Source organism: Gopherus evgoodei, chromosome 11 (assembly GCF_007399415.2).
Source record: "Gopherus evgoodei ecotype Sinaloan lineage chromosome 11, rGopEvg1_v1.p, whole genome shotgun sequence".
NCBI classification, from domain to species: domain Eukaryota; kingdom Metazoa; phylum Chordata; order Testudines; family Testudinidae; genus Gopherus; species Gopherus evgoodei.
This window is the reverse complement of record NC_044332.1, coordinates 17,223,255-17,367,433: the sequence shown is the minus strand read 5'-3', so window position 1 is coordinate 17,367,433 and position 144,179 is coordinate 17,223,255. Positions and strand designations below refer to the sequence as shown.

At 43.1% G+C, this 144,179-nt stretch overlaps 3 protein-coding genes across 6 annotated transcripts; 1 reads left to right on the top strand and 2 right to left on the bottom strand.

Moving 5' to 3' along the window:
* Nucleotides 1–54,882: 54,882 nt before the first annotated feature.
* Nucleotides 54,883–59,735, bottom strand: LOC115659439. Of its 2 annotated transcripts, XM_030579570.1 has the most exons (3): nt 59,722–59,735; nt 58,696–59,635; nt 54,883–56,781 (listed from the first exon to the last, which is right to left on the bottom strand). In XM_030579570.1, the coding sequence occupies exon 3, from the start codon at nt 56,751–56,753 to the stop codon at nt 55,665–55,667; it is 1,089 nt and encodes a 362-aa protein (XP_030435430.1). In that variant the 5' UTR covers nt 56,754–56,781; nt 58,696–59,635; nt 59,722–59,735; the 3' UTR covers nt 54,883–55,664. The 2 variants fall into 2 exon arrangements, with proteins under 2 accessions (XP_030435430.1, XP_030435429.1); XM_030579569.1 differs by lacking the exon at nt 59,722–59,735 and having other exon boundaries at nt 58,696–59,711.
* A 1,646-nt stretch (nt 59,736–61,381) lies between these two features.
* On the top strand, nt 61,382–115,726 carry CREB1 (cAMP responsive element binding protein 1). Its single transcript, XM_030579571.1, has 8 exons — nt 61,382–61,599; nt 88,251–88,372; nt 94,072–94,218; nt 95,959–96,059; nt 99,953–100,095; nt 101,220–101,402; nt 103,701–103,851; nt 109,078–115,726. Exons 2-8 carry the CDS (start codon nt 88,259–88,261, stop codon nt 109,220–109,222), a joined length of 984 nt encoding a protein of 327 aa, XP_030435431.1. The 5' UTR covers nt 61,382–61,599; nt 88,251–88,258; the 3' UTR covers nt 109,223–115,726.
* An 11,441-nt stretch (nt 115,727–127,167) lies between these two features.
* METTL21A (methyltransferase like 21A) lies at nt 127,168–137,083 on the bottom strand. Of its 3 annotated transcripts, none has more exons than XM_030580799.1 (5): nt 136,995–137,083; nt 135,104–135,280; nt 133,507–133,618; nt 129,125–129,559; nt 127,168–127,562 (listed from the first exon to the last, which is right to left on the bottom strand). In XM_030580799.1, the coding sequence occupies exons 2-4, from the start codon at nt 135,260–135,262 to the stop codon at nt 129,162–129,164; spliced, it is 669 nt and encodes a 222-aa protein (XP_030436659.1). In that variant the 5' UTR covers nt 135,263–135,280; nt 136,995–137,083; the 3' UTR covers nt 127,168–127,562; nt 129,125–129,161. The 3 variants fall into 3 exon arrangements, with proteins under 3 accessions (XP_030436659.1, XP_030436661.1, XP_030436660.1); XM_030580801.1 differs by having other exon boundaries at nt 129,243–129,559; XM_030580800.1 differs by lacking the exon at nt 136,995–137,083 and adding an exon at nt 135,698–135,781.
* Nucleotides 137,084–144,179: the final 7,096 nt, after the last annotated feature.

Below are 144,179 nucleotides of genomic sequence, written 5' to 3'. Positions count from 1 at the left end.
ATCACAGTGTCCACACACAGCGCTCTACTTTGCTAACGCTTTTATACGACACTTGACATTTGAATGCTGGCTGAACATTAACTAATGAATCTTCATTATAGGCAACTAACAAATCTATTTATGTACGAAAATCAATGATTTACCCTTACCCTTGCTACTAAAAACCCTAATGCATACAAGAAAGAAAGTATACCAGACATAATACACTGGACCAATGCCTTTTCTCAAGGGCAAAATCTGAGAAATTTGCTTTTGCACGTGAACAAATTTGGCAGCCGTTTGCTGATCCATACATAGTTTAGATACAGGGAATCCTGTATTAAATATCACTCTAGAGACTGGCAAAAACTGTCTCTTAAAAGAATCCAGAATTGTGCTCATCTAATTTCAGGGAATCCCATAAGGAGATGCCATGCTGATTTAATGCAGAAATATTTTATTGTTTGTGCAGCACTTAAAATACAGCACATAATGAAAACGGCGTTAAACCTCCACCATGCCACATGCTGTCTGCTCACATGAAATTAAATGGACAAAGGTGCAAACCTCGAGACAGACATTCAACAGATGCTGTGTCGCACCTTCACTTGCAGAAGTAACTGTTAGGCACGTGCATGAGACCCTGCAGATATGAGCATTGCCTTTCTGCAGAATGGGTGCTCCAGATTATACTGCCACGCACAGACACCGCAAAAACAACTGACACTTACATGCACAGCAACTTTGAAAGGCATTGTATTGCCACAGGGACCATTTTAGGCACTTGCTGGTCAGCGCAGTAAAGCGATTTCCTACTAATCGTTAGCTTGCATTGAAAAGTGCTTGAGGATACTGTGGGATGGGCACTTAGGCAGGATGATGGCCAATATAGGTTACACCGAGTACCGCTGTGTCACAGGGGCTGGCCTCAGTAGAATGAAGTAGGTCCAGTGTCCATTTGGCCAGTTGGGTGTGGGAGGCACCTGGGAGCTACAAAGGACTAGGGGGAGTCTCAGGGAATCAGAACAGACTGGTTCAGTTGGGAGCACATGAGAGCTGCTGGGAGCAGGGGATTGGAGGAGTCCTGGAAGGAAGCAGAAGGTGGTTCCTGGAAGAAGGCAGGAGAGCAGCAAGAGGGATTTGCTGGCTGGAATCCCCAAGCCAGAAAGCCAGGGCTGGAGAGGGCTGAAGACACAAGGAGCAGCAGAGGGGAGGTGCCCTCTGGCTCTAAGTTGGAGCCAGAGGGCTGAAGGCAGGGGAGCAGCAGAGGAGCTTACCCACTGACATCTCTTGGGCTCGAGAAATGGTCCCACAGGAACCATGGGAGGGCCAAGGGGAGTGAGGGATGCTCTCAGCAGAGAGGCTGTGAGAGTTCCCTGCTGGGGTCAGCGAGGCAGCACTCCATTGAGAAGGCCTGGGGTGAATGCCCTGGTACAAGGATGGGAGAGGACTGACAGAAAATCTGGGCATGGCCGAAGGTGCCAGTGGCAGGTGGGGCAGTGAGGGATGAGATGTCTTAAGTTGAACGGCTGCTTGCACTGAGATAAGAAATGGACTACATGTTTGGACCTTTTGTTGTGGACTGTTTGGACTGTGTTATAATCAACCCACCCCAAGGAGGAACAGTACTGAGATAAGAAAGCCTGAAGTGAAGTTATTGGGTCACCTGAGAGGAGAAACTGAGGCAGGCTTGCCTGTTGTGATAGGATCTCCAAAGGAAGCACTCCAAGTGGAGCTGCCTATTGACAAGCTCTGACCCAAATTCTGAAGTCAATGAAACCTATAAACCCTAACCCTAGTTATACAATAGTATGAACTATAATCAACAAAAGAAGAATATCACAAAACCCTCAAACTAAGAAGACAAGTGCCAAATTTGTACAGTGCCTAGCATAGTTGAGTTCTGGTCCATGACTGTGGCTCCTAGATGCTACAATAATACAAATAACTTACAATAAGCATAATCCTTCAGTCCTTTTCCTCTCTCTCGCACCCAGGCCCGTCCCCTCTCCATATATCTTTTGCTTTGATTTTGTCTATAGAGGTCTGGGTTGTAAAATACTCTGAGCAGCCTGGAGCCAGCAAAGCAGGTTGAGTTGTCTCATTGAAGTCAATGGGGCTTTTCCCAGGTGCAAAGATCAGTCAGCATGATGCTCATTGCAGGATTAGGGCAGTAAGTGTGTGCATGCATGTGATATTTGGTTGAATTTTTGTTTGTTTTTTTTATCTGCTATCTCTCTGGTTGTAGCGCTGCTGGTCCAGTTTCAGCGCGCAAAGTCAGCCTGCCCTTTTAGTTGGAGTAATCATTAAAATGACAGTTCCTCTGAAGCCCAGTTCACATAATGGAGGTTTGGAGCCGTTTATCAGGCATTTTTAGATACTGCTTTGTAATTGCCTTGTTTAACTTGCATGTTATGGTTAAGTGACTCTTTCTGTCATCACAGGCATGACTAAAAAAAAAATCACTCCAGTTTTCCTTTGGTAATGTGAGCCCCAGGCTTTCAACTAGTTTTGTTTCAGATGTGTGCTTTCATTTCCATCTTCGAAGGGCTGTGTCACTGATGACTGCACTTGAAATATCTAGGTGGATGAATGCCAAGCCTCCACCTCTGGCTTAGATGGATGCATGTTGGAATTGGCAGACTATGTAATTGACCTCAGGTACACATTTGTGTTCTTTCAAGGCCCTGACTTGTCATCAGTTGTCTGATCTGTTCCACTGACAGATCCTTGTCAGACGCTGTATTAATCTCAGTGCCAGTCTGTCATTCTGGATATTCCTGAGCAGAGCAGCATATTTCAGTCTTAACTCTGGAGACAAGACCATGACTCCACAATACAATACCGCTCGAGTCACATTCTCGTCTTCCCCTGTGACTGGGGCTGTGGGGGCTACCCAGCCCTCAGTGTAATTTAGAACCACCTCAGGGCTGCTGTAATTTATACTTTGCTTCCCACATCCCCCTTTGGGTCTGGGGAAGAAAGAGAACAGCCGGAGTGCTGTGAACACCCTTGCCCCACCCCCAATCTATCCCCTATGTTGGGGACTGGGAATAGGGCTGATGTAGCACCCTCAAGCCAGCTATATGCTAGTTGGGGAAACCCATGCACAGAAAGCCCTCAGAATGTTGTTTAAGGCCCCTTTAGGTTTGCCAGAGTGGTTGAAAAGGGTGTTAGTGCAAGTGAGAATCAGTCCCTATATTGAGATTTAGGGATAACTGACAGAGAACCGACTCCCACTACAATCATAGACAGTTTGAAGTGAGGAAGGGTGAAATTCTGTGTTGATTTACAGCTTGGGGCGCCCAGTGGCATCAGTGGTACTACATGGAGTTTAAAGTCCGTTGCAGGTTTTAGCTGTAGGTTCCTAAATCCCCTGCACCAGCTCACTCAGCCAGTTTCATTCTTCTGTTTCCATGTTGTGAGGTGGAAATGCTACATCCAATTCGCGAATAATCAGGGTAATGAATGGGAGCTGCAGCTTTTCTTGGCAATAAATCCAACTGGGTTGTCTGTCTAATCACCTCCAGCTGACTTTTCCAGCCTCATGACGTAAACAAAGTGGGCTGATTTCCTCCAAATTGGTAATAGTGTGATTAACAGCCATTTCCTTGTTTTATAGCAATTTTATATGAAAAAATGTAATAAGCAAAAGATGAAACAAATTGAAGGGTTACATTTGGATAATAAATACGCACTCTGAAATCCTCTGCAGTTGTTAAGAAGTAGCCCGATGTACTGGATTTAGTGTAATATTAACGTCAGAATAATTGGCTTGATTTAGCCAGGGCTTCTGTTGCAGTCGGTGGTTCAGGCTGGGGACGGTTATGTTCATCAGGCACAGAATATAGCCTCCAGCCAGCCTCCTCTGCAGTCCTGCTTGACACAGAGAACTGCCCTCCCCTGGTGACAACCCTGAGGGATGGCAGCAGTGTAAACACCACCTGGAATGAATGCCCTTTGGGACGCAGCCGCCCTTGCTGGTGCAGCAAGATACAAATTACAGCTGTGAATCCAGCCTATGGATTAACATCGAGGGCCTGATTCAAAGCCCGCTGAACTCCATGGAAGTCTTTCTGTTAACTTTTGTAGACTTCGGATCAGCAGCTTTCATCCAGAAGGCTACCTGAGTTTTTGTCTAACGTGCATGTAAATAGCACAGGTGTGATGATAATACTCAGGTGACAAGTTGTGGAGTTGTGATAAATTGCATTTATCGTGCACCCTTGAACACTTAACCTGCTCTCTGCCTGCTAATCTGTCTCCTCAGGACTTATTCTGACATGATGTCACAGGTGACCCCAGAGCTTGGGGCCCAGGCCAGAGGCCTATTGGACCTGGAGGGACATAAAGGCAAGAGGTAGGGACAGAAGAGAGTATCAGTGGGGTGGAGGAAGGGGAGTACCCAGTGAGACTTATGGGGATTGGGATGGAAAGAAGCATGAAACACAGGTGGCCTTGGTTTCCCCCAGGGGGAGAGAATGTGGGGAGATGTCCCTGTCCTCTGGGCACAGAGAGTGGGGAGATTTGTGACGGTGTCCCACTTCCTGGAGGGAGGTGCCCCTGAAAACAATGGAGAATGGGAGAAAGGGCTCTGTCATCCTTCCCTGCAGATGCCAATGAGGTTAGATCTGGCCACTGGGCCTCCACTCCTGGCTTGCAGGTAGGAGAAGTTTGATGAAGTAGGGAGGAAGGACTGGGTGGAGGCCAGAGGAAAGCAGGATCTCCTGAGGTACCTTCATAGCTTCAGAGAAGCACCCAACAGTCTGGTCATTTCTGTGAATCTCTTTGAGGTCTTGATATAACTAAGCAGGTTGGTAACATTGACCAGGATCTGTGTAGCAAATCTCAACAACAGTTTGACACCATCACTGAAATGCAGCCACTTCTGGGGAGAACCACACATTTAACTTGGTGCTGCATAGCAATGCTGTGCAATTGTTCAGAACTTAGGTAGGCAAAATGCGGTGAAGCGGTCATGACAGGGTTAACTAGGTTACCCCGAGTATTATGGGATGGAGCCCTGCCTATTTAAGCAGTGGGACTTAAACTCTATCAGGCTGCAGTTAAACAAAGCCGCAAGTTCCAAGCCTGCAGTCCTGTGTGTCACACTGAGTGGGTCCTTCTACAAAACAGAATGTTCCCCTAACTGGAGTGTGACCAGAACACCTGGAGAGGAAGTAGTCCGGGCCATGATATTATGTAGCATTCAAAAATCAGGAAGTGACATTTCTTTTCAAACCAATTTCTGATGACAATGTGGCATGTGTGTAACAATTACAGCAGGATTGACCCCTAGCACAGACAAAGGCATAAGGCAGTGGTCCCCAACCTTTTCGTCTGGCGCCCGCCAGATGAAGGACCATGGCAGTGGTGGAGCACCTGCTGAAATGCCGCCGAATTTCTCCCTCTCGATGACGCTGCTTGCCGCCAACAAGTGATGTCATCGAGAGGCGTCGCCGCCGAAATACCGCAGAAATTCGGCGGCATTTCTGCAGATGCTCCACCAGGGGCCAGGATGCGGGCGCATTTAGATGCCCCTGCGGGCGCCATGGCACCCACGGGCACCGTGTTGGGGACCCCTGGCATAAGGGCTGGCTTCTGGTTTCATACTCTAGACTAGATATGTGACTGTTATGCTGTCTTATGCTGTGAAGTTATTCCATGGAATACTGTGTTGGAGGAAATTCTGAAAGAGCCCTCCAGAAAAGTTGCAAGCTTGAAAAGCTGCAATGTTGACTCTCTGGGAGAGCAATGGAAGCTAAGCATTTCTGTTATTCAGAAGCATGTGTTTGGGTCTAGCTGTTTGGGTTTCAAATACCTTTTCCACATCCACTGGAAAATCCTGAGGTCAGCAAGATTGTGGCCTGCGAAGGTGGAGTGTTTCACTGCCGTTAAATCAGATTCATTCCATTTAAGAAAGACAGTTAAATAAATCTGTGTGGGAGGGATCCCTTTGGAAATTGTACAGCCTAACTCTTTCTTTTCCCTGCTACATGTCAGGTTATAATCGCACAGGGATCAGAGAATCGGTTTCCTTTGCCGTTCTATTGAGCCCATGCAATCTCTGACAGCAGCTGGATATGTACTGGAGGCAGAATCATGGGAACTGTTCCTCTGTCCCTGTTGTTTTCAAGTTAGTGAAAGATACTGTTGGCTCCTCTGGAAAGGCATGTAATGCAGAGTTGCAGCTCACAGCTGAGTTGCAGCTAAGGTGACCAGATATCCCGATATTTGAGGCTTTGTCTTATATAGGAGCCTATTACCCCCCACTCCCTGTCCCGATTTTTCACACTTGCTGTCTGGTCACCCTAGTTGCAGCTCATCTGTCTCTTCAATAAAATATTACCTTTGCTGAAGCACTTTAGGAAAAACTTGCCCACGCCTTCCCTGCTCATTTCAGATTTAGTCTGCAAGGGACCACAAGTTGGCCTAATCCAAAATTATACCTTGTTATTAAGATCAATTACCTTAACTTGCTGAATCACTGACATTGCAAGACAATACTCCAAATTGGGCAACCTTTGCAGCACATTAATCGTTGTTTTGGAAACACAGGCAGCTTAAAAGTTTTTGATCTTAACCCTTTCATAGCTGGGCCCCTCTTTACTCCTATAATCCCATTTCTTTGTGGCCATTCTAAGAACACGGCCTTTTGCTGATTTGACTTGCTGATTGGAAATTAATATTCAGGATATTCCAGGGATATAGGACAGCAGGGGTTCAACAAGATCCATGTGTCCCATTTCAAACCAGTGTTACAGCATAGATTTGATTTGTCAAGTGTCATCTGTTTCATAACTGGTAACATTTAAAAAAATGTTGCCAAAGACAGTCTTCCAAATAAACTGGTCCTGGATTCTTTGCTGGTGATTGTCTGTGTGACCTGGGCAAGTTTCATTGTCTTTGTTTACCCTTCTGTTAAATGGGGATAATAAACAGCTACTGATCTTAGGAGAGAAATATTAAGCTATATTGACCTGGTAGGTGAATATTGACCAAGACAAATTTCCTGGAAATCCAATGAGTTTTGTAATTCACTAAGGTCTTTGCACTGAAACCCACTAAAGCCAATGGAAAAACTCCCTTCACAGGGCTTTGGATGAGACCCTAAAAAATTAGCCTGGGATTTTTGAAAGCATTCAGCATTGGCCTAACTGTGCCCTATTTAACTGCAGAGGGAGTTCAGTTAGGCCAACGTTTGTTTGCTTTGAAATTCCCACCCTATGATTATGTATATTGCTGCTATGTATGTTTGGACATGCATTAGATGTGACTAGAAATTTCTCCCCATTACCGTATGACCTTGAATTACAAAAATATGAGAGCTTTTCCTTTGAAATACCCTTTGTAAAAGGGAACCAGGCACTTAGAAGTCCAGAAATGTCCATTACTTAAACCTGCAAGAGGGGAACAGTAATTTTCATGGAATTCACCACAACCACCAGGACGCTCTCTCGTGTGCTTGCAATATGTTTACCATTATTATTGACCTCCGAGGAGGTAAACAGTAGAAGTTTGATGACTCCTCACATGACTGTTCTCAGTTAGCCCTGAACCCGGATTCTTCTCATGTATTTAGCAGTTCTATTGACATAAGTTAGAGGTTTGTTATGGGAATTAATTAATGTTTGTCAAGCGTTTTAGATCCTCAGATGAAAAGGGCTATGGAAGTACAAAGAATTATTATTGTTAGGACAAAGAGGGGCAAAACTATAAAATACAGTAAACATTGAAAAACAAGAGGCCAGATTCTCAGTTGGGTAAATCCAGTGTAGCTCTATTGACTTCAAAGCTCTGCTGACTTACACCAGTTGAGGACCTGGCTCAATGGAAAAATAAAAGACAAAGGGCCAAATTCAGCTCTGATGTAAATGATTGCAACTATTTGGACTTTCGGAGAGTTACACTCAGGGCTCTCAGACTTGTCTTGCACTCCAGCAATGATTCCATATATATCAATATTTACCTTTTCAGACCAGTTGCTGTGGAAGCCCGAATTCGTCATGTCCTGACTTTCATGCAATTAGAATCTCATATTTAGCATTGCACAAAAATAGGATTTTAGGGTATATAAGGTACATGCATGCTGTTTAGATGGAATGAGATAGTGATGGATTGGATTTTCAAAAGCACTCGGCAATTGGCCTAACCCTGATGTCAATGAGTGTTTTAATACTGACTTCAATGGGGCAGTTGGTATGCATACTTCCATCTTTTCATGTTCTCTGTATGTATAAATATCTCCTGTCTGTGTGTTCGATTCTGTGCATCTGAAGAAGTGAGCTGTAGCTCACGAAAGCTCATGCTGAAATAAATTTGTTAGTCTCTAAGGTGCCACAAGTACTCTTGTTCTTTAGGCCAAGTTTAGGTCTTTTGAAAAATCCCATCCATAATGCTCAAATACTTATGATATCAGGGTCATAGGACAACTCTGAGATCTTATTGTGAATCGTGGGAAAGGTATCTTTCCTATGACAAAAGGAAAACTGAGTCTAGGAGTTATCTATCATTCAGTCAGAAATAGGAAATTGGGCTCTGATCCTGCAAACACTTACACGTGCTTAATTTTAAGCCTGTGAGTAGTTCCATTTACTTCAAAGGAGCTACACGCATGCTGAAAGTTAAGCCTGTGCGTGTTTTCAGGATCGTTGCCCTGTGTTGTAAAAGTCTCACTTTAATAGCTGCATCTTATTCACATCAGAAATGATGACTCACCAAACTAAGGATTTTTTATGTTGGAGTCTTAAGTGGTTTTGTGCTACATGTTCATGGAAATAGTAACAATGGGACTGCTCCACATTCTGTTAATAAATTCAATGCAACAGTTGCCAAAAGTATGGGAGACATGGTTGCTTCCATATCACTGGGTATTGGCAAACTTGACCTTGAAAGTAGCACATAGGTTACTGGATTTTTCTGAATTGGCTAAACCATGCTAATCTCTGTAAAAAGATAAGACCATGGGCTAAAGTACTGAATGAAAAAACATCTATTCCAAAGATCTTCTGAAATGATTCTCTGACTGTTCTTTTCATTTTCTTCATAGGAAATATTTGCCTTGCACTGCAGTAAAAACACAAGCACCTCATGCACATAAGTAATTAGATGCTTTGCCTGATTTGAATTCCTTCCAGCAGGCTCCTGTTCTGACACGACTCTTATAATTAATTGTCTTCTCGCTGAGCTACTGGAAACTGAAGTCTGACCAAAGTACATCTTCTCATCCCACACAGATGTCCTAGTTACTTCACAAAAGGTTAATTAATCACAAGAGGTGCTTGAGAGCACAAGGGGCTAGAAGAAACACAGAATGGGCTCCTGGCAATATGTAGTAGCTGCTACCATCTTTATTGCTGGTGATCACAGATAGAGGCAGAGGAACAGAAGCAAATTTTAGATGAAGAGTTTAACTACACAGAACAACAGAGATAGATAGATGTTATCCTCCCTTACTCCCTCGTTTTTGTCTGGCTTCCAGAATTATTCATTATTATGATCTAATCTGAAAGGAAATGGTAGCTTTTGTTTGGCTTTTCCTTTGACTCACTATGTCTCTGGAAAGTACTTAGACTTGGGTTTCATTAGATCAATTTTTTTTGTTGTAACGTAGAGAGTGAGAGAGAGAGAGAGAGAGAGAGAGAGAGAGCTTGGTCCTATAAACTCTCCACTGGCATGGAAACCCCACTGATGTGAATGGGAGTTCTCTACATGGAGAGCTTGCAAGAGTCCAGCTCTGAGAGGTGCCCTCTTGGATGACACACCTGGGGTCGAACCAGGGACCTCCAGAGCTAAAAAGAATGAGCTGCTGCAGCTTGAGTTAAAGCTCTGTAGCCCATAGTCTCTGTGGGTTGGCATGGGGGGACTTGTAACACATACTCACCACTGGGTTACACATGGCCTTTTTCATTTCAGTGAAGCACCAAGGGATTCCACCAGGTATCTTGTATTTCTTTTTCAGCAATTGCCATTGACTAACATCATCAGTAGGATTGAGCCCTATGTAACTCAGACGTATGCTGTAATTCGGTGGTGGGTGACTGTGATGTATGTACTTTATGTTAACAGTGATGGTGGTTTTTCAAGTTCTATTTTCTTGGAATTTGGGTTAAACAACTGGGTGAAATGATCCAGTAGTTATTTTCTCTCTAGCTAAGCACATATGTTGCCCTCATCACCCCAGTATCTAAGCTCCTCCCAGTCACTGATGGATTTTTATCCTCTCAGACAACCTTGTGAGGGGGCGAAAGATGGGGAACTAAAGCACAGAGTACATGAAGTGACTTGCTCAAGGTTACACAGTCAGCCTGTGACTTAGGATTTCACTCTTTGTGGGAATCTCCAGCGCCAACACACACAATGGTCCTTCTGCCTCAACAAAACGCCTGTTGTAACATTTTCAAAGTTAGGAGCCTAAATCCAGATTTAGGCACTGCCTGATTTTCAGAGGGGCTGAGCAGACCTAGCTTCCACTGATGTCGCTGTGAACTGTGGGCACACAGCATCTTTGAAAATTAGGCCACTAATGGGGGTGCCTAAACTGAGTAAGCTTGAAAATGTTGGCCTGTAGCTCCTAGGGGGAGAAAACGTTACCTTAATTAACAAAACTGCAGAATTGGAAAGTACGGCCTGATCTAGTAGTTTCAGCCAAACGGTCACTTGCATCAATCTCTGACAAAGAGGCTGCTTGAATGAGCTTTGTTGTAGCCAAACCTGGAAGCGCTGACGGATGCTTCCTCATAGTCTCATCTTTTTCTTTGAAAAGGAACGCAAATGGCATATTTATTTAACGTTGCGATTACAAAAGGGCCTGGTTGCCTTGTACCTGTATCTCTTTATCTGTCTTTTACAGTCCAACTTCATTGCAGGACAGAAGGAAATTAGAAAAGGCATTTTTATTACTACTGGCAATATGCACTTTGCCTACCTTTGGGCATTTTGCCCACTCTTCTTGTCAAACATATTACCTAGATGTGTCATATTTGCCAGCCAGGGGTAGCAATGTACTTTCCCAAAGTGCCTACAGTGTTTGCACAAAATTAGGCAATGGAAGGAAAACAGTTCAGCAATTCTATGAAGGGCTGATGGCAAGCCAAAAGCAAAATGTATGCAAAAGGTGTGCTCCTTTGCCAACTAATTAGGTTTAAATTACCGAGTCAGGGAGTTTTCAAATAAGTTAAAATTGTATTGCAAACTGAGTTTCAATTAGCAGATTAAATAGAAGAGCAGCCTAGCTGTTGAGTAGCGGCGAGGCAGAGTGCAGCAGAGGACCTTTTGTCTAAGTTAAACGTTACTGGCTTTAGGGTATTTTTAAACAGTTTGCTTTTCCCCTCGAAATGTTTGTTTTTTGGCAGTTCTCCTCAAGGGCTAGGTTTGCTCAAGCTCACGCAGCTGCCATCTGGCATTCCCTACTCAGCTCTCCACTTCCGTGTGCGCATGCGTACACATCAGTCATGAGCAGAATGATACACTTGACCAAAGTCCCAAGTCAGTGACACACTTAAGCAGGTGTTTAACTTGGGTGTCAAGGACAAGTGAAAAGTGCAAGGTTATGCACTTAGGAATTAAGAATAAGAATAAGAATAAGAATTTTGGATATACGTTGGGGGCGCATCAGTTAGAAGCGACGGAGGAGGAGGAGAAGGACCTTGGGGTACTGGTTGATAGCAGGATGACTATGAGTCGCCAATGTGATACGGCTGTTAAAAAAGCAAATGCGATTTTGGGATGCATCAGGCGGGGTATTTCCTGCAAGGATAAGGAGGTGTTAGTACCGTTATACAAGGCGTTGGTGAGACCCCATCTGGAATACTGTGTGCAGTTCTGGTGTCCCATGTTCAAGAAGGATGAATTCAAACTGGAACAGGTTCAGAGACGGGCTACAAGGATGATCCGAGGAATGGAAAAACTGCCTTATGAAAGGAGACTCAAAGAGCTTGGCTTGTTTAGCCTGGCCAAAAGAAGGCTGCGGGGGGATATGCTTGCTCTTTATAAATATATCAGGGGGGTTAATGTTAGGGAGGGAGAGGAATTATTTAAGTTTAGTACTAATGTAGGCACGAGGACGAATGGGTATAAACTGGATATTAGGAAGTTTAGACTTGAAATTAGATGAAGGTTTCTAACCATTAGGGGAGTGAAGTTCTGGAACAGCCTTCCGAGGGAAGTAGTGGGGGCAAAAGACTTTTCTGGCTTTAAGACAAAGCTTGGTAAGTATATGGAGGGGATGTTATGATAGGATCGTTAATTTGGGCAATTGATCTTGGATTACCACCAGATAGGTCTGCTCAATGGTCTGTGGGGAGATGTTGGATGGAATGGGAACTGAATTACTGCAGAGAATTCCTTCTTGGGTGCTGGCTGGTGACTCTTGCCCACATGCTCAGGGTTTAGCTGATCGCCATATTTGGGGTCAGGAAAGAATTTTCCTCCAGGGCGGATTGGCTGGGACCCTGGAGGTTTTTCGCCTTCCCCTGCAGCGTGGGGCACGGGTCGCTTGCTGGTGGTTTCTCTCCAGCTTGAGGTCTTCAAACCAATTTTGAGGATTTCAATAACTCGGTCCTGGGATAGGGGTTGTTATAAAATTGGATGGGTGGGGTTCTGTGGCCTGCCTTGTGCAGGAGGTCAGACTAGATGATCAGATTGGTCCCTTCTGACCTATGAGTCTATGAGTCTATGAGTCTATAAGTCCAGCAGATGCTTTGCTTACTGGGGGCCTCTGAGCCCAATCATTCCCTTACTGAAGTTGGTGGTCAAATGCCTGCTGATGTCAGTGGAGACCCAAGTTATTGTATCTCTGGCAAGATTTTGAATCCAAGTGGATTCCTCATACAGCCTTTATTTGATTCCGTAGGCAGGTTCTCCACTCCCTGCACACATGGCATGGCAAGGCTGTGGAAAAGAAAGCACAGGTGGGACTGAAGAACCATCTCTTGCTTTTCATGGATAAAGGGCAAATACTTGGACTTCTCCACAGCATCCAGTATAGTTGCTTGCAAGATACTACTCTTTGGGCTGGGAGTTTTAGTAGTGATGTGGGCAGTTATACCGCAGCCACTAGAACCTGGCACCAGAGCGACACGGGGTTCTATTCTCCCCTCAGTCTGATTTGATATTTATATGCTGCCACTAAAAGAAACGGGGAGCCTTCGTGGGCTCTGATGCCAGCTATATGCAGCTGACACACAGTTCTTTCTCTCCTCGGCTTTATGGGGCCAAGAGCAGCACAAGGGCAAGGAAAAGCTGGCTGAAGTTAAGCTCTAGCAAAATGGAGATTAGGCAGGAGCAAACAAATGAAAATGCCTTCTGTCAGAAAGCGCCAACCAACGATGCATGTCTGCGAATTGCAATAGAGAGGCGCTTCTCGGCTTCTCACTGCTACCAGATCCTCAGGAAGTTGTGGCACCGAGAAGTGCATTCTGTCACTTGCAGCTGGCTAGCCCCATCGTTGCTGCTGATGATCTGTTCTCAATCATGCATCCTTCATTACCTTCCACCTGGGTTATTGCAATACCATTTATTTAGGCTTGCCAGCATCGGCCCTGAAGACACTGCAAACAGATGCAGAAAGCAGCAGCGCGCCTCAGCAACACGGATTACTGAGAGCACATCGTTCCCAGGCTTGGCTTTCTCTCCTTTATCCCTTAGAGAACAGTGCATCGAGTTTCAAATCCTGGGCCGGGATTTTCCAAGCCAACCAGGGGATTTAAGGAGAGAGCTTCAAAGGTGCACCTGGGAATTAGGAGCCCAACTCTCATTGACTTGCAATAGGAATTGGGCAGCTAAATGCCCTTTGTGCCTTTGAAAATCCCTTTTAGTCACGCTACTCCCATCACATTTAATGGGAGGTGTGCGGCAAAATCCCCTAATTGGATTTGAAAATCTCAATTTAGTCCTTAATCTTGAGGCACAGAGGGGACATCTACATGCAAAAACCACCCCATGGCAGTGAGTTTCAGAGCCCAGCTCCATGCGCTCTGGCTCATGGGGCTTGTGCTCTGATGCTAAAAATAGCTCTGAAAACTGGCAAGCGGGGGGGAGGGGTCCTAAGAGCCCGAGTTCCAGCCCAAGAGATGTAAGAGAAATGTGGGACAGAGAACAGCTTTGCCTTTGTAACACTCTCAGGCCCCAATTCAGGACTATAGCATCAGAGAAACAGTGTGGTCTAGTGGCTAGAACACCGCACTGGGATTTAGCTGGCTCTTATCTTGCTTCAGCAACTACCTTTCTGCATGCCCTTCGGTGAGTCATTTCAGCTGTCTGTTCCTCAGTTTCTCCTCTGTTTGTCTTATTTAGATTGTAAGTTCTTTGGGGAAGGACTGTCTCTCACTATGCGCCTAGCACAATGGCATCCTGATCTCAATTAGAGGCTCTAGGTACTGCTGTAATAACATTCAGAAACACATGTAAGCATATGTCTTGTACTTTCCTAGGCACTAAATCTGAGACTCTGAGAGGATCTCATTTCTTGTCCAAGCTCTTTCTGATTTTCATAGCTATGTGCAACATACATTTCCTTCATGTTTTCTGCAGTCAATATCTGACTCCTGGCATGTGTTCATTATTCCATTTTCTGGTAGCGAATGAGTGAATAGCAATCAGCATTCCCGTTAAAAAGTTTTAGGAGATAATTACAATGACAGGAAGTGTACTACAGTCATTATATCAGTCATGCTGTGTTTGTTGTGATACCACTAATCACACTGAATTTTCTGGTATTCATATAAATTACACATACAATCTGACAGACATTTGATATTAATATATCATTATGTTAGTAGACACTTAAAATGTCACTCAAAGGAAAAAAAATCCAGTGATCCATGGAAAAGTATCTGAAGCCAAGAGTAACCAAATCAAAAAGATTTGTAGACCAGATTTTTTTTTCAAGCACTTTTTTTCATGTTCGGGAGAATTAAATTCCCTCGCACTCTCTCTGCCCCTTTCGCTGCCCATCTATGTTACAGATGAACAATGCCAAAATATGTGGAGTTGGGCAGGGAATACACCCCCTAAACATTTAACTGAGGACAAGAATTCCCCCAAAATTTCAGCTTTATTTTAAGAAACAGTGTGTTTCTAGCCCTTTTTGCTACAGAGAGAGCCTTCCAAACCTAACCTGAATGCTGGGGTTGAACCTTTTTCATGGTGCTATTCCTAAAAAATAACAGGCAATTCAGATTTTCAGCACATTTGGCCGGGGACAAGCTCTATGGTTCACAAAAACCCATAGGCACCAGAATCCAAAATTGTTTGGGCAGAGAAACCATCTAATCTCAAGTGCTGCCTCAGTAGCCATCATTGTCTTCTCTTCCTGGACCCTCGGCCTCTAATAAGCAATGTCAGGCCCTTTCCTCAGTAGGTGTTGCTGAACCTATTAGACATGAACCGGGTTAAAAAAACTGATATTTACAACACTGTCTGAGTCAGCAAGAGACCTTTATTGCACCTTATTTGACAGCAATAATGTGGCTACGGACTCTCCCTCCTGAGCACAGGCTGGTTTTCTGCAGCTGATCCAACGTCTCCAGTTAGCACTTAGTTCAGCCTCTGCACCACTAGTAGGGGCCTCCAATGGAGGATCTAGTTAGGCCGCTGACATACCAGTGTACAATTCAAGCTAATGAGTAGCTATGGCACCCCTGCCCTGTAACCTAGAGTGTCCTTCACACGGCTTTGCTGCTGTAGCCTCCAACCTGGACTCCTCACAAACAGCCTCTAGCATGTAAGTCACATAGCCCATCTATGTCTGTGTGTTCTGCAGCCAGCTGGCTTTTACCAGCCTTGATTATGCTGCTGGGTGTCCCCAACACACCCTCAGTCCCAGATCTTCCCCTCGAAATGTATGTTCTATACTGCTCGGCCCTCTCTGGGACAGTACAAATATATTAAATCTGTTGTTCCTTAAAGGGAATAATATGCCCACTTATTATTTTAAATAGAGTACCCAAACACTCCAGATTAAACACACTGGATTAGATAAAACAGTAAAACAAGTGTATTAACTACAAAGAGAGAGATTTTAAGTGAGTACAAGTAAAAAGGTATAAAAGCCAGAAATGGTTGCGAGAAAAATAAAGATAAAATGCTTCCTAGCATTTACCTAAGGAACTACCTTAGTTGCAAAGCCAACTTTATCAACACATACTCCACTAGATTACTGACCAAACTCTCATGTCAGGATCCACCCCTGCCAGAGTCTAACGGCGGTTTTCTTTCGTCCTCTTAAATGCAATGCCAGAGACATTCAGGGAGAGAGAGGGATGTCTTGGGGTGTCTTCCCCTTCTTTTTATAGTCCCGTCCTGCATTTGAGAAGCATTTCCAGCTGGCAGCAAGGCAATAGGCAGTCTGGGGAAGAAAGGAAACTCCATGCTGTTTCTTTGCTAAGCCCTGGTTTACACTGCAGACTTACACCTGTATAACTACATCATTCAGGGGTTTGGATAATCCACACCCCTGAGCAACGTAGTTCTACTGACCTGTGTAGACAGTGCTATTTATCACCTCTCAGGAAGGTGGATTAAATACAACAGGAGAGCTCTCCCCGTCAGCATGGAGCGTCTTCATTAAAGCACTACACCAGTGCAGCTGCACCAATGCAGTGTTTTAAGTGTAGACCTGCCCAACAATGTTGATTTTCGTCTGTGGCTGCATCTTTGCCAAAGAATGGCCACTTAGCAGGTAATGGCCTATCAGCCTTGTTGACACCTGGCTGAGACGTCAGCTTGCCCTTTGTGTCTGAGGAGACACCCCAATTTGTCTGGGAAATACACTTTCAGCCATGATTTCAGCTTATGATCATAACTTCATATATGATATATGTCAGGGGTCAGCAACCTTTCAGAAGTAGCATGCCGAGTGTTCATTTATTCACTCAGATTTAAGATTTCGCATGCCAGTAATACATTTTAATGTTTTTAGAAGGTCTCTTTCTATAAGTCTATAATATATAACTAAACTGTTGTTGTATGTAAAGTAAATAAGGTTTTTAAATGTTTAAGAAGCTTCATTTAAAATTAAATTAAAATACAGAGCCCCTCCAGATCAGTGGCTAGGACCCGGGCAATATGAGTGCCACTGAAAATCAGCTCATGTGCTGCCTTCGGCACGTGTGCCATAAGTTGCCTACCCCGATGTATGTAATGCTATGTGCATTTTGCATGATATTATCAGCTAGTTATGAGTTGTTAAATGATACCTCACAAGGCATATATTGTACAAACATTATTACAATAGTGTAGGGTGTGAACACAGGGGTGTATTCTGTCACAGACACAGGCAGCCAGCATAAGGGGGCTTGGGACACAGGTTGGCAGCTCCAGCAGCTGGAGGGAGCTCTCTGCAGAAGTGACTTCATGAAAGTCAAAGGCAGGTCAAATCTGTATCATGACTGATAGTCTCCATACACTCAAGGTTTTTTTTTTTGGGGGGGGGGTTGGAGGTCTCAGCATGCACTTCCCCAAGAGTGCATCTCTGTGGCAGTCATTCCAAAAGAAGAAAACACTGTTTCCAGTTGTTATATTTTTAAAGACATACCCCTTCTGATCTCAGGTATGCTTTGGAGTTGACATCTCATTGAGATGAATGGGGTGGGAGAAGATTGAATACCCACTTCGCTACTGTTGCTACTTGGCTAGAGACAGTTTCCTCCACAGCCCTTGTCTATGCAAACAAAATTACCCATGTGTGAAAGTGGGTGTCAGCAATGGGTGCAAGAGAACTCATTTGCCTGGAAAGTGCACCAAAAGACAAACCATGTTCATCACCATTCCAGAAACCCTGGCTAAAACTTGCTGGCTATAATTTGCCCTTAGCTACATGTAATGAGTTTAGGACCAGTTCAGCGGCACCTGCTGTTGTTATTCTCCTAGAATAGTCAGGATTCTGGACGGGGCTAACAGTGCAGCAGCAGGTCAGCTTACTGCTTATGGTTAAGTCTTTGCAATGGAAAAAGAGAGAAACTACATTTTTCCATTGAATCTTAGTAGTTGCAAAATATTGCAGAATGCAGGAAAAAAACAGCCATTCTCAAAATCACGAGAGCTGTTGTTTGTGTATAGATTTTTTGTGTTATTTTTGTTCCCTAGTTGATGTTTACTGTAAAGAGAGAGAGAATCCTCTCCCATGTAAACTCTCCCAGGAGTATACCCTGAGAGGACAGCATCCCCTATTCATGTCAAAATGATCAGGAAAAATGCACTAGAATTCCTTGCCTTACTGGATGCTAGGTAGGGAATAGGGCTTCATTAATGTCTGCTAAAATCTTACCAGATGCCCAATGAGCATGTTCAGAAGTGATTTTTCAATTTCTGTTCAATTTACTCTTCTTTCCTCCTCCACCCCTAAAATCTCATATATACAGCAAGTATAATAAAATACACCAGAGAGAGAAGGCGACCCAGTTTTTCAGAAGGTCCGTGTACTATAAGAGTGCTCTTGGGTTAGTTCAAATACTGATTTCCTGCCCAAATTAATCTTAAAATTGGACCAGTTGGGCACAGGAAACAATGCCTTGTTGCTTAGGCTCCTGAGATGCTGTCAGTCAGTCAAACTCTAAGGATAAAGTGTGCAGGTGAGACATGATGGAGACACACAGCTTTCATGGAGTCATAGCAATCAGAGAGAGAGAAACACAATTAAACCAGAAGTAGTAATACCTTTATTAGTTGTGCTCAGCTGGGCAGGAGGGGGAGAAAAAGAAGATTTTATGTGTGTGTGTGTTAAATAGAACTGTGAAAAAATAAGCCACAGCTAGAGAGATAAGGGAGGGAGGAAGAGGAAGGGGACCCTGTTATTAGGAAGAGCCAGGTAATAGCTATGAGAGGGATTCAATTATTAGAAATATTCACAGTTGGGTTTGTGATGACCGGGAGAACCGCGAGGTGAATTGCCTGCCGGCTGTGAAGGTTAAGGATGTCTTGAGACATCTAGACAGACTTATGTGCAGTGCTGGGGAGGAGCCGGTGGTCATTGTATATGTTGGTCCCAAAGCCATAGGGAAGGGTAGGAGAGAGGACCTGAAGCCCAAATTTAGGCTGCTAGGTAGGAGATTGAAGTCCAGGACCTCCATGGTAGCATTCTCTGAAATGCTTCCAGTTCCACACACAGGGTCAGTTAGACAGGCAGAACTGCAAGGTCTCAAAGTGTGGATGAGATGATGGTGTAGGGAGAAGGAATTTAGATATATTAGGAACTAGGAAAGGAGGAGCCTATACAGGAAGGATGGGCTCCACCTAATTTAAAATGGAACCAGATTGCTGGCATGTAGAATTTAAAAGGTTGTAGAGGAGGTTTTAAGCTAAGGGCTGGGGGAAAGCCAACAGCCGCAGAGGAGCACATGGTTCAGACAGACACATCCCTTGGTGGAACGATGATAATGAATGGGACACAGTAATACCAGGGTACATAGGAATGACAGAATAGGTCACACTGGTGGGGGAGTGGCACTGTATGTGAAAGAAAGCATGGTATTAAATATAGTAAAACATTTAAATGAATCAAACAATGGCATAGAATCTCTATGGACAGAAATTCCATGTTTGATTAATAAGTAGGAATGTACCACTGACCAGGATGGTGAAATGTTCAGGGAGATTAGAGAGGCTACAAACACAGAAACCCAGCAATAATGGAGGATTTCAGCTATCTCCATGTTTGACTGAGACATGTCACCACAAGACGCGAGAATGGCATTGTCCCTGCATGGAACAGGTACATCACCGATAGCACCAGGAGCCCACCATGCTGTGAGAGTGCCACGTCTCTGGCCGTGGAGAGACCCTGGGTGCTGTTGTACAAGGCAGTGGGGATTGAAGTGTGGGCAGGAGGAAGAGAGGGGGATGGCTGGCGAGTAGATCTTCTGGCCTTTACCTTGCCCCCAAGGAGGAGATTAGAGTAACAGTAACTGTTGGAGCAGTGGCTGTGGAAACTCAGTTGCCATGTCACATCCTTTGCTCTTTGGCCTATGGAGTTCCTCAGCTAGCAGCCAAGTTGCTTTGGCATAGACACTGAGGCAATGACTTTGACACTGTCATAACCTTAGTCCCAGATTTGGACCTTAGCGTCCAAAATATGGGGGTTAGCATGAAAACCTCCAAGCTTAGTTACCAGCTTGGACCTGGTACTTGCTGCCACCACCCAAAAAATTAGAGTGTTTTGGGGCACTCTGGTCCCCCTGAAAAACCTTCCCTGGGGACCCCAAGACCCAAATCCCTTGAGTCTCACAACAAAGGGAAATAATCCTTTTTCCCTTCCCCCCTCCAGGTGCTCCTGGAGAGATACACAGACACAAGCTCTGTGAATCCAAACCGAGGGACTTGCCCTCTCCGTTTCCAATCCTGGAACAAAAGCACTTTCCTCTTCACCCAGAGGAAATGCAAAATCAGGCTAGCAATCCAACACACAGATCTCCCCTTGATTTTTTCCTCCCACCAATTCCCTGGTGAGTACAGACTTAATTTCCCTGAAGTAAAGAAAACTCCAACAGGTCTTAAAAGAAAGCTTTATATAAAAAAGAAAGAAAAATACATACAAATGTTCTCTCTGTATTAAGATGATACAACACAGGGTCAATTGCTTAAAAGAATAGTGAATAAACAGCCTTATTCAAAAAGAATACAAATCAAAGCACTCCAGCACTTATATTCATGCAAATACCCAAGAAAAGAAACCATATAACTTACTATCTGATCTCTTTGTCCTTACACTTAGAAACAGAAGATTAGAAAACAGAACTACTTCTCCAAAGCTCAGAGACAGCAGGCAGACAGACAAAAGACTTAGAGACCCAATTCCCTCCACCCAAAGTTGAAAAAATCCGGTTTCCTGATTGGTCTAAAAATCCGGTTTCCTGATTGGTCCTCTGGTCAGGTGCTTCAGGTGAAAGAGACATTAACCCTTAACTATCTGTTTATGACAGACACACGTCTAGTTCCTCTGTACAATTTGTCTAAATGTGATGGTTGTAGCGGTGTATTCACGTTTGGCTAAAAGCCAAAGGAGGGAGGCAGCTTCATCTGCACTTTAAAGTCTGCCTGTTCTACGTAATTATAACGGCTAACTCATCACATCCATAAATGACCAGAACTCTGTGCAACTCAAATCAGTGGTGAATCTCTTTCGGTGGCTGCAGTTTCAGGAATTCTCTGTTAATATAGAGGGATGTGTGTATGTATGTCCTCGTTTGGACCCAACCCAAATTATTTCCCAATACTCTTGAATGGATAAGATTTAGGAAAAACTGATTCCCATCCCATATCTTAGGGTGTGTCTGTGGTGCACGGGGTGTGATTACAGCTTGTGTAGCCAAGCTAGCTTTAATCTAGCTAGCTCGGGTAACAGAGCAGTGAAGCAGGGTCTCCAGGGAGCCAGCATAGGCTTGTACAGCCCCTGTTCCCACAGCTTCACTGCTCTGGTGTCTGAGGTAGATTAAAGCTAGCATGGGTATGTCTTCATGAGCTGCAATCACACCTGATGATTGCAATGTAGACATACCCTTAGTCAGACTTTGAATCCTCAGCTGTAAAAGATTGATATGATTTCATTAAACTCACTTCTGAACATCCCCTGAAACTCTTCTGCCGTGAAGGATGTCTGGTTTTTGCAATATTCATGATGTTTTGCTAAGCTTTTAATACTGGAAACCTTGAGAGGAGGGGTAGGGGGAAGAACTAATTATCACTGAATATTATCATCAGTCTGCCATTATAGTCCATTTTCTTATTAACCTGGTCTGTCTCTCTCTGCTTCCCTTGTCTATCCCCAGCTTCTCCTCTGTCCCTTCACGTCATCTTGCCACGTTTGGTACTAGAGCCTTCTCCTCTGAATTTTCTGCCATCCAGAACTACTTTTGGCCTTGTATACTTGGGGTTAGCCCTGATTCCACCATCAGTGGCCAGCGATCAGTGTGGCTGCACCAGTGCTGCCTCCCAAGGCAGATGAGGAATATTATGCTTTGCATTAGCTGAATTTACCCTGGTTTCAAGCAGGATTTAGCTCAACAGATGCAAATAGAGGCTTTGCCCCGCTGCACTTGAGATTTGCACCGGTACTGCGATACCACTTACTTGTCACTGATGGTTGCACTCCAGGCATAGGGAAGGCCTACATCTCTCCACCTCCTCTGCTCTCCATCTCTTCGGATCTCAGCTGCAGGCATATTTTTCCCCCAGGTTGTCTATGCCTCATAATTTCTCTTGCCCCATGCAATTATTTGTTGTTTAACTGAGATGTAGCTAATAAGAAAAATACTGTACCAAAATACAGTTGGGCTATGTCATTGCCTGTTCCTAGACTCACCTTCTGCATAGTTATCAAGGCCCAAAAAACTCTGGCAGGGGACCCTTGATTTGATGGTCTGTCTCTAACAAACTTGTCTGCCTCAGTGTCCTGCTTTTAGGGGTCAGGTTCCCATTGGTCAGACTTGGGATGGAGTGTCCCCTCCTACAATGTTTCCACAAACAATCCACTTCTGGCTACCGTTTTTATTACTTTACAACACAGTTTTTCCTCAAATTTTATGGCATTTCATTAAAGCCGCCAGAAGGTGATACTGCCCCCTTTCCCGAAGTGAAATAAATTCAAGTTTTATCGCTTCTGGAAATGCTAGAGCAGCTGTCAGGACATTTGATGGATTTCCTCAATTACAGGACTTGTGGAGCGTTTTATACTTACAGCCGCACTGAAGTCAATATACTGGAGCAGATATTTGGTCCCTCTCTTTCTTTCCCTTATTTCTTTGCAGCTCTTCATTTATAGTGATCGACTTGTTGTTTTTTCCCTTAATTCCTCTTTAACTGTAACCATTTTTCTCTTTCCTGATAGTGATCTAGAGTTTTATTATGTTTTCCCCCTATAATTTTGGGATTCGGTATTTGGGAAAAAAAGGAATACACAAAATTAAATACAAAAATGGAAACAACCTAACTATTCCTATTGGGATTGAATTCTAACATGTTACATAGTTTGCACTGGCAATATTTATTAATGCAGACCTAGATTTACAAGAGGTTACTGATTCTGAGTGGCTCAGTTTTTGAGAACCCAGTTTTACCCACTGTACAGAATTTTGGAAAGAGACAGCTACCCATGCTCTGAATATCTGGCCCCTTAAAGGTGTTTGTGGTTAGGAACCCCAAATCACTAGTTACTTTTGAAAATCTTGAGCACAGTATATAGCATATGCTAAGGTGATAAAGAGTTCAAACTGTGTTACCCTTCACACTGATAGTGCTATTTCTATGATTTATTGTTATTTATATTTACATAGCACTTGCAGGCCCCAAATGAGATCAGGGCCCCATTGTGCAAGGAGCTGCACAAACACATAGGTCGAGCTGCTTAGAAGTTTGTAGTTTTTATCCTGTGAAAAATGTTGGCTTTTTCTTTAAAAACCAAAAACATCGGCATTTTTGGCCAAAAACTGGAAACTTTTCAGTTGTTAGCATCTTGACAAAATATCAGAAATGTTCAAGCTTTCAGTGCATATTTTCATTTAGCTGAAAACCCAATTTTTGCTGATATTTTTTGCACCAGCACTACATAGTTAATGACAGTCCTTGCCCTAAAGAACTTACAGTTTAAAGAGACATAAGAAGTGCTATCAACCCCAATTTAAAGAGAGGGAAAACTGAGGCACAGAGTGATTAAGAGACCTGTCCAAGGTCACATGGGTAGTCTGTGGCAGAAGTGGGAACTGACCCCAGATTTTTTTTACTCTGGGGCTGCTGCCTTTAACCACAAGAATATCCTTGCCCTCCTATTAGAAGCCTTTAGTTTATAGGACATCATGAGATTTACTAAAATAGCAAGATTAACGGAAAGCATTGCATCTCTGGTGTAAACAAACATTGAGAATATTGATTGCTCCAAATGGCCTCAGCATTGTCCAGACAAGAAAAGCTTATTAAGAGCTAGCAAATATCTAGCTGAGTTCATTGAAGTGTAAGCATTGCCACTGAGCACCAAATAAACTAATAATATGTGGATGAAGCAGGGGCAGTAAGTAAATAGAGCTGGCACAAATGGATTGATCCCGTCTGAAGGCCTGGGTGTGTCCTGTCTTTGAGCGGTTGTGTGGAAGAGGTAGGAAGGGCTTGGAGCCTCTTTCATTACACATGGACAAGACACAGCTGCAGTCCCTGTGCTCACCCCATGTGTGAGGCTTGCCGCTGCACACCACCGCAGCATGGCCAGTGTAGTAATGATGCCATCCAGTGTAGGGTGCTGTAACGGTATGTGGGAGGGCTTGCACTGCCACTGGCTGAGCAAAAGGGGGAAATGATGAATACATGGCGAGGGAGGAGAGGAAAGACAGCTGGAACAGGCTGTCACTCTGAGGGCTGGAGGTTGACACCAGCTGAGGATCTGGCCCTTGCTTTTCTCCCAGTTTGCTCACTGGATAGCTGAGTGCCTGCTATGTCAGGATCACGTTACAACAGGGTAGTGCCCCAGCCATGTTATAACGCAGCGTGGTCTTCTTCCCTGTGGAGATGGGTCCAGAGTGTCTATAGCCTGGGAGCCACAATGTGTTACAACCACAGAGAGCCCAGTGCAAAGTGGAGAAGAACTAGGCTGCAAGCAGCAGTCATTTGAGTCAAATTTGTTGGCAGAAATCTGCAGCACTTGGAGAGGCTCATGTCTGGTTCTGCTTTGACATGTCTCCTTTTCTTCTCCCTCCCCCAGACCTGGGGAGACCCAACCACATGTTGTCATTGCCTGGGGCTTCCATGAGCTAAGTGGATGTGCACCTCACTACCCTGGGTCTGAGCCCTCTCACCTACATGCACTGGCCTCATTTGCTGTTGTGCAGCAGAAGTGAGCTTTTGGGTCCATGGACATAGAAATTTTGAAATCTCACATCTGAATGCAGGGCAACCTGCTCCAGTCGCCACATTTAAACCTTCAGTTAAAATCCAGGTGTTTCTCCCTCCCCATAATCTTTTCCATGGGCTAGATCCTTAGCTGTAGTCGTGATGTGCTCCGTGCAGCTGGAAGTGCAGGGGAATGGGGGGTCTAAGCTACCTTGGCCTTCCTTGATCCTAGAGTCCAACCATAAGTTGGGCTGCTCTAAGTTATGTGCACTGTGCTGCCCCGAGGGCACATTCCAGCAACCCAAGATCACTGTAGCATGGAGACGCCCCAACCATGCTCCTGGTTTCCCAGGAATAGCCCCTGTGCTGGGGCCAGGAGGGAGACGGTGCAGAACCAGCATTAGAATCCCCTTGGCAGAGTGCTGAATCCACTGGCAAGCTGTCTGCTTTACACCTCCAGAGCGGTACAAAGCTACAACAAAGGCCCTGAGAGCTGGGCTCTAAATCTTCATGGTAGATTTTACTACAAAATAGTTTGGTTCCCTGTCACTGTAGAGTCTTTCTGTATACATTTATGTCCCCCCGCACTGCCCCGTAAACTCAGTACTGGTCATTGTACGAAATGGTTCTATTTCTTTGTTGTTTTCAGGTTTCCAACTAGCAATCCAATATTTAGTCACATCGATGTTTTCTGGTGGGACGGTGGAAGGCATTCGCATCTTTTTCCTATTATGTTGGCTGTATAACTGCAGAGACTAACATTTTGGCCATCCATGGGCCTCCTGAACTGCGTTATTTCTTTTGAAATAAATCCCATGATCTCTATTTCCTGCCCCATTCTAATTTACCCAGTTATTGATTTCATGACTCTCTTATGTGGACAGAAAGGAAACATTTTCAAAGGCAGGAATTCTCCATACACACTGTCACTCCATCATTGCAAGATAGCAAAGGAGACAGTCTACAGTAGTTTGAAACCTTTTTTAAAAAGATCCCAGTGATAGATGAACATTCATTTCAGAGAGCTCCCGTGGGAGCCGTTCTAGTCCAAGTTGCTCCAGGGATCATTTTCAAAGAGGTCTATATGAAACCATTTCTCAGACTCTTCCTCGTGCTGTCATGTCCCCGACAGGCTGCAGCAACTCACATGAAGTAATGAAAATGTTCTTGTATTTAGAGAAGCATTTCTGTGTAGGGCAGCCTTAGGCAGGAATACCCCACAAATGCCTAGGAATTGAAGGACATATTTTAACACATCTAAATTGTCTTGGCATCCCAATAAAAAATATTCCCTTTCCTTCTTTCTCTTGGCTTTAATCTGAAATGGAGAGGCAGTATGTTTTATGACTCCCCAAGCCTGCACTATTGACCAGCACAAGAACTGGAAAGAGTAGTTCTTGGATGACGCATTGCCACATTATTCCTGCAAGCTCTGACTCGGAAGGTTTTGTGCATTCAAGGAAGATCGCTTTGGAAGATTACCGGCACATGGAAGCATGGGCTTTTTGAAGAGAGTTTCTGTTGCTTTGCCAGATTTAAAACTGGACCGGTTTTCCTTTTGTCAGAGTTAGCTCCGTGTACAGAATATGAGGAAGAACCAAGTACCAGACGTCAGAAAAGCTGCCATTTTTAGACAATGTCACATCATACTTGGGGTTGGCACAAAATCCTGGCAGATCTGCTGGTATTGTGGCCAGCCGGTATCCTGACTACAGGATGGGTGGCACCCCTAGCAGTTGTCGGAAGAAATTCCCCTGCATGTGATTTTATGTCTCCAGCGTAGTCTCTTTCCAATGCACAATTTCATCCTCCATCAGAACATTTGAAGAGGGTCAGTTTACTCTACAGGTCCGAGTAACAGCTACATCTAAGGCCCACTGGAACTGGCCTGATTTATTTAACCTTTGTATTCATGGTACAATATCTTGAATTGCTTGGCTGGCAAAACCTATCCTTCGTTTTAGCAGCCTATGAGGACTTTGAACAGTTTGGATCTGGATCCAAGTCTGCACTGGAAGAATTCAGATTACTTCATGGAAACTCACCAGTGGAAACGTCTTCAAAAACACAGCAATAGCACAGTGGCGGTTACTGCTGTGTAAGAGTGGAACCTGGCCAGAGTTTAAAACACATCATAGTGGGCCCTCTATGCCATTCATCTACAGAGCAATACTGAATGTGGCAATAGAGGGGGAAATAATCTTCCCCAAGCAAAAGAACAGTAATAATTGCTCACATTTGTATAGCCCAGTTAATTTCAAAGTGCTTTACAAACCAATATACAAATTATGCAGGGGTCATTTCCTTCACTACTGAAATGCAGTCACCGGTAGGGTGAAATGTGGCTGCAGTTTACTGAACACGGCAACACTGTACAATAGTTGAGTGAAAAGGATATGATCTGCAAATGAAACGAGCAATTGCATTCAGCCTAGCTAAAGTTGGATTGTGTCCAAGATGCCACGGTTAACCCTTTCAACTCTTATGAAAAGTGACATGGGATCTTAAAAGACACAAATGGTCAAGACCTTGATTTTACATCCCATCTGAAAGGTAACACTTCTGGCAACCAGTACTCTTAATACCATGCTGGGGTGTTTGATTTATTACAGATTCAGTCTAGCGTAGCTGATACCTCACTGGCCTGGAACTCCAGAGACCTAGATTCTATTCCTGGCTCTGCCACTGGCCTGCTGGGCAACTCAAGTTCCCTCTTTGTGCCTCAGTTTCCCCATCTCTCAAATGGGGATAACAATTCTGACATCCTTCACAATGTGCTTTGAGATCTGTGGGTGATGAGGCAGCTGGGGTCTTCAGGTTTTGAGGTCTAAAACCACAGTCCCCATTGTGAGCATGCAACTGTAATTATTAATAATAATAATAATATCCTCACATATTGAATTATTAGCAATACTTGGTGGAGCACCAAGGCAGTCCTTGGAACTCTCCTTGCCAAGTTCCTTTTAACCCCAGTGTCCTGGCCATATTCCAACTTGGCAAAGTAGCCAGCGCAGGGACAAAGATCTGACCCACTCATTATAAATCCCCATTTTCGTCGGTGCAAAAGCTCGATGTTGAAACAGAAAGGGAGTCCTGGTATTGTCACATACTGCTTTAAATGTTTGCTGATGGATTGTGGATTAACATACAGCTCAAAAGCAATTCCATTCAGGTGCTGTGTCTTTGCAGTGGTAGCATACAAACCTGGAGAGCTCTGCGTTGAGCGGTGATCTGGTTAGCCCTGGGGTGTCCTCCTTTCCAGGCTAAAAAGGCTCGATGTGAACAGTTTGTCCAAGAACTGGTAGTACTGGAGAAGGTCTGGAATGGACTTGGGGGTGCGTGTGGGTGAAGCAGAGACGTTTCCTTCCCATCCGATTTTTATGTTCTCACCTTTTTGAGAATCCTATATAATATGAGGGGCTGCGGAGGAAAGGAGTAAAATTCTGCCTTGAGTTACACTCAAGCTCTGGGCTAAGTAGCAGCAGAATCTGCCCCATTGTACGCAGAATATTAAGCATCATTGTAGGGGATAATCCTATTTAGGGACCGATCCTACTCCCACTGAAGTCAATAGGAGTTTTGCCATTGACAGCAGTGGAAACAGCCTCCATGGCAGGAGAATTATTAAGGCACAGAACAAAGAAAATAGTAATCTATTATTCATTCCTTTCCCATAGATATTACAAGCCTTTCAATTCAAAGCACAGTTGAAATTCAGTTGCCAGAATGGTGGGAGATGTTGAGGCTTTCATTTAATGTGACCTCCTATCATGAAAGGCATCAGGGCTGCTCCTTGAACAACAAGGGCTCTTCTCTGCCACAATTGCAACACTGATTAAAAAGTGTCCTTAAATAGTTATATTAAGGAAAGAGAAATTCAGATTTCAAGGAAGAGCATAGGAATAAATAAATGTGTAGGGCCTCATTCTGAGGTCTTTGTTAAGGCAACGGTCCCATTGGGCCCGATTCTTGGTATCCATCCACCCCAGGTAGTCACGTACGCCTGTGCAGTGGGTGTGAAATGCAGGCAGTCTGGAAAGGTAGCCTGTTACAACCACTTTGCACAGGTATAAACAACTACCCAAGGTGCCGGGCAGTGCGGATCAGGCCCAGCGAAAGTTATTCCACAGTCCTTCCTCCAGCAAACCTCCCCCTGATGAGTGTTGGTGGACGAACTACAGGATTGTCCTATAAGAACCAGTCATTTGAGATGTGGAGTGTATCCTGGCCTTGATTCAGCAAACCCATTTAAACATGGGTTTAACCCCGTCCCTATCCAGCAAAGAGCGAAGTGACTTAACATGTGCCTAAACTAAGCATGCGCTCAAGTGCTTTGCTGAATAGGGATCGGCTGCTGAATCAGGCCCCTTGGCTGCACCAAACATCTCCAGCACAGATTAGACTGGGGAATGTCAATGCTCAATGTGTAAATCTTTTTAGTAAATTTCAAAACCAAGGTGTGATCCCAGATTTATTCAAATTAAGGCAATTAAAGAGAAGGGGGAGACAATTCCAAGGGGGAAGGGAAAAAAGGAACCACCACAAAGCAGAATAATTGCCAGTAAAGGCTATCATATTTACATAAAAAAAGATTAAAAAGCTGATTTACATTTTTTTTTTTAAAAAATCAGGCCTCATTTAAAGTAGATAACACATCCCACTGAGGAAAAATCACTTTGTGCATAAAAGGAAGCAAAGGTGATTATATTTAACAAAACAAATCTTCTCTATTGCTTTAATCAAATTAGGCTGTTTCACCTGTTTATTTGGAAACTATTACACTGAGGAGAGGAAAAAATTCTTGTAAGAACTGCCTCATTTCCAGGTACCAGCTGAAAGTGACTTGGGTTTCTAACCATCCATCCCCAGAGCCTTTAATGATGGTGATTGCTCTGGAATATAAATGTTTGCTTAAGACTATTCTGTACTTAATACATATATTCATGAGTCAGGCTTCAGATACTATAAACACACAACTTGATGGGAAGATTTTTTTATAAGTATAGATGGTCAGCAACTTAATACCTCGGAGAGGGCCTTGTGTCTGATTCTGCTCTCTTACACCGTGTAAATCAGGAATGAATTCCTTTGAAGCCAATAGGATTATGCTTGTTTAAGTGAGGGCTGAATCAAGCCCACATCTCATGGTGCAAGCACTAGAGTGGTTAATAGTTATCTCCTGCTCTGCTTTATGAGCGGGAGAATCGGTAAGAAGAATGGAAACAAGCCTGCAAAAGAAGAGGCAAAACCCAGAGTTTTCAATTTATGAGGCAGCGAAGTGAGAATGGCAAGGCCAAAAACTTTTGATATATGCCAACAACAGCCTGGCCGGAGATAGCTGGGTCACTGCAAATTCTAGTGCTGGGACATCTGAGTGAGTTGGGTGGCTTGATTTAAAACGTTTTACTGATGATGCAGGACAAAGTTTCATTAAAGCTGCCATGCATTTTTCCTGCCCATAAATCTTGGATAACATCATTAACACGGAACTTACCTGGGGACTGTTCCACAAAGAGTCGTCCACATGAACACATATGGAATCAATATTGGTAATAATAATAATTAATTGTGCTTTGATATGTTATACAGTATCTTTCATCCTGAAGGTCCACAAAGCTCTTTACATACAGAAATCACTGCAATCACCACTCTTTTGGGGCAGGGAAGGGGGAATGCATTTTAATAGCACTCAGCAACACTATCCAACAGTTTAGGACAGGAAGTGAAGAATACTGTATCTGACTGAAATTGAGAGACAGAGTACATTTTCCCGAATTGGAACTCGTTCAAGAAAGGGTCTAAAATCGAGAATTGGGTGAATATAATGCAAAAAGTGTGTGTGTGTGTGTGTGTGTACACCAACACCCCCATCCCTACATATATATAAATTTTATAAAGTTCATATATGTCCATGAATATTCACACGTTAACCACTCCACTCTACAAAGTGGGCAAATAATGAAAACAATTCTTACCCCAGTAATACTATACAATCTCAATAAATTACTCAACCATTATGTGATCAGCTTGACTAACCTCCCTATCCAGATGAAAAGAGCCTTGGGTGTTTTGATGACCACAGATGCTAGGAGGCCAATTACTTTACATCTCCTTGAGTATCCTAGCAGACCTGGCAGGAGGATGGAAAGATGCAATAATTGGGGCATGCGTGAAAAAGTAAATGATGTAAAAACAAATCACTTCTGCGCATTGATGCTCTGCTCTGGGGTCATGATTCCTTTTGAATCAGAGGATCAGCTCCTCAGTTTTAGGATCCTCACCTATTAAACTGAGATGCTTTGTTCCCCATTGCTACTCAGAGATAGAGTACTTTGAAATACTGTGAGAACTTTAAGAAAATATGTCCATGAAAACAAATATGTTGGCACCATGCATTATATTCTTGGCTATCTTAATACTGAATATATGTGAGTGTCAAATGGTCACAGTCACAAATTTGGCAGAATATCAAGGATCCTTTTCTTGCATTGCAATCTACAGCACACACAACGGTGCTAATTCTATCTCCTGCGCAGCAGTTTGAGCACAATTAGATCCATGATATTAAACCCTGATGCTTTCTTAGTCCGACCGTTGGTTTTTTAAAACAATACACTATGGGCCTGCTCCAAAGCCCTTTGAATTCAATGAGAGTCTGTCCATTGTCTTGACTGACTTTCGTTTGGGATCAGACTCTAGGAGAGCAAATTTAGCTATTCGTGCAAAAATGGGTTTTCAACTAAGGGGTTATGTTGGCAATCGGACAGATCAGCAATATTAGTAGAGTCCATATCAGGACTGCAAATGCCTTCGCCATCCCATGTCAGCCCTAAATGCATACTTCATCTTTCATATAACTGCTATTTCACCATCCTCTCAGAATTCCTGATTGGTTTGATTGATGCATACTATCTTGGGCTGGCAGCAAGGGAAGGAACACCTGTTACAGTTATTGATATACAAATCAGTTTGGGCAAGAAATACATTCATTCCTCTTTCTAAGACTAATTAGTTCCAGATCCCAGAGAATCCAGAAGAGGCGCAGAAATAAGCTTGTGGGGGGACAGGGAGAAGGAGGGAAGAAAGTGTCCTCCTCCTCCTCATCGTAAATCATTGAAATTGAGTTAGATCCTCTCAAATTGAGACACAAAAAGCCAGTTATAGATCTATTTTGCAACGCTGCCTGACATGGCTTCCATTTGCGACTCAGTGAGTGACATTACTTACTCAGAGTGCTTCTCTGACAATATAAGCCCTTAATGTGAAGACATGTAAAATTACAGCGAAATGAATGAAACCCAGGAATGTTTTTGTAGGCATCCTCTCAATTTCTCTCTCCTAAATTAGGAATGGGGTGATGTGTCCACTTCCTTTCCCTAGTGAGGGTTCTTTTCTCCTCTTCTGCATGTAAGCAACTCCCATTAACACTAGTGTGCACTGTGGGGTGAATAGACCCCCCTACATTTCTGAGACAAATACTCAGGCACTTAAACACCTATTCTGAAGCATCTCAGTCTTCCAAGTGCAACACACTTATGGAAATCGCATTTGTTCTCATGCAATTTGCCTGAAAGCAAACATTACCGATGACATTTGAACCTGATTTTTCAAACAGATGAGGTCTGCAAGGGGTTTAAGGACCCATCTATAAATTACAACATAGAGTAAAGTTCCTTCTGCCTTCCTTACTCTCCCTTATTGGTGTGAGTGTCAAACGGTCACACTCACATATCTGGCAGCACATCAAGGATCCTTTTCTTGCATTGCAATGTACAGCACAGAGGACAGTGCTTATTCTATCTCTTGCACAGCAATCTAACCAACAAGACCAATAGTGTTAAAAGCGGCATTTTACTGGTCTACTTCTAAAATGTAGACAATGCACCGTGAATGCCTCAAGCTGGTCACAGGCTGTGGGGAGCAATCATAATAAGCCTGGCCAGATTTCACTGCCAACTGGAAGGGCCAGATGTGGGGAACAGATGTGTTGTGAAGGTGATGCCCTCAGCCATCAGCAGGGGGAGGATGGATGCTGCTCTCACAGCTCTTCCAAATCAGCATCCCTACTGGTAACTCTAGAGCTCAGCATTAGTGCCAGCTGCTAACATTTCTGCCATCATCAGTGCTCCTGGCCACCAGGAAAAGAAGTAATCACTAAAGAGGATGGTGTAGGGAGTGGGAATTTGAGCCTTGGTATATTTACAATACATTGCTTTGAAGCTGCTGTGAATGCACTGAGTCAGCACTGTTTGGTTATCTTAGCTACAACCATGGGGGAGCTATCTACAGGCACCTGCCTGCCATGGAAAGCCATTGGCTGTCGGGTCCCTGACTCCCATCTCTGCCTGTGAAAAGCTCCCTGTGCCTTTACATTACTAAAATTCACGCCTGTTGCCCTGAGCAGGCTCAGCACAGCTAAACACCCATGCACTAAACCCATGTCAGCTTTGAGCTACTGAACACTATGCAATCGATACGCCTCTGTTAGCGGCATGCTGGGGAGATCCAGAGCTTAGACACATCATCAGAAATCCTATCTGTCTACCATCTCCTTAATCAATAGCTTTGTTATTGTTTGCATTATCTGCCTATACATTTAGTCAATCTGTCTAGCTAATGGGCAACATGAGACAGGATAGCATTTCAGTTTCCCCAAGGTGTGCAGCAGCAGTAGAACAGTCTGTATCCTTGTGTATAGTCACAAAGCACTATACACCTAGTGCAATGCACTGTGTGCCTGATATCAAATTGCGTCATGATATGTCACATAATATTGAGTATAACACTAGGGAAGACACTGGGTGTCGGATGGAGCAGGTAACAAAACACCAGCTTTTATTGGGAGTTCTCCACTGTACCCCATAAAGCTCTCTACACTCCCTGTGTTAATAGCAGGTCGGTCAGTGTACCTAGTTGGCTGCAGCTGGCCTGTTTATTACAATTAGCCCTACAGTAATGAAATCCAAAGGGGCGACAATATTCTGATCCACTTGTTGCACTTTAAAATATGTACTGTTTTTTAAAATTCAGATTTGGCAACAACCTTGCATACAGCAGGCACACCTCAGGGAATAACGGAATTACTCATTTGTGAGTGATCATTATGAGATCATTCTCATTCTCCTTGAAGTCTTCATCATCCTGCCTTCAGTCATTAAGTATTCTTTCATCTCTCTACATCGGTTGATATGGCTAATCAATCTGATAAACGCACACACACAGCCCTCACAAAGATACGACTCAGGTTATTGCTACACTAGCTAAATCTTGGCTTTAATGCATGCATATACATTATAACTGTTCGTTGCTTTATATAGCGTATCTCACAAACACCAATGAAATTTCCAAAATTAAAAACCAAACCTAAAACAAGGCTCATTTTCACTTCATCGACATTGGGATGTTGCCATCTCTGGGGTGGGACAGCTGCTGTTATGCATTTGTTTGTAGTGTACATTCAATTAAGACAGGTCACTGTACCCTTTGTAGTTTTCCCAAAAAATTCTCTCTCCTATTAAATTCAAATCCCACATAAATATTTCTGATGGTGTTAAATGTTCTTTTGTGTGAAACAGAGTTAAATGTGAGGGAAGGAAGTTTGCCTTTCCTTACAATGACCTCAGGAATGATTTAATTAATCCCCTATTCCAATCCCAATTTATATTCTGAAATAGTGTCCTCATGACAGCTGCTCCTATGCGCTGTGTTTTCCAACAAGCAGAAATGCAATAAGTTAAATTAAAATGCCGTTCTAGTTTCTGCTGCCACCAAGAGATCATCTCTGACAATGCATTTGTCTCTGAATCATTACTAGTGGTGGTGGGGGATCTTTGAAGGGTCTGACAAGCCACCTGAAAGCTGACACCTTCCTTCTTTTTCCTCAGGATCTAATCTTATTAGATGACTTCCACATTTCTTTCGTTTCCTTGGAATCCCCCACTGTGCCAAAAGTCTGATCCAAACCCACTGCAGTCAATGGAAAGTCTTCCATTGACCTCAATGGGCTGTCGCTCAGACACCAATTAAGAACATAGAGCTATGCAGGGTGATGCCAAATATCCCGTAGGCCAGTCCATAACTCACTGAAGAAAGAAGCAGTTTTGGAAATTCAGGAATGGAGTAAAACTAAACATGTGGCTCAAAAATATGCAAGGCCTCAAAATAGCTGTCCCAGGAAATGAGGTGTCATGCTGTTTGGAAGGGCTCACGACTGTGAGTGCCAGCCCCAGGGCATACTGTCAAGAAGCAGGGCAAAACACCTCACATGGCTGTAAGTTCTATAATTAGATTTCATCTACCAGGTAGCAAGTGTGAACTTCTCAAGCCTTGACATGGAGTCACTGACAGTCCCCTGGGGCATTCCAGTCTATCTTGCCACTCAGGCAAGCTTGACTTGGCTTAACTGCCCATGAGGGTCCCATGTTCCTGCTGGGAGGCCGTTCGTTCCTAGTCAAATTCCAGTTGATGCAAGTGTTTAAGAAGGGGCTGTTGTTCTTGGGCTTGCACCAGGATAGTATAACTCCCTCTTATTCTGTGCAGGGACCACAACAGTGGCTACCCAGTCGTGTCTGGGAACATCAGAGATCCAAGCTATAGGGTGCGGGTGATCCAGGGTCTATAATGCTTATATGCAGCTGCTTGAGAGGAGGCCAATGCAGGTAGTGGGCTGTAAGCACCAGGGTTTTAACCATGTTTGCTTCCTTCCCATGTCTATCATATAGAATGTATCAGAGCACACCTATGGCTGGGATATGGATTTGTGAACACAGCATTGTGCACTGGTTTCACAAGAGAGTGTGTAATTCAGCAAAGGGCTTTCAGCTGGGCCTTGGGCTGGAGGCAAATTTTGTCTTGGCAAAACAGGTAGGACATGCGCTGGGAACAGCTTATGCCTCCTTTGCATGGGATCTGGTGCCCTGTGAGAACACATCAGACGTCACTGTTATCTGCCTGGGGAGAACAACCTGGGAATGTATTCTGGACTCCAACTGATTCGGAAGGCTGAGCAGGATATAGGGCTGCTGGTGGACATGTTTCCTGGCATGGGGATAGTATAGTTGGAGATACTAACCTGCAGGGTTTGGCGGACTGCAGTCCACCCACAAAAAGTGGATAGGGCCCGGAGGATGACCAGATAGAAAGTATGGACATGGCTCAGTTATCAGCCCACAGGGCAGCTGAGCTTTATCAAGAGGATGGAGTGCACCGCTCTGATATAGGTGCCCGTTTGTTCCTGGATGATCTCAGTATTGGGTTGGCCAAGCTTTTAGGTAGCCCATGCAGAGTGGGGTGGAGGCCACCAAGCTGATGCTGGCATCTCCTTGTGGCAGATGCCCAGTGCAGGAACTTGCTTATTTAGGCTCCAGATCCAAAAAGGTAACACAGAGGGCACCCTGAGGGCATGTTCTTAGGGAATAGGGGCATTGTGTCTAACTCTCTGGGGGCAAATGTGAACCAGGGGCCTGGGCATTACTCAGAGTCACCACCCTGCCAATGCACTTGAACTCAGTGCTGGCTGGGGGTCAAGGTCCCCTCTCACTTTAACTGCTGAAGGGGGCTGAATGCTAGTGGGTGAGTGGAGGTGCCCAGAAATCCTCCTAATGTGACAATTAGCTTCCCCTGTGGTGGGAGGCCCCAAGAATTGGCAAAGGATTGATGGGGTAGGAGTCACTGCACTGGGCTGTCCCCTGATGGGAACCTTGGATGTATTTGACTAGTAAAGGTGTGGCCTAGTTAATACCCATCCCACATGTCCTGGTCGTCTTCCCCACAGCGAGCACGCCAGTAGCCACAAGTAGCCAGGAGGTGCTTAAAAAAGAAGTGGAAAAAATAATGCAAAGGCAGGGACTGACGAAAGTGAAATCCTTGGATCCTTGGGATTCGAGCCCCATGGTCAGATGCAACAGTATGTCAGAGGTAGATTGGGGGATGGGCAAGAGTCCATTTGGGGCAGAGGTGGGAGTCTCTGTCCTGGGGAGGGTGGCCTGATAAGAGATTGTTTCTTGGAGAAGGGAGGAAGGAAGAGTCAGTTCTGTGGCCCCCAGAGGTGGCTGATCTGGGTCCTTACAGACCTAATGCAGGACACAGATCAATGGATCTGCTTGCTCGTCCCATAAGCCACTACGCATAACTAGAGATGGCGCTGAGATGCGAAGTTTCAATCAACTTTCTCAACATTCAGGGATTTTTTATTTTAATTTTATTTTGTTTGGTTCAGACCCAGGTCTTCTCACGACTTCGCTGCAGCAGAGCAGCAGTTAGAGTTACATGGATGAGTTAAATAGACTCGCTGAGGAATAGTGCAGAGAACAAAAAATTCCTCACTGTTTTCTTTAATAAAGTATAATAGGCGCCCAGCTGGACTGTGCAGAGGAAGAAGTGGTGGCTTTTGGTAAGTCTACTGTGCTTCAGAACTGAGCAGTACCTGGCATCGGAGCTTCCTGTTGCTTGTGTGTGCGCAGCCTGCCCTCTAGTGGGCATCAGCTGGAACTGCATGGGCCAATGTTTGAGATCTAGGGTCTGTCTCCTCTGTTGTTTACAGTGAACCAGTTTTACATTGCTTTAAATGCCACTGGACTTCAATGGAGATATCTACTCCTGATTTACCCTGGTGTAAGAGAGAGGATAATCAGACCCATTCTTTTCTCACTGCCGGGTTCCATTTATCAAAATCACAGCAGTTCGAGATGGAAACAACCCACCACCATGATACTGAGTCCATCTCCTTGCAAGTCTCAGAAATGGAACAGATGTAAACATTTTATTAAAATGAATGTTTAACATGAAATATACACAGGTTGAGAGGGAAGGTACTGTACATCTGGGGTCAGGCTTGGGTTATGGGGGGTTACAGATATCGTTTGCAAGGAGGAAAAGAAACATACATGTCGTATAACCAGCATAGACCCAGATTGGGGTGCAAGAGTTTTTAAAGTGTCAGTGGATGAGTGGGCTCGGGTATGCCACCCATGGACTGTATAAAGAGTCCAAGTCAGTACCGGTGGAGCTACTACACTTGATATTAGCCAAAATCAATGAAGTCTATATGAAATACGTACCAAAGTCCCCAGTTTATTTCAAGCATGAACATTCACAATGCCAATATAAATTGGCCCAAATCCTGCACTCCTTACTTGGGCAAAACCACCATCAAATTGTAATTATTTGTATCGCTAGGACAACAAGAGGTCCCAACTGAGATTGAGGCCCCATTGTGCTCGGTGTTGTCCAGGCACATAGTAAGACCCAATCCGTGCTCCAAAGAACTTAAAAACTAGATAGACAAGACGCACAAAGGGTGGGAGAGGAAACAGAGTGACATGAGGTCCATGAGAGAGCAGGGAATAGTCCCCAAGGCCCCAGTCCAGTGCCCTAGCCACTTGCCAACTCATTAAAATCAGTGAGTAAGATCTGAGTAAGGACTGCAGGAATTTATCCCTTATGGTTACCTTTAGTGTTATATCTAGGGCCTCATTTTCTCTGCTGTGGTTCCCATAGGGCAGCAAACACCGAACTGGACAAAAAACATGGCATATAACTGGAAGTTTATTTTCCTTACATTGGCAGAGGAATAGCCAATGGACTTGATTGTTAAAGAAGCCTTTTTCCTTTCCTTTCCTTTTTTTAGTGAATGGGATAAATGTAGAACTACTGCACCCTTCCAAGGAAATCCTCTAAGGTTGATATAGAAAAACAACAAGTGAGGATGCTTAAAATATTTACATTTGTTTCATTGCAGATAACAGACAACTGCTGCCGTCTCAAGTGCAAGTCTTGCTGTGCTGAAGAAACTTTCAGTTGAAACATTACAGTCGCTCATTATCTGCCGTTAAACAAATGTAATAACGATATCTCTCTTCTGTGCTTGTTTCAGCCTCAAGGTTTTTTTTGCTTAGGATGCACAAAAGTTCATCGTTTGGTTCGCGTAAAATAAAGTTAGAGAAACTTGCCTTGGCAATCAAGAAAGTTACAATCCCTCACAATTATTTATGGATTGAGATATAGCGTGCAGCAGCAGTGCTAGCTCACGGTACCTCAAACCAGACCTGAGGGACCACACATAGAGGTAAGAATGTAGCTCTTGGCCTCTATACTTCTACTGCCAACAAAGGCTGCCAATTCATGTCCATTTCAGGTGTGCTTTTGTGATGTGAATGCCTGTCTAATAGGTATTGAACTGAGACCGCCAATTCATTTTATGTAGAACAGCCATCATCACATGGCAACAACTGAGAAAGTTACTGGGTTGCAGACAAACACTAGTGAGTTCCCATTTCAGTGGGAAAGTCCCAACCAAAAAGATGAAAGGGCTGATCCAAAACTCATTGAAGTCAATGCAAAAACTCCTATTGATTTCAGTGGATTTCAGATCAGGACCTAGGAGCTACTGCTTAGCCCTGATGAGGTCTTTGAATTAAAAACAGTGAAAACAGTGAAAAAACATTAGTGCAGGAGGAAGGATGGAAAGAACCTAACAGTTCCAATGACATTGACTAATTGGTCATTTAATTATCTTATTTGTTTATGTAGCACCCATCACCATGTATATTGGGTGCTGCATATAAGTTAAAAACAACAATCATGAAAATAAAGCTGTGTCTTGTTATCCAGAGAGAAGCAACCACCCTGCTAAAAGAAAGACATACTAAGAATATCCTAAAAAGGAAGCACTGGTTTAAAAAAAAGAGGCTCAAAGGATCAAAGATGAGCTGATCTTACAGTGAAACTTGACATCTACCAGAGACCAATGTAAAAGAGGAAGGATTGTTTTATATATAAAGGGCAGAAATGGGATTAGGACGATCCAGCTTCTGATTCTGCCATGAATTTCCTGTGTGACTTTGGATCATCAGAACCTCTCTGGAACCCACCTTCCTCCAATTTGTAAAATGGAGATGATAATATTTCCCTCCCCACTAGAGTATTCTAATTCATTCATGTCTATAAAATGCTTTAGGACCTCTGGATGGAAGGGACTATACAAGTGCGAGGAATGAGAAAATATATATTATGCAAAGGGACTTGGGCAGACACACTCAGGGAGTGAGTCCCTCAACGAAGAAGACCTGGCCCAGCTCACTCCAGATGAAACTTGGGACAAAGACCAAGGACACCCCTGTCTGATTCAGCAACTTTGGAGGGACGCAGCAGGAGAGAAAGACGCTTAAGTACCTCAGATAAGCTGAACGTAAGTATGATAACTCATTAACCTTCTTTGTTTCACTTGGGAATGCTTGTATGATATGGATTGGCATGGCTGGAATTTAGGTTGATATGTCCTAGATGGTTTGAGTTGGGAATCTCACTTTCAAGATGTAAAAAAGTTTGTAACTAGAAATTAGGGCTTCTTTCATCAGTAAAATACAGGATATTCCACCATCTTAGATAACTCAGGGGAAGTTCTGGTGAGGAGAATATAGGAAATGGGTACATTACTGACCTTTTCTGTGCCTCGGCTGGGCACACTGAGCTGTCTTCTGCCTCGCTTAAGAAACACTAATCACTTTACAGTGGAGATGACATCAAGCAGAAAAGAAGATTATAGGGAATTAATGGGTCAAATGATTTTATTAGCAGGATGTTTCACCTATAGGTCACCATTCTGAATATGGTCAAGATTGGTAGTGATCAAAATTTGGTACAGTCTAATGACTGGTTAGTGCCCTACACAAAATTAGTTATTCATAGCAAGCACGTATCCATAACCAAGAAACCCACCCTCACAAGTGACACCCTTCTTGGCAGTCTCAGAAAAGAGGCAATGCTGGAGACCACAAACAGAAACATCTTGAATGGCCTCAGCTCCAAGATTGCTTCAGTGCTGTGCTGATCACAGTAGTAGTGGCACTTTCCAGGGCTAAGATCTGCAAAGTTGTTTTTCCTCTTGTGCTTTCTTTGTCATAGTTTTCGATGTGCAACGGAAAGAGTTCAATTCTTCAGCATTACTGGTATGGTTTCGTGCTGTCCAACCTGTAAGAATATGTGGCACTGAAATTCTAAAATATTGAGCTATCTTTTTGCTGAAATACATGGTTTCTCTCCTCACTTAACAAATTGGGTGACCTGCTGAGCATCTTTTTGAAGCCAACCGCCGCTTCCAGAATTTGGCAGTGTATTTTAATTTAGACTTCAAAGTTTTAAAAATAGCTGCAGATGGGTGCAGTACTTGAGTCCAACCATAAGGGATGATAATACATTGGAATGCAGCAGGGCTGGCTCCAGGCCACAGCACGCCAAGCGCGTGCTTGGGGCAGCACGCCGCAGGGAGCGCTCTGCTGGTTGCTGGGAGGGCGGCAGGCAGCTCCAGTGGAGCTGCCGCAGGCGTGGCTGCGGATGGTCCACTGGTCCCGCGGCTCTGGTGGACCTCCCACAGACACACCTGCAGCAGCTCCACCGGAGCCGCGGGACCGGCGAGCGGCAGAGCGCCCCCCGCGGCGTGCTGCCATGCTTGGGTGGCGAAATTGCTAGAGCTGGCCCTGGAATGCAGCGTTCAAGTACAAAAATATCTTATAATTCAGGGATCTCATACCGAACTTGTACCTCATGAGATTTTGTCACTGAGAATAAATACAAATTATAGAGATGAGGAAAATCAAGAAGGGCTATGGTTTTGTTCTGCAAAGTATCATCCACTGGGGTTTTGTTTTGCAAAATCGAAATCAAGCCTGGTTCAGATCCTGGTTCCATTGAAGCTGAATCTCTAAAGTTCAAGTAACATTAAGATGAATGGTTTGGGGTCTGACCCTTCTTGCCCAAAACATTATGTGAAACCATAAAGGAGTTGTTCTTTCTCAAGGAACTTAAGGTCTCTCAGCCATCTATTTCTCAACCATCTTCCTTGCTGTTATGTTCTTAAATCTCTTTCTATATATAAGAAGTTAGGAATGAAAGATGCATTTCCTTACTCTGAATAACTTGTTTTCCATTCTGACTAGGACCTTTTCAACATGTAATTGTTTGAATTGAATCTGAAATCTTTTCCTTTAGTGATGGTACCATATTATCTTCCCAAGCCTGATGTTCCTGTTTTGGCTATCATAAGGCTCAAAGTTCTAATGCAGAATGTCATTAGCCTCTTCAGAAAATGCTGGTGCACACAACACAGGAGATACAGGGATCATTGATTTAGAGATGATATTGATTGATCATGCCAGAGAAGGACAAAATGGCCTGAGGGTAGGGCCAGATCCTCAGCCCCATTTTCTAGATAACAGGATATCCTGTGTATAATTCTGTGGCTACATGTCATAGTTTTATGAAATTTTTAAAAAATTGATATTTTGTTGACAACGAGCCATCTCCTCAGCTGGACAGTTAGTGTAAAATTGTCTAGATCTATTGACTCTGGTCTGTTGTCACTTTCCATCATCTGAAGGTTTACCTGTCCATCTTTATTCTTGGTTTACAGAATTTTTTCCCTTTTTTTTAGCAAATAGCAAAGTTTTAGACTAGCTCTGTAAATTTATTTCACTAGAGGGCATTGGATCATTTGAAACAGTAATTTGATCTCTGCACGGGTTAGGTGTATTTGCCCAGCAGTCATTGCCTGTCCCAGATTTTTTTTTTTTTGAGAGCTTAGATGGAATCAGCAGAAATTCCTCCATGGAACAACATGTCACATTTACAGGTAATAAAAGACATTTCCACTGCATATATCAAGATCTTAATGGCTCATCCCCCCATCATTTAACATACCCAAAAGTCCCAGGCCTGCTATGCGCCTAGGCTGCAGTATGGAAGGCGGCAGATGGTATTCAATATTGTGAAATGGTAATGGAGGTTCTGTTTATAAACTGTTTAGAGAAGATTAAGAGTAGATTATCCCAAAGCCTGATATTTAACTGAAGAAGTGGCCTGAAGACTGGTCCCGTGTCACAGCTGTGGGAATGAATGTGAAGATTAGAATACATGCTGCTGGTCCTGCTCATGTTTCCTAGATGTCGGGCCCCAACTCTCTCAGACATTGGCTGTTTGATACACATTCTCTTGTTGCAGGATTGTGGAAGAATAATTTGCAGCAGAGATGTTCTGTCGGTGTTGGCAATTATAAACGTACGTTTGGGAATTTGCTGTATGTGATGGGGCGTCTACCCTACCCAAGCCCTAACTGCGTTAATGTGGGCCAAAGTGGACCTGGAGGGGAACCAGGGATTGATAAGGCCTAATGGCAGATGAAGCCCAGCTGGGGGAGGAGTATAAACCTGGAAGTGAGAGCAGAAAGGGCTCCAGGGAGGAGGTCTACAGTCACTCCCCAGAGGGAAAGGGAGTTGGCCAGGGACAAGGAGGAGATCCAGAGGGGGAGAGTAAACCCTGGAGTCCTGCCCTGGACTGGGGAGTTTGACACGCAACCAAGAAGGGTGAAATAGCCACGGGGAGCAGAGGAAGTTGCAGTGGTAAACCCAGAGATAGGCAAGGAGATCAAGAGATGGAGTAGGAAAGAGCCCAGAGAAACAGCAACAGAGTCTGAGACTGAACAAACCTGGATTGCTAGTCATAAGCTCTGTGCGCTGGAACATGGCATACTAGGTGGGCCCAGCTTCCAGGGACCCAGAGACTTGGAACAGAAAACTGTCAGAGGCAGCATCTATACAGCTTGTCCAGTGGGACTTTGTTACCCCAGAAGCAGGGGAAACTACAGAGTGACCTGGCTGGAGAGCCAAGTCACAGAAAGGGAGCATCCTGAGTCACAGAAAGAGAGAGGGGCCACAGCATGAATAACCACCAGAAGGGGGCACCAGACCGGGAGAGGGCTAATTCCCAGATCTAGCCACAAGGAGGCATTCCTGCAGTGAGTGAAACCCCCTTTACACCCTATCATGTAAAGTTCTAGAAACACATACACTAAGATTTGTCTTAGGTGCACATCCATATTAAATGTCATCAACTCTTGTGGTTTAAACCCAAGTCTGATGATGCTCAGTGTTTTTCATAAAAACCATGCTGCTGGAGTCAGTAGATTGTAAAAGAATCTCATCTTCCATTTTATTGGGGGGAAAAAGTAAGTTTTTAGCCCTCATAATTGTGGAGAAAAACTTGAAATATGAAGTGAGTGCGCCCTAAAGGCTCAAAAGACAGAAGGCAATTAAAAAAAACAACTAATCTCATTATTTTTAAGCCAGTCACATGATTGGAGGGGCTGATTTTTGGAACATGTAGGTTTGGCAATACTATATGAGATTCAGAACAGTGCTACTGGTATAATAGTTACAAATGGAGATGTTATAATCCACAGCTGGAAGATGCGTTCAATACACCTTGAAAAGTATTGCTCATGTGGTTTGCTGAAGAATAGTTAAAGTTGCTGTACGTATTACACCTACATTCTCAAAAGTGACTAGTCATTTAAATGACTCACTTTTGGCATGCCCACTTGAAACAGCATAAAGAGGACCGCACCTCTGAAAATCAAGCCCCTCTCAAGTATTTCCAGTTGAGCACCCAACAATTGAGTCATCCACTAGACATTTGTGGAAATTTAGGTCATCTGTGCTTTATGTGTTATGTTTATTTTTACTGGATTTCTTTAACTCAAAAGCAGAAGGCTATGATTCTTGATAGCTATGTCTTGGTCAGAGTTAAGGTTGTGACTGGAACAGGTAGAAGGGGAAGAGTAGGAGGAGAAAATGGCAGAAAATCAGAGGTGGGATTATGGAATGCTTTTAAAGAGAGGAGACACATGAACTTAATGAAGAAGAGGAGGGAAGGCCAATACAGAGAATGACGTAGGGAGAAAATATAACTAGAGTAGCAGAAAGAGACTGTCTTGCCAGGGCATTTTGGATGCACTGATGAAGAAAGGAAGCCCAGAGAGGAAGCGGTTTTAATATTCAATATGGAAAATGCCCAGAGCACAGACTAACATTTTGGCTGCAGTTTGCTTTCAGCAGTTTGTCTAATGAGGTTTTTTCAAAAGAGCTATTTTATCGTACATAAGACATAGTGCAGTGACAAAACTGCAGGAATCTGGCTGCAGGAGTCCATTTGACACCTTCATATTCTTGGAAAATCCCCACCAGCCCTGGAAGGATAATGCTTTACTGAAGTTTTTATTTGATTTTAAAACTCAGAAAAGGACTTTTTCCTTGCTTGCCAATGTAGTCAAGCATATTCCAGAACAGAGATTCTGTGCAACTGCTTGCCACACAATTATGAGAAATCTGAGCGTTTTACACAAGTTAAAGAGGGGTGTTTACATATTACACACACGGTTTCCCTAAAAGTGCATTCATTTTTAGATATACTGTGATGGGGTAAGGCCAGAGGGCTACAGTTAGCCCCAGGCTAAACAAATCCTTAGGACCATGGTAACCAAATGGCAGTTGCTCCAGGTTAATCAAGACACCTGGGGCCAATTAAGATCTTTCTAGAAGGCAGAGGAGATAGCTACATTGATTGGGACACCTGAAGCCAATCAAGGACTGGCTGGAACTAGTTAAAAGCCTTCCAGTTGGTCAGTGAGAGGTGGGTGTGAGGAGCTAGGAGCAAGAGGTGCAAGGAGCTGAGAGTGAACTGCTGGATGGTTGAGGAGCATTATTAGACACCAGGAGGAAGGTCCTGTGGTGAGGATAAAGAAGGTGTTTGGAGGAGGCCATGGGGAAGTAGCCCAGGGAGTTGTAGCTGTCATGCAGCTGTTAAAGGAGGCACTATAGACAGCTGCAATCCACAGGGTCCTGGGCTGGAACCTCGTGTAGAGGGCAGGCCCGGGTTCCCCCCAAACCTCCCCACTCCTGATCAGACACAGGAGGAGTTGACCCAGACTGTGGGTTCCACCACAGAGGAAGATCACTGAGGTGAGCAAATCCGCCAATAAGTGCAGGACCCACCATGGTAGAGGAGGAACTTTGTCACAATACATTAAAACAGTCTTTTGGGGAGTTCTATTATAGTGAAGTAGAATGAAGCTCCTGGGCTTTTTCCATTCATTGCAATGTGAAAATCACAATACTGCATTTAGAGACAAATCCACCAACCCACGTAAGTGCTGTGTAAGGCCCTGAATGCCGTGGAATCAGAGCAATTCTGCTACATGAGGAGGGACAGGCACTGGCCTCCCCAATATCATGGGGTACAGCACCGTATTACCTTTAGCAGCATCACAGGCTTGCGTGGTGTGTTGGCATGATGAACTAGGTGCAAAGCCATTTGATTGCCAACTACATGGATCTACAGGACAAACCCCTGTGCATCGGGGGTTACAGACACTATAAGCCAGGAGTTGCAGTGGTAGTCATGTAGAGAACCTCCTCTGCTCTGCACAGTGTAAGAACCTAGGATGGTGATCACATCCCCTCCCTCTACAGCTCCTGTACATGCTCCATCTGTTTTGACTTTGCTCAGTAGAGAGGATTTCCCCCATTTGCTCTATGAAAAAAGTGACTTCACTCCACGCAGGTTTCCACTGTAGCAGGATCTATATTTCAAATTGCAGAGGTTAAACAAAGTCACCAATTTCCTTGGACTAATCGAGCATGTGATTTGCCTTCTTGTAAAGCATGTATTTGGCCAAGAAGATTTACTACTTTGAGTGACAGTAAATGTCCAAATGCAGTTGAGGCAGAGCTGAGCTGCAGTTCATTAACTTTCAGTGTGAAGATGTTGGAAAAAACATTTCTATTTTTGGTTAAGTTGCCTTTGTATTTAGAGCTATTTAAGTAATAAAGAGCTGGGAAAATCCAGTGATTCTTATTCTTCACGGAGACCCTAATTCTGTGGTAGGTTTTCAGAGTAATGCTTAATTCTATGGCGGGGGTGAAAGTAACTTACAGGATTTACCGGTACTGCTGGAGTCCTGAAGGGGGCGTGGCCTCATCTGGAAGGGGCGTGGCCTCATCTGGAAGAGGCGTGGCCTCTCAAGATTTAAAGACCCTGGGGAACCAGCTGTGGCTGGAGCCACAGCCGGGATTTAAAGGGCTCTGGGCTGCCCGCGGCCGCGGGCAGCCAGAGCTCTTTCAATCCCCGCTGTGGAAGTCGATGCGGTCCAGCACGGCGTACTGGCTCTTGCCGGTATGCCGGACCGGACTGGACCAGCTTACTTTCACCTCTGAAGCAGCAAAAATACTGTCTCCTCTGTCCCCCCCACCCCTCAAAAGAGCACTGGCGCCCTCCCCACGGGATAGTAATACATACTGTATGTATGTGTAGGTGTATGAATGTGTCACAAACAATGCAGCTGCAGCCTGCCACCGACCCCAGCAACCGGCCCCTGTGGGCTGCTGCCTGCAGAGAGCCAGCAGGTGCAGCTGGGCTTGGTCTGCCAAGAAGTAAGTAACCAAGGCAAAAACCACAGCCAGCCAGGGAGGGAGCGGGGGGTGGGGGACATCAGAGGTGAATGAAGGACAACTGGAATAGCCTTCATGAAATATACAAGATATTTAGAGAAAGTTTTGTCAATTTCAGCCTCTGCACTCTGTAGGCAGGACAAAACAAAAACAGATCTGAGATTGCACCGGATGTCCTAAGGACATTCCAGGTGTTTAAATCAATATATAAAGAGGGTGGATTGGAATGAAATCTACTATTTCTTTCAAAGGAGGCACGATATTCACTTCCCTGAATATTCACTTTTCCCCTCCAATCCCTTTGTGGTTTTGTCTATGGGGGCTATTTGCTTTCCCTGTGAATCTTTAGTTGCTTTAGCAAAATTGCTTTGTCCAAAATAAACCCTAATCATCATGACACATCTTTCCACCATGTTCTCCATGTTTATTATGTTTTTTTTTAAACAATAACAATTCAAAGAGGATCTGCAAGCAGTTTGGACGTCACAACCATGATCCTCTGCTGGGGAGGGAATGGGATAGATTTGAACTTGGAAATGGTTCCTGATTTTGATTGTGTTTAGGAGATCCCCTCATCTTGGGGGCAGAAAAGGACTGCCTTTGCCATGGTCACACACACCGAGCAAAAACTGGAAGTGAAATTAACAAGGATGTCAGAAATGGCTCCTAACTCTGGGCACTGAACTGCACAGGGAACAGCTGAGTTTAAACTGTTCTTTTGCAGGCAACAGCAGCAGGCATCTCAGCCAGTCTCCCTACTGCAAGCTAGAGCCTAGAGGAAAACTCCAGCTAGGGAGGAATGCAGAGCCTTGTTTGCAGCCTGGCTGGAGGAGGGGGAGGAAGGAGACGAGAAACCAATGTGACAGTGAGTTTTCCCCTTCCACCTGCTTTTATTAGCTCTGGATTTAAGCTGTGCAGCCAAATGCTTGTATTTGTTGTGTATATTAGTACTGGAGAGATCCTCCCATCCTGGGGGCAGAAAAGGACTGCCCCTGCCATGGTCAAACACACCCTCCCCTTGACCCCCTTCCCCCAGCTACTGTGAGTGAAATTAACAAGGATGCCAGAAACCTAGCCCTGGGGGCTGAACCATCAGGGAACAGCTGAGTTAAAACTATTCTTATGCAGGGAGCAGGCTTCTCTCTCCCTCCCTCAGTCAGTCTCCTTTTCTTACCAGTCCTCCGTACTGGCCCGTATCAGCTTACTTTCTCCTATGTTCTGTGGTATTTGTTCTCATCTTGATAAGCGAGCAAGTCTCTCTGAATAAAGAAGAAAATGGGGCCACAGAATGCTCTTCTCTGTTGACATCTGAAGTTAAATCTCCACCTTCTCAGAATCAAAGACCAAAATGGAGGATGAACCTATCCGAGACATTGGCTTATGAAAATATGCCTTTGGATTGTTTCTGTTTTCTCCCCAGAAAGTCACAATCTGGAATTGTCCGCGCTACAAAATTGCCATGGGGATATCAGACATGGCAGCCCCACCACTTCCCCTTCATTGGTGTCAGAATCAGTTGTCCCACTTGTGTGGCATGGTCAACTGAATGCAACACTCACTGCAGTGAAGTGTGCTAGACCCGTCATTCTGCTAAGTGCCTATCATACTTTGCCATAACAGCTATTAAGCTCAGTTATCCCTGTCCACACTTGTGGGGAGGGCAGGAGCTGCTATGTTTCACACCCAGTGGTTCTGTAATGGAGACACATTGTTAATGGGAGGAGGCACTCTGTTGTTGAACATCTGGGGCCATTTGACTTCAATGAAGCCACACTGATACCAGGGCCAGCTCCAGGGTTTTTGCCGCCCCAAGCATTCTTCATTCTTCAGTGGCAATTCGGCGGCAGATCCTTCCCTCCGAGAGGGACTGAGGGACCTGCTACCGAAAAGCCGAACATGCCACCCCTCGTCACTGGCCACCCCAGGCATCTGCTTGCTGCACTGGTTCCTAGAGCCGGCCCTGACTGATACACATCAGCCAAGGATCTGGCCCCATTAACTGAATGCAGTATGAAAATGAATGATACAGTCAGAATATTCCTCATGTAATATATTTTGATGCTAAATTCAATTTTATGCTGCTTCTAAATTTTCAATGGACTGCAGATTTTTGCATTGACAACGTAGCCTGCATTGTAGAAATTGGCAGTGAAGGCCTTTTGGTAACCTGTGAGGCGTCAAAGGTAGTTTGGAACTGTGGGATAAACAGATAAGATAATGTTTCTGCTAAAATGATCAACAGTGATCTAGTTAACAGTGTTGACATCTGAATTATCATTGGATTTCTAAGTGAGCCAAATGAGACGAATTCAGAACTATTGCTACAGATCTTCTGCAGATTCTGGAAGGCGATGCATTGATTTACAATCATCTCACATTTGGAAGGGTTTATTTGGAGCCATACGAGATGGAACCATAAGACCTAGAAGGAGAGTTTAGATTCTGGAGCAGACTTCTTCAGCCAAGCATGGATTCTGTAGCCACAGAATCACAGCATTCACTGGGATCCTGACAACTGGGCCATAAGGGGCTAAGATTTGTTCATGATTTATGCCTGAAGGCTTTGGGGATTTTGCCTGCAGGTGCTGAGTCATGGTGCCAGATTCTGTTTTGGATGCAGATCCTCTGTCTGGGACACGGTTCCCATATTCTAACTGTGCACTGGAAGGAATCCTTCCTTTTTGGAAGACCCCACAGTGGCAGGGTCAAGAATGGCCCAAACAAGCGTTCACACTTTCCCTCTGCTTGGGAGAATAGTGAATAATTAGTGTAGCTGGAAATCCACAGGACCCATCGCATCTTCTCCTCTCTTCAATAACTCTTGTGCTCAGTGGACCACTTACACAAGCTCCCCAGGTCCTGACCCCACATTGCTCTGCTGGTGCAGCTGCATGGTCCTCCAGGATTTGGCACTAAGAGGTTTTTGTGGTGCATTCCCTGATGGGAGTACCTTTGTATTTCTTTTTCAGGAGCCCTGATTTCATTTCAGGGGTATTGACCAGAGCCCTGCAAGTGTATATGTTTGTTTTAGCAATGTTATATTGTTGTGCATGACCAGGAGTGAAAGAAGAAGAAACCAGTCCAGATTATTATTTATGTACAGAGGATCTGCCACATATTGCAGCCATCTATGAGCTTGCCTTGATCAGTTGTCTGTCACTAGCCTGAAAGTACCTTAGGCAGCAGGCAATGGACAACTAGTGCTATACACGAGGAGCCAGCTGCCCGGGGGGAAACTGACTTGAATTCTACAAAGCTAATTTATTTGCCTTTAAGACTTAATAGTGAAGAAAACTAATTAATCTTGCTGGGTTTCACACAGCATCAAGTAAAGCAACTCTGTGCATGTAGGAAGGATGAAGGAGACTGATCCCACACAGCAGCTTTGTCTTGGATGATAATTGACATTCTGACTAATCAGCACATCGTGATGGCACATTTTTACAAGGGGGAACTCCCTGCTGGGACAGCAGTGAAAATGAACATGCAGGCATTTGGGAAATGTCCATTCATTTTTAGGTAAAGATGGCTTTGCATCTTAAAGTCCCAGTTTTGCCTATCTTAAAAGTTTCACTCCAATTTGATTGGGGCTAGGGGGAGACGGAGAATACGTAGAAGGCCTAGGTGGGAAAGGGCCCAGAGTGAGATGGCAAAATAGCTGGCATGCAATTTCACGAGAACATGTACAAAACTTTCACACAGCTCTACTCCTCTTCTCACAGAGGGGAATTTCACATCCAGCTCCACTGTGGAGATCTTATATGCCTCAGCCGTGAGGTGGGAAATTAAGAGACCCTGGAACATGATTCACAGTCTCAGTCCTAGTGATGAACCAAGGGATTTTGTAAGGAAGAATGAGTCAGCTGGAGAGCCATGAGTTAAAAAAACCCATCAGCTAATGAGGTAGAAGAGATATTGAGTACTTTTTTGTGACTCTGTTGTAGTTATTAGTGGTGGTTTGCTATACAGTAGTTGCATACAACAGTGAAGAAATATTTCCATCTAGTTTAAACTGAAGTTACAAAATCAAATTATTTAAACCTTCAGATACAATGCCAGCTGGAGGTACTGTGACATAAGTATCGAAAGGGTAAGCATTTTCTTATATATACACACAATCTAACAAATTGCTGTAATATTTCAAAATTAGCCAATAAGAATAACATTGTAGAGTCTGGTTCATGCAGTTGTTTTGTGGAGATATTGCTTGGGCTGTAAATTGAGTTTCAGGCTATGGCATGTTATAAAGACAGCATTTGTTGCTCAGGTGGACACTCTCCTCCTCCTATCCATAGACAAGGGATGTAATGCATCCTGCTGGATTTCCTCATGGCATTTGATACCATTAATCAGAAAATACTTCCAAGAAGCTACAGAGGTGAATGGAAATGGCTCAGGTCCTCCTTCTCAGACTAAACTCAGAGGATAAGTATGGCAAATTGTTTCTCCTCCTCCAGAGTTCTCAACTGTGGAGTCCCATAGGCCACAGTCATCTCCCCAGTATTATTCAATATGGATACAAAGCTATTGGAAGAGCTGGTGAAATAGAATGGGCTGAAGTGTCAACAGCACGCAGTTAACACACAGCTCTACATCTCCTTTTCCCGAGAACACTGCCCCTGTCTGGAACATTTAGACTTCAATAACGGAAGACTCGTTTGTGCAGCAGCAGGGCATCGCCTGTGAAACTTATTCTCCACAAGAGATAAGAATAACTATCACTGTCACAAGTCAATGCAAAAATGTGCAATAGCAATGGACAATAGCTTTTCCTCAATAATTTTTTCACACAGAGCTACAAAATGCACTCACACCCTAAAACCAACAAAAACCTCTTGTGAACTGATCAAGTTATTTTAGAGAGAGCCAATAACTAGTTAGCTGCCACAGCATCCCAGATATAAACGGCTTAATTCTGCTTCACCAGGACTCGTGTCCATACCTGAGCCGTTGTTTACCTGGGGAAAGTGTTAGTGCTTTAAATGCCTCTTTGTATAGTAAAGAATTGTTTGCTGTGCCCACAAGTGAGGCTGCAGGGTATTTCTAGTTGTATGCGATTTCATTCTCTTGCAAGACTTTCTTAACTGAGGGGAACCTTCCAGGTTTACCAAGAAGCCTAGGAAGGAAAGCTTTTGGGGGCAGTGGTTTCCCCAGGAATTGAAATTAGGGGGGGTGTTCGAATTTACAGGAGGGGTGTCAGGACCAATGAGATAAATAAAAGAGATATGAATAAAGTAAATCTTTTGTTAGGATTATGCAAATTTAACATAAGAATAATGCAAGTTACACCAAAACACATAACAGGTCTAGATTTCTAAAAATATATACATTTAAAAAAAAAGTATTTAATTTAAATTGACTTTTGAAAAGTAAGCCATCATGGGGTAAGAGGGCAGTCCTCTCATGGATCAGTAACTGGTAAAAAGATGGGAAACAAAGGGTAAGAATAAATTATAGGTGTTCAGAATGGAGAGAGATAAATAGTGGTATCCTTGAGGGGTCAGTACTGGGACCAGTACTGTTCAACATATTCATCTGGAAAAATGGGTAAACAGTGAGGTGGCAAAATTTGCACATAATACAGAACTATTCAAGATAGGTAAGTCCCAGGCAGACTGCGAAGAGCTACAAAGGGATCTCACAAAACTGAGTGACTGGGCAACAAAATGGCAAATGAAATTCAATGTTGATAAATGCAAAGTAATGCACATTGGAAAGCAATCTCAACTATACATACAAAATGATGGCATCTGAATTAGCTGTTAACACTCATGAAAGAGATCTTGGAGTCATTGTGGATAGTTCTCTGAGAACATCCACTCAGTGTGCAGCAGCAGTCACAAAAGCAAACAATGTTGGGAATCATTAAGAAAGGGATAGATAATAAAACAGAAAATATCATATTGCCTCTATATAAATCCATGGTACGCCCACACTCTGAATAGTGTGTGCAGATCTGGTCACCCATCCTAAAAATATATATATTGTAATTGGAAAAGGTACAGAGATGGGCAACTAAAATGATCAGGGGTATGAAACAGGAGGAGAGATTAAAATGACTGGGAATTTTCAGCTTAGAAAAGAGATGACTAATGGGGATATGATAGAGGTCTACAAAATCTTGACTGGTGCGAAGAAAGTGAATAAGGAAATGTTATTTAATCCTTCACATAACACAAGAACTAGCAGTCACCCAATGAAATTAATAGGCAGCAGGTTTTAAAAAACAAAAGGAAGTACTTCTTCACACAATATAAAGTCAACCCAGGGAACTCTTTGCCAGAGGATGCTGTGAAGACCAAAACTATAACAGGATTATAAAAAGAACTAGATAAATTCCTGGAGAATAGGTCCATCTGTGGCTATTAGCCAAGATGGGGACAGATGCAACACCATGCTCTGAGTGTCCCTAGCTTGTTTGCCAGAAGCTGGGAATGGGCAACAGGGGATGGTCACTCGATGATTACCTGTTCTGTTCATTCCCTCTGGGACACCTGGCCTTGACCACTGTTGTAAGACAGGGTACTGGGCCATATGGACCAATGGTCCATATGGCCCAGTATGACCATTCTTATGTAAAAATTAATTATAATAATAAAAATGTTTAGTACAGAAACTCCTCAACATAATGACCTCCCAAGATAGCAACAATGTGAGATAACAACCTTGGCAAATAATGCATTTTAAAAATCTTGGCCTACTAGGAAACATATTTATATAAGTTTCCATTACCAGTCACAAATCTAGCATTCTGGAGCAAAGTGACTAAAATATAGTCCAACAAACAAATGTTTATTTAACTTTTCCCTCCCCTGCACCCCACTCACCGGTGTTGTCCTTGGTCAGTGGAGAGTACACTCAGAGTTCAGAGGTGCTTTCACGTGAGTACACCTTCCAGGTGGGGGACAAGAAGGCACCTTGCTCGTTCCTCCAGCTGCTCACTGTTTGCTCTGGCCACAGCTGTTCATTGTGCCACCGTTCACTCCACCGCTCTGTTGCCAATGGCCCTGCGCAGTCACCTTCTGCTGCCACCTGCCCCTGTGACCTCTGCGAGTTGGTCTCTTGAGGTTCTACCAGCTCTCAGTGATTTCATCTGAGCTCGCATTGGGGGAACCTCGCTGCTAGTGCAGTCTGGGCTGTCTCTTCCACAAAAACGCTGTCCCACAGGAACACTGTCCCCACAACAGGACTAAGCACTTAGACCTGATTGTCAGTGATTTCAGCTGCAGTGGTCACTTAACAGAACAAAAGACTATCTATGGAGCCTAATCAGCTCTGTCTTTAAACAGTGGAAAGGGACAGATCCCCACCCTCTCTCTCGATGCCTTCAAATCATCACAGGCTAAGTACAGTTCTACTGCCCTTTACTCATACAATAAGAACAACATTTCATCCCCCACCCCGCCCCCACATTCAAGTGGTTTGTAACCTAACCCCAGCCAAAATCTATCACTTGGACAACACAGCTCTGTTTGCTGGATACCTAGGTAGATTAGGTGTGAATGTAAATATAATCTGGCCCCACAGCCCCAGTTCATCACTAGCTGTCAGGGAGAGCTCATTTAGACTTTGCTTACAAATCATCATTTGATATTATTAGGTTGGCCAACATCATGAATGCACTGACATCAAAAAAAACAACAGCTGTATAAGGAAGCAAGGAAGCTAGTCTATGTTCATACTTTTCAAATCTAGTATACTTTTTCAGATACAGATATTTTATCATACACTGTATAAGCTTTTAAGTGTGTATTAATGTTTCAGTTTAAATTCAGATTTCCAAACAGTCACTAAATTGGTATGTAACTAGCTCACAAAACTAGGGGGTGTGTTGGGGAAATTCAGGGGGGGTGTACACCCGCCTGGGGGGGGTCAAGGGAAATCACTGTTTGGGGCTGATTCTCAGTTGCCCTAGACTTGACATAATCATTACACCAACACAAACTGAATGCAAAGCGGATTACTATGAGAGCTGGTCAAACATTGTCCATTAAAACTATTTTTGGTGGAAAGTTGGATTTTCAATTATATGACTGTTTTCATGAAAAGGGTCTGCTTTCCACATAAAATATCAAGCTTTTAGTGAAAAATCAGAAACCAAAAGATTTTGACTGTGGAAGAAACGAATGCCACTCTCAGGTTGGAATTAACAAAATCAGGGACAGCTTTATTCTGGTCATGCAATTGCAAGGGAAGAACACAGCTGCCAGAGAGCATCTCTGTCTCAGTTTCTCCAAAGTACAAGCATTATACCTCTTTGTGACGTGCATTAATTAAAAAATCTGCATTTTATTTAGGCTATTTGTGATCTAGTCCAGTATTTTCTCACTTTCTCTTCTCAAGCATCGTTATCTCAAGGCTAGGTCACACTAACTATTCTGCTGTTTTCCACTCGCTTCTGTTGTGAGCCCTGCTTCTACAGGTCTCACGATATTAGGCTAAGACTTGACAGAACAGTTGCTCTGTCTCTGACACTTAAATGGCTGCACTTAAACCCTCTCTTTCTTTCTCTGCTTCCACACTCCCTGCTTTTTTGCTTCCTTTAGCACAACTAACGTTCTTAAACCTCCAACTGCATCAAGCCTTGTATTTCTGTTTCTAGCTCAGGAGGATCAGAATCAACCCTATAGTCTTAACTGGATATAAAGAAAATGCATGATTAGTGTGAACATGAAAGGCATTTTTGTTAGTACATCCCTTACAACAACAATAACATACTCCTGGACTAAACAAAAGCAATACAAGCATTAATGTCCCCATTGTAATAATATGCTGGGGTTGTTTCATTGCCTTAATTACATAGCACATTACATCATAATTAGTACACAAAGTAGACACTCTATAGGCTGTATAAAAAGCATGTTTTTCAATTTGATATATATTCTGAAGCACATGGATTTGACCCTGTAAGTCAGAAATTTTCTGAATCTCCGGTAGGATTGAGCATACATTTTGAAACTGGTCAGGTATCAAAGTGGTCCAATTAAAAGAAATCTGATACCTAAGGTCTAATTGTAGGGCTTTGTCTGCTGGCCAATAAATAATGTGATTTCCTGCAGCCATGGTGAGATTAAAATGCATATCTTGCAAAGTGGTGGCCTTAACATATACACAGCTATCATTAGCTTGGAACAGCAACTGTCCTGTCAGGGTAGTTCCTCGTCCCATACCTTCCCAACAAACTTTGTCAAACACTGTGGCAACTTCCCCTTGCTTCAATTTCCTTACGCATTGAAGCTGCGGGGGTTCTAAGGGCCATAGTGTCCACTGATTTCCTATTCCAATCCAAATATAAAGTGTTATTCCAGAAGCACTAACAACAAATTGGCTAGGCATACCGGGTGATCTAATCTCCCAGATGTCATGGTGAATAATCCAGTCCCACATGCATCCTCCCCACGGACCTGATAGGATTCGGTATGTGGGAGCCCACACCCCTCCTACCGGCCCATATGCTTGGGAGGAGCACTGCGAGTATATACGACTCCAGCCTGAAAATCTCTGAGTATGTCTCCATGGCCACAAATCAAATGGCATTCCTGAGGTATCTGTAAGGGCAGTAGGCCACACCTCATGCTCGAGATCACTCCGAATGGCCATCAGCTGGTCATTCAGGAAATCCTGAATCTCTGAACATGCCAGATTCCACTGCAATTCCTTTCCTGCCTCAGTGATCTTCAAGGCCATCTATGTCTACAGCTCCTGGGTCATTGACCTAAGGACAGAAATAACATGTAATTCACCAACTCCAGCTTGCACCTGGGTCAGCTGTGCTCCAGTAATAAGACGAGTGGCCTTTTCTAGTTGAACACAAAACACAATTCCTATTGTGCCAATAAATGCATGGTATGTTGATTGCTTTTCAGCTGGCATCTGCTTTTTCTGATTTTCTGAAAGAAAAAAGAACATATGTCTACCCCTTCTGGGCAGTCAGTCATTACTTAAATATTTCCTTTTTATACAAATACCCTTGTTGATTTGAGGCAAAACAGAGGAATTACCCATATTTTCTTGTGTTTGTTTCATAGGCAGCCCAGGTTTCAGTGGCTTCTACCTTATCAGTTAGATAATTTTCATTAACACAGACGATTCTGGCTTGCTTCTGGATCCAAAGCTATCCACAACTTAAAGATTCTTACTTTAAAAGGGACACAATTAACTTTACCAGACTTTTGATTGCCTTTTACTTTTAACTTCTGCTTTCAAACACAAAGCGATCTGAAAGGGAGACAACATTTATTGTAATCCCTTATAGCCTAATAGGATTTTAATTAAGTAGCATTGTATATTTGCATTCCTTTGGAAAAGGGCCCATTTTTCTTCAAAATGCTTGCAAAGAAACCAAGAATTCTTTTTCTTTCTCGTATTTCACAAAGTTAAACTGCTTAATTCCCTCCAGCAACTACAGAGTTAACTTCTCACTTTCCTTCCTTAAATCACTTGCTTATCTCCCAAAACTACACCCAATCAACTCAGATTTTACTATTCCAATTATTGTTCCAGAGATTTAAGTTTCCTACTCCTGTAATTACTTAGTCCTTTTCCTTTACTATGCCCTCCAACTTTCCAAGCTGTTTTCCAATGTCTCTATTTGTTGCCTGCCTGCTTGGGCCTGATCCTACTTTTCTCGCTGAACCATCCCTGACATGGGCACCAGATTTGTTCCACTACCAATTTAGCAAGGAGGGTGAGCTTCTCAACTAGCCCCCACCCTTCCTGGTCTCTTCCCTTAAACATTCTTACTCACAAGGCTACCTGAGTCCTCTCCCGTGAGGCTTGCCACCTGGGCAAAAATGCATGGCCCATAGGTGTTTAACTATTCAATTTTCTCTTTGTGGCAAACACACTGCTGTTACGGCGTATGCTGAGCACAAATGGTTAAATTTTGACAAGTCCCTGAAGTACCGGTACCTGTATAGCCAGTGCTTCCTTTTTTGCCTGGAAATCCTGTCTCAAGGCTAGCAACTTGCCCTGGGTGTAGGTTGGAGTTGCTGCCTGGTTCATGATCTATGCTCTTAATTGCTCAATTCTAGTTTTCAAGTACACATCTCTTCCCTTTTCCCCCAACTCTGTTTTGTACCCAGGCATGCAACAGCTAAGGTCATGTGCACCAAGGATTATATGCGTGGAGTGAGACTCCCCGACTCCTCCCCTCCACCAACCTGGACTTCTACAACCAGGATTACACCCACCTGCACTCTGTCCCCACCAACAGGGGTGGAGAGAGGAATGCTAAACCCCTCTCCGGTTCTCAGACTTACTTCGGCTGAGTGGGCACACCTTTAATCATCCAATCCTCAACACAGAACACCAACGGTACCAAGCAACACAAACATAAAAAAACAAGGGCAAAACAAATAGATGGTGTGCATTTTGCAAGGCTCCCCGCTTTTCTCAATTTTCTACCAAACTGAGACAGATTTCTATTACCAATTTATCCCTCGTGTCAGGTGATCAGGCTGACACTGCAGGATCATTGGGGGAAGATAAAGAAAACACACCATATGACTGAATTTTAAAGCTTCTTTAATAAAATAATCAAACAACAGAGAGTGTTGGGAATGCTCCCACATCACTCAGGAGAAGAAAAACATTAATGCCCCAAGCTTTAAGCCACTTTCATACTCACACACATACATCCAGACTGGCCACGTCTGTGTATAACGTCCAGAGAAGTAGGGGGAGGTGGACGGTAGATTATCCTGTATAAAGCTTGTCCAGAGATATGCTGTGCAATCTGCAACTTGCTTCTGCTCTTGGGAGGGTTGCTCTTTCACGCCCTTGGGTCTCCTGCGGTATCCCTTTCAGACATTCCAGTCCAGGCTGGCTGCCTGTGGCTTCTTCAGCGTCCCCAAACCAGGCTGGCTCCAGGGACATGAAGCTCGGCTCCTCTTTTCGCTGTTTCCTCTGTATTTCCCATCTCTGCAGCCTCTAAACTTTGTTGTTTTTTTATGCATGGCATGGTCTGTGTCGATTCTTGTCCTTGAACGCAAAGCAGCTTTCTCCTTATCTCTAGGCCAAGCTGCCTTTTCAAATTAACCCGTTAAACACTTTTTAGCTACTTCAGTCAAGTGTTCTACAGCTTGAATACTGACATTGTGTTCAGCAAAGTAACAGGCCATTCTAATCTCTGCATTTTTAACTTGCTCTTCAAATTTTTGTGCTTTTTTTAATTTAACAAGCATGTTTATTAAACATATCCTCAATTTTCTTTGTATTAGATACTGTCTCAACCTTTTGTTGATGTTTTTTTAACATTAGCATAACTCACTAGTACCTGCCTGGATTTTTACATTACATTTGAAATAAGCTCCAAAACTATTGTTTTCTACTTTCTGCAGCCAGTCTTGAAGCCACAAGTCTTGAAAGGTTTTTGTGAAAGCAGATGGCTTCTCTTTTGGTGGAAGTTCACACCGAGTCCTCAATCCTCTGTTGGCGGTGCTCTCCCGTTGTTTTTGTTTCGACGTGGAGGGATCTTTGTCTACTCCTGCAGTCCGCTTCCTCTTTTCACCAGCCTTACTGGTCTCTTTATTCATTTTTTACATTAGATAAAAAATGGAAAGAGATCTCTGAAATAATGGAATGCAATAATTAGTATAATGTATATTTCAATTTATATTTAAATCAAAGAAGGGAACATATTATATATTATTACCTAACACAGTAGGTGAAGATATTTAGTATTTGCTTGGAGGAAGGTGCTGTTACAAATTTATGAACAGCCGAATGCTCTGGTCCACATTCTCTGTGCTCTGCAAGCATGAAATACAAAATTTTAGAGATTTAATGACAGATCAAGAAACTAATCATAATCAGTAAGTATTGCAATATATTTAATTATTGGACGAAACCTTACCTTTAATAATATATGGAGATATACCTCTCTCATAGAGCTGGAAATGACCCTGAAAGGTCATTGAGTCCAGCCCAGGGCTGCCCAGAGGATTCAGGGGGCCTGGGGGTCCCCTGCTTTGGTGGTAGGGAATCCTTCTGCTCTGGAACCTGCCGCCAAAGTGGCCTGAAGACCTGCAGCAGGGGCTGCCCTGCTGCCAAATACCCTGCACTTTGGTGGGAGGTCTTGCTTTGGTGGTAATTTGGTGACAGGGGAGTCCTTCTGCCCTGGGGTGGAAGGACCCCCTGCCACCGAAGACCCAGAGCAGAAGAAACTCTTGAGGCCTGGGTCCTGCAAGAGTTTTCCAGGGCCCCGAGAGCGAGTGAAGGATGCTGCTCCAGGGGCCCTACAGAGCCCAGGGCAAATTGCCCCACTTGCCCCCCACTCTGGGTGGCCCTCTGCCTTCACTAGCAGGACCAAGTACTGCTTTTGCCTGATCCCTACATGGCCCCCTCAAGGATTGAACTCACAACCCTGAAGTTAAGCAGGCCAATGCTCAAACCACTGAGCTATCCCTCCCCCCCCCCAAGGTAAATTTGATAACCATCTCATTACCCCCAGCCAGCTGTTGCTGAGGTTGGTTTGTTGTGAGTACATGTGTGCACTGGTCACTTCACTTGTGCCATCATGATATAGTACACTGAAGCACCACCAATAGGAGAGCAGCACAGCCCTGTTATGAAAATCACATGACAAATATTCACCAATCGAAGAACGCAATTTGAGGGAAACTTGAAAGAAGCGCAAATATTTTACTTTTTATGAAAACTTCCCAGGATTTTTGAGATGTGGAAAGTCTTTTACTTTTTATTATTTTTCCCCAGGATTATTTAGGTTTTGAATGAAAATTTCCCATTTCCCAAGCGGAAACATTTTACTCAAAAATTCCCAGATTTCGGGAAGTTTCCCAGGATCTAGAAGCACTGGATGGACCCTTGGCCTGATCCAGCGTAGCCGTTCTTATGTTCTTTATTCAGGCAGGCGTTAGACTCCGCCAGCCCCAATCGGGCATTTCCGTGCTTCTCCTCCGCACTTCGGCCATTTCCGGAGAGCTGAGCTCTCCGTTCGGGGCCACTCCCAGCGACGCTCTCCTCCTGAGCTTCGGTCATTTCCGTACACTTCGGGGGTTGCTGTTCGTTTCCGATGGCTGCCCCGCGCTTCGGCCGGGTCCGTACGTATTCGGGCGCCGGCGTGAGTTTTCGTGCCAGTCGTCCTGAGCTTCGGTTTTTTCCGTACTCATTCGGGCATTGCCGTGAACACAGTCGGCCGTTCGGCCTTTTCCGTGTTTATTCGGGAGTGGCCGTGAACAGAGGTCGGCGCTTCGGTCTTTTCCGGATAGATTCGGCTTTTTCCGTGCTCCCCGGTCGGCTGCGTTCGGGCGCCGCCGCGCGTTGTGTGGCTTCGGCCTTCTCCGTGAGAGCTCGGCGTTTTCCGCGCGGGGCCGCGGCGCTCTCGGCGCTTGCTCCCTGGCTGGCTCTCCTCAGTCGGCCGCTGCCTGCCTGTCGCCGGGCTGGGAGAGCCTTGTGTGTGAGTGACGCGGCGGAGGTGTAGTTTGACGCGGTGTGTTACGTGGGGGAGAGAATAAAACTGCGGCGAGAGCCTAGGCGCGAACGAAAGCAGTGACGGAGCAGCCCGTAACCGGTAAGAGGAGGAAGGCGCCCAGCCGAGGGGGGGATGGAGCCGGCGGGGCGCAGGGAGCAACAGGCGCAGGACGCGGCCCGGCCTGCACCGCCAGCGGGAGGGGCGCCCGCTTTAAAGATGGAGCCGAGCCGAGCCCTGCAACATCCCCGCCGCCGCCGCTCCCGCTCCGAGCGCGGCGAACAAAGAGTAATGGCGGCTGGAGCCGGCCCGCAGCCGCTGTGGCTGCAGCCAGCGCTCGGCGCGGCGGGGGCAGGGGGAGCAGCGGCGGCGGCGGCCGCGGTCCTTTCGCCTGGCCGCGGGGGGAGAAGGGCTGGCCCCGCAGGGATCGCTCCTTTCCCGCCTCCGGAGAGCCCTGCTGCGGGAGCGCCGGCCGGGACCAGGGCGCCGCAGCTCGGAGGAGCCGCTGTCAGGAAAGTGGCGCCTCGCTAGTGCTTTGTGCCCCCCACAGCCCGCGCTGGCCCCGCCGCGGACCGTCCCCCCGGGACAGCGGGTCCCCTCAGCCCGCCCCCACGGATCGTCCTCCCTCAACCAGAGCCCGGTCCCTCCCCCCCGCCGCCGCCGCGGATCAGCCCTCCAGCTGCCCCCCAAAGCCCAGCCCGGCTCCGCACTGGATCACCCGCTTCCCAAAGCCCGGGACTGACTCCCCCTCGCCCCCCACTGAGCTGCCCGGCCCCCGCCGTGGATCGGTCCCCCACACCCCTCAGAGTCCGGCTGATTTCACCGGCCCTCTCAAGCTTGACCAGCCCCATAGCGGATCGTCCCTCTTTTCCCCCCTCCCCCCACAGCCCGGCCGGCCCCGAAGCAGTTCTCTGCCCCTTTCCCCCGTCAGCATGCGAGATGTGAGAGTAGGGCGATATTTTACTCTTGAAAGGTGAGTTTTTGAAGCCTGCAAGGGCTGCGGGCAGACAGTTCAGTTCTACGGGTCAGTTACTGTGAACACACTCGATCACGTATGGCACAAAATCTCTTAGATTAAAGCTGAATTTTAAAAGCTTTTTCTCTTCATGCTTATTCCATTCAGTTTGGCTACTGAACAGTCTAGTTAGTTTCACTCGTTTATAGTCAATTTCACTTTCTGACTGGTATGCTGCACTGTGCTGTCTCGGAATATCTGCTTAAAGAAACTGTAATTAAACTATATAAAAACACGTGTAGTGGTTTTAGCTTGTTACAGAAGTAGTTTTTCTCCAATAAAAACTTTTTAAGAGTTTGTGTTGGGCCAGACTTGATTTGATGGGATCCTCTTTCAAAGTAGGGTATGCAAATATTCAGTTCTGAAAGGCCTGAAGAAGAAACTTTCCCAGTCTACCACCACCTTGTTTTTCATGAAAGTTCAGTTGAAACGCTGAAGAGGCTTATATCACAGAGCAAATAATAAAGATACAGATCTCTGTTTGTAGCATATTACTGGTGTGTAGTAGTAGAAAGATACACAATGTTGCTAATACTTTAAAATACTAAAAAAATGAATTTCACTGTAACTGTAGTTAGCTTTGGTTCAGTGCTCACTCTTCCCACTGAAGAAACTTGCAGTGGCAGTTCTGCAGATAGAATGATAGTTAAATTGGACCTCTACTATTCATCAGTATTTCTGTTAATATTTGCTATCTCTGCCATGTTACCCATAATTCTGAAAAATCTTTTTAGATATTTTATACTACTTTGTGATAATTGTGACTGCAATTTTTGTTCCTTCCTCTTCAATGTCCGTACTAGAAATTTTTAATCTGGGATTTTTCACTTGCTGTTGTACACCTACTTCAGCCTTAGGATTCTGCATCTTCTTGTACAGTAACTTTTTAAAATACTCTGCAGCTAATTTAAGGACACAGTGTTTTCAATTTTTTTTTTCTTAAAAGGACTGTTGTGATACAAGGGTGCTGGAACCTGTGGGGGGAGGGTGCAATGAGGGGGCCTGGCCCTCCCACTTTATCAGCTCCCCCCTCACAAAGCACAGCCCCTCCTGGTGCTGCTTTGTGCCTCCCCAAGGGCATGGGGGCATGGCTCCCTGGTCCCCTCACTTCTGCAAAGGTTCTGGCACCCTTGTGATTCCTAAAGTAGGTTTAAAACTTTTTTTTTTTAAATTCTTGTTTGTTTTTATAAAGTACACGTGACTTTGTCTTTTCCCTCCAAAACAACTTTTTCCTTTTTTATATATAAACTCACACCAGCAGCCCAGTGTTTCTGGAAAAACTCTAGCCATCAACTCTGTGAAAGAAATAAAACTCTTCAGTTAGGGGAAAAAAATCAATTTTCAACTTTTTCCAGAGCTTCTTAGATATAAGCTGGAAATTATGTAGGAATATTGAGTGTCTCCTTCCAGTCCTGCAAAGAGATGAGTGTAAAGGGTTAGAGTACCATGTGTTGATGGATTATTGTGATTAAAAAAATGTTCTGAAATACTCTTGAGTCTTTTCATTCCCCTTCTGTATAGGTTTTATGGGTTTTTTGGAAATGCTTTAGGCCTCAGTCCTGTAATCAGGTCTATTTGTACCAATCAAAATGCAAGATTGGGGTGTTTAAATTACAGCAACTGTAAACCTGGGATACCTCAAAATTAATTTTTTTCAAACAGTTTATCATTCACAAAAAAATGTTGGGTTCTTTCCTCTTTTCAGTGGAAGCCACATACAACTTCTGATTCCTGCATTGAATAGTATAAATTTGACAGTAGAGGAGTGTTTGAAAATCTTAGGAAACTGAAGGGCGGCTATAGCACCATTTCCATTGATTTCAGGGGGCTGGTGATTCAGTGATTAAATATAACATGCTTTTGTTTTCTGTAATTCATTCTTAGTGAAGTGGATTTTGTGTTTTGTTTTTTTTTAGTACAAAAGTATAAGTAAAATGACAGTAAATACTTACATCTTATTATTTCACATCTGTGAGACTTACCTCTCATCCCTCCCAAACCTGTTCTATTTGAGGGTAGGAAGGAAACTGCTAAATCACTGCTTTCTAATCTGCAAAATACCTGTTTAAGAATTTTACCATTCCCCTCATCAAAATATTAAAGCTTAAATTAATTTGCTGTGAACGTGTCTATATTTTTGTCAATAAACTTAATGCCCTCTTTAGATTGTGTGGGAATCTTTTCCTGGGAAGGGAGGAGACTGAACTTCTAGCAGAGGGGAGAGGCCAGCCCATTGGGTATTGGCTGCCCAGTTGGACTCTGGCTCCACTGTGGAGAGGCTTATGTGCTACCACCGCTTTGGCTTCATAGGTCAGAGTGGGAGTGGGACGAGGGTAGTGGTATCTCCCAAGTACTGATATCCTTAACATGAGTGGGTAGACCTTCAGAACCTGATTATTCCTTACTTGCTTTAATCATCAGTGACATAACTAACAATATTGACGTTAAGATTATCCTAGGGTCCATGTGCAAAACAAAACTTGCACTGGTGGTGTGATGCTGCCACAGTCATCAACTGTAGATGTGCCACACTGACACAAATTACTGCAGTAAATCACTGTTCTGCTGGAATAAGAAGTATCAGTACAAGCCCTGTCTTGCACTAGTGCAGAGCTTTACATCACTATGTAGCTGCAAATTTTGTTAATATAGGTAAGGCCCTACTTAGGCATTTGTAAAGATAAAGTAAATATCACTTATCAGTTACACGCTACCTTCCCATTTTCAGTGCTTTCCTTGCAACTAGCAGGCCTGGCTGGAGTCTTTTATTGATAGGTATGAGCACATCAAGAACAGAATGGCAATCTTTTTAAATTTTTTATTTATATATATATAATGCAGCAAACTGTCCAAATTTGAGCATTGATATTACATACTCCTACATCTTGTAAAGTTGTTTATGATACAGTTGGTGTGTTAAAACTTTATTTATTATTTGTATTGCTATCTCACTGGAGCTGAATCCTTAAAGTAAAATGTCAAGCTACCTTGTCTGTGGTCAGTGTTTATGAACATCTGTAATCTTATATCTGAGTGTTGAGAAGACTCCCTGGAGATGAGTGTTTCTCTTCCACTTCTCCCAGTTGTTTCCCTGTTCAACTGCCAATATTTGGTAAATACTTCACACTTTTACATTTAGACCATAGAAGTGCAGCATATTTTAAGAAGAAGAGCAGGAATGCACATTCCCATGCTGCTGTCTCCCTGATGTTGGCAAAAGCAGTTGTTTGAAATAGACAAGGATTTCCTCAGTTTCCTATTCCCTCTGTTTTCCCTGGTACAATACCCATCTAGGAGAATTAAACAAATTGCGGAAGTCTCCTGATAGGCGAGGGTAAGAACATTGGAGGAAGCATATTTAGCTGTTAAAATACAGCTCTAAGCATTATCTTGCTACTGTGGCTGACTCAATGACTCATGCATAACCTTACGCAAATCCTAATTATTGTGCATCCATATCCCCCTTTGTAAATGGGCATACCTACCTATCTCACCAGAGTATTCCAGGGGTGGTTGGTTGTTACGCATTTTGTGATCCTTGGCTGAGTGGTGCTAAAATAGTGCTAAATACATAGGAATTGCCATTCTGGATCATACTAGTGGCCTGGCCCTAGTAGTATCATACTCATGGTCTGACAGCTAAAAAAGCTAGCAATGTTAGGAACCTTTAGGAAAGATAAGACAATTTCATAAGGCCATTATATAAATCTACGGCATGCCCACACCTGGACTGCTGCATGCGGTTCTGGAAGTCCTGTCTCAGGAAAGATTAGGAATGGAAAAGGTACAGGGAAGGGCAACAGAAACAATTAAGAGAATGTAACAACTTCTTTATGAGGAGAGATTAACAAGACTGGGACTGTTTAGGCTGGAAAAGAGATGACTAAGTGGGGATAAGATAGAGGTGTATAAAATCATGAATGGTGTAGAAAAAGTGAATATGGAGGTGTTATTTTCCCCTTTGCATAACACAAGAACCAATGGAATTAATAGGCAGCAGATTTAAAACAAAAGGAAGTACATCTTCACACAACGCACAGTCAACCAGTGGCACTCATTGCCAGGGGATGTTGTGAAGGTCAAAAGGATAACTGGGTTTAAAAAAGAACTCTATATAAGTTCCTGGAGGGTGGGTCCATCAATGGCAATTAGCCAAGATGGTCAGGGATGCAACCCCATGCTCTGGGTGTCCCTAAGCCTCTCACTGCCATATGCTGGGACTGGATGGATTACTTGATAATTGCCCTGTTCTGTTTGTTTACTTTGAAGCATCTGGCATTGGACACTCTTGGAAGATAAGATATTGGGAAAGATGGGCCATTGGTCTGGCCTAGTTTGGCCATTCTTATGGTCTTATGTCTGTTCTGAAGTACTGCCTCCAACAGTACTCAGCATCAGCTGCTTTAGAGGAAGGTGCTAGAAACCTGATCATGGACTTTTGTTACTCTGCTCTAGAGGTGGTTGGCTGATACCCTGAAGCATAAGCATTTATGCCCTTTATGTACATTTTCATACTGTTTTATGTGACTAATCATATAAATCTCTAATCCTTATTAAGTATTATTTGAGTGATAGCATATTAGGTTGAGGATAGTTTTGTCCCTCATTCCCTTGGGTTAGGCAGGGTATTTTTTTTGAAGGGAGAAAGTGCCTAGGATTGCTCTGTAGACAGACCCTTTCTATTCCTGAGGGTCATCCTTTCAAGAACAGACAGACTAGAGGGAAAAAATCCTATTGTCCAGCAGCCTGGGACAACCAAGAACCCAATCTGAAATTTACTTACTAGCTTCCAGACAGACTTAAATATTAAAATTATGGATGCATATATAGCTAAGGATGGATGATATGGACTTATTCTTATGGCTGCAGTGCTGAGTGGTTTATGTAAATTTGAATTTTTTTATATGTGCAATATAAATTAAAATGTGACGCAGCAGCTTCAAATATTTCACAATTGCACACTTATCTTGTCACATTCATTATTTCATTGTCTTTCTGGGGCACTTTTTACCTTGTATGTTATCCTTTCTCAGCTCTGTTTCCTTCCTTAATCATGCTTAATTATTCATCTTGTTAATTTTTCAGCCTCACTGCCCATTTCTTGAGCTTTCTGTTATTGTAATTTTCTAAATGCTCTCTCTAGCTCAGAGGTAGGCAAACTACAGCCCATGGGAGGACCCTTCTGCCAGGCTCCTGGCCCGGGAGGCTAGCCTCCTCCCCTCCAGCCTCAGCTCACTGTGCCACCAGTGCAATGCTTGGGGCAGCAGGACTGTGAGGTCTCGCTGGGCAGTGCAGCTGCAGAGCTGCAGCCTGACCCGGTGCTCTGTGCTCTGAGCTCTGTGCTGCGTGGTGGCATGGCTGGATCCAGCTGGGCGGCACGGCTACCTGTCCTGCTGCTCTAGGCAGCATGTCTGTAGTACTGCAAGCCACCGGTGCTCCAGGCAGCGCGGTAAGGGGGCAGGGAATGGGGAGGTTGGATAGAGGGCAGGAGAGTTCAGGGTGGAGCTTATGGGATGGGAGTGTAGATAGGGGTCAGGGCGGTCAGAGGGTGGGGAACAGGGGCGTTGAATGAAAGCAGGGGTCGGGGGGACGGCATCAAGAAGGAGAGGGGGTTTGGATGGGGCAGCGGGGTGCCGTCAGGGGACAGGGAAATGGGTGGATTGGATGGGGCAGGAGTCTGGGGGGGGCTTCAGGGGGTGAGAAGCAGTGGGAGTTGGATGTATTTGTGTGTGCTCTCCACAAAGTGCAGTAGGAGATGTAAGCGGGGCTTAAAAAAATCCAGACCCTAGTGGGGTGTAGAGAACTTCCTCTAAAGAGACTATAAAACCAGTACCTTGAAAACAACAGGATTCTGGTCACGCTCTGTGAAGCTGATCACAGCCATGGCTGTTTCTCTCTTGCTGTTCTAAAAGCTCCTGCAGGGGAACAGGATAGGAAGGGTCTTTTTCCTTTTGCTTCATTCTCACAGAGTGACTCCAGTAGATGGAAATAACAAATGCAGATTCCAAGTATAGGCAGATGCAAGAACCAAAGACTGATTACTTTAACTGCTTCTGTCCACAGTGACCAAAGTCATCTAAACTTGTCCATACTGAAGCTGTGAAAGCTGTGACTGGCCAAAGTATGTGGGTGACCTAGGGGAGACGTTCCCCCTTTCAGAAGCGTGCACATGTATGGGGTGGGACATAGCTATCCTTTATCCAAAGTCATAGCTTGGGGGGAGAGGGGCAAGGAAGAGATCCTTGCAAGAGGCAAGGTGGGAGAACACCTTGGGTCCCCCTTTTTCCAGGTAGACAGGTGAAAGTAAGAACTCCAAAATGTCATGTTCCTTCATCCGAACCTTATAGGTGCTATGATAATAACGATATAAATAATATGAAATGTGAAACCTCCAAACAGAGTCCAGGGGCAGCATCTTGGTGGGGATCTGAGCAGTCTCTTTCAGCTGCTGGAGCAAGGCAGGAAGTATATTTTTCAGGGGACACTGCCCCTTAGAACTCACTGATGATGCTTCCTACTCTGCAGGACAGTGGTGAATTTGGCCTTTGTTCTGTCCTTATCTGAAACGATATGCAGCTTGGCCTCTCTTTCTCTTTTTTTTTTTTTGTTTTTTTAATGTAAGAATTGTACCTGAAACTGGATTAGCAAGAATGTTGCCAGTTAGGATTAAGGTGCATTGCAGAGCAGTTCACATTTCTTCTGGTTGGTGAAAGCCAGAGAAGAACAAAATTGCCCATTGCTAATAAATAATCCACACTTTTTTCAGAGAAGCTACTGTAATTGCCTAAGCAATTCCCCAAAAGCCTGCACTGAACTCAGCAAACCTTTCCAGTTACCATCCCATCTCCAAACTCCCAGGCTTAGGCAAAATCATTGATAAAATAGTGACAATCAAGCTCTATCTCATGATTCTGTCAACATACTGGATACATTGCAATCAGGTACACTAAAAGATGATCTCGTCCTGGGAATGGAGAGAGACTTAATCTTAATGCACATACTGTTTGATATGCCTGTAGTTTTGGCTCCAGCCAAGCATGGGGTGCTCCTTTTCCACTCACATTCATAACATAACTAGAGTAGACAGAGCTGAACTACAGTGGCTCAAATCATTCCTCTCCAACAGGGGACAGAGAGTAGTGATGCTTTTCATCCCAAAGGCCTTGCCCTGTGAGGTCCCTTGAGGATCCATCCTGTTTCCCCTCCTCTTCAGTATCTACATGACTACTTAATGGAGATGGTAAGACATCTGGGGCACTGGTGCCAATGGTGTGCTACTGACACCTACCTGTCTGTTTTCTTTTACACCAAGGCAACTAACAGCATCACAAGCATGTGCCAATGTGTACATGAAATAAATATCAAACTCAGTCCAACCAAGACAGAAGCGATACTGTTGGAAGCAGGGAAATACATTTAAGAACTAAGCTGGACATTGTCCTCCTTTTCCATCAAAGTCATGTTTGACTAAAAGATAAAATAGCATCAGCACAGGAAAATAAAAAAAACACTTTTCATCTGTAGCTGGTTAAGAAAGTCCAGTTCTTTCTGGATCTGGGCACACTTATCCATGCATTTGTTATCTCCACAATGGATCACTGTAACGTACTGTACCAGGGCTGACCTTGGAAGCAAAGCAGAGACTCCAGTTTTGTGCAGGACGAGGATTCCCACTACCTCAACAGGACAAGCTGCTGCAGGTACCTCACCCATGTGTTCCACTCCTTCTCCTGGCTCCCAGTCTGATTCCATTGCCAGTTCAAGATCTTAGTCCTGATTTTCAAAGTCATCAGTACCTCAGAACCACATCTCCATCCTGTACCTAGCAAGACAGCTATACTGCTCTGAAGCAATGCAGTTCTTGAAATTCAAGATGAAGTATTAGTGTTCTAGCTTGGGGAGGTTTGAGTGTGGAGGTCAAAGTAATCCAGACTGCGACCACCCATAAGGCATATTGCAAGACCCTCTTTTGAGAATGCCTTCCTACAATGGTCAGACTGATTAAAAATACATGGAAAAACTATTCACCGAGTGATTTTTATTTTTATTTTTTTTAAGGCTTAAATTTAGGAAATTTAGGTTTAGGGCTTTTTTGGGGGTGCTGCCAAAAGTGGCTTACAAGTTACATTGTTTTAGTACATTAGGACAATGAGTATAGAGTCAAGTCTCCTTGTATCGCTTAAGAAACAGTCGACAAGAGTAGTGACATTGAGTTAAATGGGGGAGTTCAATTAAAGGAAGATGACTGAGAATTTTGTTTCAAAATTAGTGGAGTCTGAAAGACAAAAGTAGTTGTAGAGAATGGGGTGTGTGTGTGTACAATATTATTTGTAAGTGTCTCAAAATTTAAGGGGTGACCTTGAGTGCACATGGCTTCTAAAGATTTATTTTGTGCATAATGGAGCAAGTAAAACTTTAAAACAATAACACTCCAGACATTGAATTCATAGATATTGACTCCTGTTCTTAATTCACTGCAAACTTTTGGCCTCTGTTATTTCTAGCCATCTTGCTTCCAGATGATCACTTCACGTAGTAATCCATTAATAAACTAGTAGAAAAAAATCAGTAGACATGTCCACTTTGTTTTTTTTTCTCCTTATGAACTCATTAAACAGATTTTAAAACAAAAGTCTTGTCAGTGTTCATCATGTGACATAACCTCTTATTCATACATTTGGGGTTGACTATTTTAACTCGTGTGTATTCCAAACATCAAACATAATGAAACATGTTTTTTGTTTTTTTTAAACAATCTGTGCCTGTAAAAGCTTCAGTTAATACAGGAAGCAATGATTTTGTACAGCCTGACTTACAATAGTGCTTACTTTAGTGCTTTAGATTCTAAAGTGGGTCAGATACATTCAAAATGAAGTTGTCACTTCTGATCAACTTGTAAAATCTGAGCATAGAGAAAGAGTAGTTGTCTGACATTCTGTTACATAGTATATAGAATTTAGTAATTCTGTTGATCACATCTAAAACTTGACATTCTTGCACTGAACGTCTTGACTCAATTGCCAGTCTTTATAATACAAAATCATTCTGACTGTAAATGTTGGTTTTACCACTTTGGAGCTTCAGCAGTAGATTTTTCAAGTTCCAGTGTTTTGCTTCATGCTCAGATGGTCTTAGCATTCAAATCCACCCCAACATAGAAAGGAAAGGCTTGGTCTGGATAATAGAAATCAAGCACTGAGACTAATTTATCATTTACTTTTTTGTGACTGAATAACAATTTTTAGCTACTCAGTGTTACCACCCAGTGTTATAGGTAGGGAGAGAAGACATGTTTTATTATCTGAATCTATATAGTTCCAGAATATTGGGGATTTTCACTAGTATTTTATTTCAAAACATAACCTTACGAACATAATAGATCAGGATGGCACTTTCATTCTGATTGTGATCTCTCTGGGCCATCAATCCAATCCTAAAATGGGATACCTTGATCTGTGTAAGGATTGCAGCCTGTGTTCACACTGTAATGTTAACCCACAGTCCATAAACAAATTAGTTTGGCTTGAAAGACTACAAATAATGGCACTGTATCTAATACAATGTGTAGTGTTTTTTCTGATACCTGCTTTTGTAGCCTTCATACATATGTATCCATTATACAGATCCTCTAAGAGTAACCATATAAATCAGATAAGGAAGCACGTATACTGAGGCAATTTCCTTGCTCTTAGTATAACTGCAAGATTGCCACTTGCGCATGGACGTGCGGCATTCAGGTTTAGTAGGTTACTGCCGGTCTAATTTAGTGTTCTGTGGCTGCAGAGAAGTTTTGAGCTACTGACTTTTTCAGAGGGAAGTAGTTTAGAGAAAGCTGCAACAGGAAACTTAGATGTCAGTTTTTTAAAGGAAATTAAAATTTCAGAGTAAGTTTGACTTTGTTAATTTAACCAGTATGTGAGGGACTGAATGATCAGTCTGTGAATCTTTGCACTGCCGAGAGAAAACAAAGTCTGTGCAATAGATTATCTTTATTAGACAGCCTGATATCTTAAGTCAGCTGCAAAGTATCCCCCAAATATGAGTACAATTCTACTTCACTTTCTTAGGAGACCACCTCTGTTAAGCAACCAGCCTTTGCTCCCCCAGCTGGTTGTTTAAATCAAGTTTCCTGGTATTACTAATATACCCTTCACTACCCACTTCTTGGCAGTAACTAGTTATTGCCTTATAGAAAATCATACACTCAACATGCAGCCTAAGTGACTGGGATATGTGCAAACTTCTCCATAAAGGAGGAACCCACCACCACCACCAGGCCACGGAGGTTCAGGACTACCGTAGCCTCTAGAATGGTGGATCAGTTATATATGCACTGACCCTCACCCAGTGAACTGGTATGTATGAAGCCAATATGGCACATGGATCAAGATCCTTAAATCCATTCATCTCACTTTTTCCTGAAGTGGTGACTGTAGGTCTAACTGGATGGGGTCTTCAGAGATTAGAATATACTTGGGGGAAAAAATAAATATTCTATTTAAATGAAAATATTAGGTCTGCCATCAATTCCAAATCCTGATAAACTCCACACAGTGAGAAACAGATACATGTTTGCCTCTTCAAGTGGCGCTTAATCTGCCTTTGCTTCTTTCCTGGGTCTCTTGGCATCTTCATTTCCTGTCTCTCTCATTTTTCTTACTGTTCACACAGACATTACCCTGCTTTCTGTTCGCTTTGCTCTCTCACTTCCTCTCAAGGGGTCTGCTTTCAGAATTAGCTCTTCTCTCTGTTATTCTGCGCTACCTCGCTCTTTCAGCCAAAGGCCCATCAGATGCTAACATTCCGAGCCTCCTGCCACTGAAGGAGATTCCCCAAAACATTTCACCTGCTATTAAATAGCAAAAGAGAAGAGAATCACTGTGTTGTACCCCGTTACATATGGAGCTGCAGTATTTGAGAGCAGCGGAATAGGGGCCTCCATTTGAGATCATAAACCAAATGCCATATGTCTTAATACTGATGTGATTGTAGCTATGTTTTTTTAACTGCCAATCAAAATGGAAACTGGTTTGTAATTTAATGCTGGACTCAAGTGACAGTGTTACAAGAATATTTCTGAGCATGACTGAGCGAACAGAATATTTCTGAGCATGACTGCTAGTTCACCAGGCCTACACTACCTGTCAAGAACTTGTTTTGTAGAAGAGGTAGGTGTCTTAGCATACAGTAGGAGCATCAGCTCCCAGATTCTGCCATCAAAAAATAACCTGACACGTACACTTTACATGGAGTTAAAAACTTTGGTGTTTAAGTCACACTGGCCGAAGTATAGTGATCAGTCAGGTTAGTGGGCTATTGTGCTGCTACAGTGAGCAAGAGTGCAACTTTCTGAATTGTAGTAGCTTCATTATTTTGATCTTTGATATCAGCACCAAGTTAAAAGGTGTGATTGACATTTCATTTTTGTCAGAGGAAAATTGTGTGTGAGCCACAAAAAACTCAGTGGGGTTAAAAATAAGGTACTTTTAATGTTTTTTAAAAAGTAAATAAATAAAAAGGAAAGATACTAAGCTGCAGTGAAATACAAGTGGAATACAGAAGTTAACAGACCACATAAGATTTGTACTTAATAATGTGTGCGGTATGCTTATTGAAGTCCATGGGAGTTGGTCACATACTTTCTAGGGCAAAATTTAGCCTTCAGAATCTTTATTGCTTGTATAGTTGCAGCACATGTAGGTGTGTGGGGAGGAGGAGGTTTTGTTTTTGTTTTTATTCTTTTTGTTTGCATACTTATCAAAAATATTTACTAGTAATATTCTGACTGTATTTCATATCCTGGAACATATCAAAATTTCAAATAAAAGCAAACAAACTAATTTTTCTTTTAGTGTCCTATCTGTGTTCATCCAGCTGGAAGCAGTAAATCATATTCACGAATTAAAGGTGACTTCTAAAATAATTTTTTAAAAGAGAGTAGAGGTTGTGCCTTTTTCTGTTTTGGTTCTGTTTCTGTTAGGTAATATTTTGGATGGTAGAAGGAATCTTTTTTGTGGTGGCTTTTTTAAACATCCACCTCAAATATTAAGTTTGGTCCTCCTTTTTTCTGCTGATAGCCTCTTTGGAGGATCTAAAGAACTGGAATAAAAGCTTTTTCAGTTCTTAGTTCAAGGGACAGGGTATAGAATCTTAAACAGTTAGAAATCGGGTATTTGAGTTAAATACAGTGATGCCCAGGGGTACTCAGGGTTGTGATGCACCTTGCTGTCACCTGCCCTTAGCATTAGAGAGCCTCCTCTGTAGCTGCCGTGGGTCAGCTCCCTGACTCCGCAGGCAACACAAGCACTTCCCTCTAGGCCCATGCAGACCTTGCTTTCTCTACAAGCTAGTGATAAGCACCCCCAGAGCCCTCCGATCATGTCTCTGGAGCATCCAGCCCCTGGTCAATTGAACATTCGCAGTGTTCACAGATTTGTTGCCTCTAAAGAAATAGTATACCCCAGCTTACCGATTTCACTTCAGATCACCACTTCACTTAACACACAGCACTTATTCTTGTTTTCACTATTGACATGTCTGCATTTATTTAAAAAAGTAGAGAGATTCATGTAATAGCAAGTAGAAATATTGGAAACAAATGGTTACATATAAAATAAAATCATAACAAACATTCTACCACTACACTTACTTATCTAGATACTTTCATATCTTACAGAGCAATGTTCACCCAAAATCCTTCTAGCCCTTTTACAGCCAGCATTATACCCCAACAATCCATTGTCTATACTCATAAACAGGATCTCCTCCTGCCGTTTATCTCCTGAGGATTTTGCAGTCTCTTGATTAACATTTGGCTCAGTGTGCAAATAGATACTGTGACAAAGTTCCTCCTTTACCTTGGTGGGTCATGCGCTTATTGGCGGATTTGCTCACCTCAGTGATCTTCCCCTCTGGTGGAACCCACAGTCTGGGTCAACTCCTCCTGTGTCTGATCAGGAGTTGCGAGGTTTGGGGGGAACCTGGGCCCGCCCTCTACTCCGGGTTCCAGCCCAGGGCCCTGTGGATTGCAGCTGTCTATAGTGCCTCCTGTAGCTGTCATGCAGCTGTTGCAACTCCCTGGGCTACTTCCCTATGGCCTCCTCCAAACACCTTCTTTATCCTCACCACAGGACCTTCCTCCTGGTGTCTGATAATGCTTGATTGTCTAATAATTCCTCAATCCTCCAGTAGCACACCCTCTCACACTCAGCTCCGTGTGCCTCTTGCTCCCAGCTCCTCACACGTGCTTCCTCTCCTCTGGCTCCTCCCCACCTGACTGGAGTGAGCTCATTTTTAAACCCAGGTGCCCTGATTAGCCTGCCTTGATTGGCTGCAGGTGTTCTAATCAATGTAGCCATCTCCACTGCCTTCTAGAAAGATCTTAATTGGCCCCAGGTGCCTTGATTAACCTGGAGCAACTGCCATTTGGTCACCATGGTCCTAGGGATTTGTTTAGCCTGGGGCTAACATACCTGTTCCTCAGTACTTTACTGTAGCCACCTGGCCTTACCCCATCACATATCACGCAATCTCAACACCATAGGGTTGGGCAACTTGAGACGCCAGGCAGTGTGCTCGTGAAAGACGATCAGTGTTGTCGTGGTGGCATCCAGCCCTGTGCCATATGCAAAACTGGAATGGTTGGAGGGATTAGAACCACCTGGTGACCCTTGCATTCTTTTCCTTATTTCTCTGCATCCACTGGAGGGGTGCATGGTCCGTCACAAGAGTAAATCGCCAGCCTAAGAGGTAATAACGCAGTGTCTCCATAGCCCATTTGACAGCAAGGCATTCTCTCTCGACTACTGCATACTTCTGTTCTCTTGGGAGCAGCTTTCTGCTTAGGTAGAGGATCGGGTGTTCTTCTCCAATCATTTGTGACAGAGCTGCCCCCAACCCCACCTTAGAAGCATCTGTCTGTAAAATAAATTCCTTGGTAAAGTCCGGGGCTATGAGTATGGGGTCATTACAGAGGGTTGTCCGAAGGTCTAAAAATGCCCCCTCTGCTGCGTCGGTCCACTTCACCATATCTGGACCTCGGGCTTTTACCAAGTCCGTTAGAGGACTTGCCCTACTGGCGAAGTGGGGAATAAAACGTCGGTAGTAGCCTGCCACGCCTAGGAATGCAGGGACCTGCTTCTTTCGGGTCGGCTGGGGCCAGTTTTGAATCGCCTCTAGCTTATTAGTTTGGGGCTTCACTATACCCCTTCCTACAATATATCCCAGGTACCAAGCCTCTGCTAGTCCAATGGCACATTTAGCAGGATTAGCGGTGAGGCCAGCCTGCCATAAGGTGCGTAGTACGGCCTCAACTTTCTCCAGGTGGGTTCCCCAGTCTGGCATATGGATGATGACATCATCTAGGTATGCAGCTGCATAACTAGTATGGGGACGCAGCAGCTTATCCATGAGGTGCTGGAATGTGGCTAGGGCCCCATGTAACCCGAAAGGGAGGACAGTGTACTGGAATAGCCCGTCGGGGGTGGAGAACGCTGTTTTTTCTTTAGCTTCTTTGGTCAGGGGAATCTGCCAATACCCTTTTGTCAGATCCAGTGTAGTCAAGAATCGGGCACTGCCCAGTCGGTCAACCAGTTCGTCGATGCGTAGTATGGGGTATGCATCAAATTAGGATACTTCATTCAGTCAGCGAAAGTCATTACAGAATCTTGTGGTACCATCAGGTTTGGGCACTAGAATGACTGGACTGCACCACTGACTGTAGGATTCTTCAATAACGCCTAATTCTAAAATTTTCTTTACTTCGGCCTTGATTTCTTCTCTTTTGGCTGCTGGGATTCGGTAGGGTCTCAGTGTTACCGTGGCTCCGGGGATCGTGCGGATACGGTGATAGGTCTCAGTCGTCCACCCCGGTTTTGTAGAGAACACATCTCGGTTGCGATTAGTCATGTCGGCTGCCTCGAGTTTTTGGATTGGCATCAAGTCGGGTGATATCTTCACTTGCTCATGTAAGTTATCCTCCTGGGGAAGGGTCTCCTGGGTGACTAAGCATGCCTCTCGATCCTGTCAAAGTTTTAGAAGATTGATGTGGTAAATTTGCTCCGGTTTCCTGCAGCCTGGCTGCCGCACTTTATAGTTTACCTCTCCCGTGGCTTCAGTCACTTCATAGGGTCCCTGCCACTCGGCCAACAGCTTGCTTTCTGTGGGCACCAGGACCATTACTCGATCCCCTGGTTGGAACCGTCGAAGCTTTGCTTGGTGGTTATAATGGGTCAGTTGGGACTCCTGTGCTTCTCCAAGTGTTCCCGTACAATGGGTGTAACTCTGGCAATCCGATCCCTCATCTGTAGTACATGCTTGACTATGTTCTTTCTGGGATTTGGCTCCTCTTCCCAGGCTTCTCTGGCTATATCCAATATGCCTCGGGAGTGGTGCCCATATAGTAGTTCGAATGGAGAGAAACCTGTGGAGGCTTGTGTAACTTCCCGGATGGCGAACATAAGGTACGGCAATAGAGTATCCCAGTCTTTCCCATCCCAGCTCACCACTTTCCTGATCATGGCCTTGAGGGTCCTATTAAAACTTTCTACAAGACCGTCTGTTTGTGGGTGGTATACAGAGGTCCGTAGGGCTTGTACTTGGAGCAATGAACAGAGAGCTTTCATCAACTTGGATACGAAAGGTGTCCCTTGATCAGTCAGTATCTCCTTGGGTAGCCCAACCCGGGAAAAGATCTGTACTAGCTCCTTAGCTATTGTCTTGGAAGCTGTGTTGTGTAGGGGGATGGCTTCCGGGTATCAGGTTGCATAGTCTAATACAACCAGCACATGTTGGTGGCCCCGAGCTGTCTTCTCTAGGGGCCCAATCAGATCCATGGCTGTGCGTTCAAATGGTACCTCTATTATTGGAAGAGGTATCAAAGGGGCCCGTAAGTGTAGGCGAGGGCTATGTAGCTGACGCCCTAGACAAGAGGTGCAATATCGCCTGACATCTTCATGTACTCCTGGCCAGAAGAACCTCCGCAGGATCCTGGCCTGGGTTTTCTCTACCCCTAAGTGTCCTCCAAACAGGTGACTGTGGGTGAGGTTCAATATGGCTTTTTGAAGCTTTCGTGGCACCAGAAGTTGATGTATCTCCTGCTCCTGCATTTGCACCGTACAGTACAGGAGATCTTTCTTCACTATAATGTAGGGTCCTGGACCTCGGACCTTCCCCTCCACTGGTATCCCATCTATCTCAGCCACCTCTTTCCTGACGTTATCATATCTAGAGTCCTCTGCCTGGTCCCGTCCGAAAGTCTCTCTCCCAGGACTAACCTGCCTGAGCTCCCAGGGGCCGACTTCTGCTTCTTCCAACGGCTCGTCGCCATCAAGGCTGGGGCCAGCCTCCGGCTCACCTTCTGTGTTGGTAGTTTCTCTGATGGGTGCTCGTGTCCGTCTGCCTACTGGATCAGGATCCGGGTTTCCAAAGCCTTCGCGGCCTTCCTTTCTTTTTCTCATCTTCCAGGCCTTTTGGGGGGCTGAGAATAGATCCTGAGAAAACTCAGAAAACATTGGGGGTTGACATTGACATTCCCCCAATGATGAGTCACTGCCAACAGGGTCTCCACCTCCCTCCAGCCTCTCCGGGGGGGAGTAACTTATCAAACCCTGGATAGTCCCTCCCAATAACTACAGGATGTGGGAGTTTAGGAACTACGCCCACTGTCACCTTAATGAGGTTCCCCTGAACCTCTATCTCCACTGGGATGGTGGGGTAATGGCTCATGGCCCCATGCACACACGTCATTGCTACGTGTTTGGCTTGCAGCAGCTGGCTACTTTTTACCAGCTTACCCAATATAAGGGTCATAGCACTCCCTGAGTCCACAAGTGCTGTAGTCTCTGCTCCATTTATCTTCACCAGCCTGGTGTAGTTATGCGGGGCTAATGCGACGCCCGCAAGGTGAATAAGGGCGCATGGGACCTCCCAATCCCCCAGGTTGCATTGCATAGGCTCTTCGGTGCTGGGACACTGTGCTGCTATGTGTCCCCACTCCCCACATGCATAACATCTATATTTGTTTCTAATAATTCTCCTATCATGTGGGCTAGGGGGTTTAGTCCCAGGGTTCCCCCCACTCAGGCCAATCCCTTCCTTCTGGAGTCTCTGCTGGTTTTCTGCCCCCCTCTTCGTCCACCTAGGACTCCCCAGGGGTTTGGCTGCCCCACCTTCCAGGGTTGGGTGTTTGCTACGAAAGGGGCTTTCCTTGGGTAGTTGGGTCAATTCCCTGGCTGTCATGTGTCTTTCTACCAGCGTGATCATCTCGTCATAGGTGAGTGGATCGTTCTGGCCTACCCATTTGCGGAGATCTGGTGGCAGTGCCCTCATGTACTGGTCGATGACCAGAACCTCTAGTATCTCTTCTGGACTCTGGGACTCTGTTTGCAACCACTTTCATGTGAGATGGATGAGGTCATACAATTGGGACCGCGGGGTTTTGTCTTCCTGGTACCTCCACTCATGATACTGCTGGGCCCGCACTACGGTCATTACTCCAGATCTGGCCAGGATCTCTGCCTTCAGCTGGGAGTAGTCTGCTGCAGCCTCTTCAGCCAGATCATGGTAGGCCTTCTGGGCCTCCCCACACAGGAATGGGGCAAGGATGCCAGACCACTGATCTCGAGGCCAGGCCTCACATAGGGCTGTTCTCTCAAAGGCCAGAAGGTATGCCTCTACATCATCCTCCCGCGTCATTTTCTGCAGCCAATGGCTAGCCCGTATGAGCCGCATCCCATCATGGCCACGGTTCAGCTCAGTAAGGGTCTTTACCTGGTTTACCGCCACATAGCTTGGTCTTGAGCAGCTTGGTCCATCAGCAGGCGATTAGTCTCTTGCTGCAGCCGCGCTGCTTCTTGCTGGGTGGCTGCCTGGACACGGGTAGCCTCCTGCTGGGCCGCCGTGGCTTGTATCAGTGTCCGCTCTACGTCATCCATTGTGGTGACAAAAAAAAAAATTAACCCTCTCTTTTTTCTTCCACCGCGCTGTGCACACCAAAAATCCCACCCCTAACACCAGTTGTGACAAAGTTCCTCCTTTATCTTGGTGGGTCCTGCGCTTATTGGCGGATTTGCTCACCTCAGTGATCTTCCCCTATGGTGGAACCCAGAGTCTGGGTCAACTCCTCCTGTGTCTGATCAGGAGTTGCGAGGTTTGGGGGGAACCCGGGCCCGCCCTCTACTCCGGGTTCCAGCCCAGGGCCCGGTGGATTGCAGCTGTCTATAATGCCTCCTGTAACAGCTGCATGATAGCTACAACTCCCTGGGCTACTTCCCTATGGCCTCCTCCAAACACCTTCTTTATCCTCACCACAGGACCTTCCTCCTGGTGTCTGATAATGCTTGATTGTCTGATAATTCCTCAATCCTCCAGTAGCACACCCTCTCACTCTCAGCTCCTTGCGCCTGTTGCTCCCAGCTCCTCACATGCGCTTCCTCTCCCCTGGCTTCTCCCTGCCTGACTGGAGTGAGCTCCTTTTTAAACCCAGGTGCCCTGATTAGCCTGCCTTGATTGGCTGCAGGTGTTCTAATCAAGGTAGCTATCTCCACTGCCTTCTAGAAGGATCTTAACTGGCCCCAGGTGCCTTGATTAACCTGGAGCAACTGCCATTTGGTCACCATGGTCCTAGGGATTTGTTTAGCCTTGGGCTAACATACCTGTTCCTCAGTACCTTACTATAGCCATCTGGCCTTGCCCCATCACAATACACATTGTGAGACACACCTCTCGCTTCAAAGGAATCTGCCTGAGACATATCACCTCCTAGTTAGCTGCCTTAAGAGCATCATTTTCAGTAGAGACACACAACTCCTTAAATACTATCTGTAATACATTTTACAGTGATTACTACAACCACAGGGCTGCTGGCTCTCTTTAGAGACCTCACATGTGCCACCCTTTAGTGATTTATGCTAATATCCGACCCAGGGAATGCCTGTAAAACTTCATGCACTCTTTCTGCCAGTTGGCACCAAGAGGTTCCTGGGTCACAAAACTTGCTGTTATTTTTTTTAGAAAAGGAAGAGAAAATATTTCCCTCTCTCATTTACTGTCTAATCCAAAGCCCACTGAAATCATTGGTCATACTTCAGCTAGGTCTCTAGCGTATTTTTACAGCCTGCAGAGACAGACTTGCATTAGTTCTGCTCAAGCTAGTGGGCTAAAAACTATGGATATTGTGGCATGGTCAGAGGTTCCGGCTAGCCACCTGAGCTGGGACCTAAGGAGCTGAGTGGGCTTGGACTTTGGCAGCTAATCCAAGCCACTGCCCATGCCATGACATCTACACTGCTATTTTTAGCGCTCTAGCTTGAGCAGAGCCAGGATGCATCTGTCTGCCTGGCTTAGGAGGCATACTCCCAGCTGCAGATAGGTAAGACCTGGATTTCTAAAATTAAAAAATAATAATAATAAATCAGAAATTATGTAAAATCACACACATCTCTTTCTATTCCCCCCTCCCATCACTTGCCTGAATTTTACATGCTCATGGCCTCCCAAAACATTCACATTTTGGACTAGAATATTCCATGCTTCAAGTCTGTGTAAATACTTTTTTAAAAAAGTGTTAGGAAAACTCTTTCAGCTATAAGTTCAGCAAAAGTGAGGGGAAAATGCCCATTTGAAAATATTCTAAACTTCCATTTTTTTTGGCGGAATACACAAAAAATGTCCTTATCTAGTTTCAAATGTCAAACTAATGACTTTGGTCATTCAAAAAGAATAATTTTAGTTTATCAAAGAGGAGCATTACTAGTTCAGGTTCTGATTCTGCAAATGTCTGGCAATGGGATGACTCATATGAGTTAAAATTATGCATGCATGTATATGCTTGCAGGACCAGACCATAAGTGCACACTTGTATTTGTTCATGGAGAGTGTGCAGCAGGAAATAAACTCCGCAATTAGATCACCAGCATATTCTCTTTTACTTAAAACAAAACAGTTTGAATTTAAAAAATCCTAAATAGTAGTGTAACGTTCTGGTTGTACTGTTAAGCATTCAAATGAGGAAATTCCAATAGTTAAGAATGCGAGGCAACATTCACTCTGACATCTTGCATGTATATTTTCTTTTTCTTATTCTTCCTGTTAAAGGAAAATTTTATTGTATTGCCGTTAGTGTGTGCCAAAAACTGCACAGGCATTTCCTGACTTGGGTGTTCCACAGCTCCCATGTTACATTTTGTACTTATGATGAGATCAGACACTGGCATTCTTTGTTGTGAGATTATAATTGAGGATGAAAATAATTGTATCCCCAATAATTTTTGCTGGTAGTTTGTCATTTAGATAGCCAAAATGAAGTAGTGAAATTATTAATGGGAGCTACATGAAATTTGTTTAGCTATTGTAGTACAAAAAGGTACTATAATGCTAATTATTTCCTACCTGAATATCCTTGAAACGATCTAATGCCAAAGAGTGCCAATAATGTTTGCACACAAGTGACATAGAAGAGGTCAAAATGGAATCCAGGCAGTTTGTTACAGATTCAAAAACTGGATCTGTGTATCTATGTAAAGACACAGTGTTTCTTGAAATAGTAATTACATTTATTCTGTTAAATATACTTTGGCTTTCTGATGTCTTAAGTATCAGTTTCTTTAAGGTGACGTACGAAATGGGTAGGGAGGGAGTTACGTCTTTTTTTATTATTATTCTTATTTTTGTTGTATGAAGAAGTCCTGAAAGGTTTTCTACTTGACGATTTCCTTAAAAATATCAGGAATGTATCAAAGGATGTTACTTTTTTTTTGTTGGAGACCTTACTGGAAGACTCAGAAATATGTAGGGATAACTTGTTCACCCCTTTCTTGAAGGGGCAGGATGTTAAATCTTTAACAAATTTTTTCCGAAGTGTGATAGCTGAATGACAGCTAAGAGTTTTAAACAGTCTGAGTTTTAAACACTTCCTAATTCAATTAATCAGGGTTCAGTTCCTTTCTATGAGATGTCAAGATCATACTAATTCTCTAGTCATCCATACAGTATTCCAGGAGAGACAAGACTTCGTTTCTAATGTAGAAAACAAGAAACCATAAAAACAAATCTTTTCTGGCTGTCAGTAGGGCATCTAAGCCATGTTGAGGAAAAGTCAGATCCCTAGAGTGTGGCAACAATTGATTTTTGTGATGGTTCAGTGAAAATTGAGATCGGTAGGGAAGTGTGGAGATGCAGGGAGAGGCAGAGAGGGAGTGGAATGTGATGTTCAAGGAGAGTGACGCACTTAGGAGAATATGGGCTGGTCTACACTAGGGGAGGGGATCGATCTAAGATACGCAACTTCAGCTACGTGATTAGCGTAGCTGAAGTCAAAGTATCTTAGATCGAGTTACCTACCGTCCTCACGGCGCGGAATCGACGTCCGCGGCTCCCCCTGTCGACTCCGCTACCACCGTTCGCCTTGGTGGAGTTCCGGAGTCGACAGGAGCGCGTTTGGGGATCAATATGTCACGTCTAGATGAGACGCAATATATTGATCCCCGAGAAATCGATTGCTACCCGCCGGTACGGACGGTAGTGAAGACATATCCAAAGTAGAATAGGAATAGACTCAGAGGAACAGGGGAATGTGAGGTACAGGAGGGAGACTGCAGAGGTACAGGGTGGATACTGAGGAGCACATTTGTTAAGTTTACTGGTCTGTAATTCCCTGAATCAACCCAATATCTTTTTTTTCTTTCTTTCTTTAGATATAGGTATAACATTTGCTACCCTCCAATTCTGTGTTACAGTAGCTGTTTTTAAGGAGAGCTTACATGTTTTTGCAAGCAGTTCAGACACTCAAGACTTTTCCAGAACTCTTGGGGATATATGTGGTCTGGGCCAAATGACTGCTTTTTAAGTGATCCATTTGTTCCAGCAACTCTTCTTCTGTCATCTTAGTCTTTGGTAGTATGTGATCTTTATTACCAGAAAGGAGTTGATCTGGGAGAGGAATAACATCCTCTTTTTTGAAGACTATTGTAAAGAAATCATCTAGCTTCTCAACAATGTCCGTATGTGCCTTACTTGATTCCGTTAATTCCTGGTTTATAGTTGAATTTTGAACCTGAAATGATCATACAAGCTTTGTAAGGTTATGACAAAGATGTTATATGTACCCTCACTCAAATTCTTCTGTTCTGTCTCTGTTTTTGCATGTAGACTCTGTGGACAAGAGGACTTAGAGGAACAATACCAACTGAGTTTAATTTAAATAGACTGATTACTGTTTCAAAAGTCAAAAGTCATTTTTGCACCTTAATGAGCAGTGCAGTGGAGTGCAAACTTGCAGTTTATTTCAGTTATGATGTCTATGATTGCTATGGTAATACAACTAATAAGTAGTGATAGTGCACAGGGCTTGGTTTTTTGTAACTTTTTGGGGAAAATTAAATGGAACAAGAAAAAGATTTGTGATATTCTAGCAAATAGGTTTTTAAAAATCTATCAGATTTTATCTCTAGAGAAGTCTGGATTAAGACATTGCTAAGGTTTGTCAGACAGCAAGAATATGTCTTCCCTTCTCTGACACAGAATTGCTTTACTGTACATACTAAAAAAAAGACTTGCACACATACATAGCGTTTCAGAAATATTAAGTCAATGGAAAAGCCATGAATAGCATGTATATAAATTATATTCATTTTACAGTGAACTTTTAATGCTGTGGAAAAGTCTGATGACCTAAGGAAGACTAAGAAGTCTTCGTAGTCTAAAGAAGACATTATAATATCCAGAATGACACTTCTGTGTGCTATAGATATTTCATTGTGGCTTGCAGACTAAAATCTTTGCTGACTTCCTGAAGTCCTTACCTGAACAGCTTGGGTTGAAAGGTTTAGGACAGCTCTGGATCATGGGCTAACTATTGCATGGATTCCCGTGAAGGTTCACACTACAAATATGTTCCTAGCAATTCTTAATATCTGTTTAATACCGTAAAGAGATTCCCATGCAAAAAACAAAATTAAAGGTTAGAGTTAAGATTGTAAATAAATCTTTCTAACTTTAAAGATAGATAAACACTGGAGTCCACAAAATTAAGCACTACACAGGAAGGAAGTTTAAAGTTAAGGTTTTATCTTTAAACAAAATGTAATAACTTTGAACTATCGAACAAAACAAACTATAGAATATATCAAAATGATGAGTTAAATTGTCTCAAACAACCTTATCTGAACCCCATTATTCTGTCTATGCTCAAACTCTGTTCATAAGATATTCTTGGGCAAGCAAGCTTTACATTTTCCAACTAAGATAAGATCAGCCATGTACTACACATCCCACAATTGAAATACTAATATCTGCATCATCTGCCAACCAAACAGCTGTAGTATCTCCAGTCTGCTCTCTCCTGACGTATTAGCAACCCAAAGATCAAACCTTTTAGAGGTCAGACACACAAAGACCTATCCAAATCTTATCTTACCTTCCTGATATTGTTCCCTCAGATCCACCATTGGATGCAATGCACCAATCTTAAACTGTTCTGATCCTCATTGGCAGGCTTCCTGTGGATACTAATAGATGAAAACTTTATTCTGTGTATGTACAATGGTGTGACCCCTGCAAGCTGATTCTGATTGCATGGTTCATGATGGTTGCACAGCCACAGGCTGTGTATTGCTTGAAGTCCTTCCTAATGAAAATTTATAAGGTATAAACTGCTTAAGATACATTAAAACTACAAGATTCACAGCCAGATTACCAAATTATAGAGTATCAGGTATCTGTGAGCTGTGATACTTGTCAGACTCATATCTGCCTTCTATGGAATATACAAATTCTGGCATCAGGGGGAGGCAGGGCAGTTTGAAATGCTTAGGAGAACCTAACTTGCTTTTTCCAAAAATGGAGAGGGTCTTGTGCTTTATGATTTTTAGTGTAACTTAACCTTGATTTCTTTCCTTTCTGTAGTGTTTGAATTTTTAGAATTACAGTGTTCTTATGTTATAGTTCCCTTAAATTACTGATAGTTATTACAGTTTCACTCCAAACCAGGGACTTTTCTAAGCGTTTCCAAACTGATGTTGGAACTACATTTGTGGTACTTGATAGCACTAAAAACTAAGTTTGCTGATTTGAGGGAATTTTTTTTTGCATTGGAATGACCACGTTTTGGTTTATGCACAGTGGCTTGCTCTGTTCCCATGGAACATGACTGAGGTAGTTGGCACCTGTATCTTTCCATTGCTATTTTTCCTGAAGAAAACAAAAGTGTTTACGCAAAATTGGTCGCCTGTTGCTGCTTTCAGTATTTATGGAGCTTTTTCTTTAACGGTCTGGAAATATTCAGTAGAGGCCAAACTGGTCCAGAATTCACACTTATTGTTGCTTATCATTCCACAGATACTTGTTTTAATACTGTTTACTTTCATTGGTCTGATATGCAGTAACGCTAATCTAAGCCATCGAGATTTCATACTTTACCCAGGACTGAAGTGTGATAAACAGAATGAATGTGAAAGACAGTGATTGCTTCAAAAGAGAGCAGTATCTATTCGCAAATAATATACATTCCAAAGTAATTTTGAATCACAGTTCTTGTTGAAATGGAATAATATTTCAAATGAAATGTTTAGACCATTAAGAAGTGACTGGTTGTGCAATATCCAGGTGCTCATTGAAAGGTAGTGAGATTGGAAGACTTCTCTAAACTTGCAATAATTTATTACATGCTAAATATTTTCTTTTGAGTATTTAAAGGCGATTGTAAAATGACTTACACAGATTGGTGCAAATTTAACATTGAATAAACTCTCCCTACATGCTTGCTCTTTGGGGTTGTGCAACTTCATTGTATTGAATTTTGTATGTTCTACTGAAACACACTTATTCAATTAACACTTCAAAATAAGATTGTATTAAGAGCTGTCTAGGATGTGTAATTTAGCCAAGGAAAATTCACGTTATATACAAAACAGCATAAAGCCTTCTAACTTTTTTATAAAAGTAATTTCAAAAAATTCCAAAATATCATGGGTTGATTACTGGAAATCATGCCAAATCCCTTATCTTGGTGTTGGTCCATTCTGGAAGTTACTTCCAATATTATCTATGTTTATTTTCTTTGGCAGATGAATTTTATCCACAATTGTGGGTAACATTTTATCCACAGGAATAGCATTTGTAGGAAACATCCCTGCTCAGTCCCTGGGATGGCACGTACTCAGTTGCTCCGTGGCGATGGCCCGTGCACACTATGATCACAGATAGGATTTGTGGGGATGGAGCATGAATAGTTCATATAGAATCTTCAGAAAATTTAGCTGCCAAACTTACGTTGCTGAGCATGTGCAAACTGCCATTTGTTTTGAAGGTTTATATAACTTGGCCAAATTTGGGCAGGTTTTCGTGGGGATGGCAAAAGGCAAAACTGACAGCAGAGAGAGCCTCCTGAGAGATTTTGAGTCCCTGAAAGTGCTAGAACTTCTCAACAAAATGGTTGTAAGAATATTTTAACATGGGGCAAACAACATATTTTCTTCGTCTTATTAGAAATTGCTAAATTATTTTTACTGAAACTTCACAGAAAATTCAGTCTGAGACAGACATCTGACACAGAAAATGTCTTCCTGAATGGTTAAAAGAAAAATTATAAGCAACTGAAAACTAGGTCTTATAATACAAAATGTTGGGCTGCAGTAGCTATATGCATTGCTACCAGCTCCACCAATAATAGTGGAGTTACATGGATATGTAAGCCATGAAAGAGGCAAACCCATACTCATGACACACATCATTGTGATTGTAGGTAACTAAATGACCATGGAATCTGGTGCAGAGAACCAGCAGAGTGGAGATGCAGCCGTTACAGAGGCAGAAACCCAACAGATGACTGTACAGGCACAACCACAGATTGCAACATTAGCTCAGGTACAAAGTGATTTGGTTTAATATTTTTACAGCATTGTTGCCAAATGCATAAAGTTTAAGAAGGAAACTATTTTCTGAGGCGAATGAGAGAATGTTCCATTTTATGTGTGTCTAGAACAAGGAATATGTGTATTTCATTTAATTTTGTAATGAGAGTTGTACAGTACCACTTGTTGGTTTATCTTTAATATCATATTGGACTGTGTTAGGCCTGAAGTAGTTTTAATGCCGGGATGTGCTTGCCGCCGCTTCCCGCAGCCCCCATTGGCCTGCAGTGGCGAAAAGTGGCCAGTGGGAGCCGCAATCGGCCGAACCTGTGGACGCAGCAGGTAAACAAACTGGCCCGGCCCGCCAGGATGCTTACCCTGATGGGCTGCATGCCAAAGGTTGCCGATCCCTGTTTTAATGTATAATCCATTTATAACACGATTACAGATACAGAGTTTTGAATTACTTCTTTTCACTTGTAACATTCCTTCCCACCATTCTTTAAAGATACTTTGAAACTTTGAATTTCTGTGCTGACTTGTATAAACAGGATTTTGCTTATTTTAGTTAGGAACTTTATCTCTAAAGAAAACAAACTGATTTGTTTTGTATGGTTAAATAATGCAGAGAATGCATAAATTAACAAAAGGGATGGATATAACAAAAATTATAAGCAACTTCCAGACTTCCGTTTGTTTTATGCTGTTTGCTCATTATCAGAAACTCAGATTCTGCAGAGTTGTCCCCTGTTTACTGGGGCACTGTTAGACCCTTTATTGTCTCAAAAAAAAGTTACTTTGTAGAGGCCAGAAATAATGCAAACCTAATTATCTTCTGAATTTCAGGAACTCAGCCTATCCTGGGTTCTATTGATGTTTGGCAAGAGTAACTCCATCATGTAAATGAGTATAGAATGTGGCCTGTGGCATCAGTCCCTTGTGTAACAGTTTCACTTAGTAAATTATTTGCATTTCCCCAAAGTATGTAAAATGATGTCTCACTCCTATCTCTTTATTTTGAGAATTTCTGATGTCTGTCTTATGGCATGATTATGAAATCATTTACCACTTTCATGTTTACAAAAATACATGACACCTTGTAATAGGCAACTGTTAACCCTTTTCACTTGGATTATAGTCTTGTGTAATTAGCAATACTGAAACACTGAGAATTTAGCTGTATAATAGGGTTCTGTTTAGTACTCGTTACTCAGGCAAAATTCCCAGTAAAGTCCATATGGAAGTTTTGCATGAGTAAGAAATATAGAACTGGATCCTAGATAATTAAGAATTGAGTAACTGCAAATAAGTGTTTAATCCCTTTCCCAGTTGTTACTCACTATACTATTTTACAGATTTTTTTTGTTACTTTGAGTAAGTTATGATTCTGTTGCTGCATTTTTTCACACCATCTTAGCTTTACCCTATCTGTACCTTTATACTAAAGTGTTATTTTATTATAAGACTTTTAACTTGTGTTATGGCTATCCAGAGCATGGGATGTGCAGCTATAATCACTTTTACAATCCAAATAAATAATAATATCAATGTAATTCTTTCATGATCTCATTTTCAGAGAAATGTTACTCTCTCTTTATAACACTTCATATACTTGTAAAATTTGCAGATGACACCAAGCGGAAAGGATTGCAAGTATTTTAGAGGACAGGATTAGAATTCAAAATGATCTAGACCAAGGGTCGGCAGCCTTTTGGAAGTGGTGTGCCGAGCCTTCATTTATTCACTCTAATTTAAGGTTTCGCATGCCAGTAATACATTTTAACATTTTTTAAGATCTCTTTCTTTAAATCTATAATATATAACTAAACTACTATTGTATGTAAAGTAAATAAGATTTTTAAAATGTTTAAAAAGCTTCATTTAAAATTAAATTAAAATGCAGAGCTCCCGGACTGATGGTCAGGACCCAGGCAGTGTGAGTGCCAATGAAAATGAGCTCGCATGCTGCAGGTTGCCTACCCCTGATCTAGACAAATTAGAGAATTGGTCTGAAATAAACACAGTTTAATTCAATAAAAAGAAGTACAGAGTTCTTCATTTAGGAAGGAAAAATCAAATGCACAAATACAAAATGGGGAATAACTGGCTACGTAGTAGCCCTGCTAGAAGGGATCTGGGGATTATAGTGGATCATAAATCAAATATAAATTGACAATGTGATGCAGTTGCATTCTGGGATGTATTAACTGGGGTGTAATATGTAAAACACTGCATATAATTGTCCTATTCTACTTGGCACTGGTGAGGCCTCAGCTGGAGTACTGTGTCCAGTTCTGGATGACACACCTTAGGAAAGATGGGGACGAATTAGGGAATCCAGAGAAGAGCAACAAAAATGATAAAACCTGACCTATTGGGTAAGGTTAAAAAAACTGGGCATGTTTAGTCTTGAGAAAAGAAGATTGAGGGGCCCCTGATAACAATGTTCAAATATGTTTGTCTGTTATAAAGGGGACAGTGATCAATTGTTCTGCCTGTCCACTGAAGGTAGGACAAGAAGTAATCTGAAGCAAAGAAGATTTAAGTTAGATATTAGGGAAAACTTTCTAACTATAAGGATACTTTACCTATTTAGAACAAGCTTCCAAAGGAGGTTGTGGAATCTCCATCATTAGAGTTTTATAAGAACAGTTTGGACAAACACCTGTCAGGAATGGTCTGCATTTATTTGGTCCTCCTTCAGTGCAGGGGCTGGACTTGATGATCTTTGGAGGTCCCTTTGAGCCCTATGTTTCTATGATTCTATAATTTTTTTGTTGCATTTGTTGAGGGCTAGGGAATGCTCTCCTAGTAAAGAGAAAAGTTATACTTGCTATTTTGAATAAGATAAATTGATTCCATAAGGTATGAGTCAGAAACATCTGCCGAAATGATTATCAGATGTTGGCCTAGCTCAACAGCAGAACAGCTTTCAGTTGATCAGCTTTGCTTTCATTGGCAAGAACTACTTTAGTCAGTTGGATTCATTATTAATAAGGCCACATGTTGATGGAACTTAATTTGTCTTAAAAAATTACATTAAAAGGAGGATTTTTCTGCAAGTTCGTACCCTACTGCCTGAGAAGCTTGTCGCCCAGATTGTTTACTACCCTTCCTCCAGCCAACTGACATCATGGCACAAGTGCCCCTCAACTGCTAAAGAAGAGTAGTGCCATGCTAGTTTCAGCTGCAGATGGCACATGTGAAATTGGTCAAGTGCCACTCTGCAAGAATGCAGTGCATCTTTGCAGTAGCCATTGTGACAAAGTTCCTCCTCTACCTTGGTGGGTCCTGCGCTTATTTGGCAGATTTGCTCACCTCAGTGATCTTCCCCACAGTCTGGGTCAACTTTTCCTGTGTCTGATCAGGAGTTGGGAGGTTTGAGGGGAACCCGGGCCCGCCCTCTACTCCGGGCTCCAGTCCAGGACCCAGTGGATTGCAACTGTCTATAGTGTCTCCTGTAACAGCTGCATGACAGCTACACCTCCCTGGGCTACTTCCCCATGGCCTCCTCCAAACACCTTCTTTATCCTCACCATAGGACCTTCCTCCTGGTGTCTGATAACGCTTGTACTCCTTAGTCCTCCAGCAGCACAGCCTCTCACTCTCAGCTCCTTGCGCCTCTTGCTTCCAGCTTCTCACATGCACTTCCTCTCCTCTGGCTCCTCACCTGACTGGAGTGAGCTCCTTTTTAAACCTAGGTGCCCTGGTTAGCCTCCCTTGATTGGCTGCAGGTGTTCTAATCAACCTGTCTGCCTTACTTGGTTCTAGCAGGTTCCTGATTACTCTCGTGCAGCCCCTGCTCTGGTCACTCAGGGAACAGAAAACTAGTCATCCAGTGACCAGTATATTTGCCCTCTATCAGACTCCTGTACCCCACTGGTTTGGGTCTGGCACACCATCTTCACAATAAAGAGCAAAAATACAGGCACCAAATTTGGAGAATAAAGGAGAGACAACTGGGCTGTCCAAGTACAATTTCCCTTGATTTTCTGTCAAACAAGGCTTCCACATAAAGGATTGTTGGTTATGGAAATTCAGAGATCAGTGTTTTAAAAATCATTCATTCATCAAGATATAAATTTGTTCACTTCTGCATTACAATAAGTGTTAATGTTGCTATATGACATTATTTGAAGCTCGTGGAAAACAGAAGTGTAATCTTTCCTGCATTTTTAGTCAAAAGTTATTACGTTTCCTGAAAACTCCATTAAACATAGTGACATTGATTAGCATTTCCAAACTGGGGTCTTTGAGGGCTTGTCTACATGATGCAGCAATGTACAGTAGTTGCGTGTTAACGTAGCACTACATGGAACTTTTTTGCTCACCAGCAGGGTCTACATGGACCAGTTAGCGCACAGCATATTGGCGTGCTTTACAAATCACACCCCTCTAGTGCAGTGGTTCTCAAAGCCAGTCTGCCACTTGTTCAGGGAAAGCCCCTGGCAGCTGGGTCGATTTGTTTACCTGCCGTGTCCGCAGGTTCGGCCGATCGTGGCTCCCACTGGCTGCGGTTCGCTGCTCCAGGCCAATGGGGGCTGTGGGAAGGGCAGCCAACACATCCCTCGGCCCGCACCACTTCCCGCAGCCCCCATTGGCCTGGAGCGGCGAACTCTGGCCAGTGGGAGCCACGATTCACCTAACCTGCAGACGTGGCAAGTAAACAAACCGTCCCGTCCCATCAAGGGCTGTCCCTAAACAAGCAGCGGACCGACTTTGAGAACCACTGCTCTAGTGTGCATTGCTGCACCATGTAGACAAACTCTAAATTAAGCTTCAAAAACCATCTTTAGGGACTCATGTTTGAAAATTGTAGCCATTGTTCTTTGTAGCAATAAATTAACTCTCAGTTGTGTATCTTGCAGTATAGCATTGAAATGACTACCTAGAAGCCATTTGTTTCCATTAAAAGCATGCGTTGTTACTCCGTTTGAACAGTCAGTCTGTGGGCTTTATTTAAAAGGACATTGCCAGCTATTTGATTTGATTTACTTTGTGGCTGTAGTTTCTAACAAGTCTGAAAATTTGACTCCCTAACTAATTTTGACTTTTTACAGTTGGCAAATACTCTCCTGCATTTTCTAGTTTGAAAACAAAAGTAGCTCAGCACCCATATGTTTCTGCCTGAGAGTCAGCAACATATCATAGAATCATAGAAGATTAGGGTTGGAAGAGACCTCAGGAGGTCATGTAATCCGACTCCCTGCTCAAAGCAGGACCAACACCAATGAAACCATCCCAGCCAGGGCTTTGTCAGGCCAGGCCTTAAAAACCTCTACAGATGGAGATTCCACCACATCCCTAGGTAACCCATTCCAGTGTTTGGAAGGAAATATTCACTGTAGGAATATTCACAGTTCTGGCAATATTTAATTGCTGCAAAGGAAGGGCGCATATTAGGTTTTGATTACATTACCTCAAAACAGAGGTGTTTCCTTCATTTCTTGGCAGTGGTTTTATAACAAAATGTTTAGAGCCAGGGGGACATTCTTCAGAAGATTAAATTACAAATTAGGACAAATGTTGGGCCTAGATGGGGTGTGTGTTTTTTTTTGTTTTGTTTTTTGGTGTCCCTTTTAAACATTTTTGGATATCAAAGCCCTTCCTAGGAGAAAAGGCGTCATCCTTTTACTGCTGAGAATGTTCTTGGTAGTCAAATAATGAGATGCTGCAATAATCTAATACATATTCCTTCTCTCTCTTTTGTAGGTATCTATGCCGACAGCTCATGCAACGTCTTCTGCCCCAACGGTGACCTTAGTACAGTTGCCTAATGGGCAGACAGTTCAAGTCCATGGAGTTATTCAGACAGCCCAGCCATCAGTTATTCAGTCTCCACAGGTCCAGACGGTTCAGGTATGTATTAAAGGATTTCAAACTCCTAACTCATGCATTCTATATAACCTTATCAGTCCACCTTAATCCAACGTATGTGTGTTCTGTGTCATGTCAACTTAGAATATGCTGAAAGGAAAGTCTGTACTGTACTTGTTATCCCATTCCTTTTGTCTCTTTGTGGTTTATCTGCTTTTCGTTTCTACACATTATTGAGTTTCATTTCCTTCTAGAAGTTGGTATTAGGTTGTGCTTTTTGCTTATACTATTTCTATATCTGGCTTTTACCTGCTGCAAAGTTAACATTACTAGACCATTTTTATGTCTATTTAGTGACTTCTAAGATGTCTCATTTCTGTATCTTAAATGAACAACAACAACAATTTTAGAGATTGCCGAATTATTAATGTGGCTGATGTTCAGGAATCAAAGTTTTTGCTTCTTGGAAAACATTTGTATTGGTTTACATGTGTATTTCTACCTCTGGCAGGTTGCGATAAATGATTTTAATATTAATGTTTTGAATGTTAACTTTATAAAACCTTAGTAATTGCTTGATGCTGTATAAACAAAAGACAATACAGTTTATGATTCACAGGGTGAAAAGCCAATCTCAGAATTTATTAAAGACTTGGAGAAAGGCTTCAGTAGTCCAGAAAGCCTTAGTCTTAATCTCTACTGTGGTTCCGTCTCTGAGCAACATTTTAAATTACCTTTTAAATCCAATGTTGCTGAACATGGAAGCAGGAACTATTTAGGCTGTGGTAAATCATTTTTTGGGCATTGGGAACCCACAGAGATGAGAACTAAACTAAATTAAAAGCTAACTATTGAGATTTTTTTTAAATAGAGGTATTTAAACCAGTATTGATTTAAAAAAAATTAGGTGACGCTTTAAAATGGGATCATTCTGATAATGATCTTGGTTATTTCCTTGCATTACTTCGGTTATGTACTTTTGTCACGCTCTACCTACCTCGGACTATTGGAGTTAGAGTTTAATGTTTTACCCAGTTAGAAATCTGGAGCTGCACAATTTTCAGGTGGTATGTGGCACTAGTTTCTGGCTCTAGTGATTCAAGGTAAGAGAGTGATGATGAAATCATGTTGGAATTCAGAACGGATGATGAAGTACAAAAATGTATTTTGAATGGTGATATTTACAGTCCAATACTTCACAGTCTGCTATGGTTTTATAACCCTTTAGCATGGCACCCAGGAGGCCTTAAGCGCCAAGTATACAGCATGAAACCAGGAAAGGCTCCTGCAGGACCTCCATATCCTTGTAGAGTTTTATAATTGGTTCTGTCACAACTGCACTCCTCATTCCCTTTGTCTCCAGACCCTTCTGCTTTCAATCCCACGTTGCTTCTAGTTACTGTGTCTCCAGACCTGACTGCCTACCTTGCTTTGGTTCTTTGGACTGGATGGAAGCAGGATAGAAAGAAGGAGTTATGGAAAGAAAAAAGTGGGTGGAACCATTATTTATAATAATTTGCCCATTATATATTCTCTCATTTGAGTGACTTAATAGTTAAATACATTTCTGAAGCTAGATGGTTGACTTTGGGTATCTATGTATCCAGTAACCAGTGATCAACTATTACTTTTGATTTTCAAGGTCAAAGTCCTGTATAATACTTGTATTGATAATGTCTTTTGCATACTGTGAAAATTTGCTTATAGTGGTAGATTTATTACTGTAGAAGTGGCTTGTTAAACTTGCTTACAATGGTAAATTTATTCTGTTCTTATTTACAGATCTCCACTATTGCAGAAAGTGAAGATTCACAGGAGTCAGTGGATAGTGTCACAGACTCTCAGAAACGCAGAGAGATCCTTTCCAGACGACCCTCCTACAGGTATGGTTGTTAAAAGCTGAAGCATTTTGCTTGATGCATTTATTCGACAAATGGGTAGACAAATAGTGTGTTTCCGTAGTTAATATGAGATCTTCCTTTTTTACTAAAATATTCCTTCAGTGACACCTTTCCATGACCAATTTCTGGTGGGATGCCAGGAGATCAGCAGAATAAGATAAGGAGAAAGAGGAAAAATATCTGCCATTATGGAGAGATAGGAAAGAAAATCAGCTGAGAATAAGTTCAATGCTAAATAAATCTATATGTGTAGCATTTAGGTACAACTGTGAGAGAAGCCTTAGAAGTCGCATAAATAGATATTTAATTCTTGGAGTGCCACTGAAATGTGCAGGTAGGTTGCTGCTGTATATTCTGTAGTCTCTGTAGAATCAACTTTTCTGTTTGTTGATTATGTTGAAACACTAGCAATAGTCAGATTTAATTCTTCCCTTTACCTGAGACGTCCAGTGGAAACATGACATTATGTGGCTCATTAAAACTGCTGTAGGTGGTATTTCTTAGAATTTGCCATGCTTCTTGGGGAAAACTAGCGGATAACCAAACAGGCTGCAGATGCCCAGAAAAGAGGGAAGTGGCCTAGTCAAGCTAGTTTACTTGTATTATTCTCTTCAAAATGCAGGAAAGTCTTGGATGTGAGTTAGAACTAGCCTTGGGCATCTCTAACTTGCATGCAGGCGCTTATGCAGCAGAACAACTTTTCTTTAAATCAGACATTCATGTCTTCCTTTAGTAAATGTCCATGAATGTTACAAAGAACAGCTCATTCTGGCAGGGCGGAATTTTCTTCTGTATTTGAGTAATGAATTCATTTTTAAAATGCAGTGCCGTGGAACAATTGATTATATGTAATTCCATTCAGCAACGCTTTTTGGTGTGCTGAAACTGACATGTATCCTTACTTTGGCATGTGAAGGTCTAGAATGAGCCGCACATCCTCAGAAAATGTGCAGGGACAATGTCAGTAGCAGATATGGAGACAGTACTGGAATCACTTATTTGGAGCAGAATTGGCCTTGGGACCCATAATCATATGCACACTAAATCTCTGATCTGAGGGCCCTTAAAATGAGAATTTCACGTTTTGTTTTAAAACATATTAACGACGCAGTTTTAATAAGCAGTCACAGCTCTCCTCAATGTCAAAGTGATTTGTAGGTGCTCAGTACTTCTGAAAATCCAGCTATAAGTTTCTAGCCCTTTTTTGTGAAAATTGGCTTGAAAATATAAGCCAGTCACCCGGCTTGAGAACTTGTTATTCATTTTTCCTAGAGTGCACAGGTTTTCTGTGTCCCTTTCTATAGCCATTCTGGGTCTTTAGGGGGCAATTAAAGCCATGATGGCAGGCTTCTAGATTTTACAAGTGCCCCACTTGTGTTTGTAGCTGCGGAGGGGAGGGCTACTGGTGTTAAATCTCCCACCGACTTCCTCCTAGTCAGCTGTGTGCAGCTGAGCCGTTGAGCACCCAGTATGACATCTGACCACAGGAAAAGGCAGTTGACCAAAATGAGGCAACAGAGTTTAGTGAACAAGGCAGAGCACTGAGTACAAGGGACTAATGCATTCTAATCCCACATTTAACACTAATTCTGTCTGTAGCTTTGGTGAAGCCACTTAGGGCCAGATTCCGTCCCCCTCAAGCCAGCTTCTATGTGCCATTTAGGCAGGAGGAAACTCAACTGATGTAAAGCTGGTGTACCTGGATTCTATGCCAGCCAGCCTCCCCACCCCAGCGGAAGGGTCATGTTGGAACAGAAAGGGTCGGGGCCAGAGTACAGCAGTGTTCTGCTAGTTCTCAGATAACATAACCAGGCTGTTGTAATTTACATTAGGGACAGGGCTGGTAGAGATCAGCCCATAGAATCAGGGAGCCATAACCAGCTCCTTGATGATCCCACCTTCACTTTGCTTGTCCATTTTTAACTCAGATATGTTTCACTTTTTCCACACCACCTCATGTGCATGGGAGAAACTCCCCATCTAAATTTGTAAAGCCAACACCTTATCATATTTGAAATTCCTCATTAATACTTTACCTCTGCCACAGTACCCACCATGCCCATCTGGCATTGGTTAAGAAAGTGGTGAGCTGTAATTTCTGCTTTTCTGATAACTGCTGCTCAGTTCTATTATTACCTCATCCTCCCATCCCCCCATCGTTTGTCCGTTTTGTCCACCTGTCTCATCCTTTCTGTCTCATCACCTGTCCGATGCCTACATTGTAAGCTCTCCAGGGAGATGACTGTTGTCTTTGTTACTTGTCTGTGTAGCGCCTAGCAAAATGGGGAGCTGAGCCTCAATTGGGGTTCCTAGGTACTAACAGAGTCTAATTAATAACAACAAAGCCCTATTTCTATCTCTGTCTTTGTCTCAGATTGTTTGGTAATTGACTAGCCTCCTTGGAATACAGGAATATATAGGTTTAGCTACTAAAGCCAGGCAGGAAAATTCAGTGTAATCTGGGCCTGGGTTCTTCAAATGTTTTTGGATGAGAACTAGGGGTGCAGTCCACAACAGAACGAATAGCGCTTCGTACAAAAACAAAAGAAAGTCCCAATTTGCCTTGTTGCCTAAAGAAGCCTTTTGCAGTTGCATATAATGGAGCATGCAGTCAATAAAAGAGAGTTTGCCACTCCTCCAGATTCTTGGTAGAGAGAGTTATCGGTCCAGTTGCAGCACAGAGGGCAAGTGGTAGACCCAAGCATTTTGGGCAGCTCTTTTGTTGAGCATCTATCCGAGTCAGTTCTAGTCATAGTCAGTGAGATCCATGACCTTTATGACTACAGTAGAACCTCAGAGGAACGGAGGCTGTTCGTAACTCTGAAATGTTTGTAACTCTGAACAAAACATTATGGTTGTTCTTTCAAACGTTTACAACTGAACATTGACTTAATACAGCTTTGAAACTTTACTATGAAGAGGAAAAATGCTTTTAACCATCTTAATTCAAATGAAACAAGCACAGAAACAGTTTCCTTACCTCGTCAAATCTCTTTTTAAACTTTCTCAATTTTTTTTAGTGGTATACGTTTAACACAGTACTGTGCTGTATTTGCTTATTGATTGATTGATTTGATTGATTGATTGATTCTCTGCTGCTGCCTGATTGCATACCTCCAGCTCCAAATGAGGGGTGAGGTTGACCAGTCAGTTCATAACTCTGGTGTCCATAACTCTGAGATTCTGCAGTATGTTATGTTTTGTCCATTTTGGCTTTGAATAATTAAGCCAACTCAGTAATTAAACCCAAATTGCTCCTCCCTCCCTTTACTATTGCAAGTCCGAAAGCTTTCTCAAGCAGAACTATTACCTAACCTGTGGACTTAATTGTGTGACTTTCATTAAAACGCCCAGCCTTGTCTCCTGAACAGATGCTAGGTCATAAGCTGATTGCACTTCACAATCATTTCTGCTAAGTTTTTGAAACTAAAGTCCCTGGGTGAATTTTAGGCCTTGGTGGCTTCTGCAGCAGGAACACGTCCTCTGGATATGGATGGTGGCAATGAGGAGGTTTGGTGCTTTAAATACTCTTGCTTTCTTTTTTCACATCTTTCTGTGACTGAGAGCAGGAAACTTGTAAAAAGTGTATTAAAGATGAAGTTTTTGAAGAAAAAGGGAAAATGTGAGTTCTAGATCCAAGTATGCAGAAACACACAGGCTGTTCTAGATTGATTCCACACCACCTTTTTCCTGTGGCATTTTTAACCCTGTTACCTAGCATCGTTTTAAAGTGTGCTTTAATTTTTCTTCCCAGCACATGTATTTTATTGCCTTATTTGCTGCACTTTTGAGTTTTCCCCAGCACCAAGTAGCCAGCAGAATTGATTTTACTTTCACTTTTTGTTAAAATTTTTACAACACACTGTCTTTGCCAGAAAAATTTTGAATGACTTGTCCTCAGACGCCCCAGGAGTGCCGAGGATTGAAGAAGAAAAGTCCGAAGAGGAGACATCAGCACCTGCCATCACCACTGTAACAGTGCCAACTCCAATTTACCAAACCAGCAGTGGGCAGTACAGTACGTAGTTGCGTTTATTATTGGTTGTGGTAGTTGGACCGGAAGAGAGAGAACTGTTAAATTCTACTTGCATGACTGTTTGGGCTGGGGTAAAAGATGTCAATATAACACTAATTTAATGTGACCCTTGTGCAATGTCAGAAGCCTTATTAATCCTGTTCCATGACTATATAGGGTCTGTGACTTTCAAGTACATTCCAGCTGTGGGCGTGTAAAATATATAACTTACATTCACAAGGCCTGTTGGTTGCTATTAGTATGGTACATGTTCTACTTTCCAAGGTACAAAAGGGATTAATCAGAGTGCTTAATTCAAAACTTTCTTGGGAGAGGAAAGCTATTGTGGCATTTCAGAATTTTCCTTCTTAGCTAATATTTCTGTAGTTTTGGCTTAAAATTTTTTAACACTTATAATATATAACAAAGTAGCAATTACATTTTCAGATAGACAAGAAAAAAGCAGGGCTTCCATAACCTTATTTGAAATGCATAATAAATTTCAATTTCTGTGTATGATGTGCTCCCCCTGCAGCCTGAATACTGGGATGGAAATTAGTGGATTAAGAGAGTGAAAAGGAAGAGAAAACAAAATTATTAGATGGAATGAGAGACTGGATATGTGTGTGTCCAAACAGTGCATGAGAAGGGGATTCGAGCAGGAAAAGACGCTGGAGAACAAAATAGACACAGCAAGGTGAAAATTGAAGAGAAAAGCATGGAGAGGAGAGGAATTAGAGAAAGGAGCAGAAGGAAAAAAAGAGAAAAGAGCACGTAGCCAACAAGAAAATCATCAACTCAGTAAATACTACAATTCTACGTTGGGAGGGATGTAGCTTCTCTTAGGGATGTGACTGGTAGGAGAGGCAATTCTTGGTCTATATTTTTGTCTGTCAGAAAGGTAGCAACCTTATGGTACTGAATGAAATGATAGTAGGTCACTGCTGAAGAATGACCACTTCTAAAATACAGTTACAATGACCTGTCTGGTGTTAAGGTATGTAGTTGTGCAAGAGATTTAACTCAGATGTTTCAAACCGTTCTTCTGTAACTGGGCTGGAAACTGTAAATAACCATGTCAGATAAATTAATCGTTTAACTATTGTATCAAATGTATTTGTTTTCAGTTGCTATCACCCAAGGAGGAGCAATACAGCTGGCTAACAATGGCACAGATGGAGTACAGGGCCTCCAGACGTTGACCATGACGAACACAGCTGCAACCCAGCCTGGCACCACCATTTTACAATATGCACAGACCACTGATGGACAACAGATTCTTGTACCGAGTAACCAAGTTGTTGTACAGGGTAAGAATAACCCATCATTTTATGTTTAGTCCTAGGGGAATTTAACTTGCCCAAAATAATTCCCTCAAAAATGTGAGAAAAAGGAATTAACAGTTTTGGCACAGATCAAATTCTAAAACAGATAAAATAAATTCCAGAAAAAAACATGTCACATTTTCTGTCACTCAGAACAAACTTAAGATATTTTTGGAAATAGAAAATGCTTTTATTTCGGTTCCTGAAAGTTAGTTCACTTTTGCTTTGTCCATACCATATTTCCTTCAGCTCTTTCAAGAGAATATTTGCTATCTGTTCCCCAAAACCTGTGACACAAATTTCTTGAGAGTTCCTAATTTCTGTCAAGTGGTTAGCTGCAATGATGATAAATTAGAAGTAAAGTTTTAGGAATGTTTTCCTGTTCTTTGGGCAGAGATCTGTTCACAGTGTTCTTTCCATAGGGGAATTTTCCTTTACTAGTAATTTACTGCTCTCTCCAGTTAGAAATCACTGTTCCTTTTTAATGCTCTTTCTGGCAGTATAAAACAGACATTGTTAAAAAAAGATGCTTCTGATTTTGCTCTGACTCTGTTCAAATCATTCAAGGAAGAGACTTTCAAGCCTTGATGAATATTAGTACTTTAAGGTTAATGTATATGTATGAGGAAAATATGTCTTGTTGATCTTCTGTCATGTATATTTTTTTAAAAAGACATTTTTTCAAGTAAGAGTGAAAATGCAATAGACTCCCAAGTAAATAAAAGCTGATCATACTAAAGAAATAATATTGTGCTATGGGCTGTGTTTCAACAATTAGTGTCTAAATTGCACATGTGCCTGCTATAGATACAAATCCTACATATCTGCACAAAACCCCCAGATACTTACACATGCAATTACCAGTTCGCATCTACAGTTAGTCATTTAGAGTTCACCTAAAAAGTACTGTTTGCCTAGGAAGATCCTAAAAGCTATTTCCTGCTTACCTTGCTAGATTTATGGTTGCTTAGCCTGTTCACAAAATAGAACTGTCAGAAATCCAGTGGAAGAAAAATGTACAGTAGGACTAACAGCTGCAGATAAACCTAGTCGTCAGACACAAGTTAAGCCCTCTTCAGCAAGAATGATTGCAACCATAAATATACTAAACTAGGAATGAACTACCATTGATAACCCAGATAATGCTAATCCCTCCTATATTGTAGCCTAGAGTCATCACCTCGTTTTATCTGGTTATGTTTAGATTGGTGACTAGGTGTTATTCACAGAGTGTTTTAACAACACCTACAAAATCTCCACCAAGCATTCTCAAAACTACAATACTCGCACGAGGAAATAAGAAAACAGATCAATAGAGCCAGACGTGTACCCAGAAGCCTCCTACTGCAAGACAAACCCAAGAAAGAAACCAACAGGACTCCACTGGCCATCACATACAGCCCCCAGCTAAAACCCCTCCAACGCATCATCAAGGATCTACAACCCATCCTGGACAATGATCCCACACTTTCACAGGCCTTGGGTGGCAGGCCTGTCCTTGCCCACAGACAACCTGCCAACCTGAAACATATTCTCACCAGTAACTGCACACCGCACCATAATAACTCTAGCTCAGGAACCAATCCATGCAACAAACCTCGATGCCAACTCTGCCCACATATCTACACCAGCGACACCATCACAGGGCCTAACCAGATCAGCCACACCATCACTGGTTCATTCACCTGCACATCCACCAATGTAATATACGCCATCATATGCCAGCAATGCCCCTTTGCTATGTACGTCGGCCAAACTGGACAGTCTCTACGGAAAAGGATAAATGGACACAAATCAGACATTAGGAATGGCAATATACAAAAACCTGTAGGAGAGCACTTCAACCTCCCTGGCCACACTATAGCAGACCTTAAGGTGGCCATCCTACAGCAAAAAAACTTCAGGACCAGACTTCAAAGAGAAACTGCTGAGCTTCAGTTCATCTGCAAATTTGACACCATCAGCTCAGGACTGAACAAAGACTGTGAATGGCTTGCCAACTACAGAACCAGTTTCTCCTCTCTTGGTTTTTCACACCTCAACTGCTAGAACAGGGTCTCATCCTCCCTGATTGAACTGACCTCGTTATCTCTAGCTTGCTTGCTAGCATATATATACCTGCCCCTGGAAATTTCCACTACATGCATCTGAGGAAGTGGGTATTCACCCACAAAAGCTCATGCTCCAAAACGTCTGTTAGTCTATAAGGTGCCACAGGATTCTTTGCTGCCTTAACAGGATTCTCGTAGTGCTGTGTAACCTAACACTATACTTCACTTTCAGCTGCCTCAGGAGATGTGCAGACTTACCAGATTCGCACAGCACCCACCAGCACCATTGCACCTGGCGTGGTCATGGCCTCCTCCCCAGCACTTCCTACCCAGCCAGCAGAGGAAGCTGCACGAAAGAGAGAAGTGCGTCTAATGAAGAACAGGTATGTGCGTAGTGTTAATTTTGCTTTAGTTGTGCATAGAATTAGAGTAATGAGTGTTTAACTCGTGCAGTATACATGTTGTATTTCTAACAGGTCTAGAGAAGTGTGTGTGTGTAGTTGTTTATGCAAATAGATTCCTGGCCTTTCTCATCCCCTTTATGAAACACTGTCTGAAGAAGGTCAGACTTCTTTAAAGATGTCAACTAAGACAAACAACATCTGGTAACTCAGTATATTGTGGCTATGAAGCCATAAGACTTGGCTGTCAGTGCATTCTGCTTTCAACTAGCATCTGTTAAGTAAATGCATTTATGCAATCTCCTTTCCTCTGTTCTTTAACTTAGCCTTCTGTGCGTTCCCCTTATTACTAGTCCCTGTGCCCACCTCCCACTTTGGTGAATTCTCTCTCTCATCTCACCCATCCCCTTTGGGCACTTACCCCATGGGTTCTATTTTCTGGATGCAGCAGGAACCAAGGGGAGGGGCAGAGAAGCAGCTGCTCCTCTGAGCCTGGACTCTCAGGACTCAGCAGTGGCAGCAGATAGGGTTAGGGAGCGAGAAAAAGAAACTACACTATGGGGTGGGGGTGTTTGGAGAAGCAGGAACTGGTGAGGCAGGAGAGAAACAGCCACTACCCCAAGCCTGTTACACTGTGGGGAAGAAGGGTGAGGGAAGGGATAGCTCAGTGGTTTGAGCATTGGCCTACTAAACCCAGGGTTGTGAGTTCAGTCCTTGAGGGGGCCATGTAGGGATCTGGGGCAAAAATCAGTACTTGGTCCTGCTAGTGAAGGCAGGGGGCTGGACTCAACAACCTTTCAGGGCCCCTTTCCGTTCTATGAGGTAGGTATATTGCCATATGTAAGTAGCATGGGGTCAGAGAGAGGCTGGGAAGGAGCCTGCTCAAGTCCAGATGTTGTAAAGGTGAAAGTGGCTGGCTGGGAGCGGGAGAAGGAGAAAGAGGTTTAACTGATTCTGTCCCAACAAGCTTGAGCTCCCACTTCAGCTCCTCACATTTGCGCCCTCCTTGACCTATCTGAGCTGCAGAACAGGCCATGTGTTTGACACCTCAGCATGAAACAGTATAACCCAAGAAAATGCCATCTGTGTTGGGAAAGAAATCCCGGGGGTTGTGAAAGGTCTGATTGACTGACCTGTTATTCCAAAAGCCTGTTATGTAGGGGAGTTTATCTTCTGTTTATTGGTAAGCCGTGAATACACTGTGAGGGGACGTCACATGAACAGAGTATTATGCATTGTTTGAATAGTACGAATGAAGAAATAACTAGTGCTGAACTCCAGAATTCACCTTTTCAAAAGGTCTTTAACCAAAAAGTCACTTCTCCTCTTTCAATACAAGTTTCAGATATTAGTTGGTGTAACTGTTTACCCTCTAGAGCCTTTTCTATTTGAGGAAACATAGTTAAAATTCTGAGGTCCCTTAAGAATCCTACCCACAATCAAAGAAAGCTTTGCAGTTTGGAGAATATCAGGAAAACATGGGAAATCAACCCTACCCATGTGATATTGGTGTCTTCTGCAGGAGTCACATTGCCTATTTAACCTGCCTAACTAATAGGTGTTTCAAAAGCGGAGATACATCAGAGAAGGAGGGAAAAATGATCTAATGCCTGAGATAGATGGGAAGACAATATATGCTGAAGGATTACATAAAATATTTATAGACGGTATTGTAATAAATATGATTTTGCAAATTGTAAATTTCCTGTTCTTAAAAGAATCTTTCAGTTATGACAAATAATGGCTGACAATGACCCTAAATATGTATATTGTTAAAATCCGCCCATCACCCCAGATCCAATCAAGATTAATCTCTCAAAAATTAATTTTGGGCTGGATAGACAAGATTTCTTTTTAAAATAACAAAAACAGACCACCATGGACAAATTTCAGCCACACAGCCCATTTCAGACAATTCATATTAAAAATGTATGAAAAGAAATTAAAAACTGCATGGCAGGGTATAAAGCCTGAAATTTCAGATCAAAGAGCCACCTTTATGTAGAGAAAAACAGGAATTTGTCCTGTTTTTAAGCCAATTTCAGAATGCACCTTAACCCTGAAGTAGTAGCAAATGCATCCCTAATAATACTTCACATTTCTTCTGCAAGGGAATGTGTAAGAATGCTCTTCTCCCAGCTCTCAATGATAGAAGAAATTCCCTCATGAAGTTTTCTGGTCCCTACGTAGGTATTTCTGCATAGGATCATTGTGATGCTTCTCAGGGGTCACCATTGTGAGGCACCTCCCTACCACCTGCTCTTAGCATGAGGAAGCCTTGTCTGTATCTGCCAAGGGCCAGCTCCCTGATTTTTCCAGACACAGGAAACACAAGCACTCCCCTCTCAGCCCACACAGGCACCCCTGTCCCTCATTTAGGCTAGCAATAGGTATGCTCCAAACAAAAGTCCTCTAAGCATCTCCCTGTGGCATCCAGCCCCTTAATCACTGGACACTCAGAATTACCAGATCCCATAGTAACCAAATCCCACAGTTTACTAGTTACACCTTAGAATATGCTTATTTAACAAAGAATAGAGATTCGAGAAGAAGCAAGTAGGATTAATGGAAACAAAGAGTTTCATAGAAAACAAAATCATAACATGCATTGTAGATCCAAAACTCAGCTAACATGATACCCCTTTGTCTGTTGAGGTACTGCTTATCTCAAAATCCTGCTCACAAGTGTTTTTCAACCAGGATAGCTGAGACTTTCTTTTCATGACCAAGCCTGCTGACAGCTTGTCTCCCACACATGAAGGATGTCAGGGCGACTTTCTGTACTCCTAGATATATTAGCCCTGTCTTATGTTCTTTACCTGCAAACAGTGTTCTCTCTCCCCTGCTGTTCACCTCTTCCTGTTAATTTCTTCTGGTAAAGTCCCCACAATTTCTTCATAAGCCTTTGACTCAGTATGCAAATCGACTTCCATTGTTGGACACACAGTATACAATGGTCTGTTACGATATATATATATATAATATCTCCTTACCTATCTGTGCATACATTTCACAGAGATTATGATGGCTGCTGTGACACAGGCGTTGCCGTTCAATAGAAACTACATGACGCTCTTTGGAGAACTAGAATTTAAATATCAGACCCAGGGAATCCCTATAACTAAGGCTATGTTTATGTCACAGAGGTCATGGAATCCGTGACTTCCAGAGACCTCCGTAACATTTTCTGCGTGGGACTGGAGCTGGCAGCTAGCGGGACCCCTGCAGGGTTCCAGCAATGAGTGACAGCTGCACCGGGGGCAGAGGCACCTCGGGCGAATGGCTGGGTGTGTCCCATTTTCTCCTTGGGAAATATGGTCATGCTGCAGCTTCAAGCTGCTGTGAGCAGAGGGGGAAAATGTGGAGCCGCAGCAGCAAAATCACAGACAGGTCACGGCTTCTGTGAATTTCTTTTTATTGACCATGACCTGTCTATGATTTTTACTAAAAATAACCATGACAAAATCTTAGCTTTAGCTATCTCATATGCACCTCTGTGTGCTCACTCTGCTAGTTGGCATCAAGAGGTCCTGGGTCACAGTCATGAATTGATTTTATGGCAGTTACACAGAAGTCTTATGTAGCTTCCAGATGACATGTGAGTAGAGTAGGGGATTTGGGTTCTTTTCCTGGCTTTGCCACTGTGTGATTTTAGACCTGTACCATCACTCATTTATGTCAGTGGGGTTTTTTCCATTGATTTTTAATGGGAAATGAAGCCCTTTGTGACCTTTGGGTGACTAGTTTTAACCCTTCTGGTCCCAGTTTTCCTTATCTGTAAATATGGGTATGAGCTTATTTATGAACCCGACAGGGGTGGTGTGAGATCTTTTGAATGAAAGGTATTACAGAAATAGGGATCATGCCCCAACTCCACCCTCTCAAGGGATCACCAGAAGATCCAGGCCTTGTGCAGAGTGATGCAGATCATCACAGCCATGCTGTCAGAGATCCCCCAACTGGTGGGTGACTCCAGAATTCCCTTTCAAAGAGGGAGCACACCCAGGGCAGAGACTGGCTGTCACACCCACTCTTTGTTGCATGTAAATATTGCCTTCCAAATGTCCTGGTTGCTACAGCTTTTTACCAGATCCCACTGCCCCCTTGCTACATATCCTTTACAGATCTTTTATCCAGCCTTCCAATCAGGTCTGATACACATTTATTCATTTTGGAAGTTCTTGCCTCTGATTGCTTCAGTGCAATATTGTGGCTTTTTGACACCTGTTTTTCCTTTGCACTTTGGTGCTCATAAATTAGGAACTAGTAAAGCTTTTGCTTCAAGGATGCTTAGCACTTAGTATTTTTCACTGATGCTCTTAGCATTCTGGTACCAGCACTATGCTTAGAGGGCTGATATCTGAGTTAGGGGGCGCCAGCGCCAGCGTTTACAAAGCAGCCCTGCGGCTTACTGTGTTGAAGCTACTTCAACACTTCTTGGTCCTTGTATTATTGATACAATAGACACTGGTGAGATTTGAGTTGAATTGAAATGCTGATGCAGCCGTTGGTTCAGTGTTTTCTTTTCTTCGGGATCTTAAATGTCACGTCAATATAGTGTCATTGATCTGTTCAGCAGAATCAGCCTGGCTGGCAGCTTCTCAGAGGTGTAGAATGAAATGCTGTAATATTAAGTGTACAGTATCAGTAAATAGTATGTACAGTATCAGTAAATGAGGGCATTGTTAACAAGGTTGGTACAGGTAGAGGGCAAATACGTGATGGCCTTAAGTTGCATTGTGGTAAACAAAATAAACATTTGTTTATCACTGCTGTCTTATTCAGTTGTGCCATAGCAAATGGATAGGTTTACTAGTAAGATGAACATTGCTCTTATGCAGGTTTTTTACTCATCTTAACCCTTATTATAGAACCCGGTGAAGTGATAGCAAAGTGATGCACTCAACACAAAGGCCACCATAGTTACGATACCATTCAGAGTTAAGTTCTAAACCAGGCAGAATTTTGTTAGTGTTTATTTGCTGCTACTTTTATATTGGAGTGATACTTGTGATTTTGATATGTTTGTGATTTGAGATGTAAATCATTATATACTTAATTTCTTCCTGAATTACAAATACCTCTAATTCTACAGCCAGGTTCTGAAAACACTGATTCTGTTTTGGCAGTTTGATCTGAACAATCAAGCTCGAAAGCAGCTCCTGGTCTCAAATTTTCTGGGTTTGAATGGCCTTTTTTGCTTTACAGGGAGGCAGCGCGTGAGTGTCGCAGGAAGAAGAAAGAATATGTGAAATGTCTAGAAAACCGAGTGGCTGTGCTTGAAAACCAAAACAAGACACTGATTGAGGAGCTGAAAGCACTTAAGGACCTTTACTGCCACAAATCAGATTAATTTTGGATCCCATTTTCACTTGTCAAGGTGGGATAGAGACTGGGTTTGCCCACAACCAGAAAGACAAAGTAAACTTTTTATTTTCTAAACATTTCTTTTTTTTCTATGCGCGAAACTGCCTGAAAGCAACTACAGAATTTAATTCGTCTGTGCTTTGCATTAAACTGTGAATGTTTAAACACTTGCCTCCACTTCTCCTCCCAAGAGATTATTTTCATCACAACTATCCTGAGCGTGAAAAAGAAGAAGAAAAGACTTCTTTCTTGTGCCCCCCAGCATTTTCAAGAAGTAATAATGTTCATTTGTGAAGACTTGGGGAGGGGGGCTCTTTTGTATGATTTCAAGAGTTTGTGCTGACCTCTTTTGATTGCCTTGGGGACAGAATCACCCCCATCCTCTTGGCCTGAAGTACTTTGTGGACCACATATATATAAAAGTAGGTATGGCGTGATGAAGAAGCAATAGTTGCCAAATTGATACATATTCATTATAAACAATTCAAATATATGGCTGAGTGACATGCCAAACGAAGGGAGGTCCATATACAGATTCTTAGTATGGAGAGAAAATTATTAAATTAGCCCAGGAGGCTTTTTGGTGTGTCATCTGTAATCTTTCTGCCTTCTAGATTGATAAAAGCTTCTCCATACCTCAGAAACCATTTCCTTTATTTGTCAGTTGTTGCTTCTTGCAGTAGGTGTATGTGTGTGTGTCTGTGTGTTCAATATTTTGAATACACTAAAAGAAATCACCAACTGAGTGAAACATCGGGATATTGGATGGGAAATGAACTCAAAGTACCCACAGGTACAATAGTGAACAGCTTTTGTTTAGAAGACAGTTACACAGTAAACAAGAGTAATGCTTAAAGCCCTACCTGTTTTTATCCAAGACAGCTATTTCACCAATTCCATGTGTAAATTCATTGATGAGCATGGAATTCCTCTGAATGTCTCAGCTCTACTCAAACAAGTAGGTTATCTGCATTACTTTTATGTTGAGCACTGGTTTGCTAAACTCTTTTTCAAACCCTGAGGCCTCCCTCTCTACTTAAATTCATCTTTGTAAGACAACTTCAAATATGAGGACTACAAATGTGACTAAATATTCCCTACTGAATCCCACTTTTAGGGTGAGAACTGTGTTTGGGGAAAATATTGACTATAAACCTGCCCATCCTAACCATAAATGTACATATTCAGTGGATGGTTTTAATGTAAAGGGCCAGATCCAGCAAACACTTTACTTATTGAGTAAAGTTGCTCACATGTGTCAGACGTTTGCAGGATCGGGCCCTTGAGTATGCACTGAGGGGATAGCTATTTTTTCCAGAAATACATGGCAAGAAACAGTAGATGTATCATGTTAAAAACAGTGAGCTCTGTACTCAACGTTAGGATTTCCATTGTGTGTCAAAAAAAATCATGCCTAGTTTGTGTATTGGCCCTTTAAAGCCAGACTGTGATGTTTTAACTTGGTCATTTGATGAAATAAGTTTGCTCTGGATCTCAGGTCCTGGTTATTATTTCAAGCTTTGTGTATCTAGACATACACACAAGACTGTGGTCTGTACTAATACCTAGGCTATCTAAGTATTAGCTAATATTTTCTGCTGTTCACTCAATCTGTTTACGGTAAAATTTCAAATTTAAGATCCTTTTAAATGGTGAGACAGCCAAGACGGCATTATAATAAAAGACACTGAGAGGACTGTAACCAATTGACTCAAACAGCTGTTAGCAGTATTAAAAATTCTGTCTTTCTTATTTGAGAGGGCATTCGGTTTCCAAGAGGTTTAAGAAAGAGCATAGTTAAACTTATAGCATTATTGTTTAATCTTGGGGCAGAGATAACTTCAGGTCAAGTTTTGTTTATATGTCAAATTAAACAAAACTGGAACATGAGTATCAGGATTATGAAAGGATAAGTTTTCAAATCTAGGATTGTCAAGAAGTTTTTATACATGGCCTATTTTTATCTGCAGTAGAGGATTGATTTTCCTTTTTTTATTTTTTTATTTTTTTTAAATTTAGAGGTCACTTTATGAGTTTAGTGATGCAAACTTAAGGAAAGCCCCCAAATTCTCAAATGTGCTTTTATTAAAATTGGCAGATTCTTAAAGATGGAGAATACACATATATTGGAGTGAATTTGTGCCCCCTCTCTAGACAAAGAGCTTACTATAAATGCATGGTATTGTCTCAGAATTAGTGCTAGAAGCAGAAGCCTTGATGATATTGCAGGCATGGACTACTGATTGCCTCATTTAAACAATTATATGTAATAACTCCAGCTCTGAGAATTAAAACAGCTTTTTAATACTCTACCTGAAGCAGGGTTTTTCCCACTACAGAACCATCTATTTTCAAAAACGTGGGTTTTGTGGTGAACCCACATGAAATTAGTTGATGATCTCAGATCTGTTCCTTTTAGATAATTGGCACTAATTAGCACCTTTGTTAATAGTCTCTCAGCAGAGAGAGACCAAGAACTGAATAGGCTGTGGAGACTGAACTGTTAGCCCCAGAGGTGTGACTTCCAGGACATATGGAAACATATTGACTATGCAGTGTGGGAAAGCTTGCATTGCTAATGTCCATGGTGTACATGTCCTGTGGCTAGAATCTTCAGGGTTAACAATCCAGACCCTCATCAGCATTAAGGTCGTGCACACAAAAAAACTAAGCCTTCTAAACTACCCAAAGATCTACAAGAATCTTTATTTTTGTACATGCAGCATTGAGGATTTGGAGACTTGGATTTCTTTAATGGAAATGAAACAAGCCAAGAATAAAAATTATCATATTAGACCAAGTACAGGGCTGGCTGAGTTTACCAGTATATGCTTTACTATTCACATTGGCCAAAAAGGGAAAGAAAAAGACAATGCAGAAATCCAGTAACAAACAGCAAGGTGTTGGGGGTAGTTAGCTTTTATAAATTGGGGCCATTTTGCTGTAGATCAGAATTTCTGCTGAAACTAAATGGGAGGCTTGTTTTCTATCTTACGGTTGTGAGTTTTCAAGCGTTGATAACCTGGTTTAACTGAAGAGAGGGTTAGAAAGGGCTAGATCCATTATGTTCATAATAAACAAGAATTGATTTCAAATATAATTTTTGTAATGTCATTATTTTTCAAAACAAAGGCACTAAGCAGGCAGTTAAGATATTGTCAGAGGTGCTCTCTTAATTTAGATATTCTTGGAAAAAATACATATGTATAATATGTAAAATATATATATATATATACACACACAGTATATAATCTACAGCTCTGAGAGCTTTTAAGTCAGGAATGCTGAGTATTATAGTATATTGAGGTCAAACAATTTTTACTTTTGTGTGTGTGTGAGTGTGCGCACGCTTACATTTTCAGTAGGTTTGGGCTGCATTATTCAGGCGCTTATTGATTTTTTTTTTTTTGTGCTGTTGTTGAGTTACCCATTTTAAAGGATTTTATTTCATCCTTCAAGGCTATTGTGTTTTTCTTAGATGGAGATTTTGAAATAATGTAAACAATTGTTTAAAAACTCCTCCCTCCTTCAGAATTGTTCACTTTTGCTTTGTGTCTTTGGCAGCTATATAACAAAGGCAAAAATTATTGGAAGGGGTTTTACTAAGAAACCACTGGTAAGACTTTTTTTTTTTAATCTCGTGGTGTAGGGACTATCCATTTTTATTTGACCAACGATTTCACCAGATTTGGATAGTTGCCAGCAGCATTGCTAGTATCTGAAAGCACAATTCTAGCCAGTCATGCTCTTCAGGACAAAGTCACCTGAAGGCTTTTGGTTGTTCTATGGTTTGTCTTTGTGTCTCAGACCTACTGGCTTGTCTGGTACTAAACACTGACCAGAAAGGTGGTGGGGTGTTTGGAACCATACGAAGACTCAGGAAAAAATAAAGGTTTTAACAAGGACAAACCACCCTATGCGTAACATTTCTGATCTAAATTTGTACTACCGTTTTTTAATCTGGGCTTCCAGTAGACAGCAGCTGCAGGCAGTCACCTGTTAATTAAAACTGATCTCCGCTTATTTTTAAAACAGACAGCCGATGCTTTTTGCAGGTTAAAGCAAGAACAAGTCTACACTCTGAAGTAAGTTCATTATCAGTGGTCACAAACCTGTGGCAGTTATAGGAGGGTTTATCTGCGTTTCTGAGATCCTTTTTGTATTGCCATTTTTTGCCCTGAGAACAGAGTTAGTGACAGACCATTCGCCAGTGACCTAAAGGAAAGGTTGTATATTTATTTTTGTTACGTGATATGCTTTGTAAATGTTTGATAAAATGTGCACTTTGACAAAAAGAAAAATACCTTAGAGCAATTGGATATTGGCTTTGCTTGAAAAGCTCCCTGACATGGTTATTACAGACCTACTACCTGTTCGTGACTCTCACTCCTCTCCACAGATCTGTTGACTCTTTCATGAAGAGCTTTCAGCATGAAGCCTCTTAGCACCTGACTTTCAGCAGGGGCTACTTCAAAATGGCAGGGGATCTGAACTGGCAGTACCAAAAGGCTAGATACCAGGGTGTCGTGTAAGAATCTCATTCTGTCTCTTAGGAACACGTACAGGACGAATGTTAAATTATTTTTAGACAAAACAGAACTAGTTCAAAGAACTCAAGTGAGAAAGGGAAATTAATTTGGAAGGGAAACTGAAACCTTTTCAGTCACATTAGTCCCCTGTCCCCCGTTTGAGATATAGCTGCACATTTCCGGAGCTGCATCCCAAGAAAACAAATGCGAAAGGATTTACAGATTCTACGTACCAGGAAATGGAGGTGCATGTAATGATAACACGCCCATTCAGCTTTAAAAAAAAAAAAAGCACAGCTAACTCTCTTTTGCAGTGGCAATGAGGGGAATTAATGACTTAGCTATACCCTGGATCCTTGTAATGTGAGCTTTTCAAATGTCCTGTACATTCACGGTTTGTGTGGACTGTGACTAAGGAGTGGTTTCTTGATCTTCTGAATTTGCTAATTATAAAAGATACTGATCCGAGAGGGACCTGTACATATCATAAAGCTGAGCTAGTTTGGAAGGACTCAACATGATATACAGACAGGGTCCTGAAGTTCCAGCTGGCATTTTGCTCAGGTAGGTTCAGCTCTGTTGATGGATGTAGCTTGAATATTTCTGTATCTTTAGGGAAGAGGGACCAGATTCAGTTTGCAAAAAGGGTTTGTGTTTCAGGTTTTTCAGCTTGCAGTGTTTTTTATAAGTGTATTTAAATCATAGCCTGTGAAGAGAATTGAACAGGCAAATTTGCCTAGCACAAATTAAAGACCTTGACCTGTCTACATTCTGGTACTGCAAGTTCAGGTCCCAGCTGCACTTTTTGGCTCACTATATAAGATGGTAATTTTAGATCTCGTTCTCACCAGCAAGAAATAGGGAAAGTTTACTGTCCTCAGGAGACATACATTGGGCAGGGGAGAGGGTGGGGGAAGGGGGCTAATGATCCAAGGTTAGCACGTTTAACATAAGCTGACCGTTTGCTGTACTTGTGACTTGGAAGCATACTGTTATCAAAATCCATTAGTTGAGTCTCAGCCTTAGGCAGCATCTCTATGAAGTAAGGGGAAATCTGGGATAACACGAAGTGGGGAACCAACAAGAAAAGGGTCTTGTGCCCATTGGCCATCTGCAAATGGTTAAAGTTAAGAATCGGCGACAGCAGGATGCTCTACCCAAGTTGTATCTTATCCAGGTGCCACTCCATTGTGTGTGTAATGAAATTATTTATATTTAAAAAGAAATAAAATTATAGAACTGCAAATTTGTATTAAATTTAACACTCCACTGCTCGTGTGGACTTTCTGTGGTGAGGAAGGGAAGGGGCAGAGAGAGGTGGGAACTAGCAACTGTTCCCATACATCCCGCACACACTTGCCCACATATCAGTTGTTCATGTCAAAAATAAATAATTTCTAGGCCAGATTTGTAATTTGAAATGTTTTTAGAACAATGTTTTTCAGGGAGGTTTCTAGAGCAAGGATTATTATTAACTATTGTTATTTTTTTAATTTAAGATGGCAAGGGTAAAGCTCACCTCACCCCATTTCTGATCCTTTACCCAAAACTATCAGCACAAAACAGGGTATTTCAGCCTTAACTCCAGCATTTCTTTGGGAGTTAAATTACTAAACAAAGAAACCTTGATGCGGGAAATAAGTTCCTATTACAATTCCCTACATTCTAGAAACATCCCTGCTTTAATTTTTTTTTACTTAATCTTTTTGTGCTTTATCTGTGTTTAAAAAAAAATTGTACTGAGTTATAATGCATTTTATTAACACTATGTACATATTAGCTGCTTTGTGTTTCAGAATGGTAGTAATTGCTTTGTATATTAAAGTGATCCTTGTGAATTTGTGAATTATTGTCATAAAGAAGTGCTTTTTCTTACTGTAATCTTTGTGGTATAAACTGTCATAAATCCCTTTTTACACAAACATTGATGTGCAGTCACATAAACATGCTTTTAAAAACTCTCCAAGTCTCTTCTTTGAGGAGAAGGTTCCATTTAGACTGTTTTGCAAGCAGCAGCTACAAAGCAGTTAGGTAAGAACGTAACCATATTTGATCAGAACAATGGTTCATCTAATCCTGTATCCTCTCTCTCTGAGTAGCCAGTACTAGCCGTTTCAGAGGGAGATGCAAGAAATCCTGCTGTAGGCTGTTATGGGATAACCTGCCCACAGGGAAAGTTTCTTCCTTGCTTAATTAATTAGTTTAAGTTAATTAAAGATTCTATCCTGAAGCACAAGGTTTAATATTCCTTCCAAAAAAACCTGAGCTTTTTTATTATTTTTAATCCTCTGCTATTTTCTCTCTTTCTAAAGGTCTAATCCTTTTTTTTGAAACCTACCGTCATAGTGGCAGGGAGTTTTATGGGATAACTGTGTGTTGTATGGAAAAGGTTTTTCCTTTTATCGGGTTTAATGCGTTGCCTTTCAATGTAAAAACCTATAGTATTGTTTTAATCTAGTACTATCCAAAGTAATAATAGAGAGACAAGGTGGCTGAGGTAAAATCTTTTATTGGACCAGCTTCTGTTGGTGAGAGAGACAAGCTTTCGAGCTGAAGAACAGCTCTGTGTAAGCTCAAAAGCTTGTTTCCTTCATCAACAGAGGTTGGTCCAATAACAGATATTACCCCTCACCCACCTTATCTTTCTAATATCCTGGGACCATCATGGCTAAAATACTGCAAAGTAATAATGTGGGGCAGAACAAAATACAGGGAAGCACTGTGATCATGCAGAGATCAGGACTGGGTTAGTAGGGCCTGCGCGTCCATTTAGGTGACCCAGGTGGTCGCCTAGGGCGCCAGGATTGGGGGGGCGGTATTTTGTGGCTCTCGGCAGCAATTTGGAGGCGAGGGTCCTTCCGCGCTCCCGGGTCTTCGGCGGCAATTCTGCGGCGGGTCCTTCACTTGCTCCGGGACCCGCTGCCAAAGTGCCCCGAAGACCAGGAGCGTGGAAGGACCCCGCCCGCCGCAGAATTGCCGCTGCCAACCGGGAGCACAGAAGGACCCCCACCTAGGGCGCCAAAAACCCTGGCACGGCTCCTGGAGTTAGGTAGTCTACAGATTAGGTCAAACAGTGAGGGTAAAAGCCAGTGGACCAAATTCAGCACTGCTGTAAGCAGATGCCTCTCCATTAAGGTCAGCGGAGTGCAGTGAAGTCCTCCATCCCCTTTCCATGGCTGGTTTTCAGTGACCACACAATTTCTTAATGGAACATTTTTCTTTTGAAAATCCACCATCCCATCTATGAGAGGGTGACAGCAGGGCTTAAACCCCAGGAGTACTAAAGTAAAACTTGGCTCGAATTTCATCGTGAAGGAAGTCAGGTAACACTATATCATATTCAGGTAGTGGTGGTAACTGCTAGGCAGCATGATGATAACTTGTTTCACTGCTACAGAAATGCTACTACAGTTACATAGCTTTTGCTGGCAAAAATATTAAAATTTGCATCTGTGTTACATGGCTTTGCTTCCCTGCTTTCCTGAGTAGAATGGGTCTTTTGTCCTGACCGAAAAATACTTGCACAAGATGCAGTTTTTTCCTATATTAAGGCCAAATTCTGCCCTCAGTTTTAGCCACACCACCTTATTGAAAACAGCTGCCTGGATGTAGCAGGGAATAGGATTTGGTCCTTATGATGTAAATATTTTTAAAGCATATTCTTAATGACATTTCAAACAAGTTCACTCCTTTATTAAATGTCATGCTGGAAGATTTCAGTAGCAGCCCCAAGGCTTCATAGCAATGAATCCTGGTCAATGTCCCGACAACCTCCCTGGCTTGGATCCTATAGTTTTAACTGACCAGGAATTTCCTAATGGAATATTTGTCTTTTTAAAATTCATTACCCCATCAGTGGGAGAGTTACAATAGAGTCCCAGTGCAACGTAAAACTCCCATTGACTTCAACAGGACTCCTATAGTGACATGCATGGGAGTCTTGCACAGATAAAAAAAAAATTCATCCTGAAATCCAAGTCTGTGCCCTAAACACACAAAGGAGAAACCAAAGGTGAGTTCACCTGGGATTATGTAACTGTATTTTCCTGCTGTCATCCATTCTATTAGAATGCTAGTGCATGCCCAGACAAATGTACCCAAAAGACATCCATATTGACTTCTGCAGTGCTAGAGGGGAAAGCAGCAATATAAAATTTGTCAATGAAATCTGATTACTTTATAAAACACGTAGTCAATGGTATTGCTAAAATGACTAATTGGGATATATTAATAATCTAATACCAATCTGAGTCACTTGTCCTAGATACCAGATTTTATTAATCTCATATAGGATGTGTAGAATCCTGAGGTCCCTTCTCAAAGCCCTTGCAGGGCTTAATATTTTTGTATTTAATGAAAATCAAAAACCATACTTGTCCACCTTCCCTTTAGTTCCCTTTGGATCTATTGGCTAAACATTGGGGGAGTTTTTTCTTGTTTTAATTTCTAAACATGATAGCTCTTTAAATAGAATTAACTGTCTCTTTTTTTAACCATCTGCTATGCTCATAACACTTAAAAGTTAACTGCTACATTGATTGAATTGCCTTTTTCTTTTATGTCTTCTTTACTCTGCATTAACTTGAATCTTTCACCTTTGTTACTTTTTTAAACACTTTTCTTTTCAACTGATTCTTTTACTTTGCATTTTCTTTTTGCCCACCAGTTTTCTCACAGGTCTGGATGGGGCCAAAATACTATTAACGCTTCTACCTGGGGAGACTTGGATGGCACCTGTGTTCTCTTTTGCTCTTGCTAGCTCAACAGTGCAACTTAATTTAAAAGCAAAAGCAGGTCCCCTTCACAACTGATGAAACTGCCATTCAGCTCCCCTGGTACATGGTTGCCAGGATCCATCCAAATGGTAAAAAGCAGTTTTATTCTTAACAGCCACTCTGTACAAGTGGCATTGTTAGGTTCCCTTATTGTCATGTCTTGATGTCCATAACAAATATGTTGCACTTTCAGTGGGGAAAAAATCCTTTTGTTCAGTTCAAGTTGGGTTGCTTTCAGAAATAATAGTTGTGTAGGACAAATTGTCATCAGTGGAAATCCTGCCCCTCCCCCCCGCACAACCCCTCAAGCCTGTTGCCTCAAAAGGGCATTCCCAGCAGTAACTCAGCAGAGATCAGTACAAAGTGGGTGGATGATGATGCAAACAGAATCCACCACCATGTCTTGCCTGAAGAATAAAACTATGGGTTTTATTTGTAACTAAAGTCAGCAGCTGTGACTCTGAACACACCCAAGGGGCATATCTGTTAAAGTAGGTGCTGCATTCATGAGGGTGGTTTTCAGCAGAAATGCATGTATATGTCACGCACACACGTTCCAGCCACTGGCCCTAACAAAGCCACCAGATTCTCTGTGGATTCCTACAGCCCACTTACCTTTTACTGTTAATGGGTGGGCAATCGTCTATTACAGCGGATATCAAACTGGGGGTCACAACCCCAAAGTAGGTCATGACTCTGTTTTAATGGGGTTGTCAAGGCTGGCAATAGACTTGCTGGGGCCCAAGCCTGAGCCTCGCTGCCTGGAGCCAAAGCCGGAGGGCTTCAACTCTGTGCGGTGGAGCTCATGTTACAGGCCCCCCCACCCAGGGCTGAAGTCCTTGGGCTTCGACTTCGGCTTCTCCCTTCCCCCGGGGTGGTGGGGCTCAGGCTTCAGTCCCCTGCTCCTGGGGTCATGTAGTAATTTTTGTTGTCAGAAGAGAGTTGTGGTGCAATGAAGTTTGAGAACCTCTGGTCTATTAAAAAACACCTCAGTCAATGATTTCCTTGGACTGCTACTGACAGTCAAATTGGTTACCATCTTCTGTGTCGGAAGAAATGAGATACTACCTAAGACAAGCAAGGTAAGTAGACAAGCTAGATCTCAGACTTGGCTGTCTGATACTCTGTGGTTGTCCTCTGTAACAGGGTAGCTGGTCCCTTCCATGAAATCAGGCCCAGCTTTCCTCATCCAGTTGCCTAAGGGCACTGACCGAGTGCCGGATGCTCAGCGATGGATGCCCTGAAGGAGAGTTCAGAACTCAGACTCCTGAGACAGTGCGCAGAAGAAGTGCAGAGCTGGGCTGAGAGCTACACGAGGGGATGTCTCCAAAGAAGAGAGTGGTCAGAGTGCCCTGATTGAGCCGCAGAGCCAGATCAGGCTGGTGAAAGCAAAAGGCAGAAAGGCAGTCGGGGTCACCTACAAACTTCCCCAGGCCAGAGAGGGCTGAATGTGGCGGAGGAAGATGCCTGTTGGCTCCCTGAGCTGGAGAGCTGAAGGTTGAGGCATGATGGAGGAGTACGACAAGAGCTAGAATCAGACCTGAGAATGAAAGTGGGCAGAGAAGCACCCTAGCTGGACAGAGTGAGGCATGGTGAGTGACATCAGAGCTGTACCTGGGAGCTGGAGCGAGTGGTGAGAGATGCTGGAGCTGTATTATTGTGAAGCATGGTGAGATGCTGGAGCTGTACAGGAGAGCTGCAGTGTGCTGATGCCAGATAGCCTGTTGGGACTTGAAAGATTGACTGTACTATTTAGACTGTGCGGGGGAGGGTTAGATTATGGTTGTGGGACTTTTTTTTGTAATAAATTAATGCTGCAGACGGCTATTTATACCTGGAAACAAAGGCATGGCATTAATGGGGAAGTTGGAAGAAAGGGAACACTGAGGCAGGTGCCCTAGTTGTACTATGGCCTGCCACAGGAGGGCTCCTCAGGAGAAGGGCCACCATATGACAGCCTCGAACAAAGGCGGGCGCAGAGAGGTAGCCAAAATGAGTTGTGTATTAATCTATGGATGGTGAAGTTCAGTCAGTCACTGTCCTTTTTAATTTCTTTACACTTAAAACTAACTCTCATCCCACGAGCAAAGAAGAATCCCTGTGTGGATATGTGTTCTGGGTGCCTTCTTATTGCCTCCTACATCCAATTTAAAAGGGAGATAATTCAACCACATCTCTTCCCCGCTCCCCAAATATCCTGCTGAGCGAGCCAGCAGCACACAGCCAGGGGGGCAGAAGAGAACAGCAGTAAGCTCTTACTAGAGACAACAGCAGTGTGAGTGCCTGGTCTACACTGGGGTGGGGGGGGTCGATCTAAGATACACAACTTCAGCTCCAAGAATAGCTGTATCTTAGATCGACTTAGAATCACTTATTTCGCGTCCTCACAGTGCAGGATCAACAACCACAGCTCCCCAGTCGACTTTGCTTCCCCCTCTCGCACTGCTGGAGTTCAGTGATCAACGGGAGAGTGATCGGGGATTGATTTGTCACGTCTACACTACACGCACAATCACCACTCAACAAACAGATGCAGGGCCGGCTCCAGGCCCCAGCGCGCCAAGCGCGTGCTTAGGGCGGCATGTGGGGGGCGCTCTGCCGGTTGCTGGGAGGGCGGCAGGCGGCTCCAGTGGACCTCCCGCGGGCGTGCCTGCGGAGGGTCCGCTGCTCCCACGGCTCCGGTGGAGAATCCGCAGGCACGCCTGCGGGAGGTCCATCGGAGCCACGGGACCAGCGAACCCTCTGCAGGGACGCCAGCAGGAGGTCCATCGGAGCAGTGGGTCTGGCGAGCAGCAGAGCACCCCCTGCGGCGTGCCGCCATGCTTGGGGCGGCGAAATGGCTAGAGCCGGCCCTGAACAGATGGCAAAGTTGCAAAGACACACACAGACATTGAGTGCAGCCTGTGCGGATGATGAGGACAGCAAATGCTACCACTGCTTCTCATCGGCAGAAAACATATTTTGACACCACGGACAGAAGGTTCCTGTCTGGTTTGAGCCTCTTCCTTCCCTCTGGGGCAAGTTTCTGATCTGAACTCCACTTTACAATCGTGGGTGAACTGAGTGACACACGTCTGCGCCACAGCTGACAATGGAAAGTTGTGGCCTGCATCAGTTGCTTTCCAACAGGCACTGAAAAGCAGTGGTGCCCCACGCTACGCTCTGAAGGAGAGCAAACAAGCCATCTGTACCCATCCTGGAGTGCAGTATACTGATCTGCAACAGCTAAGCTGACCTAGACAGGTAATTCAGCTCTTTCCTCTATAAGTACAAAGAAAATGAGAGAGGGTGGTAGCTTTAATTCTCAGATGCTGGTTGGTCTGGAGCAGTCAATGCTCTCAGGAGTCGAAGTAGAGTTCAGCAGCATCTTCCATTGGCCATCAATAATTATAAACCTTCGCTCCCATTTGCCATTTCTCTGCACTTCATGTAGTCACTAACGCCAACGCCAAGTGGGTGCACAGCACAGCCAAATCAGAATGGTGGAGTCTCATGCTCCCTTTGCAATGCGAAGAACTACACAAGGTGCAGGGAAACAGAATCAGGCCCCTGGTGAACAGACCTCACTTTTCCCAGTATGAATACAGAGCTGCGTGGAGTAGCTCTTGACACACACGTCACACTTGCCAGCCACTATGTAACTTGTTTTGTTTCTGCTAGATCAGCGTTTCTGCTACGGCTGATGACCACAAATCTCCTACCATCGTCTGGGTCGCCATTAACGCCTATTCCCGGGTTGGAGCCCAGAGCATATGAATTCAGCCCCTTTTTCTGTTCCCCCATAGCAGGTAAGGGAAGCTGGACCATTACAACCCTCTGACTTCAGTGTAAGCTCTGGGAGGAGCTGGGGTGAAGTGGGAAAACTTTTGCTGCAAATTGTTAAATAATTAGCAGAATGACACAAACTCCTGGGTTTTAAGTTTGTGTCAAACTGTTCTCCAGTTGGAAAGTCCCTCTTTGCACCAAGATCTAGTATGGAGGCTACTTGTTTATTCCAGGGTGTGGGAGTGCCTCGCTGGCATTTCTTCTGCTGCTGCACTAAGGTTACTACATCGTGTCAGTCGTTTCCAAGTAGCAACATACAGGTGCAGATGCCCTCAGCACTAAGCACTGAAAGACGCTAAGCACAGAACCATAGAACTGGAAGGGACCTCGAGAGGTCGTCTAGTCCACTCCCCTGCACTCAAGGCAGGACTAAGTATTCTGCAATGGGGCTACCCATAGGCTTAATATTAAGCACAAAATTAAATGTTTTACTGGATCAAGGTAAAGTGTTCAAAGTAGGGCTAGCAAGAGATTTTAAAAAATAATCACGATTAATCGCACTGTTAAAGCGTAATAGAATACCATTTATTTAAATATCTTTGGATGTTTTCTACATTTTCAGATATATTGGTTTCAATTACCACACAGAATTCAAAGTGTACAGTGCTCGCTGTATATTTATTTTTTATTACAAATATTTGCACGGTAAAAAACAAAAGAAATAGCATTTTTCAGTCCACCTAATACAAATACTGGAGTGCAATTTCTTTATCGTGAAAGTGCAACTTACAAATATAAGAGAACTAGATAAATTCATGGAGCTTAAGTCCATTAATGGCTATTAGCCAGGATGGGTAAGGAATGGTGTGCCTAGCCTCTGTTTGTCAGAGGGTGGAGCTGGATGGCAGGAGAGAGATCACTTGATCATTCCGTTAGGTTCACTCCCTCTGGGGCACCTGGTATTGGCCACTGTCAGTAGACAGGATGCTGGGCTGGATGGACCCTCGGTCTGACCCAGTATGGCCATTTTTATATAGAATTATGTACAAAAAAATAACTGCACTCAAAAATAAAACAATGTAAAACTTTAGAGTCTACAAATCTACTCAGTCCTACTTCTTGTTCAGCCAATCACTCAGACAAACAAGTTTGTTTACATTTTCAGGAGATAATGCTGCCGGCTTCTTGTTTACAAACAGGTGTTTGCATGACACCGTTGTAGCTGGTGTCGCAAGATATTTACATGCCAGACGTACTGAAGAGTCATATGTCCCTTCCTTTTTCAACCACCATTCCAGAGGACTTGCATCCATGCTGATGATGGGTTCTGCTAGATAACGAACCAAAGCAGAGCAGACTGACGCATGTTCATTTTCATCATCTGAGTCAGAGGCCACCAGCAGAAAGTTGATTTTCTTTTTTTGGTGGTTTGGGTTCTGTAGTTTCTGCATCGCGGTGTTGCTCTTTTAAGAGATCTGAATGCATGCTCCACAACCTTTCCCAATCAGATTTTGGAATGCACTTCAGATTCTTAAACCTTGAGTTAAGTGCTGTATCTACCTTTAGAAATCTCACATTGGTATCTTCTTTGTGTTTTGTCAAATCTGCTGTGAAAGTGTTCTTAAAACGAACAACATGGGCTGGATTATTATCCAAGACTGCTATAACTTGAAATATATGGCAGAATGCAGGTAAAACAGAGCAGGAGACATATAATTCTTCCCCAAGGAGTTCAGTCACAAATTTAATTAAAGCATTCTTTTAAACGAGCGCCATCAGCATGGAAGCATGTCCTCTGGAATGGTGGCTGAAGCATGAAGGGGCATACGAGGCTAAGAGGGGTGAAAACATTATCTAAGTTATATCTGTTCTTATCAGTTTGATATCTGGCACATAAATATCTTGCAATGCTGGCTACAAAAGTGCCATGTGAATGCCTGTTCTCACTTTCAGGTGACACCGTAAACAAGAAGTGGACAGCATTGTCTCTTGCAAATGTAAAAAAAACATATTTGTCTGAGTGATTGGCTGAACAAGAAGTAAGACTGAGTGGACTTGTTGGCTCTAAAGTTTTACATTGTTTTATTTTTAAGTGCAGTAATGGAACAAAAAAAATCTACATTTGTAAGTTGCACTTTCGGGATAAAGAGATTGTACTACAGTACTTGTATGAGGTGATATCACTTTTGCAGTGCAAATATTTGTAAGTGAGCACTGTACATATTGTGTTCTGTGTTGTAAATAAAATCAATATATTTGAAAATGTAGAAAAACTTCCAAAAATATTTAACACATTTCAATTGGTATTCTATTGTTTAAAAATGCAATTAAAAGTGCAATTAATCGCGATTAATTTTAATTGCAATTCATTTTTTTGAGTTAATCGTGTGAGTTAACTGCAATTAATTGACAGCCCTAGTTCAAAGCTCTTTGCAGGATCAAGCCCTAAATGTACAGTGATGACAGATCAAGGGTGTGAGAGGAATAAGGGTAGACAGCATTGGAAATTAGGCTAATTGGGAGGTAATTGAAAGCCAGAATCTGGAGGCTAGCCATGCACCTGGGAAGAGAATGTGAATGTTCTAGTTTTCTTAACACTGCTCAGCTGAGCCACAAGCTCACTTACAGAATGAGCTTTATTTGCTGTTAAATTATGGCTTATGATTTAGAGGTGTGGTGTTTTTATTGAAGATGCAGTTTTCCCATCACCTAACCAGAATTAATATTTGTTTTCATTATGCTAGTTTTCTTTGAGCGATGTGTCTACAGCTTTAGTGACGTCTTGTGGCTTGTGAATTACAAGAAAATATTCCTAAGAACAGATCCACAGACTAGTGCATTTCAGGTAACGTCCTCTTTCATTGCTTAAAATTAACATTCTTAACAGATCACTTCTGAGTAATCTTCAATGCCGAGAAATAAGAACTATGGCCCCAGTTCAGCTGCTGGAAATGGACCCAGGGAAAACAGCTTAGCACAGGCTTGACTGGGACTTAAGCACATGCTGAAAATTCTTTTGTGAACTGGGGCCTTTATAAATTGAGTGTACAATAGACAAAAGTATTTCGAATAAGAAACTGTGTATTTTTTATGCTTTACAAATACATTTGGAGATCTTGGTGCTTGCCCCTTGATATTTGAATACTTTTGCTTTCTCACACGTATTTTTCCTCCTTTACTCTCGTCTTCATTTTCATATTTTCCTGATTTTACTTTCTGTTTATTTTCTCCCCCAGCCCCTTCCTTTTTCTAATCAAATTCTGTTTTAACTTGGTAACTTGTTTGTTCATTCATTGGTTAACATTACACATGTGCATAAGTCTTTGCAAGGCAGCGGCACTGGATTGTAAGCTCATTGGAGCTCTGATTGCTTCTTTCTGTGCGTCTCCATAGTGCGTAATACAATGGGACCCTGCTCTTGACTGGAGTTTCCAGGAACTACCACAAGACAAAGGATGATGGTAGTTGCTGTTAGGGAAAAGTAAGATGTGCTGGAAACAAAACAAATGGTAAACGGACTCGACCTTGTGTGGGGATAGATGATTTAGGGTGTGTTCAGGGTGAATGTATTGTCAGTTTGCTATGAAGACAAGGTGGTCCCTAGTCTCAGAGGGCGGGGAAGTGACAGTTGGAGAAGAGGAAGGCAGTGGAGGGACGGAGGCAGGCAGTGGGCAGTCAGAGAAAGAGAGAGTGTCTGGGAGTAAATGCAGAGAAATGGGATGTGGGGAGAGGGCAGCCAGAGAGACAGAGGGAAACGGACTGAGAGAAAACGAGAGTAAGTGGAGTGACTGAGATTAAGCGGGGCAGACAGACGTACAGAAGGTTCTTTTAGTTTAAAGCTGGCTGGTCAGGTCAGTCCATGTTTGATGGCCAGTTCCTGAGCTTCCGTTTCTGATCCTCAGTTCTGGTTGTCTCCTATCATTAATACATGTGGTGCCAGAGAACTGGAATGGGAGAAGCAAAGGTTCTTCCGATCTCATGGGTCTGGGCTAATGTCCACCCCTGCAAACGAACGCCACTGGAGAAAAGTCCATCCCTTCAGGAAGTCAGGAGAGCCACTTAGGGCTCAAAGACTGCCTTGAGCATTAGATAGGACCCAGTGAGTTATCTGGGGAAAGGGGAACCTTGGACTAACATAATAACAATAACAACCTATAAGATAATAGCCTGTGTATACAGAGATAGATCTATTTCTTTATTTAGCGGGTTATATTGAGTTAAGTACACTTAGTAGTAAGTTATTTATATATATACACACACGCCCGGTTATAAATGTTTTTATTATATACATTCTTCATCTGTTTAATGTTATTGTGGGTAGGTGGAATCCAGTTCCATTTGTTCCAATTTAAGTAAAATCCCTTTTATTTATTTTTTGACAACCCGTTGTATTATCTTGGCTCTCTCCTGCTGGGTAAATTATACCATCACTGTGATGGACCATGAATAGATCTTGGTTGGTGGTTTTGGATGGGGTGAGCCTCAGCTGTATTACAAATTATAAACACAATAACCCGACTCTGAGAGGTCTGTTTACAAAAAAACAAAACCCCACCCAGAAACAGCAATTCTGAAGGATAGTAGTCAAAACAGATGATTGAACCACATAAACAAGTTAGGGTAGAGAATCATAAAATTACAAAAATGTAGGGCTTGGAAGAGACCTCAAGAGGCATCTAGTTCAGTTCTATGAACGGAGGCAGGACCAAGTAAATTTAGACTATTCCTGACAGGTGTTTGTCCAACCTGTTCTTAAAAACCTCCAATTATGTGGATTCCACAACCCCCTTGGAAGCCTATTCCAAAGCTCAACCACCCTGATAGCTGGGAAGTTTTTCCTAATCTCTAACCTAAATCTCCTTTGCTGCAGATTAAGCCCTTTACTTCCTGTCCTACCTTTAGCAGACATGGAGAACAATTCATCACCATCCTCTTTATGAGAGCCCTTAACCTATTTGAAAACTTATCAGGTCAGAATAAGAGAAGCAGTTTCATGGCAATAATGTAACTGAGGTGGTGATGCTTGGAATACTATGCTGTAACCACGCTTTGAGACCCAAAGGCTGATTGTGTCTTTAAAAATCCATTTGTCTTGATCTCACAATATCCCTTCTTTTTGTGCATGTGTACACACACACGTGGGTGCACCAAGGAATGTTCACTCTCTGTGTGAATCCTAAAATGTCTTGCTCTAAAATCACCCTGCTATTTGGCGTATCTTGCTATTGACAGGTCTTCAGTGTCACAGTTCCTACAGCTGGTGAGAAAAAAAGAAAATTTGTTTCAGTTTTGCAGAATTTTTTTAAAATGTTCATGAAATGTTTTTTGAAAACGTTCAAACTCTTGTTTGTTTTCCCCTCAATTTTTCTTTTTTGCTGCTGAGTGCAATAAAATGAACGGTGTCCAAGGCTTCAGATTTTTGGACACTTTTTTTCCTTTTTCTTAGTCCTGGTCTACATTGAACAATTAGACTGATCTAGTTACATCGCTCAGGGTTGTGAAAAATTTCATGCCCAGAGCACCACAGTTAGGTCAACCTACCTCCTGGAGTAGATTCAGCTAGGTCATCAGAAGGGAGACCACACACCCTCCCTAGGAACCTGGTGGGAGTGGGAGGACCAGGGCTCATGCTGGCACCCTATAGTTTGGGGAGAGCAGGGATAAGAGGGAGGCAAACGCTCCACCCCATAGGACCTAGCTACCACTTTCTGTTGATGTAGGAAGTGTCCACATTACGGCACTACAATGGCATAGCTGCAGCTGGTCCTTTAAGGAGAGATGGGCCTCAGTTCTCCTGTGACAAGCCTAACTTGCCTCCCAGGTGAGAAAATGATTTTGGTCATGTGACTAAGTCAGGCCAAGCCTAGGAGTATATAAGGGAGAGGCCTGAGGGACACTGAGGAGTTGCTGGATAAAGAAGTCAACCAGCACACAGCCCCAGGATGGAGGACTCTGAGATCCCAGACTTGTGAGGTAAGTTACAGGCTGGGGAGGCCAAACTTTAAAGCCACAGTCGCAAGGAGGACTCAGACCCTAAATCTGAAGAAGAGTAGAAAGGAAGCTCTGTGGGAGTTGAATTATATTGAACAAATCAGACTCCAGGAGAAGAGGAATATTGTTTCAAAGACTTTGGTTATGACTGAATTATTTTGGCAGAACTCAGAGGGAAACTGAGGCAGGGTGCCTATAGGGTTGTCCTAGGCCACAGTAGAGTGTCCTGGGACAGTTACTTGTCTCTACCCCATTTAGTTTACATTTTTCTACTTGAATTTTTCAAAGATGAGGGAGCTTTGAAAAATTACAGCAAGGAAAGAGAGAAATAATGAGGGGGGAAATAGAAGTGAAAGGAAAAACCCTCAACATCATTCTATTCTATTAGGTGGCAAAAATGGGGAGAAAAGAGGAGGAAAACTCCAAAATCTGATATTTTGAAAAATTTTCAATTTATAAGAACTAAAAGGAAATGTTCATTTTGAAATAAGAAAATTGTTTGTAATTTTTGGTCAAACAACGGAACAACCTTCATGAAATGATATATTCCTGCAAAACAACTGTTTTCAGTTAAACCCTATTTTTCACAGGGAGTCTTTTGGCTGAAAAAGTTTAAACCAGTTCTAAAAATGACCTTTTCTAAACTCACTCAGTGATAATGAGACTGTTGACAATGAGTCTTATACATGAGAGGGGTGGAGCATACAAACTTCAAATGGGCTCAAATACCATGGCAACAGATGTGGCATAAGTGGCTAGATGGATCCTTTTGAAATTAAGCTAATCAGTACAAGTACAGTATATGTAATAGAAATAATAGTAGCAAACCTTCAGTAGTGTTTGATATTAGAGAAAACAAATGCAGTCAAAAGTCTTCCTTGTGAATGCTCTTCTGTGCTTTGAACACATGTACATCCTTACTAGGATCGTAGTGGACCTCACATACCGAAAATCGTCCCTTCAGCATCCCCAGGAAATTCTGATCCCGTTCATAGCGAATCCGACACGATAACAGAATAACAGTATGTTCTGAGCACAAGTGCTCCAGTGTCTGAAGCAGATCTGCAAAGGTGTCTTCCAGATAAATGATGTCTGCGCCCAGGATAAAGTCAAACTTTCCTGGCGAGAAGTTCCCCAAGTTTCTTCCCCACGTCAATTCCTTTACCACAGCTCTCGGCTGGAAGTCGGGAGGTAAATTAGCCTGAACGTTTGACTTGAGAAATTCCAGTGTGGCTTCCCTGTCTGTGATGGTGACATGAGCACCTGTGTGGCACAAGGCATGTAAGTCTCAAGACAAATAACTGATGTCCACTGATACAGCTTTTGGAATACAATGCTTTAAGGGAAGCAATCTCTAGTTCCCATTTAGAATTAACAAAATTACTGAACAACAATGGAAATATTTACTGAGCTGCTTGATTTTAAATCAATTGACACTTGGAATATTTAGTTTTATGTTTAATGGTAAAAATAGTAGTATCAGATCAAAATCATTTTTGGAATGACTGTATTTCTTTTTAGAAAGATGGAGCCAATTGCTTTCTGTCTTTCTACTAGGAAACAACAGAATAAATGGTGGGAGATTATTATAAAAAAGTCTCATCTGATTTTTGCCCTGATGTAGCATCAGATTACCCCTAGGGACCCAGACAGAGCAGATGGGTAACAAAGAGCCTTAGCCACAGCTATTTTACTCAATGGATGTTTCAGTTAAAGGTTGTGATATTTCATTTGAATTGGGGCATAGTTTAAACTATAATGGGGTTCAAATAAAAATTAGATAAGTTCCTGGAGGATAGGTCCATCAATGACTATTAGCCAAGATGGTCAAGGACTCAACTCTATGCTCTGGATGTCCCTAGCATCTGTTTGCCAGAAGTTCGGAGTGGACAATAGGGGTGGATAATTCGATGACTCCGTGTTCTGTTCATTGCCTCAGAAGCACCTGCCATTGGCCACTGTCGGAAGACAGGATACTGTGCAAGATGGATCACTGGTCTGGCCCAGTACGGTCATTCTGATGTTCTTATAGTTTCATAAATATTTGATTTTTTTTTAAACATAAGAACGGCCATACTGGGTCAGACCAAAGGTCCATCAAACTCAGTATCCTGTCCTCTGACAGTGGCCAATGGCAGGTGCCACAAAGGGAATGAAGACAGGTTATCATCAAGTGATCCATGCCCTGTCACCCAGTCCCAGCTTCTGGCAAACAGAGGCTAGAGACACCATTCTTGCCCATCCTGACTAACAGCTCCATCACTGGCTATCTTCCACGAATCTATCTAGCACCCTTTTGAACCCTGTTATAGCACTGGCCTTCACAACACCGTCTGGCCAGGAGTTCCAGACGTTGACAGTGTGTGGCATGAAAAAATACTGTCTTGTGTTTATTTTAAACCTGCTGCCTATTAATTTCAGTTGGTAGCCCCTTGCTCTTGTATTATGAGGAGGAGTAAACAACACTTCCTTATTTACTTTCTCCACACCACTCATGATTTTATAGACCTCTATCATATCCCCCCTTAGTAGCCTCTTTTCCAAGCTGAAAAGTCCCAGTCTTATTAATCTCTCCTCACATGGCAGCCGTTCCATACCCCTAATCCTTTTTGTTGCCCTTTTCTGAACCTTTTCCAATTGCAAGATCTCTTTTTTGAGATGGTGCGACCACATCGGCACACGGTATTCAAGATGTGGGCGTACCATGGATTTATATAGAGGCAATATGATATTTTCTGTCTTATTATCTAGCCCCTTCTTGATGATTCCCAACATTCTGTTTGCTTTTTTGACTGCCGCTGCACATTGAGTGGATGATTTCAGAGAACTATCCACAATGTCTTCCAGATCTCTTTCCTGAATAGTAACAGCTAATTTAGACCCCGTCATTGTATATCTATAGTTAGGATTATGTTTTCCAATGTGCATTACTTTGCATTTATCAATATTAAATTTCATCTGCCAGTTTTGAGATCCTTTTGTAGCTCTTTGCAGTCTGCCAGGGACTTAACTATCTTGAGTAGTTTTGTATCATCTGCAAATTTTGCCACCTGTTTATCCCTTTTTCCAGATTGTTTATGAATATGCTAAATAGGACTAGTCCCAGTACAGACCCCTGGGGGACACCACTATTTACCTCTTTCCTTTCTCAAAACTGACCATTTATTCCTACCCTCTGTTTCTTTTCTTTTAACCAGTCACCAATCCATGAGAGAACCTTCCCTCTTATCCCATGACTGCTTATTTTGCTTAAGAGCCTTTGGTGAGGGACCTTGTAAAAGGCTTTCTGAAAATCTATATCCACTGGATCTCCTTTGTCCACATGCTTGCTGACCCCCTCAAAGAATGCTATTAGACTGGTGAGGCATGATTTCCCTTAAAAAAAAAAACGTGTTGACTATTTCCCAACAAAATATGTTCATCTATGCATCTGACAATCTTGTTCTTTATGATATTTTCAACCAGTTTGCCCGGTACTGAAGTGAGGCTTACTGGCCTGTAGTTTTCAGGGTCAGCTCTGGAACCCTTTTTAAAAACTGGCATCACATTAGCTATCCTCCAGTCATTTGGTACAGAAGCTGATTAAATGATAGGTTACAGATGACAGTTAGTAGTCCTGCAACTTCACATTTGAGTTCCTTCCTTTCATTTCCATTTTAAAAGAAAGTCTGTCACAGTGGCTAGAATTTATGACTGAAGGGACATCTACACTTGAATGCAGTCCTATTTTAGTTCAATGAGATATGATCAGCATGGCAAGTTTAGGCACTACGCAAACTTGTGTGCTGTCTGCACTAGATTATAGAATTGTGCTAGTTAACACATGTTAAAGATGACTTCAAATTTAAGAGCTGACACTGGAGCAGATCCTCCACCGGGGTAAACTGTCATACCTCCACTGACTTCAGTGGGATCAGAGTCCGACCATTCCCACCCCACTTCTACACTGATGTAAATTAGCAAAAGAACTCATTGGCCTAATGAAGTCAGTGGTAAAACTCTCATTGACTACATTGGGTACAGAACTAGGCTAAACTGAATGCTTTTGAAAATCCCCACCTAGGACTCCGATCAAGTCCACCTACACAGATCCAATTGCAGGATCAATCCTATGGCTACAGCGAAGGTAAGAAAAAAAAAGTAAGATGGAGGGAGTCTTCTTAGCGTATAGGCAACATGCCTTAGATGGCACATGACCGGGATTCATCCCTGAATTTGGTCCGCTGGTTGGCTCATTAGCTTCCCCGGCTTGGCCCGGGTACTGAGGGGGCATGCGATGTGAATGCTGCTCATGCCCCCCGCGGGGCGCGGGGAGATAATGTATTGTTAACACACACAGTGCAGGAATCAATTACAATTAGAACGAGTGAGTTTCCCAGATAAAGAAGGCGCTAGTTTTAAAATGATCAAATACTGGCTGCTTTTCAAATGGAAAATCAAACTAATATTAGTTCATGTCAGTGGAATTGAGCCTCTGTCAAAAGTTGTCAGTGGTCAGACAAAGGAGTCCAGTGCTACCTTTACTCTTAGTCTGTGCTACCGGTAGGGTGTCTAATGAAACTCTGAAACAATGAGCGAATACAGCAGGAAGCAAAGCTAGGGCTGTAAGATACCAGACTTATGACTGGCCCCGCCGTTGGTCTAACAATGCCATGACTCACTAAACACACCCATTGCAAAGGGGAGACAGCGCAGCACCGTGGATGGGACATCAGACTAGTTCAGGAGATTTGAGTTCTGTTCCTGGTCTTGCCACTGAGCGATTGACAGAACTTGGGCAAGTTGCTTAATTGCTCTGTGCCTCAGTTTCCCTGCCTGCAAAATAGAGTTAATAATGTTTATGCATCTTTGTAAAGTGCTTTGCTATCTGTTGATGGAGCTCACTACACAAAATGTGAAGTATTAATAAAGCTAAAGGACATAAGCACAGCATTTATTCCCTGGGGGAGAATAGCTACAGAAAAGAAGGGGATGCCATTGAACTCACTGCCATGGAAACAGGAGGCAGCCTTAAGGGGGTTCCACTATGAAGAAGCCTGGTGTAGCATCATCACCACAATAAATAATGCAGGAAGCTCTAAAGCCTGATAAGGAAGATAAGCCCCAGAGGAAACATCACAGTAACCCTCACATAGCTTGGCTGTTACCGCAGCCCTGTCACCTAGTGTGTGAATTTTATGGCTGCACCAATTTCTTAAAGAAAAACTTACCCAATAACGTGGCCACTATTCCCAGCAATCCAGTTCCTGCTCCTAGTTCAATCACTGAGTGCCCTTGCAGATCAATACTTCCCATCTCCAGATAAGTACATAGGACTACAGCCTGAAACAAGAGACTAATTAAGACTTGGGGATAATTTTAGTGATGCGAGACCACAGTATTTCTGAATGAAACCAGTAGAGAAGGTTGCAAGAAAGGTATGGACAATCAAGCACCTCAGATCTACAGGTATACTTTGCCATCCATGTTATATAAAGGCTGACGGGAGGCAGAGAGGAATATCCAAACTATCAATCCTGCAAAGTAGGTTAAAATAATGACATGGGACTGTTTCTTCATTAAATCCAAAACACAACAGAAGGAAGCAGAAAAAGACATAATTGCACTAAGAAAAGAAAAGCAGGATTTTGATGCAAAAATGAATGCAAAATTGCAGAACCGCTGAGATGCGCCATTGCCCTTCATTGTATTTCTTACAACTTTCCAAAACCTTTCGGTTTAATCTTGGTACATGCTTTGCATGCTCTTCAGAATGTGTGTGAAGGTCAAGCAGTTGAGCGTAATGGATTAAGAGCACTTCTATTTAAGTACAAGTTAAATCCACTGTGAACTACTGGTAAGCAAGTTCCCACACCCAAATCATGACTTCGCAAAAGCATCTGCTATAGAAAATTCTGTCTCATCAATATCAGACTTATCCTCAGGAATGGAATGATAGCTGTGCTAGCGTATATGCTCCAATTAATACGAGCAGTTAAACTGCCAAACTCATTATTTATGATCAAAGAGAGGGGCATGATTTAGCGGTCAAAGCACAGGACTAGGACCCAGATACAGCTAAATTCCAATACAAGCTCGACCACTGACGACTCCTGTGCTTCAGCTTTTCTAGCTACTACATGACGCTACTTAACTATCTCATCAAGGTGGTGTGGGAATTAGTGGCTGTCCAGTGCTTTGAAGATTAAAAGAACTATGCAAATACTAAGTATTATTTTATTAAGACTTGGTCAAAAAAAATGGGAAAACAACTTTGTGATAAGTCTTGAAAGTGGCCTCATTTCCCACAAAGTCTTCCATGGTTTCTTTTCAAAATGATAAACTTTCTATTGCAATAATTGTCAACATTTTTCATCTACAAAAAAATGGATTTTCTTACTGAAAACACAGTTTCCAGTACACTAGCAATCTAACAACAAAAATCTAAAAATATTGAACATTTAGATCAAAGTATCAATTTTTAAATGTTGCAGAAAACTGTGCAAAATGGAAAGTTTTGATCATGCTGACAATGCACCATGAAAAGATTTTCTTTAAAAAAAAAACAAAAACAAAAAACCAAAACACTTTTCAATTGGGGAAAAAAACTTCTCATGCAGAAAATTTGCGGCCAGCTCTCCTAGGCTGCTGGGCATGTCATTTCACCTGTCTATAAAATGGGAATAATTGTACTGGCCTCCTTTGTAAAGAGTTTTGAGGTGTACTGATGAAAGGCACTTCATAAAAGCTCAGTATTATTAGGGATTGGACTTGAAACAAACACATGTTCTGCACAAATGGAAATATTTTTATTTTAATCATACGTACTGCGTCCCATACGACTGCTGCTACACCCAGTTGCCTCCAGTTTTGTTTGATTTGGATTGTGTGGTTGGCAAAATGATACACAGATGAAGATTTATGGAACTTCTGCAATCCCCAGACTGCACTGTAGTCATAGGGAACCAACGCCATTTTATTATCCATCTATCAAATCTCTCTGACCTATGGAGCAAGGGAGAACAAGTCTATGTGAAACCTCAGTGAGAAAAGAACATCTGTTTTGTCCTCGCAAACTAATTTGGCTTGTTTTAAATAACATGAGGGAGATTCCAAATACCGTTTTGGATCCTAATGATTCGCTCATTGTTTAGCTACTGTGGAACAGCTTCAACAAGAAACTGAAGGAGTCTCACGTGAGACTCTCTCTTAGCTAGGTGGTTACGGCATTCACCTAAAAGGTGGTCAACTTCCTCCTCTCACTCAGCTGGAGGGAAGATTTGAACTGGGGGTCTCCTACATCCCAGCTGAGTACCCTAACCCCTGGGCTAAAAGTGTTGGAAGGTGGCACTCCTCTCCCTCCTTGTTTTGTGTCAACTCGTGTAGGGGCTCGTGCAGTAAGTGCTCTCTGAGAACACTTACCAGATAGGGCCCTCAGATGAGTTGGGCAGAGGAAAGCTGATACTCCCCGGTTCATATCAGATGCATGTGTAAAATTCTTTGAATAAGATGGCAAGACAGTGTGACAAATGTGGAAGTGTTAAATCATGTTGGTATGTCATTCACGGGAACATTCATTAGTAAGAAAAAACTTAGGTGGCTTGGACATGTCAAGCGAGTGCTGGACTACAGGATCCCAAAGAGTGTGCTGTACTCTGAAGCTCGCAAAGGGTCTAGAAAGAGAGGCAGTGCGCTGCGCAGATTTTGGGATGCTTGCAAAGAGGACTTAGTATCCTTTGGAATCGCTGTGGATGATTGGGAAAGGAATGCAGAGTGCCGCTCTGGTTGATGGAGTCAGCTTGTAGATGAAGCGAAGCATTGCGAGGTGGACTGGACCAAGCTTTGTGATGACCGGGGTCAGAGGAGGAATGAATCTGTTGCTCGGATTCAGAGCATTTCTTGTGCATAGGTGTGCCCTACTGGTGGGTGGTGCTGTCACTAGCCCACTGGACTCAGCAGCCATCAAAGAATTCATTGGCGCACACACCACATTAAAGAGCGCTGGTACCACTGATTGATTGAACCCTCGGGAGACGGCAGTCTACATTTCCTGCCCTAAACTGCCATGCATTCTGATGATGCTCAATCCCATATACTCCTGGGAGTCACATCACCCACTCTTGGGAGTGGAACAAAGACAGTTTAATAGCACAGTGGGTTCAGACAGGGCATGAAGAATGTTACTGTAGCTAATGGAAGCTGCAGAAGGAAGTCGAGAAGGTAAATTATCGCCAGCGGAATCGCCAGGACATTAGGAGTAATGCCAGTTCCTAACTCCTGTAAGGATGCCCAGGTCTCGCCCAAACCAGGCATCAGTAAAGAAAACAGTGTGTGCGTGAGTCGGTGGGTGGCTGCGTGGAGGGGAGGCGGCGGCAACGTGAGCTTAATCTGTGGAGCTTTGTAGTGGAAAGGAAATCTGTATCCAGCTGCTGCTAAGGCTCTGCCCCGCGATGGGGACAGGGCCTGGCTGCGGAGCTGCCCGGGGGCTAGCGCCGTGCTCGGCCGGCCATGCTCGCTGCTAAGGGCCTTCCTTCTCCGCAGCGCACGGAGCCGCTCCTGCGGCGAGCGGCTTGCACGGGGCGGTGCAGGCAGCGCCCCTTTCCCGCCCTGCACACGCTGGGGGGGCCCCACTGGAGCCCATGCAACGAGCCCCCGGGGAGCGAGGACTCTTTGCAGCCCCTAGGGCGCCGGGCTATCCCGGCAGGGGCCGGGCACTCACCGCCACCTTCTCGCTCCAGGCCGCGCTGAGTCCCCCCCCCTTACAGGGGCGGTGTCGCTCTCTGCCCCGCCTGCGGCCGCCGGCGTCCAGCGGACGTTGGGCTGGGCCCGCAAGGGTTAAAAATGCTGCAGAGTGGGGGGTGGCCCAGGAGTCCCTGTTCCCACTTGGGGCCAGACCCCCCCATGCATGAACTGCTTTCACTACAGTGGTGTAGCTGAAGCAATACAGCTCCGGTGTGTTGCCAGCCTTTACTGGTTTTCCCTTAGAAAACACTCCGGTAAATAGAGTCACGGTTTTAGTGGTGGGGTGTAATATACATAACTTGCTATTTAACAGTAACGCCAGCTGGGCGGGAAAGACTGTCCTTCTGGATAGAAAGCAGGAGGTTTCCTGCGCTGCTGCAAACCTAGCTCTATGGGAGATTCTGAGTTTACAGAAAAATAGCAAACCCGGAACTAGTCTGAGTCTGAAATGCCCGCACCGTATCCTAGCGGAGTTGTCCTCTACTGCCTGAACTCCCCAGCCGCACTACAACTCCCTGATGCACCACGGTCTCCCCTATAGTGAGGCCATGTGTCAGACCAGCTGCCTGGCCACGGTGTATCATGGGAGATGTAGTCCGGCCGGGGGCCAATTGAGGAGGAAGGGAATATGAACCACGATGACCGCATTTTAGAATTAAACCATTAGAGGGGTTGTCCAGAATATGTCAGTTTGGGGCCAATATATAAATAAATAAATGAATAATCTGATATTCGGGTTGGGGTTTTTTTTCGTTTTTTTAATTACAAGAAATCAAAATTTTCCCAGGTGCATGGATATTTTCTCTAAAACATTTTGTTTAGTCAGAAATCCAGTTTTCTGTCAAAATCTGTTTTTGACAGAAAATTTTCAGCCAGCCCTAATAATGTGATTTATATATAATGTGGGTAACTATCCCTTGCCTTGCTTTAAATAGCCTGAGTTTTGTAAAGGATATGTAAATACAGGTTGTTACTTAGCAACCTTCACCAGTTTTTAAAATAAAGGTTCTTTGTCTCTGGAACCTCTCTAAGATATTAGATAGGCATCTATCACCTTGATATCTAAATGCCAAGCAAATGTATGCCAAAAAAAAATCAAAATTCCTGAGTGATGTTTGGAAGTTTATTCTGCCTCTCCCTGGTTTCAGTTGTGTTTGGTTTGTAGGAAATCATTGGATTATTGGAAAAGCAGGCTTGCTTTATCTTTCGATCTGCATTTACACTGCTATGAACATGACCTAAGAACCTGGAGGTTTTCATTACTCATCTCTAAATGTTTCTTGGGTGACCACAGTTGACTCTTACTGCAGCACTGAACTTTTTGTGTATCTTGGTCAAAGCATATCTCAGGACTGGAAGATGCTCCGCATAGTGGCTGTTTGGTGTAAACATCTCTGCAGAATTGTTTGTGTAGGGAGTGTTGTTCATCTTACCCCGTTTCAAACGCTACTTGTTTGGCCTAAGAAAGCAATAGGACCTGACGTACTATGTCTCTCTTTTTCCATCTTCAATATCTGGTTATGTGAAGCCTGATCCAAGTTCCGCTGAAGCCATTCGGTGTCTTCACATCGATTTCATTGAGTTGTGGGTCTAGCGCTTATGGCACAGACTAGGTCTATCTATCTCCTGAAAAGATACAGGATCAGATTCTTAAATGAGATCCCTCGGGCAGTGCAAATGAGACAGAATCTAGCTGTGAAAGGGCAGCAGGGAATTGGCTTGGTGTAGGGAAACTCCCTGTGACGTTACACTCCACATGTTTATGGAAATATGCTTATGAGTGTAAATATAATGTAACTGGAATATGCTTTATGCAAAAGGTCTTTTGTAAGGTATCATTACAAAGCTTATAATCTATTGAGTGTGATCATCCTATTTGTTTGGAGGTATCATTCTTGTATCTGAAGCTAGAAATATGAAGTATTACTCTAAATTTCTATTGTAATTATGCAAAGTGTGGGCCATTAATGGTGGCTTAGAATCTTGATGGCTCCCATTAGCTAGAACAATTGGTTTTAAATGGCTCTGTTTACTCGTAAGCCTTCCTGTGTTCACGTGAGTCAGGCCAGTAAGAATGGAGGCTTGGGATGTCACAGGACATGTGACATGACACCTGGTACTGGAATCCATCTTAAACCTGGTGCTTTTCCATTTAGAAGGAGGGGTGGGGACCCAGAGAGACAAAAGATTTCTGCCTTGTGCCAAAGCTATAAAAAAGGGTTGAAACAGAACAAACGGGGCTGCAGTCATAGGAAATCCCCTAGTTACCACTTGAGCTGGTGCTAACAAGAACTGTACCAAGGGAAAGGATTAGACCCAGACTAGGAAGGAGTCTAGTCTGTGAAAGAAGCTTATTGGAACATCTCTGAGGGTGAGATTTACCTGTATTCAGTTTCTTAAATATATTAGGCTTAGACTCATGTGTTTGTTTTATTTTGCTTGGTCATTTACTTTGTTCTGTCGGTTATTACTTGAAACCACTTGAATTCTACTTTTTATACTTAAAAAATCACTTTTATTAATTAACCCAGAGTAAGTGATTAATACCTGGGGGAGCAAACAGCTGTGCATATCTCTCTATCAGTATTATAAAGGGTGGACAATTTATGAGTTTACCCCGTATAAGCTTTATACAGAGTAAAACGGATTTATTTGGGGTTTGGATCCCATTGGGAGCTGGGTGTCAGGGTGCTGGTGACTCGCTGGGCAGTTTTTGGTTAAAGTCTGCAGCGCTGAAGGCGTAGACCAGACCTGGGTCTGTGTTGCAGCAGACTAGTGTGTCTGGCCCAACAAGGCAGGGTTCTGGAGTCCCAAGCTGGCAGAGAAAATGGGCTCAGAGGTAATTCCAGCACGTCAGGTGACAGTCCCAAAGGGGATCCCTGTGAACCAACCTGTCACACTCTCACCTGGCATAAAGTTGCTGTTGCCAGCTGCTATGCCACATGCACCCCCCACCCTGGGTCTCCCCAGTCAGGGTGCAAGGGACTGTGGCAGGGCTCCACTACATCGATCCGCCACTGGCATAGAATCTGCAGTTCCTCCTCAGCTGCTCTAAACCTCATCAGGATCGGGGCCAGTGCTGACCCAGCCTTCAGGATCAGGGAACATAACCGCTGCCAGATGTCCCATTGCTCTTCTGCTCTGAGCACAGGTTGGCTGCAGGAGAGAGCCTGTCCAAAGCTAGATTAAATTAATGTGGTAACATCTGAAACCTCTCATTTTCAACACAGTTGGTCAAAAATCAGTGCAAGCTCTTCAGAGACAATAATAGTCTGCATAAGGATGGGATGAACCAAACTTTTTGGGAGAAAAAACTGTTGCTATAGGGAAATGGAAACTGGAATTTCACTTGCTCCAAACCAGTTTATATGTGCCTCATGCTGTGTAAATCCCATGATTAGAAGCATGCCAGGGCAGGTGTAGTGATCCAGCATATTGAGGTTTAGTGCCTTAAGTGCTGATTTGTTGCTGTTAATACAGCAAGTGGGAACTTGAGTTGCTAATACTGTTATCTGGCTGCATTTCTGGATATTACATGTGTGGGCAGTATAAGAAAAAGCTCTCGCCTACTGATGAGAGCAATTGCACCTGGAAGAAAATCTCAGCTTGATTTAATTTGGAATCACTTAACCTGTGCCTATCATGACTCCAGAAAGCATGTGGCAGGCAGGGTGGTTGTTTCTTTTCTTGAGTAATCTCCTTATTATAAGGTAACTCTGAAGACCTACTGTCAGGTAAATTATTTAACACTACTACCAATCCTGAAAAAAAAATGCTGTCTATCAAGTATTACAGCATTGTTCCCAAAGAGGATTATCTGGGGAATGACATGATAAAAAGACAGTGCTACGAGTAAGTCAGGGATCTTTAAATACCTTCAGTGGATACGCTACCAGGCCAGCGCTATGTCATCGAAAAAAATACTTATTTGATTTCTGCCTTCTTCCCAGGTAATGTCTTCGTTTGTACTGACTTCCCTTGAACTGAAGGAAGTAGATTAGTCTCACAGGGTGCAATCCAGGAAGTAACCTAGGTACCTAAACCTTCATGCATGGCACTACTTCAACCTGTGAAACTCCTGCATGGCTGCCACCTAACCCTGCTTAAACTCATTTGGCACCTAAATTTCCACTGAAAGTTCCCTAGGTGTCTGAGTTTTAGACAGTGGAGCAGGTGCGTTGCTGTCACCCTCTAGGTGCCCAAGCACCTATCTCCCATGACCCAGAGTGATTCATGAACTGAGGGAAGATAAGTATTTGTCTGCTTAAGTTGCGTGCAGGGCCCAGTCTTGTAGAGGGCCTCTGATCATGCCTACTGGGTGGGATCCCAATAATCTGGTGGAAAATAGGTGTTCATCTGCCTAAGTAGCATGTGGGGCCTGATCTCACAGGTGGCCTTGCATCATGTCTACATGTCTTATTCAAAATCCAGAGGAGGAGATGGTGATGGTAACTTTTAGCCCAGTGGTCAGAGCACTCATCTGGGATGTGGGAGAGCTGGGTTCAATCCCCTCCCCGTGCCCCTTTGCAGGTGGAGAAGATGGATTTGAAGCTGAAATAAATAATGAGTGATTGGAGCAGGGATCCGGTGCCCTGCTGTACAGAATCATTCTCCCAGGGGAGCCTGAAGAAGTCCCATATTAAAAATATCCCATAGCTCAGTGATTAGAGCATTCTCCTGAGATGTGGGTGACCCCGGTTCAAATCCTTTCTTCCCCTTCTGGCTGACCCAGGGAAATTGAATGTGGGTCTCCCACATCCCAGGTGAGCCCTCTAACCACTAGACTAAAAGCTATAGGTCACCACCTCCTCCTCAGGCTGTGAATTCATTCCCTCAAGTGGCTACGGGGTCTAAGGTGCCAGCTGAGTCCCATTCATGGATCACTTAGTGAATGAGGCACCTCCCTGCAGCCTGGATTTAGGCTGTGTCTCTGCGAGAAGGGAGGGGCTTAGCACACACCCCTGTTGTCGGCATCTCTTATTGGCTCCCTTAGGCAGTACCTCACTGTGCTGGCTTTTGTGGCTTGCATTCCTAGGCGCCTATCTCTTTCCATTCATCCTGTAGGGAGCTGTCAAAGTTAGAAACAGGACTCACAATTTGTCAGACCACTCTGTTTTATTAGCACAGCGCTCTGCCAATAACACCCAGATATTGTGAGTGGCCATGCAAGACCCAAACAGTCTTATTTATACAGATAAAAGAACAGGAATTAGATAAAGGGACAAAGAAAGCAAAACGGTAAAATTCACCTAGGGCACAACATGCATACCCTACTTCCTTACTAACTCTTATTGATCTAAGGCTAGTGGGATAAGGGAACCGCCAATGGCCTCTCCCCAGGTTAAGGGGCTTACATTATTTATATACCATTGGGCATCTGGTAAGTCCCTTCTTTTTTGCCTGAAATTACGGAGGCGTTTTCATGGGAGGGACCCTAGCACTCGGAATTGTGGGAAGAGTTGGGCGGGATAACAGATACCTGAGCAGTTAACTGGTAATGCAGTATAAGCTTTGGTTCCACAAACCCAATGATGGCCTATTAAGGCCAGGAAGGGTTGATTGCATCCATTTGTTACATAGGTATCTGCAAATGAGGAGTAATATTCTCCAAAGGGAACAGGATAATTCTCCTTACGAGGAGTGGTAGTGTTTGTATGGCATTGGAAGATTGTATTATTTTTACTAAGATTACTGTAGGCATGATCCGCAGAAAGGGGACCAACCTGGACCGGTGGAGGCTTTGAAAGGGGATAAGGTGTTGGGACTCCCGTAATGCCCACAGCAGACATGGTTTTTCCAGAGCGGGGAACCGCAAGCAGGTCGGTAGTACGAACTGCAGAGAGCGAAGCTCCCATATCAACAAGGAAAGGGAGAGAAAGATCATTGATAGTTAACACACACTCACCTGTGGGAGTGAGAGGTAGTAAAGGAGCTAAAATTTCCTGCGGTTCCCCAGTGTCCCATCATTGCTGTGGGGCAAAGGAAGGTTGGGGACTGACTGGCTGTGCTGACAGGGGGTCTAACTGGTTATTCACAGAGTTACCAGGCCGGCTCGGACAGTCATTCTTCCAATGTCCCGGCTGTTTACAGTAATTACAAACATCCCCGTAACCCGAAAATCCAGTTCCCTGGCCCCTCCCACGACCACGTCCCCATCCCTGGTATTTTCCCGGTCCCCGGTACTGTTTACCCTGCCCTGAATAATGCTGTATTTGCAAGGCCATTAACTGTTGAGCTGATTGTTCCTCCTTTCCTTTTAAAGTACGTTGGCAGTGCTCTGCTACTGTTTGCAATTTGTCCATGGTTTCGGTCTCCCACCCAACACTTATTTGTTTTAGCATATTGCCAATAGCAGGCAGGAGGCCATTAACAAATGCAGTAGCCAGGGCGCCCTGTCCATTTCTATCTGGTTGCTGTGTACCAGAATGTTGCAGAAAAATGTCAGTTAGCCGGGTGCGATAGTCGCCCGGGTTTTCTCCCTGTCGTTGCGTACAGCCATTTATGGCCGTCCAGTTGGTTTTAGGAGTCCATACTCGAGGGATGGCTTCAAATAGATTTTTAGCTCGTTCCTTACACTTTTTCCGGTATTCAGCATTAGGACCAGTGTCTGGTAAAGTAGAGTGGCGGTCAGCAGCGAGCCAATCTGCTGCTGTGAGCCACTTTTCATGCTCACTAGGGGCTGTTACAAGTAGCTTGCACAGCTACAGGAGGTCTGCCTCAGAGGGTTCATAGGTATCACATACTAATAAAAATTCCTCTGCAAATTTGGTAGGATTTTCTCGGGGCTTTGGAAAGCCTTTTACAATTGAAAGGAGCTCTGTGTGAGTCAAGGGTTTATAGCTCCAAGTGGGACCCCCATCCTGGCCCCCAGTATGCTGGATTCAGAGGGGAGCCTGGATATTTTTAAGGCCCAAGCACAAGCTTTTACGAGGCAGAGCAAGTCCAGAGGAATGGGCCTCGGCAGTACCGGATAATCCGGACGGGTCTGAACTGGAGACCTCTGGGAATTGTTCCTGAGCCAGGAAATCTGGTGACAGTTGTTCCTGAGCTGGGAAATCTGGTGACAGTTGTCCCTGAGCTGGGGCGTAGGTGGCCATCTATTGATCCGATGCAAGGCTGCCAGGCCAATTAATGCGTCTTCCTCATCCTCGTCCCCGGAATC

Bases quoted from the DNA above. Each gene is read 5' to 3' on its own strand.
- CREB1 (XM_030579571.1), top strand. From the start codon at position 88,259: ATGACCATGGAATCTGGTGCAGAGAACCAGCAGAGTGGAGATGCAGCC. The intron at 88,373-94,071 runs GTACAAAGTGAT...TCTCTTTTGTAG, and splicing joins AGATTGCAACATTAGCTCAG to GTATCTATGCCGACAGCTCA. The intron at 94,219-95,958 runs GTATGTATTAAA...TCTTATTTACAG, and splicing joins CACAGGTCCAGACGGTTCAG to ATCTCCACTATTGCAGAAAG.
- METTL21A (XM_030580799.1), bottom strand. From the start codon at position 135,262: ATGGATAATAAAATGGCGTTGGTTCCCTATGACTACAGTGCAGTCTGG. The intron at 133,619-135,103 runs GTACGTATGATT...CTCTTGTTTCAG, and splicing joins CAGCAGTCGTATGGGACGCA to GCTGTAGTCCTATGTACTTA. The intron at 129,560-133,506 runs GTAAGTTTTTCT...TGTGCCACACAG, and splicing joins AATAGTGGCCACGTTATTGG to GTGCTCATGTCACCATCACA.
- LOC115659439 (XM_030579570.1), bottom strand. From the start codon at position 56,753: ATGGCCTTGAAGATCACTGAGGCAGGAAAGGAATTGCAGTGGAATCTG.